Consider the following 121,945-nt stretch of genomic DNA (forward strand, 5'->3'; position numbering starts at 1 on the left):
GTGGAAATAAAATGATTGATGTGCCTTAAAACTGACTTATTTTCACAGCAAGTGTTGGACTTAATAGTAATTGTGTTTCAGATGGTTCCCATTCAGGCAGTCTCTGTGGGCTTCCGTCTTCCCTGGACAACTCAACAGAGAAAAGCAAAGAAGCCTTTAGAATACATTTGCCAAATGGAATGACTCTTATTTTTCCAGACTTGCCAAAAATACTTTAAAAATCCTTGGTTTTCCCTCCAACTCATTTGTATACCCGTTTGTTCCTGTCAGTGAGTGATTAGGGATCAGCTTGATCTGATCTCATTTCCAGCACCGATGTTTGGACTTAGCAGCTTCCCCTCTTTGCGGATATTTGCTGTCGCATTTCCCCCTGCGGGGGGACTGAAGGGGTTTTAGTCTTTTGTTTTACTTTAAGTTTTCGTTTCCTTTTGCAACCTCAACATTTACTGTAGATTGCTTTTCAGGTTAGGCTCTCTCTGTGCCATGCTCCAGATGGCACCAAGTTGTAAAATGACAAAGAATTGACTGGATTATTATATGGTTTGATCCTGTCACATGTGAGTTGTCATCAATGTTGCAGCAGGTGCCTAAGGTGTGTGCAGAAATTGCTGCACTCCAGCACAATTCCCACTTGGCAATGACAGGTGTTGGCATTACAGTTATTCCCCAATGTCTCTACCAATGAAGAACAACTCTGAAAAGCTCTAAGGACTTCAAGTAGAGAAGATGAACTGAGCCTTTGGGTCCCCCAGTGAGTTGGATGGGCTTCTCTCAGTCCACATGTCAGGCCGGGACCATCATGTCTGTTTGGAGTAAACTGAAAAGCATGATTGTGTTGAGAGGCACATGAGCTCAGCACGTGCTGGGAAGGATCGCTGTCCCTCCTGGCAGGCACATACAGTTCTTGGGCAAGGAGACAGAGAAACAACCACACAGTTTGCACTGCCTTAGAGGGCTTTTCTAATAGAGAAGAAGGGGAAAAAAGAGGGCTGGATTGTTTTCACATTATTTGAAATGTGAACTGCTTTGATACAATTTCTCTGCCAGGTTCATGTCAGGTAAAAATCTGGTATCATGTAGTCAGAACCAAGAAGTTATTTTCAAGGATTATGTTTGCTGCATAGAATGTATTTCACTTTTAAATACTGACAGTATTTCAAAGTTGTTCCTTTGTCTGTACCGTTACAAAACTAGGTTGCCCACACGAAGTAAGGCCCGAACTTGTTGCTGTTTGGCTGCTACATACTAAAATGCTGCAAGAAGCAATGATCATAGTTCAGCTAGTAGAACATCTGCCTCTGAGTCAGTAATTGCTGAGTGTCCCCGTACTGAATTTAGGGGTCACCGGGGCTGCTGAACGTGCTGTTCTTGTATGAAATATGAAACAAAAATTCTAGTCACTTGTTGGCCATTAAACAACTGATGACAGCTTTCATCAGAGACTCACAATAGCTTTGCTCCTCTAACTGTGCCAGGTAATTACATTCTCTCTACCTAAATGAACTTTCAATTACAGAGAGTACCTTTGTCCTCTAAACTGTTTAGAAATAATGTTATGCACTGTTAAATGATTTCCCCTGTCCCACCTCAGAGGTGGCTCAGTTTCAGCACAAGTCAAGGAAATCCAGGTCCACACAAGGATGTTCCCCTCAAGCACTGGCCTGCCCTCAATTTGGCTGGCTGCTGTGCTCTCAGGCACTGCTGTAGCATCATCCGTCCTGTGCAGCCCCAGCTGCTGCAAGGAAGAGGCCCTACTGAAATTTGCCCATCACTCTCCCTTCTGAGGGCCTGCAGAGGAGTGCAGCCTTTTTGCACCAGGAGGCAGAGCCCTAGGCAGGCGGAGGACAGTATGGGACAACGGCATTTGGACCAGCTGAAGTGTATGAACTGGGGTTTTTTATGGCCTCAGTTTTGAATTTAATTATTCAGCAACTCAGTTCAGGCACAAATCTGTCTACTTGAATTGTGGGAGGGGAAAGGTCATTTTACAAGAACACAGGTACATCTAAATATAAAATTGTGCTCCCCCTCCCCAGACAGCATTATAACCATTTACAGCTGAAGAGAAATGCTTATCTCCTGAGCAGTGTCATCTACATCTGTCTTGTGAAAATATGTTATCTAACAGATTTCCATATTCAGCCTGGAAAAAAAAAATCTCATATACACATTTGCTAAGGGAGAATACAGAAGAAAGAAGCAAAAAATATGATCTCTTTGCTAACACCAGCTGACATAATAGTACATAGGAACTTCCATGTTTTTTTCCAAATGACCATTTTGCAGAGAAATAAAGAACTCTTTTTTAAAAATTACCAATGACAATTCCTCAATCAAAAAGGCTTTGAGGCAGATACAAATTGCTAGAGAATCTGCAGTATACTGCCCTCTGCAAGCACAAGTCCTTCCTACTTCTGTGCACCCGCAGCCATTCCTGCTCAGCAGCTTGCTTTCTGCTGTGCCGTTCCGCCTGCAGATTTAGAACTCCCATCATTTTTACCTCAGATGACCTCAGCCCAGCTTAGATGGCATCCTCCAGATCTGACCCCAATGCAGATCTCACCAAAGGAAAGGGTCTGCTCAGTGTCACTGGGATAATAAGACAAATACCCTTAAAGCCTGTAGCTCTGATCCCCTGGAGATCTGCTTTCAGTAATCAGATTCTGGAAAGCTGTTAGTGTAAGTCAAGTCAGACTGTTGACAGTAAGAAATGAGTTGTTGTGAGGCTAACAAACTGAACTAACCACAGAGGCTGGTAATAAATGCCCCCTCAAACCATCTTTTGGAAGAGGCAAATGCTTATCAAAACTATACTGAACTCACAGGAAAGAGGGAGGGAAAAAAGCGTTTTGAAGTCCTTCTTTTCTTTTGTATTTTTGACACAGCAAAAGGAGATGAAGGGAAGATGCTCAGAGCAATTAAGAGCTGTGGGCATGAGGCTAGTTTAGTATGCAGTTATCTCACAAACTGTGCTGGATTCTTTCATGGCTATGAATTTTCATATAATACTGAAATTATAAATTCCTACAGCCTACCATTGTTTCTTATTTCATTTTGGGGGATTTACTTTTACCAGCTGATAAGAAATACTAAAATGGCTTGCTTTCTTAATTACAACAGAAATCCTGAAAACAATGATACATTATAGGATCATGAATTTGGTGTGGTCTAAATTACAATCCTTTTTTTCTAGAGTTCACATAATGGGGAAGAATCTATGAGGCTGGAAAGGGAGGGGGAAAAAAAAGACTGATACCACTACACCTAATTTAATAAGGTGAGAGGACAGGATAAGGAGATTTTAAAACCAATGTTGCAGTGCACTGAGTGATGTACTGTGGAGAAGATTTATAGTTTGATCTAAGGTTAAACAGAGATATGAACAAACCATGTTTTGGAATCATCAGGAAAACAGGCGGTTACCTCACCTGGAGGTCCCATCAACTTTACTTTCAGATCCAATCCTTATTTCTCCTTAGCATGATCCTTCCTATAATCCTGAATCAGAATTTTTGATATGAAAGTACAGACTTTGAGTCTTTTTTCCCCCTTCATAACACAAAACAGCAGCGCTTGGAACTGACAGCAGTGTAAAAAAATACAGTGAGAGAGAGGAATTAGACCACTCATCATTGCAGAAATGTAACTGCCTATTTGCCACATGCACATGCTCTTCAGATTCCATACTGCTTCTCACTGCTTTAACTGATGGGCATAAATTAGTTCAAAAATCCATACCATCCTCATTGTGAAAAGGAGAGGGGAGCTCTGCTTTGAGCTGCTGCCGCTTAAAAAAACCAAACCAAACCAAACCAAACCAACAACAAAAAACCAAACCCTGCAAGAAAAACAAAACCCTGCATATGCATTATTTCTGGCTGGGAGTTGCCATCAGTGATGAAACAGTTACCAACACACACTGTAAGATCTTTACAGATCAGTCACTCCGTGTAACCTCTGATTCCTGCTGAATATATTGCCCTTGCTTTGCCCAGTCCTAACCACCTTTCTGTCATACCTACGTCCCATGCCCTAGACACATTCTTTCTCCTGTTGTCAAATTTTAGATTTTTGGTTTTTTGGTCCTCCACAAAAAAGGAAGAATTAGCACTCTGACTTCATTGCAGCAGGCTAAAGAGTAGCATCAGATATGGAAGAGAAGCTGAAGAAGGCAGCAGCAAGAGTGCTGAGGAATAAAATAAGTTTACTTATAGAATATTAGAAATTAATGTGTAGGTATAAGTTTAACTGTAACTTGCTTAGCATGAGTGGGTCCTGCTCAAAAATTAGCATAGGTGAACTCTAAATGAACTCTGTTTGTTAACATGAATGGCTAAACAGAGGATAAACAAAGACTGGTTATCTTCAGATAAGGAGTGAGACCCTGGAGAGCCTCAAGGCTGGCCCAAGCTGTAAGATAAGAACTGCCCACGTGGGCATGGAGAAGGACTTCAATGAGGTGTTGGCAGACCCCATAAATTGCCAATGGACCCAGAGGTGCAGGCCCCGTGAAGATCTGGTGCACAGACTGTGAGGTTATAAAGGGCCAGGGATTTCTTTGTCCAGGATTCCTCTCCAGAGACACGCAGATCGAGCATCCATGTGTGACAGCTGAAGCAAGAAAAGACAGGGATAGGAACTACGGCATTGGAGACCACAGCTAGGGGACATTGCTTTGGAACAGGGGCTATGCCAGGACAAGGACAGGATCTGGTGAAAAACCAACAACAAGGGCAACAGCAGCAGGCTGAGAGAGCAAGTGGTGTGTACAAGGGTTTACAGCCACAAGAATACGTTTCATCAAAAGCTTTAAACTGGAGCCTGGATCCCCAAACCTCCGTATTTGTGTTTCTAGCACTTTGTTCTGAACCCTGCAAAGGCTGAAGAGTCTTTCTTGGGTATCTACGAGGTAGCAGACCTATAAAAAAGGTAAGAGCCTTCTGTTGCTCCTGTTTACTCAGGTAGCTTAAATAGGAGGATGTCTGCTCTAGATCTAAGGACACCACTTTTCTAGGGACCAAGCTAGAAGCCCCTGTAATATGTGTTAGAATACACTTGGGGTTTCACCTTTTAGGCAGGAATAAAAAAATATACCTGGAAAAAAGTGTCAAAATTAGGACCATTTTTATTTAAAACTGATGAAAAATGATGCATAAGAATTGAATGATCTTTAGCTGAAAATCTAATTTCTGTTTGGATGTACCACTATATGGCACCATATATCAGGTTCCAATTATACCCAGAATATTCTAAATTCTCTTCCGCCTGTGGCTGAGTTTCACATCATTCCCAAAGCACCACAGAACAGTCTGATCTCCGTTCCTCCACATCAGTGATAAAAGCCACAGGCCTCATGAGAAACACACTGTGTTCAGGCACTTTAACTACAGGGGCAAATGGAAGAGTAAAGCATGTGTAACTAATTATTAATTTGTCTTGCTTATGCCCAGTTTGTGATATCTGGATCCTGACCGGTCCTTGACAAGTAATTCTGACTGCAAGCTCACCCAATGAGAGGCATCTTCCCAATACAAAAAGGAGACTGACTCTGGTGCATATTGTTTAGCAAGTTTTAAGATATCCCTGATGCACAGCTGACAAAATGTGACACATGCCTCTTTGCTGCAAACTCTGGAGTATTACTTTAAATTTCTTATAAAGGTAGCGTTAAGCAAAGGCGCTGCTCTGTGCAGGGTAGCTTGAAGCAGAAGCACATGTCCTTTTGTCAGTTCTGTTGGGTGGAAAATCATTCCTAGGAAGCACAAACCAGGCACTTAAAATTAGTTGATGTTTTTTACCACAACCTCCCTTCAGCTCACTGTGTCCTTGTTCCAGTGTGGATAACAATACTACCTTCTCACACAGGGCTGTCATTATGAGGAATTCCATTAACATCTGTAGATAACTCGGTTATTAGAGGAGAAAGCATCAGAGAAAAGGCTGTAGGGGACAGTCTTGATGTATCAGTTCAAGGTATGCTATAATGTATATAGATCACCACATTTGAAAAGAGGATTGTTAGTAAATGATGCACAAATGATACACAGGCATTGTGTATCCTCCTAATGAATTAGGAAAAGTAAAACATCACATATGAACATGTAAATTAAAACTATGCTGTAATGCATTTCTGTAAGGCGATGGTATGGGATACCACTCTTCTGGAATTTCCTAATTCTTTATGATCTAGCAACATGTATTTTTAATGTGGGGTTTTTTGAGGTAACATCCTTAGCAAAGATCAGTTTTGACAAGTAACATGTTTCTGTAGCTCAATTCTGGGAACCAACAAAGACCAAAAAGTCTGTAGAGCTAACAAAAGCTTGCTTCATTACCAAAAGACATAACTGCAAAAGACTCCAGCTTCCATTATCACCATGTTATAACTGGGTCAGAATAAATAAAGCAGTAGATTTAGATTTTCAAGGATAGTCATAAATTTAGTATGAATGAAGGCTAGATAAGGTTGCCAGTTGAGAGAAGAGGCACTGGAAACCCCCCAAATTATTTTTTTTTTATTATTTTTCAGATTACAAAGGTGAGCAGTAAAACGGCATAAAGATCTTTACGGTGGTAAACATGGCAACAAGGTGACTAAAGGACCCAAGTGTGAAGAAAATGCACTCAGAATTTAATGAGATCAGGCAAACTGAAAAAAAAATAAGATAAGGGAGTCTAGATAAAATAACACAAGCTTTTCCAAATAGCTGTCATCTGGGAGAAAAAGGGGGGGATGGTGGGAGGAGAACAAATAAATGTATTTGCTAATAAGCAGGACAACAGTACAGTGTGTACTTCTTTAGCAAACCAAAACTATGCTTTTGCAGTCACCTTTGCTTTTCCACCCTTGGCCTGGAAGGATGAGGGGTTTGTTGACACTTTTACTCTACAATAAGGATGGTTTAAAATGCGTTTAGTTTCATAAAAGCTATCAGCACAATTTTATTTTTCACAGTCAACCTGGGCAGAAGTAGCATCATGCCTAACGGGGGGGGGGGGGGAATATTCTCCAGTGCAAAAAGCATGAAAAAGCACATCAGGTTGTCTGACAAATCAAGCCCTAAAGTGGCATGTAAACATGAACAAAGATTGGCAAAAGCTTCCTCCACTGTAAGCAGTTTGCAAACAATTGCCACAGGATCTGATGACATTTAAACCATGAAAAAGCCATGCAAGTCTGGGAACAAAACTGAAAGTATGTAGAGGCTTAACTCAAAATCACCATATCTGGGTATTTCTTGAAGAGAAAACCCCACAAACAAAGCAGGGTCATGGGAATAGGAATGCATCTCTAAAACAATCTGGCTTTGCAATGGCAGTATATGCCCAGAGCTCCAATTTTATACCCTGCTTTGGTTTGGATTTTGAATAACCCAAAACTGCCCTAATATTTTTTTTCAAGAGACTCCAGAGATGCAAACACGTCAAGGAGAAAGGCGGGAAACATAAAAGGCACAAAATCAGCGTTGGCACATTGAGGTTGTATTGCAGTGGTACCAGAACTGTGGCTGCGCTTGCAGTTTTGGGGATTCCTGTGCCACATCCCCCGTCCTGAGAATGGCTCCCTCTCCACAGTCTTCTCAGGAAAGCACCTGGGCATTTCTATAAAGCAGAGCAATAACCCACTCTGTGAATAAAGCTGGGAGACAGACAGCGAGCTAACAAATTGAGAAATTTGACTCAAAGAGCAGATAGACCTAGGTTTGCGTAGTTGCAATGCTTGGCGATAAAACACTTTTGGTACAAAACTTGGCTGTGGGGATGTGAAAGTGTCATGGATTAAGCCCGGCTGGAAATTAAACACGACAGCTGCTCTCTCAGCCCTCCTCCCCCCGCCCTCCCGCTACCCCAGTGGAATGAGAAGGAGAATCAGAAGTAAAACTTGTAGGCTGAAATAAGACCGGTTTAATAATTGAAAACGAAGTACGAATAAAAAAGATGAATATCCCTTGGCCAGTTGGGGTCACCTGTCACAGCTATGCTCCCTCCCAGTTTCTTTTGTGTACCTTTTCCCCGGTGGAGCATGAGACAGACACACAGGGACAAAAAAAGTCCTTAAGATAAACACGACTCAGCAAAAATCAAAGCATCAGTATGTAATCAACATTATTCTCATTCTGAATCAAAACCACAGCACTGTACTAGCTCCTGAGAAGACATCTATCCCCGCCCAAACCAGGGCAGAAAGAAACATCTTGATGGAAAGGAAGAGCAGTGTCGCGTGTTATCAGGCGACTGATGTAACACCATCGCCACAGAAGAACCGGTCACCCTCCGCCTCTAGCAGTTAATCTGCTTTCATGCTTGCTTTCACTGCGCTTCATCCCTCCCTCAGCCCCGTTGCCGCAGGGCCCTTCTGCCTCCCCCTGCCCGGGGGCAGTGCGCTGCCGCGGGGGTGTTCCTGCGGGACACAGGCTGAGGCCGCGCCCGCAGGGACTCGCCTCGGCTCAGACAAAGCGGCCGCGGCGCGGCCCCAGCTCTGACTCGGGGCACCTGCGGGGCGGCCCCTCCGCCGCTCCGCTCCGCTCCCTCCCTTCCCTCCGCCGGCCCCGCGCGGCTCCCCCGCCCCCGCCCGGCCCGGAGGCGGGGCGGGCTCCGGGCGGCGCCTCCCGCGGCGGGGCCGAGGCGGCTCCTTCCGTCGGTGGCCGCGGCTGCAGCATGAGCGGGCCGGGGCTGCTGGGGCCCGGCGGCGGCGCGGGGTTGCCGCCGCTGCCCAAGAGCCTGAGCGGGTTGCTGAACTCCTCATCCTCGGGCGGCGGCAGCGGCCAGGGCGGGCGCTGGCGGGACCTGGAGCGGCTCTACGCGCAGAAGTCCCGCATCCAAGACGAGCTGAGCGGCGGCGGCCGGGGCTCGCCGCGCCCGCCCAAGCCTCCCAACCTGGACGCGGCGCTGGCCCTGCTCCGCAAGGAGATGGTGAGCGGGGCGGGCTGGGGCTCGGCGGGGGCGGCGGACGTGGCGAGTGGCGGCGGGGCACCGCCGCCTCCCCGGGGCCAGACCGGCCCCCCGGGCCGGTGCAGCCCCTGTAACCCGGCCTGGCTGCCGGTACCGGCGGCGGGAGCGGGGCTGGGGGTGGCGGGACTGCTCCGGGTGCGGATGGGGAGCCGCTTACCGCGCCCTGCGGCCCCCACCGGAACCCGGCACCCAGCTGAAAGGCTGGTGTTAAAAAATACCCCCAGTGTCGGTATGATTCGTGCAGCCCAAGTGGCTGTGATTAGGCGTAGTTTTCTACAGGACTCTGTTTTGATCCTGTAGCACAGCGTTATTACAGCGAAATTCTTCCGGGCGACCTGGCGCACCTTTTGATTAAATACTAATTGGGTGTTGGTGCTTTGCTGGTGCAAGCTGCAGCTGTAATGACTAATAATAGCCTAAGCCTTACGTGCTGAGGATTCTGAAGAATCAGTACAAGAAAGACAAGGAGCTGCTGGAGAGGGTCCAGCGGAGAGCCACAAAGATAATTAGGGGGCTGGAGCATCTTTCTTATGAAGAGAGGCTGCGGGGGATGGGCCTGTTTAGTCTAGAGAAGAGGGAATCTCATTAATGTATATAAACATCTCAGAGGTGAGTGTCAAGAGGATGGTGTCTGACTCTTTTTGGTGGTGCCCAGCAACAGGATGAGGTGCAATGGCCATAAACTAAAACACAAGCAGTTCCACCGCAACAAGAGGAAGAACTTCTTTATGTTGAGGGTGGCAGAGCACTGGAACAGGCTGCCCAGAGAGCTCGTGGAGTCTGCCTGTCTAGAGACGTTCAAACCCACCTGGAGGTGTTCTGGTGTCACCTGCTTGAGGTGACCCCACCTTGCCTTGGCGGGAGGGTTGGACTGGATGACCTCCAGAGGTCTCTTCCAACTCTAAAAACTCTATGAAGCATATAAAATATGATATTGCTGAAAATCTGCCTGGTTCAAGACTGGTTTTTTAAAACTAAAAAGGTGCTTGAGGACAAGAAGCTTTTTTGAAAGGTGGATTTAGAAGGATGGGAGTGTGCTGAAATCTTAGTCTGCCACCAGTGTTTCAACAGTTAGAGATAATTCTTAAAACTGTGTATTAGAATTGCCAGTTTGCACTAAAGCTCAGGAAGGATGGGTCTATCGACTGCCGGGGCTTTCTTCTGCAATGCTGTGAAGGGAAACAAGGACATATGGTCTTAGTCTTAAGCTTTTCCAAAAAAGCAAAGGTAATTCATTAAACAAGTCTAATCTATTTCTTTCCTAATGGGAAATCAAATGAGATACTTCTCAAAGTTATTTGATAACTAGACTTCCCTTTTAAACTTTCCTTTAATACTCTTGCTATCCTTGATGATAATTTGATAAAGTATTTCTGAAGAAAAAGATACTTCTAAACACATCAAAGACTTTCAAGCAACAGGCTCCTTGGTTCCAGATGTACTTTTTTGTGGCCTGTACAAATTAGAGAGACTCTTGTGTACTAAAAGGCTGCCTTTCATCAAGAAGATAAAAGCACTTTATTACTGATATTGAACACTCTTTTTGCAGCAAAGATACAATTTTCATTGAGTAATGGGTTGGCTTTAAATTTTCCATAGTGAGTGAGGAAGAAATGCACAGCACCATCTTTCCCTGCAGGGTCAAGCAAGGTACTGTGTATGTAAGCTTTTAAAGCTGAGAAAGGGATGGACTTGGATGCTTTGGAGAGGGAGGGAGGAACGGAGAGGTCATTTCAGAGCTATGATTGTGAAGAACAGAGTTGATTGCATGGAACTGTGTGCCATAGGTTGCCTTATCAAGAGTCAAATGCAGCTTGGCTGGCATTAAAAACTGTGCTAATGCTATCAGGGTTGGACATTTCTTCAGGCTTTTCCTACCTCAGGGATCATACATGAAAGTTTTGAAGAGGCTGCATTTTTCACAGTAGGCTTCTTGTTTGATAGTTTGATACTAGTGGCAGCAATAGAAAAATAAGATAGTAAACATAACCATTTGGTTTTAAGACTGTTATGTTAATTCTGCAAAGCAATTTTTCCCTTAAAGTTTGTGCTTGGCAGTCAGTAGAATTGAACTTCACAGAAAGTGCTGAAATTCTTAATGGAACTGAAACAGGAGAGCTGCTGGTGAAAATGGTCCCACCTTCCTTTGGAGACAAAGGTCACCTGTCTCCAGGTTGACTTTTTTTGGCTCACCTCACTCCTGATTGCTTTTTGAACAGTTCTGAACTGCAGTCTTGTCCCTCAAACATTTGGCTCTCATTCAGGTCTGCCAGGTGGGTCTCATGTTTGTATGTCATAGTGTTAGGTCCAGCTTCACAGCATCCTTTCTTACCTGAGGTGAGCAGTTTGTCTAGGTTATAAAGGAAGATGGGTATGAAAAGTAGCATAGATCTGAGGTGGTGGAAAGACTTACCAGTAATGTCCTGGCAGCTAGCACAGTGTCCCATCACTTGTCCTAAAATCTTCTTTAGCCTGTGCAGGACATCATGTTTTGGCTTCATGATTACACCAAGGAATTTGTGGTGTTCCTGGAAGATGTCATACCCTCTTTTTCTCAATGGCATTGTGGTGTATGATTTTTTTTTTTCTCCTCTTCTCACCTTCAGAAAGAGCTGCTGGTAGGATAGTTCAGCAATGTCGAAGTAAGATCATCATGCTAGCTTCTTGTGGTTTTCTTGTGTGCTGAGTGTATTGTCCTGAGAATTTAGAAGCATAAGGAGAGATTTTTGAGGTAAGAGTTCTCATTCTGAGTAAAATACAGCCTGGTGTTCAGGTTGCAGTACAGGCTGCTAACGTTATTTGTTTATTTATTTATTTCCTCTTGACATGAGGTTGTGGCAAAAACTTTTATTTGATGAAACTGAGGCTCACTAGGAACAGCCTGTCGGCTTAACACTTCCTTGAAAAATAAGGCCAAAATGGCTGTTTCTCTAAAATCTCTATTTGGGTAGTGGTTTTAATTTGATCTGACTTGGATAGGTGACAATGTCAAGTGAACTCTCTATTTCGTTGCCAGAGAGGGAGGCTGAATTGAGTTAAATGAATAGCTTTATTTCACTTTGCTGTGCAACATACTGGCTTTGTACCTGACATAAAGATGCAGACCACAAGGTAGCCTTTTTTTAATGGTTCTCCAGATCTGTAATTAGCTCTGGAACTAATATTTGAGAAGCTTAAGGACCAAAATATTAGGTGCTTAATTATAATCAAGCCTATGCTTGAGTGGCACATGAAAATAGTCTGAAGATTTGCAAGATATGTCATATGTGCTTGTGTCACTTCTGTTTAGTTTTGCTGCCTGAAAGTAGCATGCTGTATTGTGCGAGACTTACGTGGGTTTGTCAGATGCCTATGTATGTCAATATAGAAAAGAAAATCAGAGTAGAACTACTCAGCTGGGAAGTGGAAAAACCAGAGTCCCATTTAAAACTTCTACTCCAGGCCATTTTAAAGAAAAACAGAGCGCCTGTGATGCTGTGAGAGAAAGATGTGTGAAAGACACACAGTATTTCTAGAAAAATATCTCCCTTGCATAGTGAGGAATACAGACTTTATGAATTTATCTGCCATGGTTCCGATAGGAGTGAACTGCTTATTAAAGTCAAGCACGGCGTTGTAATACAACATTTTGAAGAACACTTTGCATTTGTTCTGCACTATTGCATCACATTGTTCCTTGTTCTTTTGTCCAGTTTATCCCGTGGGGCGTCTGCCACCTTAGAAAATGAATTTTACTTTCATATTTCATAACTGTTCAAGGTGGAAAGAAGCTCGAACCTCTTGTTTAGCAACAAAAGATATACAGCATTATACAGCCATAAAAAGGCAATTGCAGTAATGATTGAATTGTTCCCCCTTCAGGTTGGCCTTCGGCAGCTGGATATGTCATTGCTGTGTCAGCTCTACTCCCTGTACGAATCCATTCAAGAATACAAAGGTGCCTGCCAAGCTGACTCTAACGCAGACTGCTCGTATGCCCTGGAGAACGGATTTTTTGATGAAGAGGAGGAATACTTCTAGAAGCAGGAAGATTCCTCTTGAGGCTGACTGAAGTTCTTTCATCCTTCTCTCCCTGTAACACACCTCAACAAGAACAACTGGAATTTGTATGGATCCCTCTTCCTGAGGAGGAACACCCAGCTACCCCGAGTTGTGTTAAATTCTCTTATTTTAACAGGCTGTCAGTACAAGTTACTCATGCAAATACCACTTGAGTAAAGTGCTGTACTTTAATTTTTGAAGAGTCCTCAGACATGCTTGACAAGAGTTTTCAATTTAATTTGCAAGGTGGGTGTTTTCATCTTACAAACATTGGTAGCTTATAACTGGAATTTTAATCGTAGAAGACAGCAGCGACTTCCTGAGTTGTAATAACTTCATAAGGGGGGAGGGAAGCCTCCGCTGTGGTGTTAAATAGCTATAGGTGATTTTTGGGGGAGTCAGTGGCATTGATAAATGCATTTTGAACAGGCATCTGGATGCACGCACATCCTCAGCACTACTAAGCTAGTTCTGCTCTTACCGGCTGCATCCAGTTTTGTACTGGGTGAATTGTTTACACAGTTAATTTTTTTTTTTTCTCCCGAAGCTAATTTATTCCTAGCTTGCAAGCTGTACATGTGATAGTGAATGTTACCAGCAGGGTTTTTTTTTTTCTGTTGATCTAATTCACTTTCTTGGTACTGCCACTTGGCATTAACTTTTATACTCTTCTCTGGATTTCTTGCATTGATGTAGCTCTTTGACCTGCTAAACGCTACTCTGAAATGGTTTGCTTAGCTTTTACTGCACTGCATAGTAAAAGCACATTTTCAAACGTAGTCTGTCTGCCACTATGTGGCTTGGAATAACATGAACTCTTGTGCAAGTGTTCTTGATCATATGAATAAGGAAACCTCTCATATGACACAATGGGACAAATTGCAATATTTTATACTGGGTGAACTTTGTTGCTGCAAGGTAGATGACAGCTCTTTTTAAAAATGCGAAATAAGTATTTTGAGCACATACTTTGCATATGTTAAAACTTTTTATACTAACTTGTTCTTTGAAATATAACTTATTTTTGTTTTCAGAACTTACTAAAGCACTTGGTTAACTTTTTATTAATTCGCAGTGTGTACATGTAATGCTTAATCAGCTGAGAGTTGCCAACTATCTGAGTCTTCACCCTTCTCTGTTTTAAGTAAAATGAACTCTCAATGTGATTTTTGTTTCTTAAATTTAATTCTGAAGATTGCTGTAAAGCACAGTGCCTGAATCTTGACACAAGGTAATAATTAAGGGCTTAAACCTCAAAGGGTTTTTGCATGGTTCATGTCTGGCATGCATGCAGTTTGCAGGAAGAATTGGAGATCACATTCTGGGGTAGCTCCTCTGTTTTTAGCAAAGGCTAGGATGTTGCAGTGATAAAAGCCAAGAGACTTCCAGGATGCATTCCCTCTAAAACAGGCTTGTTTTAGTGGAATTCAAAGGCCACAAGAGTAAAGACTGTGCTGTAATTGTGTATGTGTATAGTTCTTAATCTAGTCTGTGGCAATGGTTGGGTATTTTTTTAATGTTAGTTCTGGTCTAATTGCTTCACTCACCCAAAACTAAACTGAATGATAAGGAAAACACAGATAATCCAGATAGCTACATCTGTATTTAAAAGTTGTGTGCCTATGTGTGTATACATGTATAAATATATATACACACACATATTTACATGCAACTTTATGCTTTGACTTAAGAATGTATCAGCTTTTAGTATAATTTGCTGTGCTTTTGGTATTTACATGAGGCTTTTTCTAGTCTGTTGAAGTACTGCTATTTTCTTGCTCTTTCCCCCAAAATAAAAAGCATGATGTTTAGCATAACTTTTTAATGTTGTGTGTATTTTACTTTTTCAGTGAATACAAACCCCACCCCCCTTCCCAACCCTCCCATAAGAAAACTAGGACTAGTTATCACCTGAAGCAAGCAATTTTTAAATTACAGTGGAAAAGGTTCTACCTACCTCTGTTTGGAATGGAATTTACTGCTTTTCTGTCTTAATTGGATTTTACTTGTTTTTAAATTCAGGAGAAAATCCTGTTTCTACTACTAAAATTAATGATTCTGGTTTACAGATCTTTAGAGTGTCATTCCTTAATAGTTGCAGTGGTGAGAATGGACTTGAGCAAAATTCACAGTATTTTCTCTTAAAAAAATTAAAAAGTGATATGATTTATGTTTCTCATCATGCTCGTGATTTGGGCAACATGGAATATTTGGTATTCCCTGTACCAAGGGAAGCATAAAAGTCTTAAAACATCACTCCACGACATCTGGACTGAAAAATAGGATGGATTATAAGGACTTGCTAAGTTTTCAGCACCTTGTCCCTTTTAATAACACCATCTTGCATGGGAGAGAAGTTATAGTCTATATTCCTAAGGAAAACTCAAATGCCATGAGGGCTGGCTAGCCAGATGAAGGTTGTAAAAAGAAGAAACTTGTTTTTAAGTCAGTAAGCAGTTGCTCCAGAGGCTGATGTCTATGTCTGGTGTTGCAGTTGTGAGTTGTACCTCTTCACCACATTATAGCAGCACAAAGCAGGGAAATTGCTCTGGAAGAGAGGTGCTTGGTGGGAAAGTGTAGCTTAAATATTGAGTAATTGCTACAGGCAGCTTCAAGTCCAAGTTCGGTGTGCACATGACGGAATGGAGTCACGTTACTACAAAAGCTTCCTACCCGTGGTCCAAACCACATCCCAACACAGCTTTCCATTTTGATTCCATAACCCCAGCTCATCTTAACATGTGAGTTTTTAAGGGTACCTTTTAAGGATATAATGAAAGAAACTCTTGGACACTTCTCTACCCAGTGAACACTGCAGAACTTTCCCAGTCCCACATAGCACACCCAATAATGAGCAGGCCCAGGAAAAGACAGGTTTACAAGGAAAAAGAACAGTCAGGCTCCTGCTGCCCCAGAGATGGAGAGCTCTGAGTACAGCAGTTCAGAAGGCAATCTGCTCTGGGTAACTCTTCACTGGCCTTTCTCCAAAGGGCCTATAAATGTGGTAAAGCAGTTAGAAATAATTGTTAGGTCTCCACTAGCTGTACTCAAAGTTTTATTTTTACTTCAACAGCATATCAGCCTCATTCCATTGCTATGACAACTGCAGAGTCATACTGTCATAATTACGTTACACTTTAGTCCCCTGGCAATTGCCTTAGTCTACAAAACGAGAAGAGTCTGGAAGGAGTGCTCCACTCTGGAGAAAGTGGGTGTCAAAAAGTAATGGGTGGCTGATACCATGGCAAATGTAACAGATGAGCATTTAGGTTCAGCTTCAGCTCCTGGTAAAGTTACTGTCAGTGCTATTGACTTTAGTGGGGATGGACTTCAAAGCAGGCATCTTTTCCTAAAACCAGAATTGCTGCTTGGTGTCTTTTATTTCCAAGACTGTGGAATAGCTAAATACTAAGATACAGGAGATATTCAAATAACACTCTACAAATGTACTACTCAAAGGTACTGCTTTAATGCACTGAAATGCAATAGGCAATCATAAGAATAACTTGTAAAAAGCATGAATGTTGCTTCAAAGAGAGCTTTCCAGTAAAGGTGGGGCAAAATTGCACTCAGTTTATGCATCGTTTAGGTGCTTGCTAAAAGTTGAGACTTCAGTACAATATTTGGTGTAGTCATGAAATTGGAAGACTAGGAGAAGAATTATGCAAAAATTGTGATAGTATTTGTAATTAACTTAGTTCCTAATCATAGGTAGCCAAATAATTTTGTGACATTTAAAATAAGTTGACTTTTTAAAAATTATGTTTACAATTTCTAGTAAATAAGACAGTTTGCAAAATTTTAAATGCAATGAAGAGAGTAGCAAAGCCCCCCAGTCTTTATAATTGATCCACTTAGTACTTATTTACAAGCCTAAGGTTTTGTGTCACATTTTTAGCCTTCATCCTAAGGAAACAAAGCTTATGCAGTAAATCTGTCCTGGCATTTTCTCTGTCTGTTTGCTGTAAACTAGGTCTGATAGGACAGAAGCTGTAGAGTTGCTCTGTTTTTAGAAGCCTTGTAAAAATTTGGAGCTGGAGGAAGAGAGAGACTTACTGCTCCTTTCTTGGACAGGATCACAGGTAAGATTCCCCTTTTGGCTGGTGTTTGATCACCCGGCTGCCAGAAGGCAAAAGCCGGGTGGTCACATGCCGTCTGGCAGCTCTGCAGTAGCCAGGGCACCACAGTGCTGGGTGCCACTGGGGCGTCTGGGAAGGAGGAGAGTCTTAGCACATCTTCTAGAGAACGAGGATGAAAACTGCAGATACAACAGGGGGCCCCGGGATCACCCCAGGTGCTGCCTTCAGGACTCAATGGGATGCTGGAAGGGAAGAGCGGTGGGGAGGAATGTTACAGTTCCTGGATGTGGGAGCTTTGCACAGTTGGGAAGGAGATGCTGAGGTCCTGGAACATGAGTTCTTTAAAATCCCATGATTGATTAGTTCTGCTGCTGACACCTTGGGGGATTTTTCATGTCCTTTTTTGACCCATTTTAGATGCTGGGGTTATGCTATTTGTCATGTATTTTTAAAGTGACAGTCATTTGTTGCAGGTATGCGCTTTTGCTCAACTGGAAAGAACGTGTTTTATTTGACTTTATTTAGCTGCCTAGCTAAAGCCGTCCATTTGCCCTGAGGAATTAGATTGCTCTTAGGGTAGAAAACTAATTCTCCCACTGTGCTGTTCAGCTGACCGCTGGGGAGGAATGTGAAATGGAAGGATTAATCAGGTACATGCCAAAGGGAGCCCTAACAACAGGTCTTTTCTCCAATGTACTGCTCTGCGACCTTCAGTCACTTTGAAAGAATTTACTGTGTTTTTGTGATGCCTACCTGTGGAGGATATATTACCACTGCAGTTTGAGGTTCATACTTTTTTCATATACTACATGCATTTTCTCAGAAAACAACTCCTCAGAAGTACATTTTTCCATCCATTATCTTTGGTTTATCTGAAGTTACTGCATTTAACTCTAGACAACACTGCATTACCTAAGGAAATAACTTGTTTGTTTCCTTAGCAAAGTAGTTAAAAGATTTATCTTATTTGCAAAGTCATCTTCTATTGCTTTTAACATTTTCTGTGAGTTTCCAAGCTCCCAATGTGGTAAAGCCTCTTAACTGCCTATCCTATGATCCTGGCAACTGCAACTCTGCAGGTAGCTTTACAAACAGCCAGGGTCTGCTGTGAGGGCTAGGTTCTGCCATGGCTCAAAGAGCCTGGGGGATCTGTGCCAAGGGACAAACCCTCCTGAGCTGAGGTGGTCTGGAAGAGCAGAGATGGCCCCACAAAACCCAGATGAGCTCTAAGGATTAAAGCCTAGGTGAGGCTGGATGTGTGCTGGACTGGCACCTGCAGCTTGTGGGGCAATTGCACCTTGTAAGAAATGAAGAGGATTAACAAGGGGTTCTCACTCAGATGACTCACTCAGAAGTGAGTTTGGCTATTTGATTTTAAATGACAGAGGAACTTTGGAGGGGATAAATATTCACTGCAAAAGTCTCTTTCCCTTAGTTTTTTGGCCCACTCTGTTTTATCTTTTCTATTCCCAAAACTTAATTAAATGAATGTGGAAGCAACCAGCCCTAAGTAATGAAGCCCACATCTGATTTCAGAGGAATGTGCTTTTAACAGTAGAATTTACATTTTTCAGATAAGGTTGGTATGCAATTTAAAAAGACAAAGCCATCTGCTACTGAAATACACAGACTTGTGACTATTTTTGGCTCTTCTCTGGACTTTTGCTACAGATTTTAAATGCACTTGTGCTAAGACTTTATTAAGAAAATGTCTTCAAGAGAATGTAATCTTTCAGAATTCCTCAGTTTAATATGAGAGAAGAAATCCTATGCAAATAATGGATTGTTAAAATTTAGTGGCCGAAGCAGACTGTTTGGAATTGTTAGTGCACTGAGAGTTCAGTTCTATGTCAAACCACTGCCTTAAATTCATGTTAGCAGTTCAATCCTCCTCGCAGTGCTAACTACTCACTTTCAGAAATCACAAGCATTTCTTCCACAGGTCAGAAACGTCCTTGTGATTACCTGGCTAGACACATGAGTAAGGGCTTGTGAGCTCCTTTTGGCTCAAGATACCAGGCGCTGTCACAAACAATAAAGTTGCCTGTCTGAGCCCTACCAGCTCTTTTTTAAACTCTTCTGACTCGTCAAACAGCAGAACGTTTTAAATCATTTACAAGAAGGCAGTGTAATAAGGTCGTTACTTCAGTTACAAAAGCACCTGGATGACAGGGACAGTACATTTTGTTGGGTTTTTTTCTCTTAACCCTTTACATTATTTGGTTACCTGAATCTTGATTTTAACAAAGCACTAATTATTTGTACTGAAAGCCCTCATGGACATAGGAAAATTCAAACATTGCATGCAGAGGTGTGCTAACAAGCGAAGTTTTGAACAGGTACAATCTTAAATGGAACCACATTTTAACCTGTTTCATTATTCCTAAGCAACATCAAAGGCTGTTTGATTGTGGAATAAAATTACTTTTTATATGCTACATTGCACAAAAGGTAAACGACTGAAATATTAAAATAGTTTGGTGTAGGGGAAGGACATTTTATCAGAATCAGCTGAAAAAAAATAGTATATCAAAAGAGAGAAAATTAATTTCTCATAGCATTAGAGTATCAAAGCTCTGTTACCATTTGGTTTTTGTCCTGTACGAACACAGCATGTCTATATTCTTTCCAAGGGTCTTGCTATTCCTGTTTCTTCTGTTAGTATTGTACAAATCATACATGATCTTGACTTGCATCTGCAAAATACCCTTGCTCTTTCTGACTGATACTTCATCATGATGCTCAAGTTGGAGAAGCCTTTCCTTAAATACCTTGCATCATACATATAAGCTGTAGAGAGAATGGAATATATAGCAGTTATTCAATGTGTAATTTGAGTGCATTTTTAGAAGAGGAAAGACATTTATGAACAGAGTTCTAGTGTATTTTGGAGACTGTCATTGCACAGTTGCTTGCATACAGTATTAACCCTTATGGATAAATGAGAGAAGTAGAAATTTTCAGTAATCTCTGTGGGGAAGAAGGAATTCTGTTTTATGCATTTCTTTTATCCTGTCTCATGTCCTTTCTTACAGGATTTGCTTGAGTTCTGAGTTCTCATATGTAAATAGGTTTGTCTTGTCTCCAGTGCTTTGTGTGTTTACACAATAGGACTTTTTTTTCACTTATCACTAGCCAGTCATTCAAAAAGTCCTTTCTGTTTCAAATGTAGGACTGTTCTAGGCTTTCAATGTCCCTTCTTCTCATAGAGAATAATACTCTTTTCTGTGCTTTCAATGCAGGTGTGTATGGGCAGAATACATCATTCAGTGTTAGAGAAGCCAAGCATACCTCGTTATTACCACAGATGTTTATTTGTATAAGCATCTGCTAAAGTGTGCCTCCTAATGAAAATTTACACTACAATTTATTTTGCAAATTAGGAGGGAGTTTGTATGGATGCATTTATTCTCCAGAAACAGAGATCTCAATGCATCATGTCCATTCTCTCATTCTCTGAGTTAAATACTTTCATTTGTAGGCACTGATTGTATTTTTGTTTCAGCTTAATGGTGTGTTACCCAGTGCCTATGTCCTTACAAAAAGTCTGTAGTAGATCTGAGATGTGCAGGCTGCCTTGTTCATTTAAAATGAAATATTTAATGCTTTGTGGTCCTGCAGCCAAGGAATTCGTCTGATGGATTTCTGTGTCGCTGGCTTAGCAAGGCTAAGCAGGGGGTAGGAGGGAATAGGAAGCATACAACCAGGAGAATAAAAGTGGAGGACAGAAACTTTCTAAAAGACCAAGTCACCATCTTCACCATGGATTCCTCAAGTAAAATCGTGTATTTTCACAAAATCATATTGCTTGAATAAATGGTCGTAGTTGAAAAACAACCAGGCATCAAACTGTCACTACATGCAGTAGGAGCTGATAGGTCTCTTAATTCAGGAAAGGCAGCTTAGGTTTGGTTTCTGAGAGCCAGAATATCTGCCTGCCAGGGAGAACATCTGTCAGGAATGCCTGTCCATCCAAGTGGCTGGCGGAAGGATGTGATGACCTCTGAGATCACTTCTAGCCCTGTCTGATTCTGTGAAAACAAAACTGTTCCCAAGGGGGTGGCAGAGGCAGCTGCTTGCTCAGGACAAAGAGCTGAGCCTTCAGGAGCAGCTGCTGCAAGGAGTTTAGAGAAGACAGCACTTTCCAATATAATGGCATGAAATGACAGATGGCACCTTCCACCCTGCCATTGTAGTGGGGAAGGATCTGTGCACGAGGGCTTCCTGTTTTGCCATCTCTATTGGGACGTGTTGGGAGGATTAAAAACACCTCTCTGAACTTTCAGTCAAAGTGCTTGTGCAGCTGAATTAGATTAGAATCACCATGCTGGCATTTTGTTACATGAAAGTAGCTGAGTAACAATGAGGGAAGGGAGACATGATCTCTACATGCTTCTGATGCTCTTTTATCAGGGACGTGACTTTTTTTTTTTAAACTGATACAATCTGTTCTGTTGCAGAATAATCAAACTACTGTGGGAAGAAGGTGCCTTTCTCACTGGTGGCCTTTTCTTTCAGTGTGGGACCTTTAAACAGACAGAAGCTGCACAACGTTATACATAGATAAGGCAGAAATGCACAGGCTATAAGAACAGGACTGACCTTCCCTTTCCTTCCATCTACACACACACACACACACACACACATCATTTACATAAATTGCACAATTCAGTTGAGCAGGAAACTATTTTTGGGAGAAATCCACTTAAAGAAGTGCAAAATACATTTGAAAAGATGAGAATTTTAGTATAAACTAAGTCTTGTCATGTGGTTGTGTAAGGAAATGAGTACCTGCTATTGTGTTCATCTACAGCAAAGTTAATTTCATCTCTAAAGAAAAGGGTTCAAATAAGGTCCACCATTCCTGAAAAAATTCTTCATTAATCATCAGTGTTTGATTTCCACTTTGCTCTCTCCCAGGACAAAATGAGTAAGAGATGGACTGTGCTTTCCTTGCTGTGCAATCCATCTGCCATTTTCACACTACTAAGTAGGAGAAATGTCCTTAGAGGGAAACAGATTCCTGCTTTGGACGAATTTATAAGGCGTATGCTCAATGTGATACATTCACTTTTAGTCCCTATCCTGCAAAATCCAAGCCATTTTTTCTGGTGCTGGTATGTGGCATGTTATTATCCAGTGGATGTTCTCAATGGGAAATGCTTTCTTCCTAGTTATTATTACACTTCTGTTGGCTTTTGATTTTCAGTGATCAAAAGAACGCTGTAGTCCTACTGAGAGAGACTATCTCTACTGTAGCCAAGACATGATACATATGTGGCTTTGAAGGTTAGAACCAAAGCTTTATTCTGGAAGTGGAGTGAGAGACCAAAGAAAGGATCAAAGTTAAGGAGTGATGCATGTATGACAGCATCAGATGGGCTGCAGCTTCCCTGGCAGGGAATCATTATAAAGGTAACACCCACAGATGCTTACAGAGTGAATAAGCAGCTCTGAGGAAGGAGTGCAAGGTGAGTAGAAGTGCTTCTATGTTGTTGAGGTTTTGTTTTCTTGTTTAAATCTATGAAATGTTATTGAATTTGTTTACTGAAAATTACCAATGGTTTGTAATATTTTTTTAAGAAATATTTTTCTGCAAAACGTACCAGTGCTTTCTACCTCAAAGTCTCAAAGTGTTAAATATTAAGTACCTTATTTTTTCTTTTAGACAGCTGAAAGTAAGATCAGCTAATGTGCCAGTTCCCTTTGCTCCAAGTTTTTCAACTAATTTCAGATTTATTTTGGCACACAACAGCTGCAATAACTTCAAAATCATAATAAGGGATTAGTGATTTGCTGTATATACCCCTAGAAGCCTTCAGATGTGTACATTACAGAACCGCATGCCAGCGAGGGTCAGAATTAAAGCTTCCCTTAGTACAACAAAGACTTTAAACATGTCACCTTTAATATTCACATTCTCTGGCTCCTGGCACGTCTGTTTCATATCTGACATTCAGTGTTGACTGACTCCTAACAACCTGCAGCTGAAAGGACTTAATGCTTTTCATCTTTCTAAGCAGACATGAACAAATTAATCCTCCCCCAAATCCTATGATGGTGGAGATACAATCATTTTATGAAGCCACACATATGACTTGCTCAAGGTCACAGTACTGGTTGGTCTTAGAGCCAGGATTAGGATTCAGGTCTTAATTCAGGTCCCCAGTCCTGTGCTCAGAGAGTCATGCACTTCTGTGCAGCTTATGGACAACAGTTCTTTTGCCTAAAAATGTCCTCAGAACTACAATTAGAGATTGTAAGAAATCAAGGGGATCATCTGGATTTATTCCAGCAGCAGCCAGCACATGTAAAAACTGTTAGGTTCACACTCTTACGCTTCTATGTAAAGGAATTTAAAGCACATTTTTACCCAGGGGAAAAAACCCAAACAATATATATTATTCTAATGAATAGCAATTAAAACATCATTAGCAGTATTTCCTAGTTGCTTTGCAGACCTGTCATTTGTCTATACAGAGCTCAAAAAAAGCTTTACAAATTTAGGACAGCAGATCATGTTTAGGAAAAAGATTTTATGAAGCTCCTTATGTTCATATCTTCTTTCTTGCTACCTCAGTAATACAGTAAGCATTACTGGAAAGAATAAGAAGGTCAGAACAGCTAAGAGGCAGGAGACAAAATGGGAATCTTGTTATATACAGCTTCCTGCAAATTTTAACTGCAGAAACCTGAGTTTCAGATTAATTCAGCAACAAAAATCCTGTTGATTTTTAGCAGTGGAGGAATGCATTCATTCTCTCTTTTGCCACGTGAATTTTTGAAGAGCTCAACAAGACTCAGAATAATCCCAGCTTGTAGGACTGCTTAGGTTTTAAAGAGATGTCGTCCTGAAATAATTTGTATTTTATAGCATCCATGGTTTGTATCTTGAATTGACTTTGATACCGAGTCACCAAAACAAGTATTTTGTGACCTATTTTTCACCACTAATTTCATTCTCACATTTCTCCAAACTGAAGATGGATGTTCATTTTTTAAAAGCTTGAATTTGTGATTTTAAAAAACAAAAATTGGTCAAAGAACATGTGTGTAAGAGTGTCTGTGTGTTCCTTCCAGTTTTGAAATCAATAGTGGTTTCCTTATCAGCTCCAGATGGCACTGCAGTGCTTAACACCACCCCGCTGGGGAGGGCTCAAGGAATGCAAAAGCAGGCAAGCCCCTGAGAAACAAGGGCCTGCTTGTTTTATGAGAAATCAGCTAATAGTTTTCCAGTGCAGATGTCCTACTTTACTTTCAGTTTGGTGAAGACTGGGGTAACAAATGGCAGCTTATATGCCTCTGAGATGGGACTTGTGTGGAAGAAAGGGCTCCCTTGTCTGTATGTGCAGGAGGTCACAAGCACAGTAGCCCTTGCCTGCACCAGTGAAGCCTAATGCAGCACACACTAATGCAGAATGAAGGGAGAAGCTCTGCTGTTGCACAGCTCTTCCTATTCAGTGACTAATTCTAAGGCTGCACAATTGGAAATTCTGCTTTGTAAAAGTGTATTTGCAAGGCTGTAGTGCAAACCATTGAAGTAATGAGGTTACTGGTACCTTTTCTAGGGAAACCCATAAACTTTACTGCTTGGACGACATCTTTTGATATGTCATGTTGTCACTTAGACTATTACAAAAATGTCTACACTAAATATGACTCTTCTTTCATGTTCATCATTTGTAAACTTGGGAATAGGATGTTTTTCTATTTGCTTAATGATACATAACATCTATACATAACATAAACATCTATACTGCATATTTTCTTACATATTTTTATTGTCAACTTTGTAGAAGTCTGCCAGACTCCTACCTTCTCTTTTAACCCTCCTTAGCTTTTACTGTAATTCTCCAATTCTGCATACACTAATTTCTAAATACTTGTTACATGACCTGTGGACCCAGCTTAAGTTCCCAGCTCCCACTGTGCAATCACTAAACCATTGCTCAATCCAAGTCTCAATAACACCCCTGGTTCTTCTGTGCATTTTATGCAACAGCATTCTGAATTTGCTCCATAGGCCACGATACCCCTTCTGATTCCAAGCAAAACTCAAAGAGTTTCTATAGGTTCCCTTGCAGGCTGGTGTATTTTAAACTCAAATAAGTCTTTTCCTATAAGTTAATGAAGCAACGATGATATATAGAAAGGGCTAGCTATTTGCCATCCATCTTCCAGCACGGGTAACTGTTTCATTACAAAAAGTTTATGGAAAAAAGATGAGTTCAAAAGACAAAAAGGAGTAAAAGGAAGAGAGATGTGATGGTTTTAAACAGGCAGAACCTTAAAACAGTCTTGGTTCTCTCTGAAGCACCATATGAACACCTTTTCAAAAGCATAAAAAATGCACACACCTGCCCCCACCCAGAGGGTGTCCTTAAGCTCCCCGTAGATTTATGAAATAGTAGTGTATTTGTCATGTTAGTTCTGGTACATGAGTAGCTTTAACACCGAACAATGCTGAATGCCCCACACTACTAATGATGCCTCGGAAGACTGAGAACCTGTACCACACCTGCTTTTGTTCCACAGCTCTGTAGCTCTTAATTGTCTTCTCTTGCTTCAAAGTTGTGTAAGGGCAGTGGTGGCTCCTGGCAGCATTACAGAACGTATAACTGACAGGTTATCAGTGTATGTGACACCACAGGTAAACACTGCTTCTTTCAGAATGTGTTCGTGTCCATTCTAGGTGTTCTGAAAAAAAACCTCAGAAAATACCTGAAATCGGTTTTTTAAAATTCAAAATAAAGTTTAATTTCAGAAAACTGTCCCCAAATAAAATTTATATACATAGTATTTACAAATTTGCTGCCGACGAGATCATGTTTACATATAATAACCTGCATTAGTTACACTTAAATGGGCTTCACTCAGCCTTAAGACTGAAACCAGTGCTAGAGCAAGTATCTAACACAAACCAAACAAAAACTGCCCGTTGTGGGGGGGTATATATAACCATGACACATATGATGAATATTAAAAAAAAAAAAAATCTAACCTAAGAATAAACCAAAGTACAGTTGTTACATCTAAACTGGCATGAGATATCATGCACATTTTTCTGAAGAAACATCCTGAGTTGCGGTGGATTGACCCTGTCTGGATGTCAGATGCCCACCAAAACTGCTCTGTCACTCCCCAGCTGGGCACTGGAGAGAAAATATAAGGAAAGGCTCACAGGTCGAGGTAAGGATAGGGAGAGTTCACTCACCAGTTACTGTCATGGACAAAACAGACTCAACTTGGGGAAATTAATTTATTACCAATCAAATCAAGATTCTTGCATACTTAAAAATGTTGCAGTTTGGGGTTTTTTGCTTTCTCTGACATGCTCAGAAAGTTGCAAAGTGTAACACAAATGACAAAAGTGCTATCAGCCTTTGACTTAATAAAAAAGAATCAGCAACCATTTGCTTTTATGATCAAGTAACTTGCATAGCACGGGCAGTTGCATCAGACATGTTTAATGTCTTCTGTGGTCATAATCTAGACTTACTCTAAACCTGTTGGGAATTAACTTGAGGATGTTGCAAAACGTTTTTGATTCATTCTGGAAAACACAGACATGAGACAGCATCTGAGGAAAATGAAGAATGGAAGTAATCCCTATGGATAGTACACCCTTCCAGAACTCAAGCAGTAGAGTTAAATATTGGATGGAACAAATAGAAACTGGTCTGCACAAAAGTGGGTTTGTGTCCTTACTACTGTCTTGTGGACACTGATTCTGTCAGTTCCTTTGTAGGCCATTTAGCTCTACTTTTGCCTGCTGAGGAAGAAGGTGCAGAACTTCTATAGATGTTTCTTCACCAATTTAGGCCTAAACATTTTGGTTTGTTTGTTTTTTTAATGCACCTCTCTATTGCTGAATGACCTCATATTTCACTTTTTGCTTCCACTAGATGTGCAGCCAGATGAGGACTGGGTGTGGGGGATGTGACTTAAATGCAGAAGAAGTGGTATCCCAAACAACCCTGCATGTTTGGGATCAGTCCTTTCTCTTCAGCTTTCAGAACTAAGCAGCATTTATGAGATCACACAAAATTTCAAGCCAGTTTAAACCTATCGTTCGGAGAGATTACTCTGGAACTAGATATTTTATTACTTTGGATTGTTACATAAACTTTCCAGAGAATGCAGCTTGGTTTTCCCACTGTAGTTTTACTCTGAAATACTTGCCTTTTCTCTAATGAACTATTCGCAAATGTTCACTTTTCTCTTTGAAAATCTGGTTTTGTGGAAATATAAATTTTGGCTTTTACATTTTTCCACTGACTCCCTTCCTCTTCAGGGAACGATTCATCCTCCTCTTTCTGCCAAAATGCAGTGATTGGTAGCAGGGCTGGGTGTTTTTATGTACCTTTCTTCTTACAGCCACAGCTATGCAGCTAGATTTATAAAACTGTTAGGATAGTGAGACATTCATATTTTTAATGGGAAAATAAACAACATAAAGCTGAAGTTTTATGGCTCAGCACAGTAAATAGCCAAACTTCTAATGTTTCTTTGTTATCTGTCACCTTTATCCCTATGAAAAGTGTTTTTGGACCCTGCTGGCAGAGATCATTCTTAGAAAATTATCATAATGTTGTTGGTATTTCTTCATATCTGGGCTGACATTTCAAACATCCCATCCCATTTTCTGGAACAAGCAGACCACACCATTTTCAAAAATTAATCCAAAGAGGATGGCAAACCAAGGGAGTATTCGGTTCAAGTTCAATGTAACTGCAAAAGAAAACAGAACAAATTTATCACGTACCATTTAAGAAGATCATAGAAATCATGTGAGAATTCATATTAATTTGTGTGTATAAGAAATCACACAGATCCGTTCAAAGTCTGTATTCCAAAGACATGAATAAAATTAATACGAAATTTTGATTTTTCAGAAACTCAAAAGAATTCTATTTTACGTTTCAATGATCTATGATGAGTTGTCTCAAATTGTAACAGATGGATATGGTGGATATAATACCATATCTACAAAGAGATGATGGTGAGATAAGAGGTGCTTTTTTTCTTCTTTTGAAAATTTTTTTTTGTTTCAATCACTTTCTATTAAAGTAGAACAGTTTTAAGCTAGAGCTATTTCAGTCACGTACCTGATACAGATTAAAAAAATAACAACAATAATGACTTCTGTAACATCACATATACACATATACAAAAATGTACCTCTAATTGCCTGAGAGTTTGATATCAAGACAAACACTTTTATAAACGCGAGGCACAAAGGCGTGTAGTCGTGTTCCCAAATAACAGCTGGAATTAGCAGAAGCTTTCCATAGGTGGACAACAGCAGTGCTTTGAGAAGTAAAATGAAGTCAGACTTTCTTTTCAGCGTCTCAGGTGTCATCCACCACAAGGTAATAAAAATGCCAATGAAAAATGAAGTTTGTTCTAAAAGGAAGTAAGAGGAGTTGGAAAGAGAGAATGAAGTGCCAAAAATCAAGTCCACTTCTGAATGAATTTCAGTAAAATGACGTCCTAAATGCAACAGAGTCACTTTTTAAAAGCCATAGGCAAATACAAACATCCTCCATCTGTGTTCATTTTAATAGCCAAATATTACTTAAACCAATTCAGTATCATGACATTCAGAACAGCTCTATCACAGAATTCTATCTGTAGGATTACCGTACTTGTGATTGCTGACTCCATACAGCACAGGCAGTTAAGCATAAGAACCTCTTCACTTTTTAGCAACAAGAGAGGGATTTTTTGAACTGTCTGTTAGGCTGTAAAACAAAATCAATACTTGTCTTCTTTGCAAAAGGTCACCAGCAATGAACCCTTTTCATCCAGCATGAGAAAGAACACCAAGGTGAAAATACCATTGAGCTACCAGAATTCTTTTGACACCGCTCCTGTGATATGTTGGCATTAATACAGATGTCAAAGAAACTCCCACAATAACGGTAAGAGATGAGTCACTACTGAAAAATCAGTTCAATATTTTTAATGACATGCTATAAAAACCTACTTAAAACAACATTAGACAATAAAGGATTTAAATTAAGCTCTGAATGTGTAAGAAAAATACTAGTTTTAGTATGCAAGTTTGATTTAAACACTATCATCTGAAAAAGTATGAGAAAAAATGTTTTAAGCAGCATAGAACAAAATCCCTCCCCTGCCTTCAAGTGTAGTCTTAGAGCACAGTATTACTTACTCTTTATTGGTGATGACACTGGTCTGTATTTTTGTGTATTTGTTTAAAAATACAACACAAAACAGATACATCTTTTCCCAATTGTTTACTTTAGTAAGGTTGTATCACCTTAATGAATAATAAACCTTGAAGTCAACATAAAATGTAGAATAAGGCTGAGCTCTACATTGACCTTCAAACTATGTCAACAGATTTCAGGCGAAGATTTCTGAATATTGCCACTTTTCAGTCTCTTCATATCTAATGCTGATAATATCAGTCTGAACTGTAATGAGGATCAAAATAGGCATTTGCATTACATGCAGGCAAATCAGAGAGTATGTAATTGTGTAACCATACTGGGTTGGACATCACATCCATTCTGTATCAATTTTTGCAGTATGGGCTTGAAGTTCTTCAATGCTTAAAGAGTAGATAATACATATCACCAATCTTACCTAAAGAAGCTATGCCAAACATTCTATAAAAATCCCATTCTTTGGCATATCTGATTAAGTCATCAGGATCTGTATTTTGGCTTGAATCCTGTAGTTGCAACCACCTGAGATAAGCTTCACAGAGCAAACAAAATACACAGAGCTTCCCATGAATCTGGTAAATTAAAGAATAATAAAAGTATTAGTATTAAATCAGCATAAATTAAAGCATTAGTATGAAATCAGTATTTAAAATACATTTCAATGCCTCTACACAAGAAGTCTGTAGGTGTATTATTTTTCTTTAGAATATAAACAAAATTACTTCTGTTGAGCCACTAGTTTAGGACATCATCCTTTTAAGATCTGTTAACATGATAGTCAATTTACAACATGTACAAAACTGCATGAATAGTTCTGTACAGAAGAAGGTATAGAACTGTGGTTTCTAAGGCCTGATCCATACTATTTTAAAATTGGGAAGGCTGTTCAGCTAGGAATGAAAAACCAAAATTGTGCCATGGCTAGTAGAATTATACTATCTAAAATTTCAGTTCAAGGTCAACTACTCCATTCAGCAAACTGGTTTAAGTACCCTTGTTTCTCTCTTTCCCTGGGACAATCTCCATTACAATAAACTGATAGTGTAGTTATACCAAAATATTTCTTAGTTCATATAAGGGTGAGGCATCAAAAATAAAGGGAGCAATATAACCAAACAAAACTTTAAAATATCCTCTGAAGTGACTGCAAAAATTATGTTGTGAGGGCCAATAGTTAGCATGTTTCCACATTAAACAGTCTATAAGACAGTGCATATATGAGGTGATTTCTTATTTTATACAGATTTAAATAAGCTGTAACAATTTCTGTGTACAGATTCTACTTTTTCCATTAGAGGCAAATTATGCCAACTGCACATACATGCACAGGGCTTTGCCAGTTAAAAATTCAACTCAATTCATTTGAATAGATGAAGTTTTCACAGACAGAATCCTCACAGAAGAACATCATTACCAGTCTCCAGAAGCACCGAATTCATTAAAAATATTTAGTTAGATTCATGCTTGAAAGATGAGGCAAGTGTATTTATCTACACTGCTTAAACTGGACTGCCTAAGACATACCAACATGAACACAGCATACACTCATGCTTAGAGATTTTGCTCTAGATTAGCTTCCCCCTCCTAGGAAATCAGTCCTTACAGTAAAAATATGCAATACTAAAAAGTCCTACCTCCACACTCCAGCCTGGCCAGCCCAACTATGTAATTCTGCATCAACAACACTTCAAGTGAAAGCCACCACCTTTTGTTCTGGCTTTGAGGGCATGGTTAATTACACAGGAAGAAACTTGTGAGAAATTAGTACAGTAGGTTTAACTGGCATAGTATTGTTAATTTGGTATTTTATACTCCTATTGCTCATTTTAAAAAAAAAATTGTTTCCAACAGAAATTTAATTTGGAAATTAATTTGCAATTAGATCTTTCTCTTACAGTGTAATTTAGCACATCATCATTTTAACATCAATTAACATGATAGGCAGATTAGAGAGTGTAGAAAACTGCATGAACAGTTCTTTGCAGTTCCTTCTCTTTAACATGTAAGAGGACTGTGTACTTGCTGGTACTGTGGCATCACTTCTGTGAAGACAGAAGCTGTCTTAGTAACAGGGAGTTTGAGATTCCATGTGTTCTATTCATGATACAACTGGTTCAGCTGGCTGAAATCTGTGGAAGGGCGGGAGATGAACGAGTCTCTAAAGTTTTACAACTATTACAATCAATATATTTTTAACAAAAAAAAGTCACAAGGTAGGGACATAGCAACTTACATTTATCTTTGTATTGAAAAGAATGTGCCTGTATGCTTGTGCTTTACATAAAACAGCATTAATCAAGATGATAACAGGATCATACTCAATGTATTTATCCACAGGTTTCTGGCAGGATTTCTGAAAGTCACAAAATAATAAGAATTAGGGGAAAAAAGTAGAAAGGAAGAGTTTATGAAATTTTCCTCTAATCTTAGTACAACTGGATAAATACAAACTAGCAATTCAATTATTATGAGTCTTTCTCTAATGTCATCTTCATTTTCAATACAGTTTATATCCATGCAGAAAAACTGCTTTTCTTCCCTTGGCACTACAGTTGATACACATGCTTCCCTTATAAAATAGAAAGATTTATTATTGATTTTTACAGGCTTTGGATTAAGATCAATAATGAACTGTGCAGGAATGGACTTCTTTATCATTCTATGCTCCACAGATGCAAAAAACCAAACTACTTTCCCAAGACTCAAGAAATGCACCAGTATCATGCTAAAGGTTAACTGATCATGGCTCATCTACTGGGTATTTTATTTGTGTTATTTTGGGTATTTTTTAGAAACAAAATTAGTTTCTTCTATCACTTCCCTCTTTTCAGAGATGCTTTATCCTCCTATCCTACCTTTTTCTTTCTTTCAAGGCGAAAGTAAATGTTTTGTGCTGTTGCATTGTTCTTCCATACTGTTAAATTTTCTGAATGTTTCAACCAGTTTTCCATCACTGAGCAAACTATATTCAGAATACTGATAATGTAGTTTCCACACAGATCTACAGCGAAAGAGTCAGTTGCCACTGAACAGTGGTAGGACACTAGACCATCACTTCTCCAACACAGCTGCTGGTTCCTGCTGTGTCTGCTAGAGAGGTTATTTCACCCACACCACTGGGAACTGCTTGTCATCAATCCCCTCCAGCTTTATTGACTTACCTGCATGGCTGATCACTCCTTGATTTGGGTTAGAGCTAATAAAAGGCTGTTATACTGTAAGCAGGAGGGTTAAATAACAATCTTACAAAAGACTCATCTAGCAGACCTGAGGGGGAAATAACTTCTAGCAGAGAACTGAGGAGCAGCAGAGGAGCAGCAGCCAATGCTTCAGCTCAAACAAGTGCACTTGCAGAAGGATGCTCTTCTGCAGGTCAGCTTTCTCCTGCTGCTAATCCTCCCATCTGGCTACTTGTTTCTTCCAAGCTGTCCATAGCTAATCTTGGTCCCCTGGGCATTCACATTAGCTGCCATGCTGAGAACACAACAGTCATAGAAATTATCTCTATTTCCATTTTAGTGAGTGCATGGTGGTGCACTACCAGAAGAGAAATGTTGGCACACCACTTTCTGAAATGCTGGAACAGTCAAAAATTCAGCATCAGACAACACACACCTACAGACAACTCCCAGAAAAGAACATAAAGGTTTTTCAGTTTTATAGAGATTCATTGTGTCTGTCATACAAAAACCAACTAAGTACCACACCACTGCTCACTCGCCCTGCAATGGGATGAGGAGACTCAGAAGCCCATGGGTTGTGAAAAGAACAGTTTAATAATTGAAATAAAGTAAAATATAATAATAATAGTAATGAAATGGAAGATAGTAAGAGAAAGAGAGATAAAGCCCAAGAGAAACAACTGCTCAGTTTCTCACCACCCACTACCCTATGTCCATCCCATCCCTGAGCAGTGATCATCCCCTCCTGGCCAACTCCCCCCAGTTTATTTACTGGGCATGACACTCTATGGGGTATGGAGTATCCCTTTGGCCAGTTTGGGTCAGCTGTCCCGGCTGTGCTTCCTCCCAGCTTCTTGTGCACCTGCTGGCTGGCAGAGCATGGGAAACTGAAAAGTCCTTGACTTGGGATAAGCCTTAATATCAACAACTAAAACATCAGTGTTATCAATATTATTCCCATATTGAATCCAAAACACAGCACTGTACCAGCTACTAGGCATAAAATTAAACCAGCCAAAACTAGGACAGTGTCCAAAGTTAACATTTCCTTGCTATTTAACAGAATTATTTTTGTAGAATCTGACAATGCAAAATTTCAGCAGCAAATTGACTCAAGAGTCCAACATCAATGTCAAGAAAAACATTCAAACAAATGCATAAACTGAAGAGAGTGTCTAGGGAATGCTGCAACCTCTAATCAGTGTTTCTTGGTCCAGCTCAAGGAAAAACTCAACTCATGTGGATAAGAAAACACTGTGTATGACAGTAACAAGTTAGAGGTAATGAATTAAAAAACTCACTGAATTAAACAAGGGTTTGATAGGTCTAAAATTAAAGTGAGTGAGATGGAAGAAAGGACATTAACACAAGACTACACTTACAGGATTTAATAGAGTGAAAAAGAAATTGCTACTTTAATTAGAAGCAGTGTTTTGCTTCATTTCTTTCTACTGGGAAATCATGAACAGATATTCCTATAGGTGGTAATTTGCATATGTCAAATCTCTGGGTTGATGTAGCACTGGACAAGTGTAATTTATTTTTAATAGGTTTATTTCCACAAGCACTGGCCAAGTCCATACAAAATAAGATTATTCAACACAATGGGTGTCATAAAGGTTAGATGAAGGATATCCTACATACCCCCAGTTTTATCATGCTCTCAAATTCTCCTACAACAAAACATTTTTTGACCAGGACCAAAAATCTTTCTGAGTAAAGAATGGTATTTTCAATTGGAAGATGCCAATCAAACACTGATCAAAAAAATTGCTGTTAAGAGGTACTGAAAAATTTTCACTGACAGCTGACATGAATTTTAGACAATGAAAATTTATCAGACCATCCAGCCAGACAAAACCAACAATACAGAAATTTACTGCAGATATATAAGGAGACTGCTACAAATGAATACACAAATAGTGGTGTCTTCTGCACCAGAGCTTCTGGCAGCCTTATACCAAATCTTCTGCAGCTGTGAAAATGATGTTAAATTTAGTATTTCTGTCTTCTAGAGCTAGATGAGAGCCCTATTCTTCATATATCTTATATTTCTAATACACCTTTTTTTCTATCTGAGTCTCTGTTGCAAGAAGGAAAAGTCCTCTGTGCTTTTCCAGCCAGTGACCTACCCAGCATGAGTTCATCCAGGGATTTGTGAGACCTACAAACCACTCTTCCTGCAAAAGGCTCACGTGTGCACTGCTATAGACTAACTGGATGATGGTTGCTATACTATTAGTATACTACAGAATTAATATGCCCTCTAGGAAGAATTTTTTCCATACCTGGCTTTTTCATTATTTTTTCCAGCTATACAACTAAAACATCTGACACCAACCTTAAATGCCTAGGAAGGAAACCTGTGACTGAAGCCTGACTTCAGCAAAATCACTGCAAGCAAGGACTGATGCAGTTTAAGCACACATCTGTTTCAGTAGACAGTTTCAGCTAGTTAAAAGTATGTAAGTTCGTGGACACTGATAATCACTAAGACTTTCAGAGAAGATTGGTATGAGCAGCTCAGCTATGGAGAACTGCTTGCACACTTAATTTTTAGTCAGGTAGTTTAGCATGAACTACAGTACTGGTGCTCATGTTTCGTTCCCCACTGCTGTTCGGCACAGCTGTAGTCAGTGGCCTCGGTAGCATGAGTGAAGAAGGCACATCTTCAAGAAACCTGAGCTTTTTCATCTTCTTTGGACTTTCTTGAAGATGTGCCTCAGTTATCACAACCAGTTCTAAAGAGATAAAAAGAACTGGATTTCTCTCTGCTTTTAGCCATTTTTCAACTTCTGCCTTAAATATGCAATTGATATCAGAAACAAGTAACTAGTATTTTTTCTTGAAAAAATAGACACTAGTTTGATTAAAAGATACTTTAAGATTATGTTGCAGAAGAAAAAAGTCAAGCTTCACACCATAAATTCTATTTACACATCTTCTTCTGATCTGGTAAATTTAAGGAAAATTACGGATTTTTGATACTGACATACGAAAGTCCAACAGATCTCTCCTAAAAAAGGATGTTAAAAGTATATCAATATTCTAGAAAATTTAAATAGATCTTACTTTAAGAACTGTTTGACTAATCAAATATTTAGGAAGATTTGACTATGCTTGTCATTTTAAAAAACAAATCTTCCATTTTCATAACTTAGAAGTTTGCTTAGTTATCTTAAAAAAAAAATTAAACCAATTAGCAAGGGCAGATTAAAGAAAAAAGAAATCTTCAAAAGCTAGTGCAACCATCTTCTTCATAGTGTAGTGTATCAGACTCTTTTTTATCAAAGCAATCCAAAATATTTAAGGAAAGTAACATACATTTTAACATCTCAGTTGTATTAAGTATGACTAAAAAAAAATACTGATATGTTAATTCAAACTGCATGTTCATCAGCCTTTTATAAAACACTACTCAAAAGACATAACTCTTACTTTGTTCATCAAAGATACTCAACTTGCAAACAGTGTTCACAAATGTGTGCCCAATACAATACAGTGTACAAACATTTGAGAAAACACCTTCTGTCTCTGAAGGATAAAGTTCCTAAAGTATATGAACATGACTTTTTTGGAGTCATCTCTCCGATATTAAAACATTACTTATTTTTAAATAAAAATATTTCGGGATGGGGTTTGTGGAAAGTAAAAGAATTCTTGAAGAGGAAGGCATAGGACATGACAGAAAGTAAAAGTACACACTGAACAATAAAGCTTCATCCTGATCTAAAAATACCATGCAAACCACATCAGGAATACATTTGCAAATCTCTGGGAATTAGAAATATCAATGAAACAGTCTCATTATAGTATTCCTTTCCCCAGGGTTTGGAGTTTGGCAAAATTAAACTACAATATTTTGCTGGACTACAAATACAGCAAATTGTAACAACATTTACATAGATTTCACATGAGCACGGGTCAATTTACATAGGTTCATAAGGCAAATTAACACTCTTGTGAGAGTGCCCTTAATCCCAATTGCACCCTTAAATAATAAAACACATTAGCCGTGCTGCTTTCAGGAATGGATTCTTTATTAGAGATGCAGCCAAGTGTCATAATAGACTGAAAAACAAAACACCCCAGTTTCAGATGCATTCCATTTCAGAAAATAAATTGAAAATACTGTTTTATAATTTTTTCCTGTATAATGTATTTTCCAGTTGTGAGCTGGTCTGTAAATAGAGTTCTGTAAAATTAGCATGTTATTTTCCAGGATGATCTTTGTACTCTTGACAGATTCTTACCATACCACATAAATGCTTTGCATTCAAAGCATTTGGTCTCTCTGCCTTGCTGCAATAAAAGAGCTTTTCAATTATTTTTTAATTGCAGAAAAGCTAAATGAAGTGTGCACTGCTCATGCAATTTGGCTTTCTTATTACAAAACACAAGGGGGATCCTGACTGAGCTCTAAATATTGCAATGAGTAATTTCTTTTCCTTTGTTATGGTCTGGAACATTCTTAACATTTTATTTTTAAACACAACAACATATATGAAATTGCAAACCAGATTTTTAGAATGTTTGCATGCGTCTCCTTCTATTTTTGCATAAGTGAAGTTTGCTAACTTCTTTCTATACTCATTGCACTTCACAGAATTTATTCCAGGTTAGCCAAATGTGTTCCCACCCCCCACCCCAGAATTATTACTGTAGTAGCAGTGTTATTGGAACAGTATTTTTTCTTACTGTTCTTTAAGGTTGGTTTGGAACATATTCAGTGAAGATTTTCTGTGTTATTTACAGATCAATTAAATTGTAAGGATCTCAAAATAATTAACAAAAATTTTCTCTAGAAAGAGCAACCTAGGCTTACTTTCACCATCACTTCTCACTCAGAATAGGGAACACATCAGTACGTTCACAGATTAGGACTAAACCCAGACCCATGAGAAGCAAAGTGACCACCAAACATCACCTCCACTGGAGGCAATCCTAACATGCCCACACATCCCCACACCCTCCCCTGTTGCTCCCCAGTTACCACACTGAACAAAAAGCATATTGAAGAGGTCCATCTGTCCCTTGTACTGGTACTTCCACAGCAAAGCATATGCAGGACAAGAAAATGGTTCATCCACTAAATGGAAATCTCGAGCAAGAAGGAATGTGCAATGCCAGAGGTCTGGGCTAGGCTTCAGCTGAAAATGGTCTTAATTAAACAATACAGATTGTAAAAGAAGTTACAGAACTTGAGGAATTTGTAGCAGTTAGCCACATTGCAGAGTTATTAAAGAAATATATCACCTTTCCAACCCAAGTGTCATTGTACTGTGTGGACTTTCATGTTTTATAGAGGAAAGTTTCTTTAGTTTCTTCAGCATGCATTGCAAATTTATTCCCAGGGTGGATAATAACACTTGTGAGGTCTTCAATGCTTGCCCACATGAAAATTACAATATGGACTTCAAAGAAACTTTTAATTATATTAAGAGCAATAAAAAGTGCTGCGGGAACTAAATGAAAGCAGAACTAGGCTGAATGTCCAAAATTGTACTCTAATATTGTGGGCTGGAAGCACATGTTCCTTAATGGAAACTTTTAGTATTTGCCTCTGGAAAAAATTCATTCTTCCCTTCAACAAATTAATAACAGAATACAAAATTGTGGTATGTTGCTTAGGCATTCAAATTTAAATCTTTCACCTCAAAATCACACCCAGATCAGGTTAAACACATCCTAAAATAAATGTAGGGCTAGACAGAAATTGCTGTTGGGAGAACTTAGCTTCTTCAACCTTGAGATAATCTTCCAAAAAGTGTCCAATGACAGGGTTGTCCTGAGAATGGCAAAGACCTTTTAGATGCAGATTTATTAATGTATCAAGGATAACTTTAAAATAGTATTGGGGAAAGTCTCTAGGTCAGTAGGAAACAGTGATGATTTTGACAATGTTCTGCTTGTTCCCAGTTTTCTGGGACCCTCTATTTTACTTACCATATGGAACAAATGTTGGGTTGTTGTCTGTTTTTTTTTCCTTAAAGTGTCAGTATTTCCAGGTACTACTTGAAAATGGGAATGAAACAAACACTTTTCAACAAAAAAAAATTATCTAGATGATGCCCACTGGCCTCATTTTGAGTACCAATATACAATCTTTCTATGAATTTTTCACTTCTCTCTTAATGCTACAGCGGAGTAGCAGTACTCAGTGCTCTCACTCCACAAAGACAGATGAAAAATGTTCTCAGGCTGAGTGATCACACCTTCTAATGTCACTTCAGACCTTCAATTTTTCTTGAATACCTTCAGCTTTTCTTAAGTTTTTAGAGGTCTACACTAAGTTTTATACATAACTGATATAAATGATGTTTCACACTGATAAGTGGGATTTTCATGTATTTTTAAGTGAAGACTTCTAAGCTATCATTATTTTCAGGTTTTATCATCAAGAAGATTCATAACATTGACACACTTATTATAGTCATGTCTCAGTACATATCACTACTCATGAAAGTCTGTGAAGGGTATCAAATGACATTTGGTACTTGACTATTTTTTGTTGTCAGCAGCATGATGATGAACAACTTTCCAGGTCTCTGGTCAGAGCACAGCCTTGCCTGCATGGAATAGAATGCCTGCAGAGAGTTGGTGCAGTGACAAAACTATTCTTGCAGATTAAATGGAAAAAGTAAACCAAGCATTGCTCTATTAGAAACCACGAGGCAGCTGGAGACAACAGTAGGGCTCTCCTGCCATACGCAGATAAAACTGAAGTCACATCGGTTCAACTGAAAGAATCTTTTGATCTTGGCAATCTTTTAACATTCTCATCTCCACTTTATATACCCTGAGCTCTCCTGCTCTCAGCACCTCCTGCGTGGCCAGAAATTGAGGGAAAGCTTTGAGATGATATGACATGTACCACATAAGAGCAGCTAGAACTGAAACTGAACCATGACAACCCACAACATAGCAGAGGAAACAGACTGGTAGGAGTAAGTGAAAAATGGTACAGATCTGGGACTGCATGGAGAAAGGTGGACAGAATTCCAAGTTGCTAGGAATGTGTGATTCTTTGCTCTTTCTTTCACTCAGTTGTCTACTCTTTTTACATGAGTTTGGCATTTGTAATGAAAACAGCAACTGGGACTTAAGTCTTTGATTCTACCAGGATCTTTGGTCCGGAAATGGTTAAACACTAAGGGGAACGAGTGCCATCTACTGGCTCCCAGGTTCCCTTAGATCTGCTTACCATCACCAGATTAATAAGCTATGAGGAAGTTGCAGATTTCAATGAGGTCTCCCCTCAGCCTCCTCTTCTCCAGGCTTGAACACAAGTGACCTCAGCTACTCCTCATACGGTTTCCCTTCTACATCCTTCAACAACTTTGTAGTCTTCCTTTAGATGCTCTCCAATAGCTTTACATCTTTCTTATATTGTTTTGCCCAAAACTGCACACAGGACTGCAGGTGAGGCCGCCCCAGTGCAGAGCAGAGCAGGACAATCCCCTCCCTTGCCCGGCTGGTGATGCTGAACCTGATGCCCCCCAGGACAGGGTTGGCCCTCCTGGCTGCCAGGGCACTGCTGGCTCATGTTCAACTTGCCATTGACCAGGACCCCCACGGCCCTTTGAATGATCATCACTCAGACCCTGACATTCTGGTCCAATGGCATGGGAGCTGTGTTCAACCATGGAGCCATGCTCAGATCTGCCCTTCAGCAAGAGCCAGGCCAAGCACACACAGCAGCAGACACACTGCAGTGTCCTGTACAGAAGGACACAGGCCAGTCGGGACAGCTCTACCACACAGGTGCACTCAAGGAATGGGAGAAAATGACACTGGGAAGCAGAGCAGATGGAAAACCTACAGAATCACAGGATGGGTCAGGTTGAAGAGGACCATAAGGGGTCATCTGATCCAACCTCCCTGCTCAAGCAGGGTCATCCTAGAGCACATGGCACAGGATTGTACAGAGATGGTTCTTGAACATCTCCAGCGAGGGAGACTCCACAACCTCTCCGGACAATCTGTTCCAATGCTCGGTCACCTGCACAGTGAAGCAGTTCTTCCTCATATCCAGATGGAACTTCCCATGAATCAGTTTTTGCCCATTGCCTCTTGTCTTATTGCTTGGCAGCACCAAGAAGAGCCTGGCTCCATCCTCATGACACCCTCCCTTTATATATTTATACACATTGACGAGGTCCCCTCTCAGTCATCTCTTCTCGAGGCTGAACAGGACCCGGTCCCTCAGCCTTTGCTCCTAAGACACCTGGATTCAGGGAAAGCGGACACGACGCGCGGGCACGGCCCGAGTCCGGCACCAGGGGGCGCTCCAACGGGCTCAGGCGCCCGCGTGCCACCGGGCCCACCACCACGTGCCGTGCGCCGCCACTGCCGCCTGCTGACGTCAAAGCTTCCCACGTGCATTCCTCGCCTCCCCCACCCACTGCCCGCCGCCCCAACTCACGCAGATGGAGATACGGAGCACCCCGCGCCGGTAGTCCCGGTACAACTCCGTCGCCTCCCCGTTGCACTCGATGCAGCGGTAGGCGCCCAGCCCCGCCATAGCGCGCGGGAGCACGCCCCGACCCTGTCAGCGCTTCCAAGCCGCCTCCTCGTTTCCGCGTTCGGGAGCGCAGCCGAGCCGGACCGCGCCGCGCTGCATCCCGGGAGTTGTGGTTTTCCTGTTGCCGCCGTCCGCCGGGCTGCGCCAGTGGGGAACTCCATGTCCCAGGGGGCAGTGCGGCGGCGGCCCCGTGGGAGGGGCGGCGGGGGCAACCCGTGTTCCCGGCCGAAGCGGCGCGCATGCGCGCTGGGAAGATGGCACCTGCCGGCGGGTTGGCGCGGGGGCCGTGGGTGTTGCTGGCCGTGCTGGCCGTGCTGGCCCGGGTCGCTCTCGCCCTCACCGAGCGCTACCCGGCGCTGTCCCTGCTCCAGCAAGAGCGGCACAGGCAGCGCCACGGCCCGGCGGGGGAGTGGGCGGAGCAGTACTCGGCCGAGTGCGGTGAGTCGGGGGCGTCGCCGCGGTGACCGCCGGAGCCCCGGGGAGGCGGTGACGAGGCCACTGGACCGGCGTCCGGGGGCGGCGGTGGTGGTGGGCGGCCCGGGGCGGTGCGGGGTGCCGGTGGCCCCTCGGCTGTGCACGCCGCTGCCGCTCAGCTGACTCACAGCGAGGCATCTCGCGTGTGAGCTGCACCGACGAGCCGCGCCATGCCGTTGTGTGGCGCGGAGCCACAGAGGCTGTGGCAGCGAGCCGAGGAAAACCGCTCACCCCTGGGACGGGCAAGCCTTAGGTATCACAGGGAGGATCCCTGCTGCCTCACTCACCTCCCGAGCCCAGTAGCTGGATTCTGCCTGCTTTTTAATTGCTGCATTCAGTAGTATGGGGATATGCCAGCACCCCGCGCTCGTATTACTGAGTTTCTCAGTACAAGATAAGGAGCTGCTGGACAGAGTCCAGGGGTGTGGAGCATCTCTCACGAAGAGAGACTGTGGGAGCTGGAGCTGTTTAGTCTAAAGAAAAGGAGACTGAGGGGGAATCTCGTTAAGGTGTATAAATATCTCAAAGGTGTGTGTCAAGAGGATGGTGCCAGACTTTTTGGTGATGCCCAGAGACAGGATGAGGAGCAGTGGCCATAAACTAAAACGCAAGAAGTTCCACTTCAACTTGAGGAAGAGCTTCTTTATGTTGAGGGTGCTAGAGCACTTGAACAGGCCGCCCAGGGAACTTGTGGATTTTTCCAGCTGGAGACATTCAAAACGCACCTGGACGTGTTCCTGTGTCACCTGCTCGAGGTGCCCCTGCAGGAGGGTTGGACTGGATGATCTCCATAGGTCTCTTCCAACCCTGTCTATTCTGTGTTTCAATGAGTGGGATGTGGCTTGATTTAATTTCAGCTACAGTTACATATATTTTGCTGGTGAACTGGATGCTTCTCTTTATGAGTGCCAAGTTTGTGTAGCAGATCTTCTGCTATTTTTCAGGTTAATTGATGTCTTGTAATATACGCATAATTAAAACTATTTTTATATGCTTGAGTATCTTTTGTATCTGGATCATGTGATTTAATCGGTTACCATTGTTGATCTTGAGCATGGTGTGAATGGGCCATACAGAAATGACAGTCTGAATCCCAATGTACACATAATACAGATAAAGAAAAAGGTTTACCAGTTGCTTGGAATGTTACACTAAATTATATATCAGAGAATAACCAGTGATGTGTCATGACTTCTTAGCTGTCAGCCTGGTTTTGTGATTTTTTCCACCCTTTATTTCATAAAGCCTATGGTCATATCAGCAATTCCCATTGTCCCTAACAACTAATACAAAACTAGTATAATCCACTTGAAAAACAGACTTTGAGGAAATAACTTTTTATGAGTTTCCTGCACCTGTGTTTCTGCTTTCCCCTCTCCCCCATGTATGTGCTTTTGTCTTCACGTTATAAAGTTCTTTGATTTGTTTTTATCATCTTTTTTGTGTGTGTGTCTGGCTCAAATGGCTGAGAGCCATAGTGCGCAAACATGAAATCAGATTGTGAAAGTTATCTCAGGTAACCATTGCTACAAATTATTCAAGCTTAAGCATAAAACAAGAAGACTTTCACCCAGTGTTGAGATAAAAATCTGTATACCCTACAAGTTAATAAATGGCGAAGCACTTGATTACGTCTGTTACTAGACCTGACATGAATGATTGACTCAAGGTACTCCTTCAGAGGCAGATTTGGAAGATTAGATTTTAATTTAATGGTGGATGTTGTTTTAAAGAAACCAGTGTAACTAGGATTGATACAAGGAATTCTGGTTAAATCATCAGGTATGTCAGGTACCTTGCATGCACTGATAATAAGGTAGCCCTTAGTTACAGAACAACATACTTGAAATAGCTGTATGCTAATTCACTCCTTGCTGTTTAAGTGTTAGGATTAAATGAATTGCCAGTTGAAAATTTCCTTTAACGTCTCGGCCTTTGTTTTAGTACAATTTGCACAGAAGCTGAGATTTTTTTGTCTCAGGTAGTTTTCCCTGTAGCCTACTACAAGGTCCAAAGTACTTTCTCTGGTTGGTGTTTCTAAGTTTTTATGAAGTTGTTAATGTGGTTCAGTTTTGATTGTGTCTGACTTGCAGACAAAGGTAGATCCATTCTTCCCTATGAGTAAAGCAGTTTGTTGCCCCAAGAACTGCAAGATTTGAGGGGGCCTTTCCCTGCTGTAGCTTGTGTCAAGCTTGTGGCTTGGCTGTCTCATTCCCTACCACCTTACGAAAAATTCCATCATTAAATCCTTGCTGTTGTGGAGAAAATTATTCCGGAGGTAGGCCATGCCTGCACCTCTTTGTTTTGGTTTCTGAAGTGAAAGTTTCTCAGTGAGTCTGCAGCCAAAACTCTTAAGTCACTGATTCACGAGCACCATCAGGAACAAGCAACGTGTTAATAACGCTGCCATAGCACAGGAGGGTTTGGCCAATGTGAAGAACGAAGGGCAGTGATGAAACCTCATGCTGGCAACACTCTTTTTGAGACCTGTGAGTGGTTTGTCACTGTTCTTACAGGACTGACTTTAAACTTTGACCTTCTGCTTTTTACCACTCTTGCTTTTGTTGTAAAACTTCTCCCACTGGTTATCATTTATGGCTCAATGTAGATCCAAGTTCCTATTTACAGGGAATGATTTTAGATGCTACTTTGACTTCTCTTTATAAGAAGACTGTTTCTTTTTCTGTTCTAGCTCTGTGCTTGTGAGAGATAGGGAACTAACTAACTGCAATCCTTAAGAAGTCAAAATATAAGAGCACACCCTGCCCCCCAGCCTTTCAAACTTAGCATCAATCTTAGATTTACAAACATTAAGGGAGATTATAAAATTTGGTATTTGTGGCATGGATTCAAGGAGATAATACTGTATATTTTCTTTTTCTTGTTTACTCTTGAAATAGTTAAAGAAGATAGAAGCTTTAGGATCCAAAGATTCAAAAGTTAACAATTCTGCTGGAATAGCAATTAAAAGCATCATGTAGGGGAAGTAGTAGCTTCTATAGTCTATCAATCTGAGGGGGTGTTGTAGATTCTTATTGTTACTTGTTAATTTGTTTGATATCTTCAGCTTTTTCTCTGCTATGCCAACGAGCTGTGTTTGACTTATTATAGAAATGAATCAGTGTTACACTTTTTGTAGTGACATTCTTAGTAGCGTAACTTTGTATGTGTTCAGTCAATTACAGTTCACTATTCTGGCTGCTTTTCACAGTCTTTATACCTCTGCTTCCTGCAGCTTTTTCCCTACCTCTTTATGGTCAATTCCATTTATTTTCCTCTCTGGGATTGAAATGATAATTCTATCTGTTATTTTCTGGGTGAGAGAATGGAATCGTAATGCTGAAAGGGGAAATGCCTACCCCAAGCTTTTGTTATTTGCTTCCAGCTTCCTCCTTTTTTAACTCTGCTCCATTTTTTTAGCACGTCTTTTTATTTCTCTATTTTTAGCCAAAAGCATAAGTAGGGATAAAACTAATTGTATAAAAGCTGTCATGTCAGCTATTGCTTCCCTGTCTGTGCGAGTGTAGTGCTATGGGCAGAAAGCACTTCATGAAAGTTCTGCCCTGTGGGATGCCCAGTGGGGAAGCTGTTCTGCCAAACACGACGAAATGTGAGATGTGCTAATAGAACATATATGTAACTCTATGAGTTCCTAAAGGTTTTTTCTCTCTTTTCTCCCAGATTCATCATTTTTGCACTTCCATGAATCGGATTGTGACATAGGAGGGTCATCATCTTGTGAATCTATGCTTTCCCTGAATACAGAAAAAATTCTGGTATGTTACTAAGAATATAACGTAGAAAACAATTCTAATAGATTGTTGAAGTTGCAGATCGCTTCAGCTGCGTAACCACTTAGAATGAAGTTCAGGGAAATATCTGCAAATAGAATCTATTAATCAGTAGGCATAGCTGCCCAAAAGGCTTAAGTATGAATAAACTCAAGTTGCTCATTAAAGTATTACATCATAGTAATCTGTCATGAGTCTCTAGGGCTGTCAACTAATTGAAGCTGATGTTGTCACTGAGAGCTAACTTTCACCTCAGTTAATCAACCAATTAATTTTTTGGTTTTAGGGGTGCAGGGGCTATCAAAAGGGGAGGTGCTGTAGTTTCTACCCAGAGTAACTTCCCGAAGTTTACCACAAAACATGGGTAGGAGTAATGACTTCTAGTTACTACAGAAGTAACATTGTGCAAAGATGAGAGTTAGAGGCTTCAGACCATATTTCACTAAATGTAATACAGACCTGGCATGTGAAGAATATTCTAACAAAAGAAGAGTATATTTTGGTAGAGAGACTTCAAGAGTATTATTTTGGAATTTGGGTCTTCTTGCACCACTACTCGTAGTCTTTTGATCTTGAACAAATATAATACATCAGAACACAGGTTTGATGTTACATCTTCAGTCCAGTAGAGTACAGGTGTTGAAAATCTTCAAATAATTTCCATGTGAATATTCAAAGAAGCTTTGGCAAATTTTTAGAAATTATTGGCTATGAGGGAGTGTGGAAGCAATATTAAAACTGGAAGCAACTTCTCCAAAGGTGACATTGGAATTAAAACTACTATCCTGCAAATCCACTAAGCCAATTATTTAACTTGAATATTCTCCTTAGACTTCATCATGTATTGGTCAGAAGATCTGTCTAGTCTAGTCCAACAGTACCAGTTCTTTCTAACACAGTGAAATGTGTATTTGTTGGTAAGAAATTTCCCTGTTTCAAACAAAAAAATAAAGGTGGTTTTAAAGAAGGCATCAAGCAACAATTAAACCTGTTTGGTTATGGTGCTATGATGAAAATTCTCCTGTGTCTTGAAGGCAGAATGATTGACAGTTTTTTGCATGTAGAGTTGCAGGATGTTTAACCTATACCTGAATTCAGAGTTTGTTGAGGAAGTGTGAAACCACTTTCTCTGCCACCCCAACTGTTCTGTTACTCTGTAATGACAAAACAGGTGAGGTAGTGGTACTTCTCTTGCTGCCACATGCAGCTCAGTAATCCATAGGAAGTTTTTGTAATGTGTTGTAAGATTCTTTTGCTTGTGGCTTATTTTCTAATACTCAGTGTGAAATCTTGCTATATCTTATCTTTGTCTGCAGACAAAGTTATGTAGACCTATTTTTGTAAATCCACCAAGGAAGAGGTTGTCCTTTAGTAAAAATGTTGTGGTGTTTTTCCTAATATTAAGACAGTTATAGAAGAAGAATGTTTTGCAGAGTTAAGTGTTAAAGATTATTTTCTGAAGTAGATTTTCTGGAAATTACACGGAGGCCATTGATGATATAAAAAGTCTGTATTTGTAGATGCATATGGATTGCAATGGAGATTTAGTTTTCTTATTGTTATACCTGTTGAACCCTGCTCATTTTTGTGCTGCTTTTTAATGACTTTTCTCTATAAGGGAAATAACTGCTGCACAGTTATATCTGCGCAGATATAGGTGGAGTAACAATTTTCAGAGTGTTGTGGTATAGTGTAGAGCTCATACATCATCTTTAATTGCAGTAAAGAAAACAAAAGGTTTGTAAAATCCATTTGGTAATCATTCATGCCCTCCAAAATACTCAAGTTCTCTGAGCAGACCAAACATTATCCTCATCATTAGACATACAGGGCAAAAACTGTGCAATGGGATTTGACCATTCTACTTTTGCACCTTGCAGACAAATAAGATATCCATGTTGTGGACACAAGTATTGTGGCTACTTTTGATTGGACAGGCAAAACAACCTGAAAGGAGGACAGTAGAGGAAATGAGCTGTTTAGTTGAATTGAAAGAAGAGAACTGAATGGAGAGAGGTGTTATTTTCCCCCCTTGTTTCCTAAAACAGTTTGAAAGACCTATTAATTTAAATGAACATTTTGTATTTTTCTAACATAAACTACTCTGGTAGGCTTACAGCTATCTATGGAAACTACTTGTGAAAATAAACAGAGCTGAGTATCCCTGCATTTCTGAGGGGTTTGTCTTTGACACTATTGGTTTCTATGGGTGCGTTATTTAAGGAACAGACATCCTAGATAAGGCTACAATTTGAACAAAGTGTAGAACTGATAGAATGTCAGTGTTAAAAGGACAGGCTCTTTAGTATGGCATTGTGAAGTTAAACTTTCTATATTGATGGAGTGATACTCTAGTCAATGTTTATTTTCAGTGCTTTACTCCTCTGCAGTACCCTTCCCTTTGCAGGAGACAAAGGAATAATTATAGGGTAAAGAGTATAAACTTTCATACGAAGTTAGGTGTCTTAAAAAGACTTAAAAACTTCACCTTAAGTAAGTGCAGTACAGAAACATCAGTTCCTGGTAACATGCTGACAGTGTTCTTTCTGAAGCTTGGTTACCCTTATGTTAGAGCAGAAAACAGCAGCATCTGACTAAAGAGAAGCTTTTCTCCCTGTGGAAGACTCGGTTTCAGTTACCTTAGTGAAATCACGTTAGTTTTAACTTTGTTGTTTAAGGCATTCTCTTAAGGATTTAAGACATGGATTTTAAATGTTAAATTCTGTATTGTTGTTTGCTGAAGACTTAAAAACATGATGTTTTACAGAGTCAAGCGAAGTTGCTTGCAGAGCAAAAACGATTTCCATTTGCTACTGATAATGACAACACGAATGAAGAATTGGGTAAGATGCTTTATATAAGGTTTGTGCAGGTGAATGATGTGCTTATTATTAGCACTAAATGTTTTGAAAATTGATGATTGAAGTGATGCATTAACTTCAAATTGATCTTACATCTGGAAATACAGCAAGTTTCTCTGGTCATATAAAGCAGATATTTATTTCTGTTGCTAAAAACCTTTGCTGTTTTCTTCACTAGAATTCTTCACCATGTCTGCTTAAGCAGATGTTCAAAAAGCGTTATGATTAAATCCTTTTTAACAGGCTCAGCTACTTCCTGTTTCTCTTTTCTGTCATTATTGATGACTAAAACTTTTCAAACATCCATAAAATTTTACCAATGCAATATGCTTTCTGTAAAACATAGATCTTGAACCTGTTTCCCCTCTCCACACTCCTCCCATCAACAGTTATAGGCAGCAGGAAGACTTTCTGAATTATGCCCTAGGCTGCTACTTGAAGTTTTTTCAAAGCACACTCAGCACAAAAAAATGGGGGCATTTCAAATAAATGAACAGGAAATACTTTTCTCAAAGGACTTGAGGCCGGAGTTGCACTGCTTCTTCAAATGCAGAGGTATCACGAGGCAGCAAAGAGATTGTTGAGGATGTGTGTCAAGGAAGGCAGCAGACCATCTTTTATACAAAAGCAAAGAGAGATTTTATTCCCCTCTAATGAACTTAATTAAGTAGATTTTTTTGGACACAGTTTCTACCTTCATGGATTTATCCAGGAAAATTTGGGGGCATAATCTTTTTTCATATTCCTAGACTACCTAGCTATGTTCATAGAATCTTGCAAAGAATACCAAACCGTATTCAGATGAAAATATCTGATACTTTTAGTATCTGTTCTGTAGACTCGGAAGGCTGTGCTAGAAGGTCTCTGTCCTCATGTTTGGCATGTAGGCTGGCACTATCTACCCACTTTAGTCCAAGAATGCCATGGTGTGAGGAGCCTGGGTTGGTCCTTCTTGTTTGTGCACGTTACTTTGAACTGTTCTGAGGAAAAGTGATGCAGAATGTATGGGGCCTTCTGAAGCCATGTTGGTACTGAAATACTTTGGCTAATGGATAATTTTTAACCATTAGATTTTTCATAGTGAAGTACATACTTGTATTTTTGTAATATTAAAGATTAAAAAATCAAGAAGATACCATTTAAAAAGAAGCTGATACTGTATCAGCTGGTAGCTGTCAACCACTTGTGATAGTTTTGCAGTCATAGTTCACGACATAGTTCATAGTTCAGTTTGGCATTTTGCCAAGTGTTTTGTATAAACTATATACTGTTATTAGGAGCAAGACAATTGAGTGACACTGTAAGTCTTCATTACCTTGCTTCCTGCAGTTTTTTTTTTTTAAATACTGGCATGGTTGAGTTGCTTTTACTTTACATGCCAGCTTTTCTGTGTTCTGAGATTGGAACCCTAAACATACTATATAGTATAGCCTTATAGAAGAATGAAATGAGGAAAGTTCAAGAGCTCTTCATCCTGTCCTTCACCCTGCCCATTTTTTCCCTTTTTTTGGCAATACTATGTGTTTGTGCCAAGTGAAGCTCTTTATGTATTGAGGAGAAAGCTTATGTTACATACAAATATTTCCTTCTTCATAATAGAAGTGCTCTGAGTATGAGACAAGCTCTGGATTAAATACATTTCTCATTTCTCTTTCATTTAACTGTTTTCCTTCTTTAATGAAATGTGCTTAGCAACACTGCCAAAACAACGTGGCTCTGCCTGCCTGAAAGATAAGTGTCTGTGTCCTATCAAAAATGCCTTTGCTTTAACTGACTTATTTGTCTCTTCTCATGTTTGAATAAATAATTAAGCTAAGAGGTGCCTCTTCCGTTCTGTTTGGATGACTGCTAAATTCACTGTAAGTGGGGAAAGGTGAAATCCTGCTCGTAGTTCCACTGCCAGCTGTTTGAACAAACTGCCTGGGGAAGAGTTCCCTCTAACTTTCATAGCTGTGGTCTTCAAGATAATGGGTTTTGCTGGCAGTGTAGACAGAGCTTAGTTCAGAATTAAGAACTGTGAGAGATTAAAACATGCAAAATGAAACCATCTTGAGCTCTTCAGCTGTCAGAACTGAACTTCAGTCATGCAAGCACAACTACAGCTTTCCAGTCTTGTGATTTGACTGTATTTTTGTATCTTATGGAGATTACAGGAATGTATTTCTAATGGTCTGTTTCTTTTTCAAACACTTGGCTTCTACTTCAAAATGGGGGGGTGCGCAAGGACTTTAAAGCTTTTCATAATTATAACATGGGTAAAGACTTGGCTGTTTTTCAGTTTCAATTTCATAAATAATGAAATCAGTTTATTTAAGGTCTTTCTAGTTAATTCAAATTAAGGAAAACCCTAATGGAATTGTCAAAAAAAGTTAGTGATAGCTAGGTAGCATTTTAAATTGAGAGAGAATCCAGGGCTATTATATTGGGATCATAGTACCTTCCCTGATCCTAAGTATTTTAGAAGAAAACATGGGCACTTTCCTGAACAACTTGTAAAAAGGAGAGAAAAAACCCACAAACAAATCACAAAACCCCAAAGCAGCTCTGAAAAGCATAGTATGAATTGAGTAATTAATGAGTGCTAGGTAATGGCCGAGGGAAGTCATGTCGTTTTGGTGGCCGTTCAGGAATCCTCTGACTATTTTAATCTTCACTGCAATGTAGGAACTTAAACATTTTACAATTTGGTAGTATTTAATATTAAAAAAAAGTCAGATTTTTTTTTCTGTTTTATTAACATTTTTAATGTTTTGATAGCAATTGCTTACGTGTTGATTGGCAATGGCTTGTATGATGAAGCTATACGACATTTTTCAACAATGCTGCAGGTAAGTTTTCTGCTTGGACCCCAAAAAATAACTTTATGAAATTATCCATTGCCACATATCACTTTAATAGAAAAAAATATTAAATTAAGGATTCTTAAATGAGAGTAATTATTCTGCTGTTTGTTCATTTTTTTTTTTCCATCCAAACATAAGCATACTCTTAGAACTGGGTGATCAGTATCTTGGTTATTTGGTGAGTATTTTTCTCATCTGTAGGCATAAAGTTTTTGTGGCACTTTTACCAAAAAAGCGCGTGTCTTCAGAAACTTGACCTCTGCAGTGCTGAAGTTCCTTAGATTATCTGCTTATTGTGTAGGCTGAGATATTTTAAAGTAGATTTTTTTGGGTGACAGCACGTTGCCAGTAACATGAGAAAAAAAGCCCTGACAGAGATCGTTTATTGCTAGTGGAAAGTAACACATTGCTTTCACGATGATAGATGATTTTGTATGCTGGCTTTATCCTTTTTCAGTGATAAGCTTTTGATTAGTTTAATATATAAATAAAACATAACTAATACTTATATTGGGGGTGTTTTTCCTGACCAAAATAAAGAATTCAGAATCTTCTGCAGTTAAGTAGGAGGTAATCACATTTAAAACAAAACCAGTCCCAACAATTTATAAGCTTCAACTAAAGCTGATTTCAAATACTGTATTTTTATGGCTAAAAACCTGGAACATGCAGAAGCATGGACATACTTTTTCATTTAAACTGTTTGAAGTACACAAATGCAAGCTGAAAGCAATACTGCAAAAAATAGCATGTATTTTTAAAGTGTCATATGGCTTGTTCTTAAATTGAGTGGAAGTGTGACAATTTAATGGAATTATTCCAGGGAATTTATCTGAGGACAGGAATGTTGGGGTTTTTGTGTGCTTTTATTTTCATTGGTTTGATATAGGTGTTTAGTGATACCTGTCTTTGATTTGTTTTAATGTGAGGCATTTTTTTGACCCTAGTGAGAAATCCTGCTTCCAAAACCACTGGATTTATGTATTGTTTCCTGTCTTTATTCAGAAGGAGATTTAATATAAGTGAAGATAACCAAGATACCCAAGTAGAAAGATAGTGGAAGAAGTGTTTATGTAATAGAGTACCTCTGCAATGCCCACATGTCAGTTTAATGTATGCTTTAATGTCATGCCTATAGTATGCCTGAAAGGCTGTAAAGTGATCGTGATTGTTCACTCTGTTTTCCGTAAGGCAATTTTAAATACATATAAAGTGAGCATTAAAACATTTAACTGAATAAAACAGCCTTGCTTAGCCATGGTATTAAAAGTAGGACGTTACCTACTGTTGATGTTAATGTTGCCAAGTGTAAACTTGGAATCAGCTCAAGTCTGGCAAGCTGCCAGCACTGATGTGCCAGGTATTCTGTTGTTTTATCCACGGAAGAGTTTGTTTCTTGGCAGATGTCCCAATTAAATAACACCAAGCCTGTGCTACAAACTTTCGTAGCACAGCTGTGTTCCTTGCAGGTGTGAAGATGGTGTGATTCCTGGCTGGTTTCCAGGGAAACTGACTGCACAGGCATTGTTGTGTTGACGAAACAGTTTTGCTGTGTAGTTCTTGAAATTTGTATGGGAAACTGTGGTTGGAGTAAATGACATCAAACACGAAGTAGATTCACTGTGTAGGGTGCATCCCTGCTAAGTGCCCAAGTAGGAAAGTCATGAAATTAAATCTAACCCAAGGAAAGTTGGTTTGAATTTTGCAGAACTATTTTGGTAGAATACTTCCGGTTTTAGTTGCTGTCTGAATATAAATTTCATCAGGATGCCACAATATCTTGCTTCCAAATATTAAATCTCAAATTTAAGTTGCATACAAAATAAGCTCTGAGTGGCCAAATTGTATGTTTCTTATCAGTTTGGTGACGTGAGACGGAAAAAGTTATATAATCACCAGTAAGGTTGCAACTAATGAGGATGGATAACAGAGTATTCTAATGAATACTGTATATTCTAATCTATTCTAATGTATACTGTGTAATAGGTTCTGGTAGGTGGTCACTGGCACTACAACTGCATTCTGTTTGGCTTTTTTACCAGACAAATACTCCAGAACAATTCCATTAAATTGAATTTGAAGTTGTGAGCATATGAAAGAATGGACTGTAATACAATAAATTTCTTTGCCTGGCAACTGTGATTGTTCATTGCTTACTACTTTAGATCGGCTAGAACTAAGTACATATTGAAGAAACCAAAAAACCTACACCACAAGTTAATATTTTGTTTGTTTAACAGGAAGAACCTGAGCTGGTTAGTGCAATTTATGGACGAGGGATAGCGTACGGAAAAAAAGGACTACATGTGAGTAGATCATTATTTAAATCAATATCCACCTGAATTATTTGAGTCTGAACCATAAGAAAGCCTGTAGCAGGAGTAACTAGACTGATCAGAACGTGATGAGTACACTTCAAGGTCTTTGTGTTGTCCTACTTCTGTGATGAGTCTGTCCCTTGGTAGATGCACTGTATAACATTGAGGGGTCTAGCAGATCATACTGCTCAAGCCATGGATACGTTTGCTTTGTGAGACTGTGGAAGTAAAGCTGTATGACATAAGTATGCCAAAGGAAAAGATAAGGCACTATTGCGAGTGGTGGATAGTAAGGCTGTGAGCCCCAGATTCTTGACAGAGTTGCCTATTACAATAACAGGCAGTATCTTGCCTCTGAGATAGGTTTATGAAGTCCCACTGAATTAATCTCCACATCTAATGTGTATTTGGAAATGAAAAGGTCTTTTATTGCAGCTTGGGAACATTGTCAGCTCTTCGGATACAGTAGGCTTCATACTGCTTTTTAATTGCTTATGCTTCTTGATAAGTATACCACCTTAAATTTATTAAAACAAAATAAAATTCAAAGTTAAATTACTTAGTTGCAATACTTACTGCTCAAATAATTTCTTGAGCAGAAAGAAATTTATGAATAGACTATGGTCGTTGTAGTTTGACTTTGTGGCCTGTTGAATCATGATTGAATGGTTGCTAGAGTTCTAGAAGAATGAATAATTGAGTAACTCCTTGAAAATTTTCTTTGTACAGAACATTTAATTATTTAGGGGTGCTGACAAGAGCTTGAAGTCTCTCATATTTGCTTGTTTTTAACATCAGCATGAGTTTGTTTTCTCACTTTGTTTTCTCAGTTTGGCTAGGTGTTGGTACAGCTTCACTCCATAAAAGGTTTTGTGTGGCACCTTCAAGGCACAAAGATGATGTTAAGCACAAAATTTCTTTGCTTTGAGAAAGAAGAAAAAGATCAATGAAATCTAATACAGAACTTGCTATATAATTACTTAGGTTTTTTTCTAATTAAGTAACTACTTCCATCCTACACTTCATAAAGGACAGTTAAAAAATTTAGGTGGGCAAGATGCTGTTGGCATCAACCCATTTATCAGTACTGCTTGGCTTAAGTTGCAGACGATGATGACACCAGTGGTGGGTGTGAGTGTGCCTATGCATTGGAGTTCATGTGGGAGCTTGAGCCAGCTTTGCTACCAAGAAGGGCACCTCTAGAGCCGTAAACCTGATGCTTATTCACAGAGTTATACTAATAACTTATAGTAATCATTAGAGGTACAACACAAAGATGATGTGTACAAACAAAGTTTAGTTTTGTTGTTTGTAGCAGACATGGTTTTTCCAGCTGTTTGCAGAATACTGCATCTTGATGTTATTAGCCAAGGTGTGAAGGGCTTTTAATATAAATGGATGCACTTTTGGACACTTAGCCAATCTAGTTGTGCTTCATCTTGAGAGCATATTAGTCTAAGTGTGCACAGTTGTTCACCTTGTTTATTTTTCTCCTTTTCAGGATATGAAAAATGCTGAACTTGCTCTGTTTGAGCTCAGTAGGGTGATTAGTCTAGAACCAGATCATCCTGAAGTATTTGAACAGCGAGCAGAAGTGAGCATTTTTTCTTTTCAGACTTTGGAGAAGTTTCAATTAGACAGTGTTTCCAATTACATCCTAACTGATTTAATGACTAAAGCTTGGTGTTCTTCTGTGAACGTTCCTCCTTTCTTTTAAAATATATGCATTTCCTCTCAGTGTAATTTGTGGAATATTTAGTTTTAAAATAAAATATAGACCATACAGAGTTACTATAGCACATGCAATGCCATATATGTGTAACTGTTCAGTCTTTGACATACTAAATAGCAAGATCATTTGTGGTTTTTTTATAAAATGAATCAAAATATCACTTGACCCTTACTGTTTGCACTTTCTGTCAACTTAGTAAATCTATTGTTAACACTAGTTGTTAGAATACCAAACTTTAAAAATTGAAATGTTTTGGGTTTATATTTGTGCATGTAATTTAAATATCATTCCAGCCCACATATATTTTTTATTTTGAAAATCAAGTTTTGTTTTGCCAACTAAATTACAGAAAATGGATGTCAAGAAGCAGCTTTGTAGGCAAACCAAAAGCATAAATATTAGTCAGCATAGTGTGTAATGATAGCTGCCATAACATTCACAGTTTTAATGTTTTTAGTGATCTCGTAGTACGTTTGTGAACCTTGACCTAAAAATGTGAAAGGCATTCAGATAATTGGAAAATGGACCATTTTCCATTGGGGGAATGTTTTTTCACATAGGGCTTAGGAGAATACTTTAATTACATTTTCATTTGAATATGTTGAAATAGCTTGAAATTGAGTATTTTGCTTTGACCAATTTGTTTTTAATTTGGAATACTGGGTTTTTGCAAATGTTATTGGTGATGTTTATGTACACTGATAGTTTTGAGAAAAATTATTCCAGATTTACTCTTTCATAGGGCTTTAAAGGCGATAAGTACTGAAATTTATAGTGGAACTTTCCAGCCTATTCTAGCAAATACAATTACTCTGTTACAGCTGAACATGGAAAAGAATTATCTTCAGTTTTCAGACAAATCTATTCAGTCTGTCTGCTCTAAACTGTGTTTTGGTTTTATACTCTTAGATATTGTCCCCACTAGGACGAATCAGTGAAGCATTATCTGATCTCACCAAAGCTATTCAGCTGCAACCATCAGCAAGGCTCTACAGGCACAGAGGTACCCTTTACTTCATATCTGAGGTTAGTGGATTTGGGGGATTCTCGTTGACTTTGGTTGTGGGGATGTTGTTGATTATTTTGTTGACTTTTGTGCTAGCTGTTCCTTTTGTTCTAGAGCTTCTTTCCTGTTTAGTTAAAAAGCGCCAAACCACTATATATATAACAAAAGCCCTGATTCCTCTAGCTGGCTTTCTGACAGTTCAGAGGTATTCTCTGAGTATTTCATTTGCAAATTTATTTAGTGCAGAGAATCAGAGGACAAGTACCTTGCATGCACACTTCAGATTCTTTTGTGTTTGAGGAGTAGGATGTGGATAAAGACTTTGACTTAATTTATAACCTGTGGCTGCATTTAATTAGCATTGATAAACACCAGTTTGAAAAGGAAAATACTTATGGCCAAGGTAGTAAGTCATCTATATACTTAAGAAAAAACACTCCTCACAATAAACAAATAACCTGTAGCAAAATGCTAACATCCCATTTTGCTATGTGACCTGTGTGTTTTGTTCTTAAAGCTTTAATGTAGAACAAGTAGCTTTATCTTCAAAGATTGTGTGAATACTTGATGGCTGATTTCCTACTTGATTCTTCTGATTTCACGTTTGCTTCTAGCTATTTTTCCATTTACTATGTTTTATACAGCACTTCCTGTAAAAGTTGGAAGTGTATTTTCCATTCTTTGATGTTCTGATTGGTAGTTGATAATCATTGCTGCTTAGCCCTGAGACTGACTTCATATATTAAACAAAATTCTGTAGTTTACTTTTATGAGAATAAAAGTATGTATTCCTCTTTATTGTTATTGTGTTTCCACTGTCATCTAAAATCTTCTTTATCACAGGATTATGCGACAGCCCATGAAGATTTTCAGCACTCACTGGAACTGAACAAAAATCAGCCTATAGCTATGCTTTATAAAGGCTTAACCTTCTTTCACAGAGGACTTTTGAAGGTAAATCTATATTAAACAATAGTTTATGTAGAACAATACCCTTTATTTGAAGTTACTTCCATAAAATAGTAGAAATATCATAGGTGTTGATACTATATTTTCTCTCACATAAGGAAGATTTTTAAGGCAAAAGAGTGTAAGCAAAATAAAGATTCCATGATATGATATGTAAATCTGCAGTTGTTGCTGAATCTCAGTAGATCAGTGATAACAGTCATGTTTAAGGAGTGCTTTGAAAGATGTTTGTATTTAGCACCTCTGCTAGTATTTGTATGGTTATGTTCAAAATTTCAAAATTAAATGGAGATTTTCTAGGTTTTGGGAAGAGAAGAGGGATGAAGAGGAAAATAATTTTGAACTCTTCCTTGAATGAGCTAGGAAGTAATCAAGGGAAGTGTAGAAGCTCTGCATGTATACAAGTTTATTTCAGTTATATGTTGTTTCTGGAAGGCTGATATCTAACTTGAGGGAACATAATTGCTCCTTCAGTTTCTAAACTCAGGGAAGTAAGTTCTTCCCCTGTCTTTTTTAAGTTTTCACCATTTTGTAACTCAAAACTACTCTCTGTTTAGGTGTAGTAATATTGCCCCTGTTTCTTGTTTGTGAAGTATTTAGGTATACTGCAGCCATTTTTCATAGGGGAGAGTAATTACACAAGTTGTCTGATACCCTCAGTTTGAAAACTGAAGATGCAGTGGTGTGATTCCTGAAACTCAACAGTGGAAGCTGTCTTTTTTTTTTGACCTATCATAACAGCTTGGGGTTCATTAAGGATTGTATGCAGAACCTGGAGACAACTGAGGACTCATGAGTTTCAGCCCACTATCTTTCACAGGCAATCACTATTTTTTTATCTCTCTTTTTTTTTTTTTTGGTGTCTGCTTCCTCACTTTTTTAGCACCCAAGCAGGTATTTTTTTCCAGTCTCACTGTATGCTGTGAGAACATCAGATTGTCACTGAATTTTTATTATCTGTATCTTCTTGTAGTCAGAAGAGATACTTGGAAATAATAGTCTGAATTTCTGATTTTTGGTGTAGGCAAAAGAGACCCCAAAAAGTGATAGTGAAAATACTGACAAAAATAAATGCTGTCTCAGTTTGCAGAATAGAAGCGAAGTTTTCTTGTTTCTGATACACAGGTCAGCACATTTCTGCACCACCATCTCTTTCCCCCCAGTTTCTTTTCTCAAAGAAAGCATCTTCCCTCTCTAATATTCACGTTCGGAGAGATTGTCACTGGGGTTTTTCATCCCCAGGTACACCTTAGCTTCCAGTCAGATTCAGGCTGCATGTTAAAGGAAAGCTGTAAATGTCATCTGTTAGGTTTTATAAGGCTTGCCGAAAATTGAAGATTGGGGTTGAGGGTGGCTGTGTTCATTTTTGAGTGAAAAGAGATTGATTTGAATCACTGCTTTTGGGAATAATCATTGTGCTTTTAAAACTTACCTATAGGATATGTGCCTATCAGTAGATGTAGGTGATTGTGCTACATTTTTGTTCAATAGATATTTTTGTGCGTGTTGTAGTGCTCAGAATATATTTGATAGTTTTTCTAAATAAGAATTTCTAAATTGATTGAAAATACCAGTGATTCTTTCCTTACAGCATCTAATTTATTGCATTGTAGACTTTAAGATACTTTTAAGGCATTTCTTAGTAATATTAAGTAATTGATTATTCCATCCTTAATTCTAGGTCTCAAGATTGAATATGCCAGTTTGAAAAGCTGAGTTCTTAATCGGACTCTTTGAACAGGAATATTTCTTTAACCATATGCTTATTTTGTTAGCTTTTATTTTTACTACCTTGTATGCCTCACAACAGTAATAGCAGTAATAGCAACAGTACATGCTGTTGTGTGAAGATGATCCCTTACTCTGTAATCCCTGAAGAGAATGTTTGTTAACCATGGAAGTAACAAAGAATGCAATAAGACAATTAAAGGCAGAGTGCAGATTTGAAGGAGTCTTTTGGCCTCCCAAACTTAAGATGTGCAGTATGAATGAAGAAGGAAGACTGTAAGGAGAGACTGCTTTACCTTAGGGACCAGACTTTGGTCTTTGAGCTTTGAAAGCAAACTCTGAAGGGATTTCATCTCTGAACTCTATTAAAATGCTAAAAGAATTGCTCATTCCCACTGCATATTAGACAAAGGAATTCCAGCTAAATCTGTCAGTACTATAAAGAATGTTGCAACATTTTGTTTATTATGTAATAATTTTTACTACATAGATATTGTAATAAATTCATGCCTTGTTTGTTCCTTCCAAAGGTTTTGATATATAACTAAACCCATAGCTAGTAACTACTGAGGATGCTGAAATTTAGTGAATATAGTAAGTTACAAATTTTTCTGTTGGTCCCTTTCTGCAGGAAGCCATTGAATCCTTCAAAGAAGCTCTGAAGCAGAAAGCAGACTTCATAGATGCATATAAAAGTCTGGGACAAGCCTACAGGTACTCATATTCAGAAATAGTTTTAAAGTTAATTTTTTCATTTGGTTGTGTTCTTGAAAATGCACTTAAGTTTTATACACTTGTTACAAAATTGTGCAGAACCAAATGTGGTATTTGGTAGCTCCAGCAGCTGGTATGGCTACATCAGAATATGTTTAATATAAATAATTTCTATGTTTGCTTTGTGTTTTTAATTTCATCTCTGGTATCTCTTTGAGTCTCCCAGACTTGAAGGTTAAATGGCAGTTTTCAGTAAGATGTTTTTTAGGTATGCTAGATGATTTTTAAATGATGGAAATGTTTAATGCAACATGAGCTATAGCATTTTACCTATTAAATCCTGCTTCAAATGTAGTGGCTTTGGTGCTCATGCATTTATTTGAAACTAAAGAGCTTTGGTTAATCACTATTTTGCTAAAAACTCTTTTTTAGCAGATGTATTTAAAACTAGTAGATCTTCTTTGTTTTTCTAGTCTTGTTTTGGTTTGGATTAATTTTGTCAAATATAATTTGATGTGGAAAGAATTTAGTAATCTTAAAGAAATCGGTGTACTGGATTAAAAAAATTAAGATAAGCTGTATACTATTTATGTTTTAATTTTCTCACAACAGTTTCTCTGTGACTGTTTTTACATGTACAGCTGTCCTTGCACATGGAGTAATTCCAGTCAATACATTTTTAGTTAGTTACAGTTTTCAAACACCATATGCTTTGTTCTTACTCAGCATTTAAGTAGTTGGTAAATTCTTAAAAACATGTTTGTACATAGAAGTTAAAAAGACCTCTCAAAGATAGTGTTTTCCAAGAACGCTTTGTGTGGAAGTTTTGTTTACTTTAGTTTCTGAAGAAATACCATAGGTATGTGTTTTTGCAGTTTAATGTCTGCTAAGGATTGTGAAGATTTGTGGTCTGGGGTTGTATTTCAGAGTACATATTTCTTTCTGGGAGTAACAAACTCTGTGCAGCTGTTCTGTTATTACCACAGAAGAATAGTTGCAAAATTACTGCTTTTGTTATAGAAATTTTCCATTAATACTGTGTTTCTCTTCAATGATATCCCCTTTGGACACCCTTAAGCAACCTTTAACAAGTAATTTTGTTGTCACTGTTGTCTTCTGTATTTTTCACTTTCCACGTTACTGAATCACCTAGAGAGCTTGGCAACTTTGATGCTGCTACAGAGAGCTTCCAGAAGGCTTTACTGCTGAATCAAAATCATGTTCAGACGTTACAGCTCAAAGGAATGATGCTTTATCATCATGGTAGCTTAGATGAAGCACTAAAGAATTTTAAGGTAAGCAGGCTGTAAGTAAACACAAAATTTAAATGTTTTAATGAGGACTTGTATTCAACAAGTACAACAAAATGGACAAATTTCAACGTTTTTCTGAATATGTGTGCATTTGGACTAGAAGTATTTTTTGTGAAGTCCATCTTAAAAGCTAAAACATAACAGTTTGTAATTAAAAACCTAATTTTGCTAAAACTAAGGTGGTTTCTTTAACTGTTTTATGTTTTTGTAAAACCAAGCTCTGGCTGAAATGTGTTATTTTTCTTTTTAAACTGGTAATTGTGTTCTTGCTAATATTTTGACTTGAAACCTAAAGTTCTTTTCATGTCAGATGAAAGATAAAATGTACTAGTCTGTAATTTTAAGCTGAAAATAAGTTACAATGTTCATCTAATTTTTCTGGAGTATTTTCTTCTGAAAAATTCAGCATATGTTGTGATTCATTGTGCTTGCAAAAATTTTCATGTTGCCAAAATCTTGCCTATCTCTGTTGGCATTAAATAATTGCCTTATTTTGTAGAAAGAACAAAAAAGGCAGATGTTATTTGTATGCCCATATTCTTAAAACAAGGAATGAAGTAAGATCCCTTTCCAAACCAGTCTGTGCTTATCCCAAGGAGAACACTTTATGTGCGTTATTACATGTTCACCTTCTATAACCCAATTTGTAGATACTGGTGTAAACGAAAAGATACTTCAACTTCTGAGATGGAGATGCTCTTCTAAAGACATGTAATTGCTGGAAGAATTGGAGCATTCATTTCTGAATCATAAACAGGAATTTGCTGTGTGTTTAACATACAGTAAATAGCTGACTAACATAGAGTGTACTAATTCATGGAGTAGTGAAGAAATGAATGGGGGAAATGACAGAAAAGATACGTATCTATATAACTAACCCGAAATGAGTTGTTATATTGTCAGGAGTATATTTTGTCTAATTTCACTCAGCTAACATTGAGCTAATATTGTTAGAGCCAAGTGTGCAAAGCGTGTTTGCGCTGGCAGAATTTGGGTTTTCAGGTTTTATCCCCTTTATTAAAGCTGAAAATATTTTTTCTTACATTTTCTAGCATTTTAAGTGCTCAGCAGCATTTGAAAGAAAATTATGAGGGAAGTGGATCTTAATAATCAGTATGTCTTTTCACACGTCTTCTGACCAGCCAGGTTGGGTTATTTGAAGGTACTCTTTCTGTCTCTTGATTTATGGGTGCTTTGTTCCTTTAACGTCCTAGAGATGTCTACAGCTAGAACCATACAATGAAGTGTGCCAGTACATGAAGGGTCTCAGCCATGTTGCCATGGGACAATTTTATGAAGGCATAAAAGCTCAGACCAAAGTTATGTTAAATGATCCACTACCAGGACAGAAGGCCAGTCCAGAATATCTGAAGGTGAAATACCTCCGAGGTAAGTTGGGATTGGTTGGGGTTTTTTTGGTTTTGGTTTTTTTTTTTTTTTCTTAAATGTTTCAAGGGCCCTAAAAGTGCAAGCTTTCTTGAAGTTATGGTCATTTTAGACAAACCAATGTACATTCTCATAAACACTGTTGAGTATGCATGTCAAAAAAAAAGTACACTGATTCTTCTTGTTCATACAGTTAAAACCTAGATCCAAAAATAGAACATACATTTCTATATAAAGGTAAAGACTGTTGTGATACTTAGTTGAAAAAGACTTATTTCATTCTTGGAAATTAGCTAATAGCAAAATTATATTATCTAAAAACAATGACTTGTGAAAATCATGTTGTTTAACTGACAAGCATATAACCTGGTTACTGTTTTTGTGTAATGGCATAAGTAAACTGATTATGCAAACAGTATTTAATTTTATTTCTTTCCTCCAGAGTATTCTAGATATTTGCATGCACATTTGGATACCCCTCTTACAGAGTATAATACTGATATGGATCTTCCTGGAAATTTCAAGGATCACTGGGCCAAAAATCTTCCTTTTCTTATAGAAAATTATGAAGAGCAGCCAGGCTTACAGCCACATATAAAGTGAGAATTTTTATTTTTTAAGGCCTGTTCTAAATGGGGGGGGGGGGGGGGGGTTGTGTTCAGTTTTAAATTGCCATTCTGAGGCATTTTTACAATGTTTAATATTATATGGACGTACAATTTCACTGAGTGTATAAATTCTTTTGTACATCATAAGAGTTGGTTTATCTCATAGGAGGAAGAATTAAACTTAGGACAATGTTCTTCACTTCTCTCTTCACATAATAATAGTCACATATTGTTTGATAGTCTGTGGCCTTACTGATTAACTCTTGTATTTCTTTTTATTTTGTAATTAATGTTAAGAAGTTGGTAAGTTTGAGATGCTCAGTGTAGTGTTTCCTGATGCCCTTATTACAGTTTCTGGTTGTGTTTTAGGTTTTTATTTTGTTACAGGTGTAATTTCTAGATACTTAATATATCTTTAATGGCAGCTCAGTTTCACTGGGTGAGCATCTTCTCTGGAGTAACTTTGGAGTAACTTTAGGAGGACGGTGACTTCAGTCAAAAAGTAGGGGATTTACTAGAACAGACTTCAAAACTGTGTAGCTAAAAGAAAGATAGCAATTTCTCAGCAATTTCTCTGCTGTAAACCTGTTTCTAAGTATATTGTCATGTATTCACTTAGTGTAAAAAAATTGCCATTAAAAATTCATGGCTTTTGTGTATATGGGATAGAATCCACCTTTTTAGCACAAGAAGTTTTTACAGAATTGTGGGAGAAGGTAATGGAATAAGAATTCCTTTTCTTAGTTAATCAGGGTGAGTGTAATAGTGAAGAATAATGTATTATTTATGAGCTTTATTTAATATCACTTATGAGCAAGTCTGAAGTGAAATACAGGTTGTGACACTAATAAGATCTGCCACTGAATTCAGTTAAGAGTGAATTAATTTGAGATATTGGGTGTAACTGCAACATACTGTGTATGTACAGTCAGCTGGGAGGAGGAATGAGTGTTCTTCATCCTGTGTTTAAGTGTTTCTCATACAAATGGTATTGATTTGTAAAACAGAGATTTGTTTGCCAAATGCTTTCAGGACTTTTATAGCCAAGCTGTGTCTGATGCATGTTTTTCTCCTCTGTAAGAGATGTGTTATTTCAGAATTTTGAAAGCTATAAGCCTGATGTGCAAGAACTCATATGTGTAGCTGATCATCTGGGTTCCATGATGCAGTATGAGACGCCAGGATTTCTTCCAAATAAAAGGATACATAGAGGTATACTGAAAATGCTCTGTAAACTTGAGTGGGGGAAAAAAGTCAATGTAGTGATAATTGAATGCTATATCTTTGCAATCTGCAAATTAGTTTAATGCTCTGTTTCTTTCAAATCAAATAGAAAGTTTAAAATTAAAATATTCATTATGTCAGCAGTTTCTTGACCTAGCTGGGGACTGGAAATCAGGATCTCCCAGACTTTTTGATGTTGTCCATTATTTTTCTGTAAATACATTGCTTTCCTGTCAGTTTTCCTGTCTGTGCAAAACTGAGTATTTGGCTCTAATTGGTTTTCTGTTTCTGCTGTTGGTACCTCTTTCCTTGTGCCTCACCTCAGCAATGGGATTGGCCACTCTAGAAGTAATGCAGGCTGTGCAGCGGACTTGGGCAAACTCCAAAGTTCGGATGAATGGGAAAACCAGACTGATGCAGTGGAGAGATATGTTTGATATTGCTGTGAAGTGGCGAAGGTAATGGTCACAGAGGACAGAGAGCAAACCTGTATTGGTTTTAATAATGATGAGTGCTCCAGCTAACCAAAGGGCTGGAGTCATGGAGAAGAAAATGAACACTTGCTGCCATTCTGTAACTAGAAAGGTTCTGATAAAAGAAAAGGATGGTGTGCCCTTCTGAAAATACTCCATTTTTCTTCTTCTATAATGGAGGGAAAAATTCAGAATAGCATTTTCCAGTTGAAGCAAAGCTGTGAGAGACCATAGGAGCCATTGCAGCTAAGGGAAACAAAAACTAACAGTTTCAACTCCAGAAACAGCAAATATTTGAGTTGTATGGTTTTTATAAGAAAAAACCCTATGTTTCAGGAAAAGTTATTTTTCATAATCTCTGCATTCTAGTTTTTGCCTAAAATTGTTCTGTCTGTGAATAAAGCTCTGTTAAAAATATTACATGGATTGAAATGTGTGCCAGTGTTGATGTCCTTTGTCTTTGTAGGATAGCTGACCCTGACCAGCCTGTGCTTTGGTTGGACCAAATGCCTGCCCGGAGCCTTAGCAGAGGTTTCAATAATCACATTAACTTAATCAGGTAGGAGAGTTTTACCCAACAGCATTCCCACACACACTAAGGGATTGTACCAAAAATTACCAGCTGTTTGTGAAACAGCATTTTACCGTATTGAATGTGTATGTAATTATTGTTTAATATTTATTTTATGTTTTCTAGTGGAACATTTGGCATTTGTGCATAATTTTCCCTCTTGACATTTCCTCTTTTTCCTGAATTTCAATTGTACAACTGAGTTATAGCAGTATCTAACAAGGATCCAGAATATGCATTATTTTCATGTGCTGTTTTTGTTTCCCAAATAACCTTAAATGTAAAATTTTGATTAAGTTCATCCTAGTTGTAATTTTTGCAAATGCTGCCTCTCAAAGGTAGTGGCATCAGTATTGAAACAATGCTGTTCTATTAGCTTTAATACCAATTTACAGTGGAGAGGAAAAACATAATTCTTATAGTTGCTTTCAAGGTAGGCCAGAGTAAAGCAAAAAAGACAAAATAAATAACCTGTGGAAGATAACAGTTGCACTTTCAAATAAAGGTAAAATTTAAAAGATTCAACCACTGTTGTACGTTCCATCTTCTCCCATGCTGCAAAACTCTGTATTGTAGTCATGACAGTGCTACTTCCCTTGAAGTGGTGCAAGTGTGACAGACTCGATGTGGCAACATCACTGTCAATCACAGGAGCAGAGTGTGTTTGTGTAAGTAAATATGTAGCCAGGTTTCATCCTATTCCACCCCCTCATGGGAAATACTGAATCTTTGATCTGTCATTCTGCTTTTATATATGTCTATCTCTTTATTCTTTGAGAAGCTGTACTGAAAAATGAGGATAAGGGAGACAAAGCCTTCTCAAGAATTATTTCAGGCAGAGAAAAACAGTGATATTCTAATGTTCATATGCAGAGGCTAATGAGGATTTGTCCTCACTCTTCCTTCCACTCTGTGAAATGGACCCTAGCACTGCTAGGGACTCTGCTTTACTTTATGGAGTGGTTAATGCATTGAACTCCAGTGCAGATCAGTTACTTTGCAAGATGTGCTGCTTCTTGAACAGTCTTGTGCTCAGGCTTCTCTCTTCACTCAAGCCAAGTGTTACATTTGGGCTCCAAGCTGTTTCCATCTTTGCTGTTGCTGCATTTCTCTCTTGTCGTATGTACAGTGCAGCAGAAACCACAGCGGTCTGTACTGAGACAGAGATGCATTCCATACTTCACCTGTCTCTTCATGGTTTTATTTTTAAATGGGAGAGTAAAAGCCTAACTTCTAGGTGATCTGTGTTGGCAGAAAGGCATTAATGCAACAACACTTAATTAATGTCCTGAAACTAATACTGAACGTTTAACCTGGGGAAATATGTCCTTGTACAGAATCTGTCAGGAACTCTTGTTTTGCAGTGGACAAAGTACTTTACTTGTTTACCTTTCATTAGAGAACGCTGGCAAAACTGGCAGTGTACTGTTAGAGCTCTTTCATTCATTTTATCGAAGTCTGAAATAAGCTTCGTGAACATTCAGAATTGTAGGCCCACAGTGAACCTAATTCCAACCTTTTGGGTTTGGCTCAGCCTTGGCTTTTGGGGATCTCATCAGCATTTTGGTTGTGCTTATTTGATAGCTAAGTAGTGGTTCTCTGAAAAATACTCGTTTGGCACCTGTTTTGAAGAAACAATAGATTTGAAGCAGCCTAAATACCACTGCCTTAGGAGTTGATCATGCTTTAGTACTGGATGGTGATTGCATTCTTTTTGACTCTGGAAACCTCTTCTGATTTGGTCATTCTCCAGCCTTAAGTAATAGCCACTTTCTTTGATCAACTTTCTACTGTGATTTGTTTCTGCTTTTGGCTCCATCCTGATGATTTCACATGATGTGAGGGATAAAAATAAATGAACATATTAAGTGGTAATGGTTGCTTTTTAAAATTTATTTTCATTTTGAAGCATGTTCTAGTTCACTTTGATTTCTAAATGATAATTTCTTCTTAACGAATTATGCAGATTTGTATAATTTCCTTTTTACATTACTCAGCTTGTCAAATGGCTGCCAGTTGAAGAGACTAATCAGGCACAGAGCTAATAGCCTTTTCTTGATAACCGAGATGGCTTTATGACTGTCTTTTGACTGTCCTTCAGGAAGATATACTTGTTTTATAGTTAGGTTATGATTCAAAAGTTATCCCATACCCATATGACTAAGGCTGAATTCTTTCTATAACAGTATGGCTACCTGACAACCAGGTGTAACAATAGATTTAGACTGGCAGCTAGCAGTTTGCATGGTTATAATATATATTAAGATAAAAGCTGCTCAAACAAGAACAGCAACTGGTTGGGTGTTCTTCTAGTATTTGTAACAGATCTAGTCATGCTGAGCTCAAGCTGTCTGTAGGTTTTGTTTCATCTGAATTAGGTACCAGGAATTTCTGTGGGCAGAAATACTTGGATTACCTGTCTGTTAGCATAACCATTTTCTTTACTCAGATTCTCTGCATTGAAAGTCCAGTATTGTTCAATTATTCCTGTCAAATGAGTCTTTCATGGAGGCATTAGCATTCAGTGTCTGCTGGAGTTTTTTTTTTCTTTTCCAGAATGGCAAAATGTTTGGAGTGTGTCAGAAAACAAAAACCTTTTTTGTTTGTTTTGTGTCAATTTGGGGACCTTTTTTAAAAGATACAGAAGAAACATCTTGCACTTCACAATTTTGGATAGGCTTTCAGATCTTAATGTTCTGAAGATGCAAGTGTGTCAGCTGTCACTTTCTTTGTTGATCTATAGACAAGGGTGAATTTCCCTTATCTCCTTTCTGGCTTAAATGATCAAAGCTAGTAAGTTTGATTTAAAGTAGAGAAAATGTTTTGGAAAGCTTTAGTTGTTTTCATAGACAAAGCAAGGATTTGTGATCAGCTAAACAGTGATGATATGCTTAATGTTCTTATTAAAAAAAAAGACACTCTGGAACACTGCAACTTTTGAATTCTTGGTGGTACTGTTTACTAAACAAGGAGAAAGAGTGGGAATAAACAGAAATCACTTTTGGCCACCCACCAAAATTCTTTTTTGGTACGACAGCTTCTAGATGGCCTTATAGAATGATAGGTCTGCTTTGGATATATTTTCCAATGTGACACTAAAGGAGAATCCACTTTCTTATACTGACACACTACTGCCTGTTGTACAGAAATTTTTTTAAGACAGATGGAAAATGATGGGACGTACAACAAGGGCAAATTATGTATATTAGATTTGTCTTCATCCTTCCGCTTTCCCTGCCTCCCTTTCCTCTGTGCAGATACGTGTATGTGTTCTAATTCTGTTCAGTTTTTGATGACTGATTCTGCTGGTTTTCTGAGACTAGGCCTCCTAAGGTGAGAGACTGTCAAGTGAGGCATTAGGCAGGGACTTGAGCTGCCAAAAATCACTTAAAGTGGAGAGAAAAAGCTAGCTGTACACAGCTTCCTGTGATTGACAGTGGTTTTGCTTCCTCAGAGAGCGATAACGCTTGCTTTATAAAATCTTGTTTTGTAGACTGGGAGAAGAGGAAGGACTCCTACAAATGCAGTAATGGTATGTAATTTTTCCTCTCAGAGTGGTTATAATCCTAACAAGTTTCTACCACATTTTAATAGAGAGTTTCTTTTACTTAGTTGTCCAAGGGAAAAAGCAACACCTTTTCAATGTTTTTGTTTTTCAGTTACTACTTGTAACTGTTGGGATTCAAGGCAAAATTAATTCAATATACAGGGACATAGGTGAATAAAGAAAAATATATGTGGACAATTAGAGCAGATCAACATGTTTGGCATGTGTGTATATTGCCAAATATGTAAACTGGAGAGTGTTGGTTCTCCAGATGTGCAAATTGAGAATTCTTTTCTAGTTTTGTTGTATCTGTGAGTCTAGGGAAGATTATAGCTTGTACTGATGTCTTTTCCTGGTCTTAAAATCAAGAGTCAAACACAGTTAGAAGGGAAAAAGGGATTTTACCTTGGTATTTATTTTAAGGATCCTTAGGTGCACACGTCCAGGTCATATGCACCAAAATGCACACTGCAATGCACACCCCAGAAGATTGGTTATAGCATTATAGGTTTTCCTAATTAGCATATCTATCAAAAATTCCCCAATGAGAGCCCCCCTCCCCAAGGAGCCTTCCCCTGGATGGTTCTATCTTCGTTTACAGAATGTGTTCTGGAGAGGACCTTGGTGTCTGGGGCACACTGATCTCTAACTACAAAGCTTCTAAAATGTTTAGTCTCTCAGCTTGACAAACAAGTCCAAGAATGTAGGCAAAAAGCACTAAGAACACAGAAGTAGTAAAAAAGGTATAACAGGGGTATAAAAGCAAAGGCAAAAAATCTTCATGGCATCAGTACAAATTGGTAATTATATATATAAGATTTACTGGAATTAGGCACACTGAAAATGGGGAAATATGCATGGAATGTAGTTTATCAGAGAACAAAAATTCTAATGATACATGAGTTTGAGCAAGTTCACTATGTAATCCATATTTAAAACGGGGGATTGGCAATTCACCATGTAGATAAACCCTCCGTGGTTCATTCCTTTAATTTACAGAGCAACTGTGAATAAAATTGTGTCAAATGTTAACGAGTAATATTTGTGTCCTGGAATGTTGGGTTGAAGAACAAGACTTCAAAAAACCCTTTTTTTTTCTTTGTAGGGGACAGGTCATTAACATGCGGTACCTGGAATACTTTGAAAAAATTCTTCATTTTATCAAAGACAGAATCCTTGTTTATCATGGGTAAATTACAATTTTTTTTTCCCCTGCTTCATTCCCCTCGTAATAGTGATCTGAAATTTACATAATATTAATTTCAGAAAGCCTGAAAGATTTTTTTCTTAGTTTACTCAGTTCTGGTTTCCTGGTAGATATAATTGTTTTAATTCCTTTTGGAGATGGAAGATCCTATTCATTGCCACATAAAGAAACTTAAACTAATAGGAAAAAACCACTGTGAGTTACAGTGTACCTAGAAACTAATAACTGTTTCGAATTTGTAGCCATGGTTCTGTCATGATTGGATCTTCATTCTTTCTAAGCATATGATTTATTAAAGATGTTGGGTTTCCTCGTGGTAGAATCAAGTACAGTTACTCTGACTATTGAGATTAATTTATTAAGAAGTGAGGAAAAAAGAGAAAAGAAGATATGGAAGGTAATTTTCATTGAAACACGTTTCTGGCAAGTAGTTTTAAATGAGCAGAGAACCTTTACTGTCTGTTACATAGATGGGTTGGTAGATGCTGTCCTGGAACTGAAGAGAGTTGTAGACTTTTGAATGAAATAATGTGACTAAAGGTAATATGAAAATTGATGTTGGCATCTGTACTGAATACTGTGGCTCAGTATTCAATAACATAAATTAAAAAGCTCTTTTAGCTTTAAATCCTATAATTTTCCTTTGGCCTGGTAACTTTTATTAAATACTGAGTTCTGTTTTTCAATCTCATTATACTACTTAAATATCAAAAAATGAAAGTGTAGAAAATCCTTGCAACAGCTGAAAACATTTACGTTTTAGAAAATTTGTGATAGTTGCTGAAAATACATGAGTTCTGTGGTAACTGGCAGTCTGTCCTCTGTTGCTAGGAAGTTTGTTCAGAGTACACCCAGTAGCATTTGACCTTAAACCAGACCAACTGGTGCTGTGATTTCTAAAATAATGCTGTTCTTAAAAACTGGTATAGTGTAATTAATAATTATTAGAGCAGTAATTCAACAGGTTTCTTCATGATCCAGCTGTGCCTGCATCTGAAGTATTTACTTGCCTTTGAGGCTACACAGATGCGTGTATTTTGTGAAGAATATTTTTAATGTTAACTCTCTTCTACTTCCTTATCTATCTTTCTATCTTTCCTTATCTAGACCCCCCTGCCCACACACACTCATGCAAACACTGTTTGATGCTTTAGAGCGGCCAATAGCAAGAGTAAGACAGAGTAGTTGATTAGAGTTGATTAGAGAATTGAGGTTTGAAGCTGAAAAAAATAACCTGAACTGATACACTTTTTGAAATACAGGAGAGCATGTGGACAAGTATAAAGGAACTAATTTCCAGAAAATAAATAACTAAATAACTTACTTCACTATGGCTGATTAAGTTAAAGGTAGGAGAATTTCCAGAAATGCTACTTAAGTTCAACTGTTGTATTGCATATTTAATTTTTTTGCAGTGCTAATAATCCAAAAGGACTGCTAGAGGTTCGAGAAGCTTTGGAAAAGGTACATAAAGTAGAAGATCTTCTTCCCATAATGAAGGTAAATTATAGAAAAACTTTAATACATGGTAAAAATAATAAAATGTGTTCTGGGAGATATTCAGTTCCTCAAAATAAAACCATTGTGTATAAACTTAAAATGAGTAACTGGAAATAGTAGTTCAGGTTATTCCAAATCTGCGTATGTAGGGTTGGACTTTCCCTTTGATATGTGCAAATGGGTGATGTATATTTGAAATCCTTGGCCTAACTGTGAATTGGTAACAAAATGATCGGAAAACAAAATGTAGAATGTAATTCTTTGAAGCCAGCCTTCTCAACCAAGAGGGTTTGTGATCAGATCTGCCATAGTGGGCTCATTCTATGCCTGTACAATAGGGAGGAAAAAATTGATTGATGTGCCTTAAAGATTAGGAATATGGAAGCTGTTTTTACTTAGGTTCATTGGTGCAGGTCAGTATGTGGTGGAGCTGGCATGGGGAGGTGGGGGAATAGTTTCCCTTAGTGACTGATAGCTAAAATGAAATCCTGGATAACATTTTCGTGCTTAGGAAGACCTGGCAAAAAAGAGGTGGGAAACTTGTAGATTTTCTTCCTGCTGGTGGTGGTCTTTGTAGAAAGGCTTTGGATATATGACCTGCAAAATGATTTATACTCTTAACTTAAATAGTAAGGCTTGAGCTGGGTTTAAGTAAAAGGTGTTCACCTATTCCCCCTATTCCTCCAAATGAATCTAGGGGGAGCAGTGTCTAAGTATTTGGGTTTCGGGAAACTATGTTACAAAGTATGTCTTTTTAAAGGATTGTACAAGATTTTAACTAGAGCAGAGTAAAATTTGGGAAGAAACAGTCATGCTAAATAGAGAGAAATTCATTGCTTTCTTATCTTGTGTGTCCTCATTGGAATTTAGTATGTAAGCAAAGCAGCCAGGTTGCCATAGAGCAGAGTTCTCTGAAGCTGCATTGCTGCTACTCCTGACAGACTGTCTGGCTTTGGATGTGTTCTTGGTAGTAGTGCTCACTCGTGCACTACAATTATCTTTGCAGGAGCTAGGTGGCTTAAGCACTAAATTTTTGTATGGGTTTTTATAATGTGTTGTGAAAGTATGTTCTTTGAAGACACCCTAATTTCAGAGGTCCTTTTTATATTACTGTCTTGTTCTTGGCTTTGAAAGATGAAGCCAGTGGATACAAACTGAACCTAAACAAAAGTTTTTGCTGAAGAGGTAGTCATGTTGGGTTGAGTGAACAACTAAGTGTTCCCTACTGACATACAAATGTGCAAGTAGGGCCCTGTAGAGTATCTAATATGATTACTTTTGAATTGTAGGCCAGAAAAAAAGCTACTAGTGGAGTTAAAAATACAGGTTACTCCAACAGAATGATGAAAATATATAAACATAGTTCACTGGACATTATTATTTCAAAGTAAATGTCTTAACTGGCAGCAAATATTCTTCCCAGTTTCCATATCTGTACATTTCAGTCCAGTTTGAGTCCCCTGCTTCCCATTCCAAACTGTATAAAAGTGGAACGCTGTCTCATTAGAAGCTTTTTGTTTATTTAAAATAAATGCAGATTCTCTTAAAATATCCTGGATCACAGTTTTTGGGTTAATATAAATAACTGCCTGAGTAAACACTAGTGCATGCTAGTCATTATTAGTGCCTATATAAAATGAAAGTCTTTCTAATAGTGATGTAATCTGGTTATTTGGGTAGCTGGAGAATGCTGTATTGGAAAGCTGGGCTTTTGGCTTTACTTAAATGCAGTTCTGCCTGGTTTATACAAGTCTCTGGCTACAGTGTTACTCTTAGATAATGTAGCTTTGTAAAATTCTTAAACCTAGAGATATTTTCCTTCTGATGAGGATGAACATCAATTGAAACTAGATCACAGTTAAGAAACTTTTGCTTTGAGCTGTATTCTGGAATTCACACCTGGACTAATGCAGACACTTCTTAGTGTAAACATAAAATGGGGTCTCAAATTCCTGCTTTTGCATTTACACCGTTGCACCAAAAGGTTACCATTAATATGCAACTTGGGGAGAAATCTGTACAACTTGAACTGCTTTGTACAGTTGCTTTTCATAAACAGCGCTTTTTATTCCCCATTTAGTTATAAAGTTGAATGCCTCACTCAGTATTTCTGGTTTTCATTCAGAAGGAAATAAAGGATGAATGAAATAATGTTGCTGACAGAAACTTTGTTTTGTTCCCTAAGTTTGTCCATTTTCGTTTGTACTCCACGTATTTTAGGTGCTTCAAAGCAATAGGTAGGCAGTCTGTCTCTGCTACCTCTAATATTAATTTTTTTTCTTTTGAAAGCAGTTTAACAGTAAAACCAGAGATGGGTTCACTGTGAACACAAAAGTCCCCAGCTTGAAGGATCAAGGGAAAGAATATGATGGATTCACAATTACAATAACGGGAGATAAGTATGTTTGCTATTTTCAGGGCTTAGGGTACATGAAGTAATGATGAACTTAATTAGCAATTAATTGTCTGAAATGCCATTTCTGTGTGCATAAGGTGGGTTTTGTTTTTCACTAGTGGCATTTTTGTAAGTAACTAAAGTTTATTCATTTGAGGACTTGATTCCTTTTGTGTTTTCAACAGAAGGGGAATATGGATAACACTGATGGCGTAAGCCTGGTTGACTTGATTCTCTAACATACAGCACAAAATTGAAAAGAGACCTTGTTTTTCAGCTTAGACTATAAAATGCCTAAAGGGGAAAACTATCAAATACCTCAGTCTTTATACATATCAAAATTCATTTCTTCTTGTGAGACCTTGTCTTTTGTGTTGACTGAGAAATCCTGAATGGAATGGAAATTTCTGTGGTCTAAGAGTAGAAGACACTCTCTTCTATTTGAGATTTTGGCCTTTTTTATGATTCAGATGTTTGCAGACCTTCTAGCTGCAAGTGAAAATTTAAATAGTACCTGCATGTATGAGAATACATTCTCTGGATGAGATAGTAAATTTCTCACTTTATGGATTCTGATTCCTTGTCTTTTTGAAGAATGAGCAAGTCTGAAGCTAGAAGTGCTGTCCTACTATTAAATCAAAACTTTTTAAAATTAAATTTAAAATTCTATGCATTGGGATTTTTCCCAGAATTTGTCTGCTTTCAATGAGTGGCATGGAAGCCAAACTTCCCTGCTAGAATGTTAATGTATCTCTTGGATTTTCATTTTACATTCTAAATCACGGGCCTATATACAGTGAAATGGCATTAAGTGTATGGCCTCATTATTTTGCGGAAAATATTTTGGTGTCAGTAAATAGCCTAACTTTGTTCTGGACAACCTTTGTTCAGTATCACTCAGTCTGTTTTGATCCATAGTTTGTAACTATGCTTTAATACCAAAACAGTCCCGTTTTGGTAGTTTAGGAATGAAGAAAAACTACACTCTACATTCTATACCAAAATCCTAAGTCTGTAAAGATATTTTAAAATTTGATATTTCTTATTTTTTACCCACAATTTAAGTGAAACACTAATGCTTGTCAGGTATCTTGGTGGCAGTCTTTAGATATTCTTTCAGACTTAGAATGTGATGTAGCATTTTTAATTCAGTGATTTTTGGGGAAGTAATGCACATATCTTCTGCTTAAGGAAGATGATAGGAAAAAGGTGATGTGTAACTGTAGTGGATTTGTAATTTACCCTGGATATGCATCAAGTTCTGTTCAAAAAATTTCTTTCCTCCTTTTCCATCTGCTTAATAGAGTGGGGAACATACTATTTTCAGTAGAAACTCAGACGACAGAAGAGAGAACACAGCTGTATCATGCAGAAATAGATGCGCTATATAAGGATTTAACAGCTAAAGGAAAAATTCTAATTCTGTCTGCAGAGCTGGGGGTAAGGCTGTTCAAGGAATTATTAATTCCTTGAAAAAAATCCTTTTATGCTTTTATACTCTCTTTTCTGTAGTCCCTATTCTAATACTTTTTGACAGAGTTCTTAAGTAATAAAGTTACTTAAACCCAGTTATGACGAATACCATAAGAAGTTGCTGTAATTCTTTCTGTAAAATTTGCTGTGCTTTGCCTGAAGTACTAGAGGGTGTCCAGGCAAGGTCTCAATATCACAGTGTGTTCTGGTTTTTTCTTATTTTTCTCATGGGTCTGTGTTCACCTTTGTCATCATCCCTGTAAGTACTGTTCAGGATTTGGCACATGGTGGTTACACATAAGATGAGTAACACGAATTCATGACAGGCACTAGAACTGTGTTTGTGCTGATTTGATGTGCAAGGAGAATCTGACTACATTTGGGATATAACAAAGTAGTTTGATTAAACATCTGTTAGTCAGACTTCAACTTCACAATTTGACATTTTCACATTTGAAATGGTTCTTAAAAAGACAGTAATTTCAGTAATGTAAGACTTTGCAATATCTGTACCTTTATAAGTTACTACCTGGCTATTAAATTACCTCTAATTCACACTTTTTTTTTTTTTCTCTCTTAGGAAGTAGATGCTGTTTGCAACTTGATCCTGTCACTAGTTTATTACTTCTATAATTTAATGCCACTTTCAAGAGGATCTAGGTTAGTGTTTGTATTCATCATGTCTTGGATGCATGCTGTACAATGTCCGTGTGTTGCAGTATCTTAATATATTTTTTAATATTAATACTATTTTTAATAGACCTGTGTGCCCTTCACAGTCTCTCCTTTTGTGCTGCCATGACAATGGGAACTGACTTAGTATTGTTTTAAAAGCTAGTTTGTAATTGCTGATGGTAACTATTCATAGCTGCATGTATATTTAAAATGATGAGTAGTCTGTATTTATAGACATCAGCTCACACATTGAGAAGCGTAATTTTTAAATTGGAACGCCTGGTTTTCTAATCCATATTGTGTTACACCACTCATTTCACTTGAGGCTTTTCTGAAAAGTGTATTTAAGATGAAATACACTTTGACATAACTTATTTTAATAAAATACACTAAAATACTATTTTAGTAAATTGTTGCAACTGTTCGGGTCACTAAATGAAACCACAGGATAAAGTTCCATATGTCCCAGAACTCTTCAACTGGAATTCTAGTTTAATGCAAACCTGGTTACATCTAAGACTTATGAGTTTCTGTTCCACAAAGCACTTAATATCTTTAATATTACTACTAGATACAGTTCAATATGAAAAAAACCCTGAGATTTTGGGATTTTATAATCAGATTTTCCCTTTTTCATATAGAATGTAAAAATTAAGATAAATTCTGTCTGAGATCCACAGTTCAAAAAAAAAATTAAATAACTGAACAGCTTTACAGTGCCTCTAGCTCTATTGCAGTAGAGTTCATAAACTCTTCTGGGCTACAGCTAATCTTCTTGGGAACAGGAGCTTGCTTTGTTTTCAGCCATGTGGAGTCTTAAAAACTCCGAAGTCTAAAAATATGGTTCTAACTAATGTAGAAACGGTAGTAAAACCCCATAGCTTCATAACTTCAGTGATTTCACTTTTTACATGTTTTGTGTTTTTTTTCTTCTAAAATAACTAGCACAGTAATCTTTACTAGCCTTCTATGAAACAATGCTATGTTCCATTTGTTTTGTAGTCTTAAATAGCATTATGGAAAGACTTATACTCCATTTGTTGTCTTTAATTTTATTCTTTTAGTGTGATAGCTTATTCAGTGATAATGGGAGCATTAATGGCAAGTGGAAAAGAAGTATCAGGAAAAATTCCTAAAGGAAAGGCAAGTATCAAAATACTGAAGTACACTAGTTCAGTCTTGATGGAGGAAGTAATACTTGTAAGTGTGGGGAAAGAGCTGTAAGAATAAAAAAAAAAAAGAAGTTGCATGCTTATTTGCTGGAGATGGGTTAGCTGCAGTCTGTGATGTCTTGCAGCCTGAGAGTGTTGAAAATTCCATTGCTATTCTGACAGCAGGTGAATTTGGAGATGGTATGTGCAGTAATTTGGATTTGTCAAATTGTAGCAGTATGGTCTCATAGGAATTACAGATCTGTTAGTGAAGCATTTCTGGTGGGCTGAGATGCTCTTTTCAGCTTGCTTTGAGAAGGGTTCTGAGAATACTGGGGCAGGAAAAGTCACTCTTCTGGCACACAGCAGAGATTTTCTGTCTGTACTCTCAGTGTATTGTAGAGCTTTTAGGGCTTGGTAAGTAGAAATGGATTTGCAACTTCTTTTGATTTCTCCTTCCCCTCTGTATTCTGCTGAATTTAAATTAAGTCCTAGTTTTTAAGTGACTCAATTTGAATATTATACCACTGTGCTCAATAAAGTGACTACATTTGAGTATTATACCACCTTGCTCAGTGGTTTCCTTTTCTTCAACAATTGGGGGTTGTTAGCTGTATTACCTTTACAGCATGAAAGGAGTGAGAACACCCCTGTCTCTTTAAAGTATTGTCAAAAGAATCCAAGTTGTTGAAGAAAATATCCTGCATGGATAACTGAAGAAAGGGTGACTTTCTATTTTGTTCTGGAAAGCCCTGAAAACAATGTACTCCTTTTGAGTACAGTGAACTCTAGTAGGTTTTAGGAGCAAACTGCATTTGCTTAGCAGCAAGAAAGCTTTTCAGTACACCATGAAGCTGGTATCTTCCCCATTCTGAGGGAGTTCAAGCTAAGGTAAAATACTTACGTGGGCTTTCTTAAGCAATTTCTTAGGACTTGATAGAGTAGTATTTTGCTGACTGATTTTATGCCAGCAAGCAGAGTTTCAGGATTACTACTAAGGAGGATTTCTGATTTACAGGAACACTGGGGACATCTTTACATTTGATGGCTTTTCCTGAAACAGAGTTCCTGAATCTGAGTAAACCTGTTTTTAGGAAAGTTTTCACAATGTGGAAGAGGTTGTTTTTCCCAGTTGAATGAAACTGGAATTTATTTTTTTGCCAGAGTTATTAGAAGGGCTAAGCTGGTCCCATGCTTATGACAGCCTGCATTTTCAGGCTGCTCTGAAGTCAAAGGTGCACAGTAGTCAAGAGTCCTGTTGTTGCCTGGCAGGTCATTCAGTAGCCATGGCCAGTGTAGCTTCGAGTATCGTGGTGGGGTGTGCAAACCCCACACAGAATTTTAGTGCCTGGCCTGAATGCTGACTTCAAACTGATGGTGAGGGACAAAGCAGTCAGGGCACAGACTGGTTCGTAAGCTTACTCCTGTCTTACTAAGAACATAGGTAGCAAAGCCCTCAAAGCCATTCTTCAAGTTAGAGAACTTAAAAATTCTGTAATTTCTTAATATCTTTTTTGTTTTCTTGCATTTTTAGCTGGTTGATTTTGAAGCCATGACAGCACCAGGGTCTGAAGCTTTTAGCAAAATAGCAAGGAGCTGGATGAATCTAAAAAGGTAAATCCTTTTGTTCGGATGGGGAAATAAAATATGAAAGACTGTATGTAAAACTCAAACCTATACTAAGAAATGTTACTTAGAAATTATGAGTTTAGTAAAGGATTCAGTGTATTTTTTAACGCTCTTTGGAATTGATGAGACAAGATTTGCATTTACACACATAGTACTGTATTTCTAGTCTAACAGAGTAGTTAGTAGTCCAGACATTCAGTTATGTATTATCCTCTGAGGAAATTATTTGGGTTAATATTTTCTTCATTTTGTCCAGTGGGTCAAATTTATCTTTTTATATTATGGCTTATCATTAGTGGATCTGTCAATGAGTGAACAAAGCAAGGGGAAATTTTGACCTTTTTTAAAAATTCTCATGGATCTCTTCAAACTACATATCCACAGTAATTTGCTTATCCTTTAGTGCTATTTTGATTCAGAGAATAAGTGTTTTCAAAGTAGATGGACATTTTGAGTACGGAGAATTACATTACTTAGTATAGGTGCATGACTTTTGTGCAATGCTTTAAAATTTTGATTTTCATGTGAATTTATAATTTAATACTGCATGCATCGACAAGGAATTAATATTATGAATCTGGTGCATTTGATTGGTCCCCTACTGGTTATTAACCATACAAAATCTAAAAATCAGGCCAGACACACCATCAGTTCTAGTATACTTCGAAGTCAGGGTCAAGACACTTAAAGGGTTCTGAGAGAGTTGTCCAAAGTCCTTACAGGGCCATCTATAATCTTGGAAACATGGTGCACATCAGGGGACATTCTTGGTTAGTGCAGGAAAGGAAGTCTTGAGTTCCTCTTCAGGAAGGCCAAAAGGAAACCCAGGGAAACTGTAGGCTGGTCAGCCTCATTTTGGTTCCTGGGAAAGTCATGAAGTGAGTCTTCTAGGAAAGCATTTCAGTTTATATGAAGGAAAAGGTCACAGAAAGCAATCAATGTCATCTTACGAAATGTTTGACCCAGTGATGGTTCTCTGTGGTAAGAACTGACTTTTGGGGATGATGAGAGCAATCAATGTTGTTTATTTTTACTTCAGCAAGGAGTCCTGCAGTACTCTCATATCAAGATAGCACATTATGGTCTGGACAAACTAGATGGATTAAGAAGGTGTTTGGATAATCAGATTTAGGGGCTATTCAGCACTTTAGACCACACCTAAAATACTGCATCCAGCTGCAGTAAAGACTGATAAACGAGATTATAAACCAGAACAAATTCAGTTGAGAGCCACCAATATGGGTGGAGAGAGTTGGGCTTGGTCAGCCTGGAGAAGATAAGGCTTTGATCTAACAGCAGCTCTGCAGGAACTGTGAGTGTTTGGTGGGAAGACAAAAATGTGCATGAGTTGAAATGACGTTTAGACTTGGCATAATCTTTTCATTAGCAGACTGCCCAAAGGGGCTGTGCAGTCTCCACCGCTGGAGATTTTCAAGACTTGGCAGGATAAAGCCCTGACATGCTGATTTGACTTTTTGGTTGACTTTGCTTTGAACATGATCTTAGATCACATCTCCTGAGCCCTGGTCCAGCTTCCTAGACACTGTGGAACTCAGCAGCTGCTCTTAGTGCCGAGTATCTCATACTGATTAGTGTTGTTTATTATCAGGGGTTCTGAGCCTGGTGAATTTCACTAGACTATAAAATCCCTTCCTAAATGAAGAAGGCTAATAAGATTCAAGGACATCTTTGTCAAACTCAGGCTAAAAATCTACTTGTAAATGAGTCAAATTCAGTAGTCATTAAGGATTGACATTTCTAAACTATATGTGTACCAAGTTGTGGTTTTTATTAAAAGTAGTCTGCACAAATATTGAGACGTGCTTGTCTTAGAAATATAAAATATTTATGGTTCCCACAATTTTTTCTGTAATTCTCTCAATTATGTAGTCTTCTTTATTAATCCTCTAGTCATGCTGGTTTTTGTTTTGTGGGTTGTTTTTTTTTTTTAAAGACATATCTTTACCAAAGAGAAACTTCTCTCTTGGGAATAAAGTCAGTTTAAGCCATTTCAGTGCTACTCATGTGTTTTTGACTCCCTCAGCTGTGTTGAAATTTACGGGAGTCCATGTCAAACCAGATCAGGGAGCTCATTTGTGTTAAAAATAAACTTACCAAAACAATTTCTTTTTAATCAATACCATTTGTAGGATAGTACAACCTAGAGTATTGCTGGGTCAAATTAGAGATGTATAATAGGTGAGGAAATGAGCCAAAGTGGAGAAAATGCTAAAGTTGACTTTTTGAGAGAAAAAAAAAACATCTGAAGAACTACCGCCCAAAGGACTTGATGTAATAATATGAAGATAATTAGCCTCAGTGTCTTAATTTGTCTGTAGTAGACAAATAATAGTGGATATGCTAAATAAGGCTGGAAGACTTAAAGCAATACATTTCTTCTTTAACTTCTGCTGCTTTTGAAAGCTCTTCTATGTAGTCACTGTTTTCATTTTGTATGGTGACAGAGGCATCATGAAAAGCAAGAGCTGGTTGTGAACAACATTCTGAGAATCATTGAATCATTAAGGTTGGGAAAAAACTTTTAAGATCATAGAGTCCAACTTCCAATGCTGCTAATCCAGCAGCACTGTGTTCACCACTAAACCCTGTCCACAAGTGCTGCATCCACACACTTTTTGATTGCTTCCAGGAATGGTGATTGCACCATTTCCCTGGGAAGCTTATTCCAATGTCTTCACCCTTCCCATGAAGAAATATTTCCTAATATCCAATCTAAACCTTCCCTGGCACAACTTGAGGCAGTTTCCTCTGGTCTTGCCCCTTGTTAACAGAAGAGAAGAGACCAAGCCCCACCTGGCTACACCCTCCTTTCAGGTGGTTGTAGAGAGCAGTAAGGTGGCCCCTGAGCCTCCTTTTCTCCAGGCTAAACAACCCCAGCTCCCTCAGCTGCTTCTCCTAAGACTTGTGTTCCAGGCACTTCACCAGCTCCATTGCCCTTCTCTGGACTCACTCCAGCACCTCAGTGTCCTTCTTGCAGTGAGGGGTCTAGAACTGGACATGGGACTTGAGGTGTGGCCTCACCAGTGCCGAGTACAGGGGGACAATCACTGCCCTGGTCCTGCTGGCCAGACTATTGCTGATAGAGGCCAGGACGCCATTGGCCTTCTTCGCCACACTGCTGGCTCATGTTCAGCTGCTGTCAACCAGGACACACAGATTCTTCTCTGCCCCGCAGCTTTCCAGCCACTTTGCCCCAAGCCTGTTGCATGGGGTTGATTCTTGACACAGGTCCCAAATTTGTTGGAGAAAGAAGTCTAAGTTAATGTGTTAACTTGCAGGTAAATTATAAAACTCATCAAAAAATAACTTTTTTTTTTCTCTTTCAGTATTTCACCTTCTTACAAGAGTCTACCATCAGTAACAGAGACTTTTCCAACCCTGAGAACAATGATTGAAGTACTAAATACAGATTCATCTCACTGTCTAAAAAAAACTATAGTTGTTGTATAATTTATACAAATAAAAGGCCAAGAGGTACCGCTTCATAAATTATTTTGAACGGCAAATTATGGTCAAAATGGTTTGATTTTGTTTTGGGTTTTTTTTTTTAATAGAACAAACTTACTTGACTATTTATCACCAAAGTAAAAGAAATCTTTCTGTGACCAATAATATTAAAAAGGAAAAAATAAGTAGAACAACTGATTTTTCATATTAAGTCACACTCTAACAGAAATAGTTATTCAGGGGCCAAACTGAAGAGCAGTAAGAAGCTTGATCACAGTTATGAACTGAACATACTGCAGGTGAAAATTTAAGAAAAAAAAAAGAAAAGTAATCTTCATTGGAAATAATGCTATACTACTTCTCACTGTTTTTTTCAAAACCTCCGAATTTTGCACAGAAAACTTAGAGCTGTACCATATGTGAGTAATTGGAGAATGCACAGGCATTTCATGTAGTGCAGTCCAGTGAAGGAACAGATGTCAGCTTAAAAGAATGGGGTTCAGGGAAACATCATTTGGAAACAAAACCAAACAAATCACATATAATTACATATAACTACAAACAAAATACATACTACATATTAGAGTTATGCTCTTGGTGAGTAAATGTCAGAACCACAACGATCTCCCTTTCCAAGTACCCATTGGTGGTGGTGGTTGGCAAAAGTTCTCAACAGATTGACAGGATTGAAGTATACTAGGAGCACTAGCTGGGGTTCCTTGAGTTGTGTTTGTTGCACAGACTTGGCAGAATTCTGGAAAGACAGGTTTCCTGAGGGCAGGGCTATTTCAGTCCAAATAGCATGGACAGTACCATGAACCAATTTCTGATTGTAATAGTGATGATGGCATTTCTGGTGAGCCCTTACTGAATTATACTCATTTTAGCTTCAGCTCCGTGACCTTAGAGCTCTTTATCAGGTTAAGTGATTGCAGGAACAGCAAGCAATCATGGGTCAAATATCTGGTTTCCTTAGTGGCTTTGATAAACTTTTTTTTCCTACCTGAATATTCATTATTTCAGGAAATGTACAGAATTGTTCTGTTTCAGATACACCTTTCAACTGCTTAAACTTGATTCTGTTGCTGTCATTTTCTACATGAATATTCTTCCAGTTTCCCAGAGGTTTGGGCTTTGCTGGGCAATTGCAAGTACCTGGCCTAACCGTGTAACATGGAATATGCAAAAGAATAAGTTACTTACCAAGGAAGAGGGGAAAAGATCCTGCGTATACCCCAAGTGTACCAATAGCAGTGGTGTGGTTGCTTTTCTCTGAGTACAGTGCAGTGCAATCTCAGTCCCCTCTTTAATGAAGAAAGGAATGCAGCAAAGCATCAAGAATGTTGATACAGGTGACTTAATTTCAGTGGGATTGACAATGGGGTGAATTTATGGAATGGAGGGTCTCTCCTTGATTATTCCACAAAAGTATTTATTGGATTCAAAGTGGGCTCTGTGTGTGTGTTAAGTACAGGAGCTGGAAGTGCCACAAGGTTAGAAGCTGTGGTGAATACTGACATCCATTATATGAAAAGCTCTGTTGATTTAGATTTCACTATTTGTTACCTTATTTGCAGAATATGACAGATATGGGTAGCTAGAGACCTAAAAGTTTCTGTATGCAGGATTTTCATGGAGGTAAAAAATGAATCTCAGAAAATGGGTGCATATTGTATCTTCATTGGGAAGCAGTACATCCCAGACACATTACAGGCATTTTGGAGTTTTATTTTTGTCCGTTTGTCTAGTTGATGAACTGGCTGCTTGTTGCATTTAGGCTGAATCTTAGCAATGCATATTCCAGTCTGGACTTACCTATTGGATGAAACAACAGGTATCTCTCAGCACTTTGAACCAAAATGTGGTAAATGGAAAAAATGAGAAGACCCACTTCAAAAGTGTGCTTCCAATTTAAATTATCCCAGGGTGCATATGTACCTATGGGAAGTTTTTTTTCATGAATTTTCGTATCCTAGGATTGTACATTGAAAATACAAGGGTAAGGAAAGAACATGCTTTCCTTCCATATGCAACAAATGTTGCTGTTGCTTCCTCTCTTAAAACAGACTTAAAATACTAACTTCTTGCCTTAATTTATGGTGCTGTTACCAGATTTATAAGCACAGGGAAGTAACACTGTATGAAGCAGATACTTTGTTCACTTTTTAATCCTATGTCTTGTATGTCTGAAAGTAGGCTTAGAATGTATTTCAAAGTTTGCATGCACTGTACTGGAGCTACACTGATAATAACATGGTTAGATTTGATCAAAAATTGTGACCCAACATCCAGCCAAGGGTAGAATGATCTAATGTGCAATATCTTGAACTGTAGAAATGACCATTTGCTTTGCAAATACCAGAAAGCAAATGGTATGCCCATGTCTAAACCCGTTTTTCCTAAAGCCTCTTTTTCTCTTCTCCTTGTTTGCTTGTTAAGTTCAGGTACATATATTTGATGAGGGGTGTGTAATAGGTGAGTGCCCTAAATACAAGGAAATCTAGAAAAGTGGGGAAATAGCTGTTTGGAATCCAAGATTTTAGCCTTTAGTAAGCACTGACACACTTTGTAATGCTTCTATGCTTTTGGAAGGATAAGTGTGATTCTGAGTTAAGTAAAACTCATCAGGAGGAAAAAAAAGGCAGAATTTCCTATGCAGACCCAAGGGTCATTAACCAAACCATAACAAAGGCAAATTTGACCACCTGTCTGTTTAGTACCAATGAACATGCATTCTAAACTTTGTTGATCAGAATTTCGGTAAAGGGCATAAGTAGGTATTTCTTTGCAAGTAAGGATGAAGGAGGCTTGTGAGTTTTCTTTGAAATAATTGGGTTACTGTTCATTTGTGACACACATATTTTCCCAACATTCTGTTCTTAAGTACCTTCTTCTATCCCACTAGAAATAAGCGCGATTTGCTTCTTCTGTTTAGAAGTATAAGAAACCTCTACTACATTTCATTAAGGAGGAAAGGAGTTACTTTCCTGGAAGAACAGCAGCCTGGAAAATATGTCTAGCTTTATGCCTTGGTTTTGTTCTAATGTTGTGATGTCTTGTAAGCCTGTAAGTTTTGTTATGCCTTGTCTTTTTCATTGAGAAAGGGGAATCAGCATTGGCACTTGACCAGACAATCTTTGGAACTACGAAAAGGAGGGGTTTTGGTTTAGGGATTAGACCAGAGGGAGTGGAGAAGGGGTGGTGGGGAAGAAAAAAACTGCCTGTCCAAACCAACCATATACAATTGTCTGGGTTTCCTTGTCCTCATTTCTTACTCCTGCGACTGACTTCATACCCACCCCCTGGTGGCGGACAAAAGAGGATAATGGGAGATCACGGGAGGGTTAGGTGTAACGTGTATTACACCTCTGTGAGTGTGTGTGTGCCTGCAAACGTGTTTAAAAGGCTTGTTTCTCTGGGCGTGATGCAGATGACTAAGAAAGAAAGCAAGCTCAAGTAAGCTCTCTCAAACAAGTTTAACAAACAAAACAGGATTATATAACTGGGCTGGTATGTGATGACTTGGGGAACTGTAATTACCTCCTAAGAACTAAGTCTGTGGAGAAATCTAATTATCATTCTCCATCCTCTTCTGTGTCATCTTAGACAGCTGCTCTAGCGATACCATTTGAACTCTTAAATGGGAACATTAATGTATTGTAACCCCAATCATTTATCTATTAAGAATGATACTAAAGAAAGCAGAATGAGGGAAAAAAATAGGCTAAGCAATGAAAAACCATTAATCTGAACCTCAATATTTGTGCTACTTTGTAATATATTTTGAAGATAATAAAAAATCCCCTGCAACTACCTAGGCCAAAAGTCAAAGTAGTTTTAGTCTCACATAAATCTTCTGACATATTTGCCTATCTTAGGGAAGCTTTCTTTTTTTTTTTTTTTTTTTTTTTAGTGGAAAGGACCTATACTTCCCTCACCCCAGGAGACTCTTGGGAGTTTGCATGTGGGACCTCGGTGAATCCTTTGCCAAAATGAGGACTTTTTACAGGAAAAGAGCATTTGTACAGCAAAGGAAGAGACCAGAAAGCCTAGTAATTTCAGCCTGTAGGAAATCTCTTTTACCAATATAACTAATGCTTACAGCATGGACTTGTTACACTTAGGCTGCAGCTTTACTATCAAATTAATACAGAAGCCTCGGACTGGTTGAGTTGGACAAAACAACCTGTGCCAGGTTCCTGTCTCTTCTGAGAGCAGCTGCTGGACCTTCTGTCGTGTTAAGAAACACTACGACTTATTTAGGAGTTAGGAAACGCAGGTTCTTGGGCACGGTGCTCCTCTGCCAGCCAAGGCAAGTCCTTTCCTTTCCTGGTGCTCCTGGCCCCGGCAGCGCGGGACTACTCTAGCTTCCCTCCTCGGGAAAGAAGGGCAAGGGCTGTGGGACACGAGCGCTACGGGGAGGAGCACTTGAGGGCCGCGGGGCCCGGTCAGCCCCACGCTACCGACGGTACCGAGACCGAAGCAAGCCCGGGAGGCGGCGTCCCCGCCTCCCTCCGTCCCTCGCCGGCCCGAGGCCGTGGGAGAAAGGCGGGCAGGGGCTGCCGCGGGCTGGGCGTGCGGGGGGCGGGGAGCGCGGGGCGGCGGCCGCCCGGCTTTATAGAGAGCGAGGGGAGGCGGTGTCTGCAGGAGGGGAGCGGAGGAGGCGGTTCTTTTCCCGGTTCCATCCCCATTCCCGCCGTGCGAGTGCGGGGCTGGCGGCGGGGTGGCCATGGCCTCCATGGCGGCGGCGATCGCCGCCTCCCGCACGGCGGTGATGAACGGGAACCGGCCGCTGGACGAGCGGGAGCGCAAGCGGTTCAGCTACTTCTCCTCGCTGAGCCCCATGGCGCGCAAGATCATGGCGGAGAAGGAGCGGATCCGCGAGCGCTACGGGCCCGAGTGGGAGCGGCTGCCGCCCCGCCAGCAGGACGAGATCATCGACAAGTGCCTGGTGGAGCCGCACGTCCAGGCCCGCTACGCCGCGCACCGCGGCACCACCCGCCCGCCCGCGCCGCCCGCCTCCTACCCCAGCCTGCGCCTCAACACCGGGCAGAAGGTGGTGCGCTTCGGAGACGAGGTACCGGGCACGGCGGGGCGGGGGAAGGGGCGCCGGCGGGGTCCGGGCGTGAGCGCCGCTCCCCATCCCCGGCAGCGCCGCAAGGGCGGGGCGGCCGCGACCTCCCCCGGGCTGCGGGGCTGCCGCTCCCGCCCGCCGGTGCCTCCGGCGCTGGGCTGCCCGGGGCCGCGGGCGTTCCGCGCCGTCGGCAGCGGGGCGAGTTGCCCCGGTGATGAGCTTTGTTCCTTTCCCCCGCTCCCTGGCTGTGCGGGAGGGCGGGATGTTCACCGCGCGAGAGGCACTGGGTCACACCGTAAAAGCGGGGAAGGCGCCAGCAGCGATAGCGCTGAAGTGGATTTTGCGGAAAGGAGACTTGGAAAAGAGGACGGTCTCAGTTCCCCCGACGGCGGAGCATGACCGTGGCTGGCGCTGGACATAGTCCCTTGCTGAAAATGGGCTGTAGGGAATGTTTTCACTGAATTAAATCTCTTCCTTTTCGTTTCTAGTTTTAGACACAGTTAAAAATACAACACTGAAAACATTCCAGCTCTTGGCATGTTTGACACCTTAAAAAAATGCAGCCTGTTCCATGTCACATGCCAGGAAAAACAAGGGAGTGGAAAGATAGATGGCAGAAAGTATGGATTTTGAACCTTCTGAGAGCCATCTATCTAATGGTGAAGCGTGGCAGTCCTGGAAATCCATAGTATACGAGTACCCAGTTTGGAGCAGTGGGTCATGTTACCGAGTATGAGCCCCTGAAGAGGAAAGTCTAACAATCCCTGAAGAGACATGACAGTACTCTTCAGATACTGTGTCTTTTATTCTGTGTATTGATTCCCTTTGTTTTCTATTCTTTTACATTTCTATTCTATTCTTCTATTCTCATATGATTACAGAGCTGGTTTCTTTCACTATGTCCCTATAATAACTTTAAGTGACCTATTGTTAATTAAGTTCTGTGGCTTCTACCAGAAAAGAAAAAATAATCTGCTTCTGCATTTGGAATCATCAATCCAATTTAAGGAGAGCAGTGCTACTTTTAGCCTCCTCTCCAGTATCCCTTGCAATGGGATTTCTAAGAAGCATAGTGGCCCGCTGATATTGGGCATCGTGGTTCCCAACCAGCTTTGTGCCAGGAGACAGACTGCTGCCTGTGTTTCCCCTGTCAAGGAGGTGTGATGCTGTGCTGCACACACATCATATCTAAAGCTAGAGAGCATAGGATGTAGCTCAGTTTTGTCTAGTCCATGATACCCAAAATTATGGATAAATATTTGATAGTAATGGCAAAAAAGAGGTGTAGAAAGACACAAGACAACAAATTTGGTTGTGCAAACAACCTTTGAAAAGAAACTTAAATCTGAAATTAGATGTGAAAGAATTTAGGTTAATGAGTGTAGAAAATAGATCTGTTGAGTTTTCCCACTCTCTGAGAGTTCTGATGTGCTTTCTGCTTTGAATTATGTGGATCTGGAAGGAAAGCAAGCATGTTGTAGGCTGTTGTGCTGCACTGTATGGAAATAATAATTTCCCGCTTGACAAAGCAGCTAGAGTCCATCTGAAACTGGGCAAATTGTTTTCTTTTCCCTTTTCTCCCCAAATACAGTTACAATATGCATAATGTTAGCGTTTCTGTAGCCATTAACCAAAGAAGGCATGGTTCATCCATATACTCGATACAAAGTGTTTAATTTTGGAAGCATCTGCCTCAATTGACTCTCTATTTGACATCTAAGCAGAAGTTAATATAAATTGTTCCTCTGAAGAAAAGAGATTCCACTCATTTGGCATTCTCCATTTTCATTTTAGTTCTTCCAACTGTACTATTGAGCCTTGGAGCCTTTCCTGGCTCTTCATTTGATAGCTTCCTCTCCTCTGGCTCCCTTGCTGGCGTTCAACCTGATTGTTGGACACTTGCCCCGGCTGATAAATTGTTCCTCCTTGTCTTGCTGTTGCAGAGCCACTGCTGCCGGTTTCTTGCCAGTTTGGTTCAACTCTCTGGGCTTGCAAGTACTTGGCCTGCAGAACTCTGTTACCTCGTTGTCTCCTGGTCAGACGGCTCAGGGAGCTGTGCCCCTGCTGGCTTTGTGAGACTCAACTGCTGCACGCACCGTGGTCACCCAGCCCTCTCTCAGGCCAATTAGATCGGTCCTGGCTGCTCTCCCTGTCTATTGATGGATGGTATCCTAAGGCAAGGAAACGGAGGGTAGCCGGCACATCTCAGAAGCACTTGTGGATGTTGCAGCGCTTTCAGTGAGAGTGTTTTGGTCTGATGATGTTCTTGCTGATACACCTGCTCCAAAGGTTTCATGTTTCCGGCCACAGCTCATCTTCCCTGTTAACTGATGTTGAAATCTGTAGTGATCCTACCTGTGCTTGCTTAAGCATGCAAATTTGATCTCTTTCACCTCATGTTCTCTGGAGGACTTGGTAGAAAGCAAACCAAGGATGAATACTGAAGATACTGATTTACTGGTCCAGGCCTCTCACTATTTCAGTCCCGTTTTCATGCATTTGACCATTATGTTAAGGTGGTCCAGAGGATATATATATATTGGTCTTGTATCTCTGGACAGTTGCTTCTTTCTTTCTTGCCCCCGCCATTTCTCGTATATCTCTTCTAAAACCAAATTTATCTCCTGAACTCATAGCCCAGTTTATAGTTCTCAAACTATAAACATCACTTACATTTTCCAAACACCTTTGAGTATGTTGGCTGTGTGGGAAGGGTGTTACAGAAAATAGACGTGCAGTAACAGGACCGTGGCGTCCTGTAGCCATGATCCAATCATTTTATAATGCTGGAGCACTGCAGCACCATGTGTGACTCTTAGCAAATGCCTAGAGTCAGCTGAGTGCCACTGCTCCTTCTCTTTCATCTTATCCTCATTGCAGTATCACCAGTCATGGAGTTAATAGCAGAAGCTCTGCAGGCACTGTGAACACAATTTTGAAAGAGAATTAGGGTAACAGGGTCATTTCACACACCCATGAAATAAGTTTTGTCCTGTGTACTGAAGATTGACTTGCTATCATTGCACATGAGCCCAGCACCATTAGACTATTTGTTGCTTCACCATAATTTTCTGTGTCTAGACAGCCCAGGCCTCCTGATCAAGGGCTTTTGGATGCTGCAACAGACCTTCCTCTTTCTAACAAGCCTCCAGTTGCTGGCATTTCTCCATTTATAATTTCTTTATTCTAAGGCCCATAGTGGTAGAAATGAAAGTTAACTGAGCAGAGAGAAATCTGGAAATACAAGCTGAGATTGAACATGAATGTAATATAGATGGATTATTTTTGAAATACGGCATAAACCTGAGTGGAATAGGTGGAAAACCAGCAGTATGTGACAGGCTAGCACCCTTTGCCCGCTGTAGTGGCCAGCCTTTGCTAATGCAGCTGATTTGGTGTCAGTTCATGCCACTGCGTTCTCTTTGGTTCAGTTGAAAGCTAGTTCAGATATTCAGTTTACAGCAAGTTCTCACTGTTCTCTTAATACTGTCCCTCTTTATCCATAAACATGTGACATACACATGGAATCAAGGTCTGATTTTTCCTTATTTTTTAAATTCTTTTTTTTTTCTTTAAATGGATAATCAGTATTTGAGCAGTAAAAGAGTTGGACATGAAATAACTAAACTATTCATTGGAGAAAATGCCATATGCTTGAGGAAGTGGTAAATTTTATGTGGAGGAAAGACAGGTAAGAGAGTTTGGTTAGCTTCATTCATTGTGTTTTAATAGGGAAGTTTGACATACCTGCCTTCAGGCAGAGATGGGATTTGTTTTGCTTAGCCTTAAGATCTTTGGCACCAAGCAGAGGATCAACCCTTTTACCTCCCTACTTAAAATTGCTTTAAAGCAACAAATAATCAATATAGCAAGAACTTTTAAGTTGGGCCTGTTAGAAACTTGTGCTTTTTAAACACCCAAAAATGAAAGGCAGCTTTTGAGTGCAGTAAAATCTCAGTAACCAGCAAGTCCTGTTCTAATAATACTTCTGAGTTGCATTTATTGGTGGGTTTGTGTCTTGCCCAGCTACTGTCAGCTGTGCTGAACAATGCTTATGTCAGATACACAGACACGTTTCTACCAGTGTCTTCCATTTTGAAATTCAGATGTTGTTTTGCAGCAAGCTGCCTACATACAGCAAATGTAATCTGTAATTCTTCTTTATATCTTTTGCAGCTGGTTGTTGAAGTCAAGTGTATGACCAGATTTTTGCCTCTCTTTCTCTTTCTCACTCATCTTTTTCCGCTTTGAAATATGTTGCACGAGGCCCCATTTCTTACAAATGGGTTCTTTTTTTAACCCTCATGAACAAAAGTTTATTTATTTGCCTTTTGTCTGGAAGAAGGCATTGTTGTGTGCTGAAAACAAAAGATGATCAGATATGGATTTTTTTTTAATCTGTGTTGATGATAAATAGCCTTGAGGCCTTTTTATCTAGAATTTCCATTCATAATTCACTTTTGTTATTATTGAAATACTTGATTTTTTGCTCCCGGTTTCTTCAGGCATGTAAGAACTTGTTTATTCTACAAAAAATCAAAGTTACTTCTCATATTTTGTTGGTGATAAACATGAATCAAGAGTTTAGATAGAACAACACAGTTCAATAGTATCCTATCTTCTCACTTGGTCCTCTGTGTGAGGGCACAAGAGGTGGTGGCCACAAACTTCCTTCCCTTCCCTGACAATGGACAGAAGTTTTCAACTATCTCCTTCATCCTAGCCTCAAGTACTCTTCAAATAACCACAGACATCAATTGCTTGAAGGTTGTATCCTCCTACATGTCTTATCCTGTTTTATTCTTTGCTATATCCCATGGAAGATCTTTTGAATGTGAACAGAGCTTCTCAGAGTTACTGGCTCTGAGTGCTGGGCTGTGCAGCCCAAGATACAATGAGCCATCCTTTTAAATTTAAAAAAAAAAAAATTCTTTTCTTTTAGGGAACTGCTGCCTAACAAGTGTCTACTACTTCCATCTTCTATAATGTATGAAACTTAGATTTCTGACCAAAACTTCTAACAACTGTTACCAAAATTAATTAATTTCGGGAACTTCTTGCTCACCTGTGCTGGAGGTTGAGGTTACAAGTTGCAGTGCCATCAAGGGCAATGATGGTTGAGAAGACATCAGATTCTGTGAAGTGGGAGGCTGACTTGCTCTATCCTGGAGGGAGTAATGTATCCTGCTGCATGACAGCTTCATACCTTCACTCTGCCTTCCCCATGCTGCTTTTTCATCCCTCTGTTGTCGGCCTTTTGTCATCAGGGCTCACTCACAGCAGCGGTATGATTGCTGAGCTGAGGGTGTGCAGGGAGCATTGGGTGAAGAAGTGTCCCTCCCGATGCTGTCTTCTCTTGCCTTACATACAGCAAAATAAGGAACTGTATATCTTGGATCTAGGATGAGGATGAACGTGGCTCATTGCCAAGTTTAAAACTGGTCCCTAGCTGGTTTGCTTGTCCTGTAAATGGCAAGAAGACAGAGCTTCCTTTAAACTCCTTAGATAAAACCGACTGACAGCTATGCCTACACATCTGGAGCTTTAAGGTGCTGTGACTGCATGTAGGAGTGTAACAGTGTTTTCTGGACTTCACTTCTGTCCTTTACTGCTGTGGTTGAAGTCAAGCCTGATTTATCCAGACCCCATGCAGACAGAAGTGTTATAGTCCTGCCTTGTGTGTGAGACTCACTCCAATGGTTAGGTTCTCCCATCTCTCTTCGCTTCTGGGCCATGATTCCCATCTCATGCATGCTTCAGAAATGAAGTGCCAACTCCCATTTCAGAGGCAAAGGATATTGTCCTAGAAGGAGTCTGAAATAATTAGACACACCTGCTGTGAGGCATCACACATTGAGTGATGTAGTGTCCCCATGCAGACAGCAGCACACCACAGTGCAAATGCTGATAGATCGTAAAAAGCAGACTTTTACTCCCTCTTTTCCTTTAAATGTTAATATATCTGAGTATCTGTTTCCTGGATTGAGAGAACCTGGTATTAAATTTGTGTTCTAGGCAAAAATTTCCTGTACCAAATTTCCTTTTGGCCACAAAATGTGGTCGAGCAGAGCCCGGGCCTTTCCTCTTAGATGAGCTCTATCAGCCCAGTTCTTTCCAAGAGCATGGGATCACCCTCATGTATACCACAAATACTTTGCTGCTAGAAACCCTGTATTTCACAGATGAGTAATAGCTGGAGTATGACATGTTTTTATGTTCAGGAGATGGTTTTAGACACTTCTAATCATGATCTCATAGCTCTCGGCCATGAAAATCTGCCTACGGTGAAATACGAGATGGCAGGTCAGGAGAATGTTATCAGATGTCTGAGAAAGATATTCCTAGAAAGGCAGAGATCGGAAATAAGAGGAAAAGAGCAGCCATAGTGAAATGTGGGGTTCCTGTGTTGTGTTAAAACATGGTCGAGTTCTGTCATTCCCTGAACAGCAGGAGTGGGAAAGTCCTGCGTGGTTCCTCCTGGCCTTTCCCTTTCCATACAGTGTTCTACCTCCTGTTCCTTCCCTGGAGTGCTGCGGTGTCCACAAGCAGTGATGTGCTCAGTATGGAGGGTGCAGCTCACTACCTCTACCCGTGGGACCATCCAATGTACCAATGAGTCCCAGCCCCGACAAGGAATAGAAATGCAATAATTTTGTTGTAATTCTTCAATAAATATGAACAACAACCATTTTTCAAATTATATTTCACCCTTCCTTTTTCAGTGCAGGTCATAGGTATTTCTGGAGGACATGCCATGTATGAGGAGATTGTTTAAATTTCTCAGTTTGGGATTATTTTAAGAAATGAATCTTCTTAAAAGAATGGATTTCAGATGGGGATTTTGTGCTGTGGATGCCGTGTGGCTCCTTCAACACCACTGACCATGTATTTCAGAGTGACGATGTGTCCTGTTGGGGCTGGATCCAGCTGTGGCTTGGCCCGGTGGCCATGCAGCTGTTGCACTGAGCCATGACTGCCTGGTTGTGGACGTGCTCTTTGGTCTGCCAAAGGGAGGAAATGGGACTTTATTTCCCTGAGGCCTCTTCTCCTTTTGTTGTTTCTGTCCCTGTGTGCTGCTAGTGGCTACCAAAGAAATGCCTGGTAGAAAACTGGAAATATAATACATTTTAAAGCTATTTGTGGAGAAACCATTTCAGGAGATTTAGACCAGGTTAAACCTTCATATATTTTGTAGATTAAATTGGTATAGTATTGATAACCTTCCCCTCAGAGAAATTGCTTTCAGTCTGTCTTAAAATGTAATCAGTGCCATCTTTAAGTAGTGCTTTCACTTTTTAGTCAGTTCTGTAGCAGTGGTTGTTATAGTTCCAGCAGTGTAACATAATGTCATCTGTGTGATGTTTCTGAGAAGATGAAGCTGCTCTTCTGACTTTTAGTCATTCTTGAATTTTATTTCAGGACATAACTTGGCAAGATGAACACTCAGCTCCGTTCTCCTGGGAAACGAAGGTAAATAAACAGCAATTTTCTTAAAAATGTTGGTTTGTCATTTTATACTGATCCTTCTGCATTTATTATGTTCGTTTTGATACTTGATAGATTAATGTCACCTTTATTCTATGAAAGCTGTACAAAGTGACCATTCTGGAAATTAAACAGGACTGGTATGCTTTGATTTACATCAGCAGAAACGCAAACTGTACTTCAAGAACTAATGTTCTGGCTTGGAGTGCAGGTATAAAACCAATTCATTACAAATTATTTGATTTTTTGTTGCAAACTTTTTAATCAGCTTTCCATGTTTAGTAAGACCAATGTCTCAGATACTCTGTAAAAATAGCTGCATTTCACTTTTGAAGTCAGGAGTAAAGTAGCTAGAAAATGGTATGAGAAATGTGCAGGTATCTAGTAGCTTCATTGGATTCTTTCTGAAAGCCTGTCTAGTACTTCATCTTTTTATTATGAACTAGAATGTTGTCTTAGGACAAATGTAGTGAAACTTGTTAACCTGGGGCTGTGCTAGAAGCATTATGTTATTTCCTCTCCAAAAGGCTTCTTAAAAAAATTACATGTTTTTCTGTGGTGGGTTGGTTTGGGGTTTTCTTTTACACCTCACTTTACCTCTGGTATTTTGTTAAAGCATTATTTATGATGGGATTCTCATATGGCTAACACAGAGCCAGAGTTCTTCATCTTTCTGAACCTGCCATGTGAGGAAACATAGTTGTGCCATATGTGTGGTGGGAAATCAAGTTTAGTTTTTCTTGTTGAAGAAATTCTGGGAGCAAAATCACAGCTCATTGTCTTTCTCAACTGGGTATGGCAGGCAGGTTAATTTAATCACACATTTCAGACTTTTTTCTGCTTTTATCTACCACAGAAAGCTGCTACTGCCCTGTTCCCTGTTTCTTTCTTCTTCTTTTTTTTTTTGCCCTTGAACTATGTAGATAATCATGTACGACCTTATGAATATAATCTTAGCCTAATGCAGAGTAATTATTTGGAAATGCCAGTGAATACTAAATTAATCCAGTTAAGACTTAGCCCTCCCTGCTCAAGGTCACTGCCTGTAGCTGCACCCCATCTGTGCTTTGCAGAAGCTGATTAACCTATAACTTGATGTGACTCCTGGGTCCGCCTGCAGTGCTGTGGTTTAAGAGAAACCAATGCCAGTCTTCACTTGCCTTAAAAGTCCCTTAAAAGCTGTGATGGTTCAGGAACCAGTGGAGGATTTCCTGCAGTGGAAGCCTGATTGCTCAGGCAAGCCCTCCTGTCTTTCAGGACCCTTAGAAGAAGCAGCCACTGGGTTTTAGTATAATATTGAAGAGGTTTTTAACGTGGAAATTCTTGGGTGAAGCTGCCAAGAAAGGAAAAATTGTGAGAAAAGTGTTGATGTCATTGACAGTAAGGTGAAATAAATAATATGTTGGAGACAGCAGTGTTGTCTCTCCCTCCCTTATCAGTCCAAACCCAAAACTCAGGGTTGGAAATGTGGCAGCTGTAGTCGTATTTTTAAGCTCTGTCTTGATAAGATTTTGTAAGTTCTGAATACTTGAACTTCCTAGAGATAATGCTTCATGTAATGGACTGACGAGTGATCCATGATGAGATACATCTGCACTTGAATGGATTTTCCCTTTAATTGGTAGTCCTCTTTTCTTTTTAAAGCTTGCATGTCTACTGAAGTGTTTTTAAACTCAGCTTGTGGTTTATCACTTGCTGATGAAGGGTATTTCTACTGTCCTCCTGGTGTCTCCAAATGAGGGACCAGAGTGGATAAATGCACTAGTTTCATCCTTTACTGCACTGAATCGAGGAGCACAGAATGATATGGGAACGTTCATGTGGTCACTGAAGAGAAGGGGGGGGGGGGGACGTTGCTTTAGAAGTAATTGTCATGGCTTATCAAGCTGTGTTTCCCTCTTTCCCCTCTCCCTCCTTGCTGACCAGAAATAAAAGCTGTGCCACAGCTGTAGGCCGAAAAGTTGCATGACCTTTTCCTTTAGCATAAGTCTAGAGAATCCATTTTGTCTGGCTTTACAGGATGTGGATTGGTTGGTTGGTTCCTGTGGGTTCTTCCTTTTGGTTTTTCCCCAGTGCCTTATATTGTATCAATCTTTCAACCAAATGCTTCCACTGCTGAGTCTCCCTTTTCTAAAGTGGAGATCTTGCTTTGTGCTTACTCTTTGATCTTCCCTAACCAGTACTTTTATGAGATAATATTGGAAGGCAATTTTTTAATGAGGTACCAGCTGAGGAAAAAGTAGCCTTACTCAAGTGGTCCCATGTGAGGAAACCTGAGTGAGCTATTCGAGAAGGTTGATGTGTTGTAATGCATGTTCAACATCCTGTGGGCCAGATCTGTTCCCACTGTTACTTAAGGTTGTCAGGCTCTTTCCATTCCATGAGCTCTCCCCATGATGGGTTATTCTTTCCACAGTATTCTTCTCCCTGATCTCCATTTAATGCAGAGTTTTCTGTTTGGTTTGGGTTTTTAGCGTGTTATTGCCTGAATGTGCATGAGTGTGCTCTGGCTCACCCAAGGAAGAGAATGCGGCTTTTGCAGAGCAGAAGAAAGTACAGATGTAAATCAGTAAAACCAATAGGCTTTTTTTTTTTTTTTAAACACTGAGACTCAGAAGAATAAAGCAGCAAAATGAGTGTTTTCTATAACGAACATGAGGGAAACTGGGAGGGTAGTGAGAAGTGTAGAGAAGAGGGGAGGGCATGTATTCTCCCAAGCTGAAGCCTGTCAGCTGTGACAGTGATGCCAGTGGGGATTCTAGTTGATAAGGTATGGACAAATTTTTCTCTCAGTAGCTAGTGCAGTGGATTCCCTGCTTCCATGGCAGTCAAACTTACCCAGAGAACAGTGTACTGAATTGCTGTCATTTTGTGCAGAACATTGTTGAAGGGCTTGAAAACTTCACTTGCGTCACAAGTAAACTTTCTGTATTCTTATTTTAAATACAAATGTGAGATACGGCTGCAGTCGTTCATATCACAACAAACACTTGCATGAATATCTCCACTATTTTTAGCTGTTAGATGAGTATTTCTTGTCTCACCTTTTTATTTTTAAATCCTCAAACATGGCAAACAAAGTAGAAATACTATGTAAATTGCCGAGTTAGCTGTTAGACAGCATTTAAAATAATATTTTTAGTAGATAAAGATAACACTTCTCAGGAGGAAAACTTGGGAAGCCGCAAGTTCTCTTGGCACTGCAAATGGGCTGACATTTTAAAGCTAAAGTTTGAATTGGAGGGAGTGATTTGGTTCATGGGTGGAGCCATCATGGACATAACGTGTCTTGAAATGTGGGTTACATTTTTAACTGGAGCTCTAGCCAGGTTTATGAATTCAGGGCATTCTATTTATGGGTTCAGGTTTACGTGAGATGAAAGATGACATTTTGGCTGTGTTTAGCCTTTGAGGTTTCTTGGTTTGTTTGAAGTAAAAATTCAGTGAAACTCAGCACGGACCTCAAGATATAAATGGAAAACAAGAACCATGCCTGAGCTTGGAAGTAAAATTTCTCTGCAACTCTTCCTGAACTCAGAACTTTATGGGGTTTAGATTCGGGGTTTTTTAAATTAATTTAGTAGTGGGCAGAAAATATTTCAGTCTGCCACCTGAGTTAACACACGGAATGCACTGAGCAACATGGGAATAAATTGCAATCTGCTTCTAATTCATGGTATTAATGAAAATAGGCTTTATTCCAGATGCTTGAAATTGACACATGCATATCTAAAGATTTCTTTTTCTTGATACAGGTAGAATAGTTGCCGGCTCTCATATATTTTCAACAGGTCCTCAGGTATTTGTTGCAAAAAGAAGTCTCTGCGGTGTGTTTAAAATAAACAAACCAAAAAAAAAAAAGGCAAAATAAGGACATGACAAGCTTCGATCCCTTCAATAATCTGGTTGCTGCCTCCCTGTCTGAATTCCCTAATTATATTGGTACAGAAGTGATCTAATCCCAGCAATGATTTAGGAAGAAAAAAATTATGTTCCACTTAAAATAAACATGGTTTACAAACCGTTTCCTTTATCTAAAATTGAGGCAGTCTTCATTATCCTTCTTTGTATGAGTCCTAGTTGGTGTTTTGTTTTGTTTTAAATAGGAAAACAGTGGCAGAAGAGAACATTTTCCTTCCTTCCTTCCTTCCTTCCTTAGCAGCATGATACTATAATTGTTACAAACTATAATTTGGTGTGATTATTTTTACCAAGCTGACATAAATGGTAATGTTTCCTTGGAAGGAGAGGGATCCCTGAGCTTTTGAGATTAGCCTTCCCTTTTTGATTTAGACTACAAATGTTTAAAACACAGTGCTGTAAAACTTCTGTTGACTATTAGTTCTTGAGCAAAAGAAACCCCACCAAACGCAACTTGTGGTAATAAAAGCTGTCTTCAGGGTTTATTTTACTCTGTATGGCCAAATGTAAGGATTCAGTTACCTGCATCAATCTTTGCTGGTTTTGAGCATAAAACTAGCCACTGTCATTATGAGCTTGCTCAGGCTAGCCAGGAACAGTGGCAGACTTGATTGAGTTCATATCACCAGAGTATATCATGGAATTTCCTCCAAAGCTCTGTGCTATGTAACTCTGGCATTGTCTTTCTGTATGGACTAAAATTACTTAGATTGGTTTTTGAGTGCTTTGCTCTATTTTTTGCCCTTGCAATTTGCTGACCTAAGGATTTCTTTCTGACTTTGAAAAGATCCTGAAAACACCCACGGTGTGCACAGGAAACACAGCAAAAACTGCAGCTACTTTGGGCCCTATATTTATTTTGGTTTTGTTCATTCAGCAAAGCAAAATCATCTTCTAAATCTTCTAAAGTTGGCTTTCTTACCTCGGCATTTATCAGGCTGTGCTTAAAACAAGTTGCTTTTGACAGTGTTTCTGTAGTCTTTGTCTCAACAATTTGGATTTTTCAGCCTGCCAAGCAAAACAATTTGTTTTGGCTGTATTTGCGTGACTGTTCAGTAAAATACTACACATTCCTGATGAGTGAATAAGATGCTTAAAAAGTTCCTGGGTTCTTTGTGGTCATCTTGTTTTTAATATATACTTATGAACTGAGACCCAATGTCCTACAGGAATATTAAGTCGTGGCATTCTCAGTGTCCGATGCCTCTCTTTCAGCAAACATTGTTTCCCATGAGTATATACAGCCACTATTAACGATTCAGCGGATTACTGCTGCCTTGAGACTGAAGTTTGGTCTAAATTTTTTAATACAGTAAACAACATTTCTGAATACCTTCATACGATCTTTTTTAGGAAAGATGGACATGCAACCTCCTAAAACCTGCAATTTATAATATTATTTATATTTATGATACAGAAAAATGATCAAGACAGGGCATCCTTTATTTGAACCCTTGCAGTGGTTTGGGACCAGAGGGATAAGACTGAAAAGAACACAGACTTCTAGGTTTGCTCTGCCTCAAAATACTATTTTGTGCATGCTTTCACATGCACTCTCTCCCGCCTCTCTCTTAATGTGTTGAGAAAGACTTGCTCATGCAATATCTTGAAAATACTACTGCTGTTAATAGTGTCTATTTGAATTCCAGTGATTTCTAGGAATTACAGTTGGAACTTGTCTAGTCTGTCTGTAAACTCTTAAGACTTTCTGGGCTGAACAATTCCCAGAATATCATTTGGACAGATGGTAGGAAAAAGAAAATATTTTTATTTTATTCCTCAGATGGGGAATTATACATACAGAAACTGTAGTTCATGTAAAGTAATGCAGAATCAATGAAAGCAGCGGGGGACTGAAACCTTCTCTCTAGAATCCCAAACTGTGCCTAAAAGACTATTTACTTTTGACCATGAAATCACACCCTACTGTTCAGTGTTTGCCTCCCCAAGGTGGCAGCTGGTAGAGTGCTACAAGTGCTGTTCTCTGCTGCTGAGCGCTGCATGTGCAGGTGTAGCTCACAGCAACTCTGCCCCAGCCTGGGGAAGGCAAACCTTTACAGGTGAGCTGCTACCCTAAGTTTGGCTGGGGCCAGAGAGATGTGCATCAAGATAGTCTCATGGCTGGCAAATGTAACGGAAAAGGACATTTTTTTGGGAGGAGGAGGAGGTTACTGTCTTTTAAATATCATTTCCTTCCTTCTCCTGCTGACGCAACCAATTGCCAATTTGCAATCTGATGTAAGAAATTGAGAGCAGAACTCTAATTAAAATCACATTTGTAGTGTCTAGTGACTCATTAGAGTGTACAGTACTACTCATTACTTAGATGTCAGCATAGGGTGTTTCACACATGGGCCTTTTCCGTCTCTGCGAAATTATCTTCCTACTTAGGCTGCTGCTCTGTTGTTTGGTTTGTTTTTTCCTTGCGGGGGAGGGTGTTTTAGTGCCAATTTTTTGACTGGAAAGATACTGCCTATTAATCATTTTCTTTCGTCAGCTACATTTCTTAGGGGTTTAAATGTGTTAAATAACCTCAAAAGTCAAATAGAAGTATTATATATTTCAGGGAAAACAGAATATCTTGTGACTGGTCCACAGAAGTTCTTGGCTTCTGGAGTTAAATGCTAGAAGCAGAATTATCCGTCTGACCTCTCAGAGCTGTATTTACATCACGCTGAGACACAGGGCTTTCAGAACCTGTCGGGGTAGTCTTGTCTTCTTTGCCTTCCTTGTGGGAGAATGAAAACTCCTGAAGAAGTATTTTCATTTGGATTATTCCGTGTCAGGCTATGAACTGTTTGATCTCCAAAGCATACAGTGACACAAATATGCAATCTCAAATGTCAGGTGGTCCTGTCTTCTGAAATGGGTACACCCCGTGGTCTCTGTACAAAAGGGCAAAGAGGACATCCTCTCCAGAGCATGCATTCACAAGCAGGCTGGAAAGGTACAACTGCCTGAAGTGCTGCTGCAGTGCCACGCTCTTCTCTACACTAGGAGTGATGTGCCACTTCCAAACCACATCTCTGAGTTGATATTTTGACCCATAAAAAAGAACATAAAATATCACCACAGTCAGTGACTTTAGCTCCCCAGCCTAAGAACTTCTCAGAAGGCCTGGCTTTGCTTGTCTGTCTGGCTGCTGGTGAAATGCAGAGCCATCTTGTTGGTTTACTTTTTCTAATTTTGGTTCTAACTGACAATTTTTGTTCTAACATGCTTCCCTTTCATTGATGTTTTTCCTGGATTTTATTTCCAGCACTATCCTGGTGGACCTGGGGGTTATGATGGCTGCTCTGCACTCTGGGCACTGATCTTTCTTCTCCTTTGGGCTGGGGGGTGAAGGAGTCATTCTACTGAAAGTGACTGCTGCTGTGGTGGCCTTTAGCTACTGTCATCCTTAGTGTTTGCCCTGGGACAGGCTATTCAGAAGACAGCAGACTGCTGAAGGACAAAAAGTAGCACTGTTTTAATTCCTACATGACAAGTTTTACATGACTAAAGTCTTCCAAGATGGATTTTTTTTTTTAGCCTGCCTTTAATTTTTTACATCTGTCTTTTATTTTTTCTCCTGGCTACTGGGGAATTGCAGGTCTATTTTATATTGTGTTGTGGGTTTTTTAAGCTGGGATTTTATCAGTTCTAAAGTCTTAAAGCATCTTAACTTCAGGGTGGTAAATCACTATTCAGTAGTTCTGCCAAATGAGCTTAGGGAAATAAATCCCTATATTTTAATATAGGGAATGGCAGTCACTGTAAATAATCCTCAACACCATAGCATCTATGGTTTGTTTATACAAAATTTATCTACGGATAAATGTCGTGCTCTTAATTTTACGTCATGACTTGTTTAAAAAAAATAGAGCACTTAGGTTTTTTGTTGTAGTTTTTTGCAAGGCAGGGTGGGGTGTTGAGTTATTTGGTAAAACTTGAGTATATCCTTGTACTCACCTTATTTTAGTTGACCTATAATTACTTGCAGTTTGTTTATGTTCTGGATCTTTTGATAGCACAGTATATCCTTCAGGAAAACACAGAACTTGGTGCTTTCTTGCCTACAATCTTGGAAAAATGATGCATCTAATTCTTTAGAAAGGTCAGATCTAAGTCCATGAATCAAATTATGTGTAGTCAGCTGCTGACTGTTTAACAAAAATTGTTTTATAAATAATCAGCTGCTGGGTTAACAGTTGTTCTTTGATGAGAGATTTCTGAATATTAACTAGTAGGCATGTGAGTCCTGCTAGATCTAGAGTCCCTTTGAACTTAACATGCACAGTAACGAAGGACTCAAGATCAAACACTTAAGTGAAAACGATATGCAACTAGGACTTGGTTTAGACTGAAGCCCATAGATGCTATTGCAGTTTTATTCAGGAAAGGCTGGGCAATGAAGTAGAATGAAAACATCACAAATTTGTAATGAACTTCCAAAGTATCTTTTAACCATTTGTAACAAAAGCTACAAGTCCTCTGAGTTTTTTCAAACCAAATCAGGCCCGTGATGACAACAGCATAGCTTTAACAGTAAATGCAATTTTTTTCCCTTGCGTTATTTTTTCCTTTTTACGAACACAAGTCTAGGCATTAGGTTGTTCTTTCCTGGCACATACACTTAACATGTTTCTCAGAGTAAAATAAGGCTTAACTTTTATTAGCCTGAAGAGTCTCTAGCTAGTTGAGAATCATTTTACTGGTGGTAAGTAAAATGGAGTCTTGAAGTCCATGTTCACTTTTCTGTGACTTGGAAGATTCTTTTTGTGCATTAACTGTGGTCACTTGCTTCCTTGGCGCAGTGTTACCTCTCAGAAATGAGTACCACTATCTGCACTGCAAGTGAAAGCAAACCAAGGCTCTGGAATAGGTGAAGAACTGGTCCTGTTGGAGTTGTTTCTCTTCCTTCAGAGGGGCATTAGAATTATAAAATTACTTACCCACACATACCCATTACATCTAATCCTTTATCTTGGAAATAGATGGAATTGTAGCGAACTATTTCAAAGACTGTAATGGAAGATTGCCTTTTGAACTACACTCTAAAGCCTTTTTTGCTTAAAATTTTCATGTAAAACATCTCTGACTTTCAAAATGCATCTGCAGCTGTTGTAATGTTTTAGTGCCACTATTCTCATGTTTCAGTGCTGTGCATGCTGTGCACTGCTACCTTAGATGGCACTGAGTAACTCCAATACAATTGCTTTCTCTGACTCCTCTGCAGCAGGTCTGGGACTTTTATGTTTGCTTGCAGTTCAGACTTTCAAAAATCATTATTTTTATGAAACTACAAAGACAGACATTTATGGAGAAAATAAGTTAGCTTTGCTGTGGTATCTGTTGTCTGAGAGCAGTCTCACAGTGGGCAGAGGTGTTATCTATATGCACCAGGGTCAGAAAGTCAAAACTGTATCATGTGAAGGGCTTTGAAATACTGTTTTTCTGTCCCTGAACAGAGTCAGATGGAGTTCAGCGTTGCATCTCTCTCCATACAAGAGCAAGGTGGTGCCCAGCTGCAGAACGAACAGAGGCAGCCTGTTAAAGCAGCACCTGGCATCCAAGTCCCTAAATCTTCTCAGGCCAATAAGACCCCTGGCTCTGATGGGTTGATAGCATCCAGAAAGGAAGAGGAGTCATCTTTCTGGAAGATAAATGCAGAACGCTCGAAGTTTGAAGGAGACAAGTCTGAGTTCCAGTCCCTGACCCCCAGCCAAATCAAGTCCATGGAGAAAGGAGAGAAGCCCCTTCCCTCTTTTTACAGACAAGAGTCTGCTCCCAAGGAGATGACCAAAGCTGAGAAGCCCAGCATAACCAAACCAGAGAAGTCTGCCGCCCCCAGCCCACCTTCTGTATCGCTCGAATGGGAGAAACCTCGACCTACTCAACTCCCTACTAGTTCTCTAGATGACTTCTTTCTTCCTGATCCACCACAGGATCTGGCATCTTCTAGGACAAACAAAGAAGATACTGATGGTAGTATACTTACAGACCCACAAATGCCTGGACAGGTAAGTACTGCTATACCCCCTGTCCTTATATTTAAAAACTGTAGAACACATTAAAATCTGACAAGGCCACTCTGGAAGTTTAGAGACTCCATAAAGCACTAAGCCATAGCTAAGCTTGATGGCTTTTTGTCTTTCAAATGTGAAGAAGTCTATTTAACCTGTTACGTAACAGTCTGTTTAACATGTTAACTTGAATTAAGTGCTTTTTAACGTATAGGATAAAGGCATAATTTAAATACAACACCAGAAATGCTGACAAGGCACCAAGTAGCTAATTGACAGCAAGCTGCCTAGCAAATTGCTGTATCACATAAAAGAGGTTGTGGGGTTTTGGGGTTTTTTTTTTGAAAAAGCAAAACACTTAATGGAAATGATAAGCTTTTTAACTTGAAAAGTAGGTGAACTAGGGTCTAGGATACTTTATTGGTACACAGAGCATAGTGGTGAATGGTGAACTACTTTCTCAGCTGTTCTAAGCAGTAGACAGCCACTTCCCAGTGCTTTGTCCCAGGCAGCTGGGCTGCTTTCAAATGTGTTTTCTCTTAAAGTCCAGAATAGAAATAGAATGAGCTTCCAGAATTAGCCTTCTTAGTGTTTTTTTTTTTTTATGAAAAAACCCAAACAACCCAACAACAAAAAATAACCTTAAGCAGCTCAATCGCCAATTGAAGCTATTTTAAAAAGCAGATGCTGATCTGTGAGAAAAGAAAGGGAACAGAAGGATATGATATAGTGAGGGGAAAAAAAGAAAGAGATCAAAAGCTTGAAAACTGAGAAGTAGAGGAGTGGTACTTCAAGCAGAGCTGTGCAGTTCTGCTTGAAATCTGTGGCATCACTTTGGCAATAGCCTGACACATTACTGTACACCTTCAGCACATCACACAGCTTTTTCTCTACTGTAGTTTCCCAACTGTGATTGTTTGAATTCCAAACAAGATGATGTAAAGTCAGAAAGATACAGGGTGAGGTAACTAGTTGCAAGAGCAGTAAGTGGCAGCACTTAGGAGAGAACAATACTTAAGCCACTCGGGTATTTGAAGCCCTGTGTTTAGTTACCATTTTCTGAAGCTGAGGGATAATGCTTCCTGAGCTGTCTAGCTACAGATCGTGAACACGGTAATCTTTTAATTTTAAAGTTAAAATCATGTTTATCATGTTTTTTTACAAATTAGCAGTTTTAATTCCTCTGTGAACGTTTTCAAGATAACTGAAATAGTTTGAAAAGCCTGGTTTTTCTCTCTGTGGAGAAACAACCCTCCCATGTCAAAATGTGAACAGAGTAGCAGAGAATTTTATGTATGATAATAATTTTCTTCCTTTCTTCTTTTCTGGATTATCTTCCCTGTTCTGGGAAGCCATGCTCTTAGGAAGAGAATCCAGAGACTTAGCTGTGCCTCTTGAATACTCTTTCTGAACACTAAAATCACCTTAAATGTCACGGCTAACACTGGCAGGAGTGAGCATGTTCTTGATAGCATAGTAAATAACTTGTCATCAAAGTTTAATCTGTGTAGTTTTCTGGAAACAACTGGCTCTAATTGCAACAGACAATCCATTGAATTAGTGATGCTTGCCTTCTGTGTTTGTTTCATTCTCTGCAATTCCTACTGTAGTCTAAAAAATTGATCTTTATGAATTTTTTCCATGAGGAAAAAAAAATAACATTTTGCCTGTAGACCACTAGAATAATTGTATTTTTATCTGGAATTGCCTTTTTGGGCACTGTGAGTATTTTTCCATGTCATGTCTAGCATTTTATAGTGTAGGTACTTAGGTATCCTAGGGCATGGAGAAGACCTTGAAATATTGGCAGGCAACATTTTAAGCTTTTTTTTGTAGATAGGCAGTCAAACACTGAGTTTGTAATACCATAATTAACAACTACATCTTACTTCTTTTTTTTTTTTACCTTGCAGACTAGTACAAGCAATGTTATCTTGAAGACTGGCTTTGATTTTCTAGACAACTGGTAAAAGATACTTCAAAACAGATCGAACCAATTTTGGGGAAGGAGTGGAATACCTTTCTCCTTGTATGTTAATTTACTAGCATTTGTGTCTTTTTCTAGAAGTAACTTTCAAACTCTTAAATGTTGCCTTTGTATAAACTTTTGTAATACCGTATGCGTTTTTGTTTTTAAAACAGTGATAGAAGTGTGGTTTCATTTGGATGTTTTTTTAATATCTGTTAAAATTTTTAGTAGCTACTGTATTGAGAGGATGAGAGAGGTTACTGTACACATGTTAAAGAAATATAAATGAGAGTCTCTGTATCCTAGAAATGGAACCTACAGGACCCGATTGCTGTTTTGAGTTGAAAGCTTGCTAGCATGGCTTGTAAGAAATAGTGTTGCACGTGCAGTGGTTCCAAGTAAGAAAACCATTCCATACTTCAGATAGCTAGCAAAAACAGTATGAAAAGCAAGCATCCAGAATTGCATTGATTTGTAGATTTTGTTTAGTTTGAAAGTATCTTTTGTATCACTTACTGAAAACACTTTTCTTCTGAAGAAGGCAAAGGCATTGCCAAAATGATGGATCCAAAAAAGCACTGTGTTTGTACCCTACAAATCTGCTAAAATAACTTCAGTGTTAGGAAAATGATCTGGGGAACTGGTGTTTCTGGTCTTTGGATTGAAGACTTGGAGGTGGGTAGAGGGGAATGGGACAACACCTAATGAATTGGAGAAGTTCTTCAGGGAACACAATTTCACTGCCTCGTTACTAGAGCATAACTCTTCATAACACTAGTGCTGGAACTACAGCACTGAGAATTTCTGGAGTGTAGATTACCTTTGTGTCAGTAAACCACTATGTTTATGGGAGGTCATAGCAGTGTGAGGCTTTTTTGTTTTTTAAGCAGCTTATTGTCTCAAGGACTCATCAACTTTGGTGCTTTTTCCTCCTTGTGGGTACATCCTCTTTAGTGTTCAACATCTGGGTTACATTTATTCCTAAGGTGCAGAGAGGCATCTCAAGGTGGCCCTTGGCAGTCTTGCCTCCAGTTCTGCTTTTGAATGATCTTTGGTGTTTAAAATATAGAGAACAAGAGTAGCTGTCGTTTGGATCTGTTGTCTCTGAAATGCAGCATGATTTACACACTGATTCTCACTGTGTTTACCTCACCTTGAAGCCTTAATTCCCCTACGCACAGCCAGTGACTGGTCTGCTCCAATGCCAAAGGTTTGACTTTTCCCTTTACCTCAGCAATAGTCCCATAGCATTTGTTTGGGGTAGAAGGCAAAACACAGGGCTCTAATAGGTCCCAGCCAAGGCTGTAAGAAGGTCACCATCTCCTAAGCCATAGTTGTGCTAGGCTTCCCATGGATTAGCACTTGACATTTGGTTCAGTGCCAGGGGCAGTTAAATGTGCAGAATTGGATGCAGCAGGATTTTTTCTGCTTGTTACAGGAAGAGTTTGCAATGTCCTGGAAGAATCCGTACCTCTAATTGGTGTGCCGCTTGCTCTGAACAAGCGGAGTATGCTGATAGAGCATTAAAATTTACTTGTTGGACAAGGAAAATGCTGTAAGCATATCCCCCCCATTTCTTGCCCCCACCAAAAAAAAAAAAAAGGAAAGAAAAAAAAAAAGAACCACCAAGGCCAAAACCTCCACTTTTTCTAGTGTTTTCTTCAAAGGTTCCTTAGCTAAAGGCTAAGATTGCCACAGAGTAGAAGTCATTGCATAGCATACTCTTATTTATAGGCTTCTGAAAGCTTCTTTACATTCCTCCTGAGATGTTCAAACTCCTGTAATTCGTGGATATTATCTCTGCATTCAGCAGTTCAGAAAATATTTGTTGTTACCATCTGGGACTTCACCGCTGTTTTTTTCTTTTGTAGCATTTGCTACAAGCATCCAGAATTAATACAGCTTACAACAACTTTAGCACAAATTCTTTAGGTGTATTATTAGTATTGACTTGCACCTTCCTTTTAAAGCTAACAAATGTTAATCTTGGGGTTTACAGTTACCAGTGAATCTGATTTTCTGTACATTCAGCTGCTGAAAAGTTGTAAATCCAAAATGAAGATGCACATTCTAATCTTACTCTGATTTGGGGAGATCTGAAAACAAAGTCTCCTACTGTTGAGGAGCATTACTTCAAATCTCTGGTAATACCTTAAAGCTTCTTAGGGAAGAACCTGGGCTGCCTGTCTCTTCCATCGGCTAACTCAACCCTAATACACATTGGGACCAGCTGGTAGAACATGCTGCAGAACTTTTTACTTATCCTGGTAGGTTTTTCCTGTGCTTTGACAAGAGTTGATGCTCCTTCTTTCTTGAATATGTTTTTATTAAACATTCTTACCAAAAAAAAATTGTATTTGGTCACATTTTATATTAACAATGTTTTAATAAAGTCACTTTAAATAAAACTGTCAAGGTTTTTGTGCTGCTTTGTGTGTTGTCCTTAATACTCTGCTTTCCTCAGTGTCACTGGAATTGTTTGGGGTATCTTGAATCTGCCTGACAGACAGCCAAGAATGATTTGACCCAGAATTTAGAAAACTAATTTTTTAGTTATGAGAAAACAAAAAATCAACACGCTTCAGCTGTTTTTTCAAGCCTTTAAGTGAATCTCTTTGGGGAAGTATCCTTGCTTTATCATTTCATCTGACAACTAGGGACAGGATGACATTTGGAAAAGACTAAAACCTATTTGTACTTCACTGTAATAGACTTAAACCTAACACACACACTCTCCCACTAGTATCTCCTGGTAATCTAAAGCAGTATCTGGATCATTACTGCAGGAGCAATTTGAAAACTGTATGTTGTGGTTTAGCCCCAGCTGTCAATTAAACACCACACAGCTGTTCCTTCACTTCCCCCAAGCAGGATGGGGGAGAGAATGTAAAAGCATCTCACAAAAATGAAGGTTCTAGCAGAGGCCACTGGGTAGTCTCACTTTTCCTGCCTTTTGTCCTGTGCAGCCAGTTCTCAAATTGTAAGAGAATCAAATGTGCAGCTACAAGGATAGCTTTTCCTCTGTATGCTCACATCTACTTCTTCCAGAAATGTATTTGGAAAAACAATTTGGTTATACCCGAGCTGAATTTCCAACAGCTAAAAAGGCATTTGAAGAAGAATTTGGCTTGGGAAGACTCCACAGCCAAATGAGGGTGGTATTCCAACTATATTTAGGATCTGGCCTACACATAATTTGCTTCAATCTTGTCTAAGCTCCCTCTCAGCTTTTAAAAATTCTCTCTACTAAAGGCAAATCCACAGCATCTGGGCACTGTCTCAGCACGAGGAGCCAGCAGGTCTGATGTATGAGTGAAGACTTGTAAGGGCAAAGTAGAAAAGATGCTGTGGCTGCCTACTGAAGAATAGTGATTGACTAATTGAGTGACTGATTGATTGATTGATTGATTTAGTGGTGACTTTAGTGGTAGTTGCTGAGGTTGGGGCAGCATTTGAGGTCATGGTTGTGGGTGCTGGTGTAGCACCCAGCAGGCAGAGTCCTGCTGATCACTCAGCAACAGCATCCCCCAAAGAGCTTGCAAGTCATGTCCCTGAGATACAAACCCAACTTTGTAGGCATTATTTACAGACAGACCCCTGGGCTTTGCTGTCCAAGTTTGCCCATCAACCACTTGAATCAGTATGTTTATATTACTCTGAGATCAAAGCCATAATGTGGTGACCGGTGATAGGACCTGAGGGAATGGCCTGAAGTTGTGTCGGGAGGTTTAGATTGGATATTAGAAAAAAGTTCTTCACCCAGAGGGTGGCTGGGCACATGGCTGTGAAACTTGGACTTTATACAGGATCAAGATACAGGGCGTAATGCCCTTGGCAGGTCAGGATAGGATGCCAACAAATCAAAAAACATAGAGCTGCCCTGAAAATAGCTTACTGTAGTTTTCCTATAATGCTTGTCTCCAAAATGAATAATGGAATGAAGAAAAAAATTAAAAGCTTTGGGGAAAGAAAGAGTCTTCTGTGATTTTTGTGGGGTTCAACTTCAGTGACCAACCAGAGGTTTAAACAAGGGCCTGACCTGAGCCCTAGCTTCTCTTCTTACCAGAAGTGTCAGGTGCCAGTGACCCTGAAGTTCAATGGGCCATTTGTCTCCTGAGCTTGTTCTCTGAAGTCCAATAACCAGAGCTGAAGGCAGTCTTAGAAACTCTCCCACTTGCAGTAGGTGCAGATTATCTCAGGAGAAATTTTTTTGTTGCTGTGAAATGCCAGCTGCTATGAAAAGATGCAGTGGCATCACGATGATGATGGGAGAAGAAGAAAACCTTTTCTGATGGAAGAAAAAACAAAGTTCAGCTGGGAGGAGAAAATTCACCGCATGGGTCCTCTCCACCCTGGTATTTCCAAGCTATGTGATCTGAAGCACTGGCTCCACTTAGCTTGGTGGCAAAATTTATTTTGACTTGTAGGAAGCCCAGGCTTTATTACAGCTGTTTGTTAATAAAGTTTTGACTGAACATCCTGCTCTCCTTGCCACATTTTTCAGACCTTACATCTGCCAAGAAAGAAACTTGTGGTGTGTGCCTATAAGCTTATGTTTAAGAAACCCTGCTCTGGCCTGAGTGTTGTACTGATCCCTTTGGGTTCCACCCGTTTGGCTGCAGCTCAGTTGCTCCAAGGCAAGAATACTGCAAATGTTTGTGGCCAGTAATTAACGCTTTTTTTTGTAACTTCTCCGTCCTGGAGAAACTGATCTGCTGCCAGTGAGTCAGAGCACGTAGGAGGACACCTTTGTGCTCCCACCGGGCTGCAGCAGTGCAGGCAGTGACTGCTGGGGGGACTGAGGTGCTGGAAGCTGCTGCCTGGGGCTGTGCCACTGCCTCTAAGCCCTCCAGCACATCCTATGGCCTGCAGTCTGAGACACACTGAGCTGACTCCAGAAACTGAGTCTGGCCAAAGTCCCTGCAAAAGTACCGACAGGTGAGAGTTTTCTTGGCCCACCGTCCTGCCAACACAGGAGTACTGCTTTTTGCTTGTCCTCTGTTTCATCCTCTCTGGCTCCCATCTCCAAGAGAATGGTTTAGCAGTCACTAAGAGTCGTGCAGTGTCTTATTAGTGAGAAAATGTAAAGTTGCAAGACATTTTAATAACATAACGAGGCATCAGGGACCTGCTTTCACTGGGGGACACCTGGCATGTTAAATTTCATGCAGATTTTGTCTGCTTTTCCTCCAGAAACCACTGAAAGGAGTTGAGAAAGGGGAAAAAAATCCTAGATCAAATAATTCTGAATGCCCAATCTTTGGCCAAGTTGTACCATATCTCTGCCCCCAGACTTGACCCAAGCTTTGAGTCAGCCAGCTAACTTTGGCATCAAATCATCTGACTGTGGAAATCCCACAACAGTCCCAGGGAAGCTTCTCATCACTAAGGTTTCACAAGTGACATTTCAGGAGCACTAGTGACTAGGAACAAGCTTAGCAAAAAGCAAAGTACCCTTCTATGTGTTCTTTTCACCACCTGATTCAAAACCAGCCCTGGCTGGGAGCAAGCAAATCTTGCTTATGACTTAGATGAAGCAACTTCTCCCCTCCAGCCACAGGCAGTTCCTTGTCACTGATGTGTCTGGCACCTTTCTGCCAGGAATGATATTTGCTCTCCCCCTTCCCAGCATGGCATGAAGTGCCAAAGCATGAAGCCAGGCCTGTCAGGCCTACAGCCAGGGACAGAGACCTCTCTCTGCCCCGTCACTGGTCTAGGTCATTCCTAGCAGACAGCTGTCCCTTTTGGGCTGTCGGGGCTCTCCAGGACTCAAGGCGTAGGTCGTTGTTGATGGATGGAGCAAGAATCAGGAGTTGGCAAGGTGGGCACTAACTTGTCAGCCTCCAGTCCAGCCTGCTCTAGCACTGGGCTTGCCCTTTTAAAGGAAGCTTTCCCCCCCAGGCTCGCTCTCCAGCAGCAGGAATTGTGCCAGGATGGGATGCTTTCCCTACGAGGCATTTGGCCGCCAGTAGCCCATAAGCCAGGCACCAGAGCCCACCTGAAGCCCACCAGTGCCATCCTTGTGACCCTCAGCACAGAAAAACTTTTCATCTTGAGCTGTTATTCACTCTCCAGTTTTTTGCCTTCCTTCCAAAGCCCCCAGCCCTGCAGCAAGCACCTCGGTGGAGAGGCCACAGGAAGGCTTCACCAGTTACAGCAAAGTCTCCTAAAACACTCGCTTTAAAAACCCCTGGGCGAGCTTCTCACGCATGCCTGGAAAATCAGGCACAGAAGTATTTGCAAAGCACGGCCATTAAGAGACCACTGGAATTTTGTGGGCATTCTTTAAAAATGTTATTTTTGTCTCTATCAACTTTTTTTTTTCTTATGGGTGCAGCCAGCACCCTTGGTCCCTCTGCTGGCATCAGCGCAAACACCAGGTCCCAGCCTCCCCCCTGCCATTTCCTCACACTGGAACCCAACTCTTTTCTCACTCCCGCACCACTCCCTGAAGTCAAATGACTTTCACCAGTGTAGAGCCAGAAGAGCAGATGGAAAAACTGGGTTGTAATGGTAATGTCTGGGTAAGGGAAGTTACACAATAATAAAAAACAGAATCAGGGGTGGCTTCTGAATCTGGTCTCACAGGTTTTACCCAGCTGTCGGTGACCCCAGTTACAGAGGATTTCAACTGACATGAAAAAAATCCAACTCCTGACTCATTTTAACTGTACAAATTCAGTTAAAATCCATAGAAGCAACATCACAGAGTTCTTCATAGTTAATTTGCAATGAGTCCCCCAGGGTATTACTTTTGCTAGAAATGCCATTAGCATTTACAATTAAGTTCACTGTGAGGCACTTCTGGTTTTAATTATATAGTGTTTATAATGCTTCTTCTGGCGCTCTCTTAGCATGGAAAAAATGAACCTAGGATGTAGAAAGATAAAAAAGCTATTAATTCCAGGGCCAGAAATGCCAGATCGGTATAGTTACAAACAGATTGCTCTCTGTAACCCAGCCCAAACAGCTGGCTTTCAGTGTTCGGATAGGAATGCACCAAAAATGACAAAAATGTCTTTATCTGAGGAAGCTAATTTTAGACACTTTTATTTTGGCCAGGCAGTACAAATACTTAGAGAAGAAATCATTAAACTTCCAATTTAAAAGCTGGTTTTGTAGGATACATTGCATGCAGTGTTTCTGCAGCAGCCTCCCTGTATGTCCATCACAGGGAGACTCTGGAGAGGCTGCTCAGCCCAACCTGGCCAACACCCAGCTGAACACACACGGGCTCCAGGGAAGTTGCATTTGCCAGTGGCTCCCACAGGGCTGTGAGACGTGTTTGCCAGCACCCGTGGAGTCTCAGCTTCCAGACCAGCACCCACCCTACATCCTCACTCACCCTGGAGAGACAAAGGTTGGGCACTGCAACCGGTGGGGGAGCAAAACAGGTTCCTGCCCCATGAAAGGGGAAAATCCAACATTTCAGAGCTTCCCACTGCCTTAAGACAGGGCTGAGGTTCTTCACAGTTTAAATTAATAAAAAAGGACCCACCTGCTCCAACATCCTCCTGGCACACAGGTGATGTGGCTCAGTCTCTGCTCTGCTCTTGAAGCTGTTCAGGGCTGAGAGACTCCAAGCCCACCTTGGTGAGGGCAGTGACCCTCCTGAGACGAGAGGACCAGGTGCCAGCTGTCAGACTGGCTCAAAAAGAGCAGGCAAGCCATACAAGTGCATGCACCACACATAGCTTTGTAAAGAGAGTGATTATAACCCAGTTAAAGAGAGACGGAAAGCACATGGCACATAAACAACTTGTTACTGGAGAGGTGCACTGAAAGATTTTTAACTGATCCAGAGCTCTGCTCTTTAAAAATTCATAGGCTTCAAGTTACTCTTGCCACGTTTAAAATCACTTTGGAGTTTAACAGCCTCAGCACTTGCAACCAGCTACCTACAAAATGTGGTCAGTTCAAGACCTCACGAACAACCAATTTGTTTTTGTGTAATACGTGTTCTCTTTCCATGCCCAGTCATTGCAGGAGACAGCACGACTCAAAACCAGTGGTGGTTTTAGGGAAGGGGCATTCACAGTCCTGAAGGACACCAAGTATCAACAGGATATGAACAAGGACATACATATATTTTTAAACTCAAGAAACTGGGGCTTAGAAATGCTCACTCTTTATAACAGCAACTGAAACACTGAAAATCTGCCAGCGGTTCTGCTCTCAGCAAAACTCCAAGAATCAGAGTCAGCTCCATCTGTCATGTTGTTTCCAGAGCAGATTGTGGCACAGCCCAGCTCTTTGCTGTCCCTTTTGGCAGCAGCACTGGGCCTCCACCCTGAAGCGCCTCCTTCTGCTCTGATGCTGAAGGAATGACCTGGGATGGAAGCCATGGGCAGCCAAGCTGCAGTGACTGAGGCATTGCTGTGGGACACCTCTGCTGAAGTCTTTGCCTGCTAACTTGGCGTGACCTCAGATCCCTCACTTCACCTAGAGATGTCCTTACAGGCTGTCCTGCAGGGATGCTGGTCATGTGGGTGTGTAAACACATACGAGCCCAAGGACAGTAACACTGACATTTGTTGTCATCTTTTGAGGACCAGCGAGATAAAGATCATGGGGGCCTGTGAATTAGGTTTTTACATATAAAATAGAAAATTAAAATAGACATAGAATATGAAAACCTCCTGGCTGGAGCAGTTGCTAATAACCATGGTAAAGATGAGGTGCTATGGCCCCCCTGGCCTGTCTCAGCCTCAGTGAGACCAGTGATGGATGGCAGTGCCTTCCCAAATTACTTGCAGCCCACAGTTCTTCTCTGTGAACAGCCAAAGAGGACACCCCTGTCTCAGCTGACTGTATGAGGTATAGCCCAATGAATGAACGTGCCAATTTTGTTATTACAGGACATCATTTTTTTCCAGTGTTGAAGTTATTCCAAAGAACTTTTCTGCACTGAAATCCTTTGGATATTCTCTTGACGATGCAAAATACATCAAGACTCCTGTTCAGAGATTTCCAGTGAAAGCAGTGGGCTCTGATCCTGGCATCACCTCTGGCTGAATGCCAGCACACAGCTCAAAACATCATTTTAAACTCCTGAAAAGCTGCAAAAAACATCAGCTGAAGTCACTTGGAAGCAGCCTCATGGTAGGAAGGACAAGAAATAGACATTTTTAAGTCACTTGAGATGGTGGCAAAGATGCCTTTCTGGACACTAGCTGAAGGCACAGGCTGTGGTGGAGTAAATATCCCCACACTGTGATAGGCTCCATGCTGGGACCTGAACAGGAATGCTGCTGTGGGATGAAATTGTGGCTGGCCAGTCTACCCCCAGCAGCCGCAAATAATTTCCCACACTGAGGTGTCGTGCAGAGGTGGCACCCACTGGTATGCAATAAAGGCAAGTCTTTGCTGAAGCAGTAGAGTTTATGGAGAAACTTAAATTCAAAATACACTTGCAAACAGAAAAGGCTGCCAAACATGCCTGAGAAAGAGCTCTCTATAGCCCACAGATGTTTCAGGACACTCACATATCCCAGCTGTGTGTAGGTGGTGGCCCTTTCTCAGGGGGTGCTTCCCAGTTCTCAGCAAGGGCACTCGCCCTCATATCTCTGTGTGTTGTGTTTCTGGCAGGCAGTTGCTGCCCTGAAATGGAAATGTTTTCCTGCTTGGAAAACAGGGGCTTATTGTGCCTCCAAGTGAAAGCAGACCTGGCATTTCAGCGGTGCTCGTGCTGACAGAAAGAAAGGCAGCACATCCACGCCTGCCACAGTGCACATTTGGAGCCAGCTTTGGAGCTTTTCCTGGATGCAGTTTCTACTCAGAGATCTATAGCTTTTTTGTTTATTTTGAACCTCCTTTGCAAACACAGCTAAGCATCCTGCCCCTTGCCCAGAGGCAGTAACGAGGTTTCTGCACTAATGGTGTCCCACCAAAGGCCAGTTTTGCAGCTTTCACAGCGACCTGCAGAGCAGATCCCCTTGGGCCAGGGGGGCACTGCTGGGCTCTGGTAGTCACCCCACTGTGGAGCATCTCATCCCGGTGTGACAGCCAGCAGGGCCAGCTGGAGCAGAAGAGGGCATCGTGTGCTGCCAACGCCAGGATGTAACTGCCACGTCTAATTTTAGCCTCCAGAGCCCTGAAAGCCCTCTTGAGTTGCCACATACCTTGATAAATTGTTTAAGTCAGTGCTGCTTGGCCTAAAGGTGGCTTTCAGATGGGAAAGGCTAAGTGCTGAATGTTAAACATAATTTTGGCTGGAGCTGAAGATGTCTACCTTCAGTAGTTACCCCGGGCTTCTGAGGCTTGTAGGGACTGCGGACTAAATGAGACACAAAGAAGAGGCAAAATTGCCTGGGATATTTTGTTTTGCTGTCTCATGCAAACTTGACTGAGAAGAAATCTGTGTGTGCAGTGTATATGCAGGGTGAAAGCTAGAAGGATGGAAATAAGGAGAAAATATCTGCAGGGTGCAGAACGTCCTTCAGGTCTGTGGTTGGACACCAGGGACAGCTGGTTCCTTCTTTAAAGAAGACCAATTGAGCCTTCAACAACCTACACAGCAAAGGGAACAACTGGTAAAAAAAGACATTTTACAATGAGTTCTGCATTCACTGTTGCCTGCTTGGCCCTGCCACTTGGACAATATTTAGAGTTTTGAAGTCTGGCTCCCATTTGGAGGCAAAACAAGTAGTGCAAGATTGATAGGCCTTTGCCATGACAAGATTTGTTGTACTGACCACAGGGGGCTCTTCCTTAAGAGTACCACAGCCTGGTTCCCACATGGATACACATGCACCTGCCTATGTCTCCCTTCAGAGGTCCATGAAACACATGGGAAATTTTTTGCCTTCCATGTTAATGAGCAACTGGAGAAACAGAACTTTGTCATTGGGACAGAGGTGAGTCTGCGACTACGGGCAATTTTCTGTGCAGGGGCTTTGGTACCCTTTCCCAGTTAACTGTGAAATTGGATAATCCATGCATGGAGAACAAAAAGCTGGCTGTCAGTACATTCAGGGGACCAGCTGCATCACTACTGGCAATTGTGACTGAAGCCTTGTATACAAGCTGTGCTACATGTACCTAAAACACATGTATATCTCTATATAAAAATCATTATTTATATTACATATTTTATATGAAGCATATAAGCCTACCTTAACATTCATATCAATATGCTTCTGAAGCAGTAGATTTCCATATCTCCCTTCCATATCTCTCCATCTGAGAGATGCCCAAGAGCAAAGAGACTACGGAAAGAAAAGGAATGCTGCTCAGTTAAACAATGCAGCATTAGAAAAATGATGTTAGGTCTTCATAGGTCTAAACCACAAATTCCCGCTCTTGGGGTAGTTTGGTGTTAATGCTTTTCAAGAACTGCTTGTTAATGATCAGGAAACTACTAAATTAACAACTCTGGAGAGTTAATTGACTGAACACTTTCAATCATTTATTAGGGAAGGAAATCCTTGCCTGTAAACAAAGCCGGTGTAGGGTTATTTCATGTCAGGAGCAGTAACAACACATCAAGACATTCACAAACCATGAGTTAGGGCCACTAAAATTATCAACAGGGTTTAGACTTCAAAAATAATAAATTGGGATTGATCTTTATTTGTATTTTGTTTTCTGAAGCTTTAAGGCCTGCTCTAATGCCATTTTATAGATATTCTCAGTAATCATAAAAGCTGAAACTTCCAGTAAAAATCCTGACAATTCTCACTTTCTCAGAGGCTTCTGGAGGAGATGAGATTCTATGGCACTGACAGTGCAACTGCAAAGGCTGCCAGCAAGGAAGGAGCCTTTCTGATCCAGACTGAAATTCTGAGCAGCAGTGGAATGATTTCTACCCCACATGAGGCAAAGAGCATCTTTTCAGTGAGCCCAAATAATGGGTCATGTCTTTCTGGCATAAGCAGGGCAAAGGTACCATGTCTGGTGTCTCTTGGGCCATCTTAGGTCCCAGGTGTGGTGTGGTAATGGGGAAATTTGCTGTGGTCTATGGAGGGAAATAGGGGCAGGGCTGCATTTGCCTTATGCAGGCATATTGTCCCTGTGCTTTGGGAACATCCCTGCATCCAGCCACAGCAGTAGGCTCCAGCTGCTGCCTACCCAGCCTCTCACACCATCCTCATCAGGATGTTTTGGGTGCAATGTGGCTGCATTCTGTCAGCAAAGCTGCTCTGTGCGTGCTGCTCTTGAAATGGGCTTTGGCATTGTGGAAGTTTTTTATACTCAAAACCAGGCATCTGTTTTTAGGAAATGCAGAAGTTAGGTTGCTGTCCTTGAGGATATGCCTTGAAGAGCATGAGGGCAGTTTAAACGCAAAATCTGTACACAGCTGGGAAAGTTTCTTTCCAATGCTGTCCATAGGTGATTGATTAATCAGATTAAATGATTTTATTGGAGGTCTCTGTAGGCTAAAATAATGAAGGAAAGTGTCCCATTGCCAAAAGCTGCATAGAGGCAGTCTTCTTTACTCAGAAAGATTTGCCCCATACATCATTCCTTGACATCAATGAGCTCTATGAGACCCTCAGCTCCCCTGAAAAGTGGGTCTCTTCTCCTCAGAACTTTTGGGGTGGTGATGGAGCCTTTGCTTCTGGTTCCCGATACTTAAACCCATTATAATTGTGGCTCTTTATGTCTTACACTCTTCTATCATCCTAGAGGAAGGGAGCAGCACATTTGCTCCCTAGTGGGCTAGGCAAGCTGTAATGCCAGCCAGTTAAGCCAGACTTGCCGTGAAATGTTTGCAGACTGCAGAGCGAGCTGCTGAGGGAGCCGTCGCTCTCCGGCTCCTTGCAGATTCACCATCCCACACTCAACGCAGAGCTCATTTTCTTTTCCTCACACTGAGTTACATATCTTTTCCCCAGGGGTTATGCAAACTGCACAGTGACTCTCTTTCAGCCTCCCAGCCAGCCGTGCACCTGTTTTTGATCAAAATTTTTCTGCTGTAGCCCTTGTTGGCTCAGAAAAGTGCTTTGACAAGCTTGAAATTTCCTGCCTCAGGAAGGAATAACATCTCTCTAAAAGAGTGCTGTGGGTTCTGTTGGAGAGGTATTACCCATGAGCTGCAGAGAAAGCTGGACTTATTATAAGGATCAGAAACTGAAACAGCCTTTGTCATGGCAGGACAAAAGATGTCCCAGAACTCCTGGCTCCAACAACATAAGACACAACTTGGCCTGCGGCCATTGCGGCAGTTTCATTAAGACACTTCGCAATCTCTGTTTCTTGTGCTCAAAAGTTTTCCTACCCCACTTCAAGAAAATACACCATATATAATGTCCCTGTAAGGAATAAAGTCAGACAGCCTTCAGCTGAACCTGGTAGGGCAGAAAGCTAAGATGAGGCTGCAGCTGATTGTGACTCATCCACTCCCCTTTCCCCAGGGACATGAAGAAATCCTCCCAGAAATGGGAGAAATATTTATGTAACTTTCAATGCTAGAGAAAAAATCTATGAGGTTGTCAGTGTCTGTACAACAGCCCCCTTGAGTTTTGTCTCCACTCTCCTTGACCCATGTTCTGATAGAACTTTCAGTAAGCTATTTATCAGGTACATAGATAAACCAGCCATCATCATATCAACATATGGTGACAGTGACTGAGATCTACCCTATTAATTGCTGACCCCATTTCTATTTCAGTCACTTGGCATGTCCTCTAGGAAATGAATGGGATCAGTCATGATAAATCCATTTTCTCTGGCACCAGATAATCTGCTTCCAAGCTGGAGCAGATGCTGAGATGCCCATGCTGGCAGCCTGCTGCTGGATGACCAAGGGGGCTGTAGTGCAATGCAACTGCATCCCTGAAGCTTTGTGTTGGCTCCCCTTTGTACAATAAAGGGTTCTGCTACCCAGTATTGTGTCCTAAAATGCCCTGCTGATATATCACAGATATATCAGGAAGGGACCAGAAGGGGTCATCTGTTTCATCCTCCCTGCTCCAGCAGGGTCATCCTAGAGCACCTGGCACAGGATTGTGTCCGGGCAGTTCTTAGACATCTCCAGTGAGGGAGACTCCACGAGTTCTCTGGGCAATGAGGTCCCAGAGATTATTTCCTGGATGGATGACAGCCTTGAATTTGGGTGTTAAACGGATGTAGAAAGGCTGAGTGTCTAACAACCAGAGGAGACTGGAGAGACAGGCAAATGCTATTTGAATTACTCAAGGGTTTTGAGCCCAGATCTCGTGTTTCAGCTCTAAGCACTGGGATATGAGGCACCATGGTGTGGTGGTTTGGATCTTCTCAGCTCCCTGTGCTGGAGCTACTCTGTTTTGCAGTGAAATTGGGCAGTTCTTTGAGAGGACAGGGATGGAGGGAGTACGTAAACATTTAAAAGTATAATTTGCTGGTGCTGCTAGTCAGACAAGGAGAATGCTTGCCATAAAACACTAAATTGTCTAGAGGCACAGAAACTGCATCCCAGCACTCAGTGCTGGGCTGAAAAGTTGGACACAGGTTTGCTCTCTGTCTCCAGCAGTGCTCAGTGCCCTGCACAGACACAGGGGGAGCTGGGGGGCTGGAAGAGCCAGGTGTGTGCCCTCAGTCAGCCTTCTGCAGGCAGGTGTGGGCTCCCACCCCCCCGAAAAGAGAAGCCAGCTCAGCTTGGACCCTGGCTGCCAGAACCCCTTCCCAAAGCCTTGCACATGCCATCACCCTCACTCAGCCCCTGGCACAGCCCTTGGCACAGCCCCACGAAACTGTGCGCATCTGAGCAAGGAGGACAGAGGAAGCCATGGGTCTGGAGCTGGAGCGCCCTCCCAGAGCAGCACGGCTGCTTTCCCTTGGGACGTTTTGTTTTCACTTTATTTGTGTCCCTGGGACCCAGCTGCTTAGCAACTGGATAAAATTGTCACAAAATGTTGGCATTGCCCCCCTCACCAGGGCAGTGGCTGGGCTGTGTCCTTGGGGGGGCTGTCTGCCAGGAGAGGTGGCCACACATCACTCATGAGGGAACCCCCATCCCTGTCCTTGTTTTACTGGGAGGCCTCTCCCAAAGTGTGAGGGAATTTGGCCCTCGTGCATGGCAAACACTACACTGCAGGTAAGGCATGTAGGCAGCTCCATCTCTCCCTGGGGGCAAATGAAACATGGACACTTTTTGGATCTGTGGATAAATGCTTTTTCCTCTCTGAAGGACCAGGAAATAAAGCCCACTTGAAGTAGTCCAGTGAAGTACCTGAAAAGGAAAATATTCACCATTTCTGCTGTATACTCGGGGGAGATGGGGATGAATGCACTTACTTTGGTTCAGGGCCTTTTAAATAAAAAAAAAGAAAAAAAATGGCAATGAAGAGTTGTGGCTATATATTCCTTGGGCCAGAAAAAGAACAGGCATGTGTCTAATGCCTGCTGCTATCTTTGCCCTGTTTGAGTCCTCTGCCTCTGTGGATAATACTCAAAGAGGTATCCAGGCTGCCCAGGAGGCCAAATCCTGCTCAGTGGAGCTCACTTCCCTTGAGGAGTCATGCAAAGGGCAAAGGATGAA

At 40.0% G+C, this 121,945-nt stretch overlaps 4 protein-coding genes across 7 annotated transcripts; 3 read left to right on the forward strand and 1 right to left on the reverse strand.

The window, feature by feature from the left end:
* The first annotated feature begins 8,617 nt into the window (after window positions 1–8,617).
* Window positions 8,618–14,810, forward strand: FAM89A (family with sequence similarity 89 member A). The gene is made up of 2 exons (XM_039568004.1): window positions 8,618–8,913; window positions 12,814–14,810. The coding sequence occupies exons 1-2, from the start codon at window positions 8,659–8,661 to the stop codon at window positions 12,970–12,972; spliced, it is 414 nt and encodes a 137-aa protein (XP_039423938.1). The 5' UTR covers window positions 8,618–8,658; the 3' UTR covers window positions 12,973–14,810.
* A 7,168-nt stretch (window positions 14,811–21,978) lies between these two features.
* On the forward strand, window positions 21,979–82,105 carry TTC13 (tetratricopeptide repeat domain 13). 4 transcript variants are annotated; one of them, XM_039568001.1, is made up of 24 exons: window positions 21,979–22,543; window positions 28,855–28,996; window positions 45,131–45,225; window positions 48,008–48,083; window positions 50,859–50,929; window positions 53,185–53,250; window positions 54,764–54,856; window positions 55,904–56,020; window positions 56,844–56,954; window positions 59,329–59,411; window positions 60,565–60,706; window positions 61,939–62,113; window positions 62,553–62,709; window positions 63,800–63,930; window positions 64,268–64,400; window positions 64,882–64,974; window positions 69,639–69,722; window positions 71,156–71,240; window positions 73,530–73,639; window positions 74,940–75,075; window positions 75,689–75,768; window positions 76,848–76,926; window positions 78,469–78,548; window positions 81,911–82,105. In XM_039568001.1, the coding sequence occupies exons 3-24, from the start codon at window positions 45,196–45,198 to the stop codon at window positions 82,032–82,034; spliced, it is 2,256 nt and encodes a 751-aa protein (XP_039423935.1). In that variant the 5' UTR covers window positions 21,979–22,543; window positions 28,855–28,996; window positions 45,131–45,195; the 3' UTR covers window positions 82,035–82,105. The 4 variants fall into 4 exon arrangements, with proteins under 4 accessions (XP_039423935.1, XP_039423933.1, XP_039423934.1 ...); XM_039567999.1 differs by lacking the exons at window positions 21,979–22,543; window positions 28,855–28,996 and adding an exon at window positions 41,204–41,413; XM_039568000.1 differs by lacking the exons at window positions 21,979–22,543; window positions 28,855–28,996 and adding an exon at window positions 41,204–41,413 and having other exon boundaries at window positions 73,533–73,639.
* Window positions 25,800–41,231, reverse strand: ARV1 (ARV1 homolog, fatty acid homeostasis modulator). Its single transcript, XM_039568003.1, is given in 6 exon segments — window positions 25,800–27,803; window positions 28,254–28,478; window positions 29,688–29,841; window positions 31,503–31,622; window positions 40,877–40,999; window positions 41,001–41,231. Coding segments are annotated over 6 exon segments (945 nt in total). The 5' UTR covers window positions 41,217–41,231; the 3' UTR covers window positions 25,800–27,696.
* Window positions 82,106–86,670: 4,565 nt separating the features above from the next.
* C3H1orf198 (chromosome 3 C1orf198 homolog) lies at window positions 86,671–108,107 on the forward strand. The gene is made up of 4 exons (XM_039569231.1): window positions 86,671–87,108; window positions 94,525–94,575; window positions 103,962–104,513; window positions 106,430–108,107. The coding sequence occupies exons 1-4, from the start codon at window positions 86,761–86,763 to the stop codon at window positions 106,484–106,486; spliced, it is 1,008 nt and encodes a 335-aa protein (XP_039425165.1). The 5' UTR covers window positions 86,671–86,760; the 3' UTR covers window positions 106,487–108,107.
* Window positions 108,108–121,945: the final 13,838 nt, after the last annotated feature.

Source organism: Corvus cornix, chromosome 3 (genome assembly GCF_000738735.6).
Source record: "Corvus cornix cornix isolate S_Up_H32 chromosome 3, ASM73873v5, whole genome shotgun sequence".
NCBI classification, from domain to species: Eukaryota; Metazoa; Chordata; class Aves; order Passeriformes; family Corvidae; genus Corvus; species Corvus cornix.

Coding starts and splice junctions, on each gene's coding strand:
- FAM89A (XM_039568004.1), top strand. CDS start 8,659: ATGAGCGGGCCGGGGCTGCTGGGGCCCGGCGGCGGCGCGGGGTTGCCG. Junction 8,914..12,813: donor CCCTGCTCCGCAAGGAGATG/GTGAGCGGGGCG, acceptor TTCCCCCTTCAG/GTTGGCCTTCGGCAGCTGGA.
- C3H1orf198 (XM_039569231.1), top strand. CDS start 86,761: ATGGCCTCCATGGCGGCGGCGATCGCCGCCTCCCGCACGGCGGTGATG. Junction 87,109..94,524: donor TGGTGCGCTTCGGAGACGAG/GTACCGGGCACG, acceptor ATTTTATTTCAG/GACATAACTTGGCAAGATGA. Junction 94,576..103,961: donor CGTTCTCCTGGGAAACGAAG/GTAAATAAACAG, acceptor GTCCCTGAACAG/AGTCAGATGGAGTTCAGCGT.
- TTC13 (XM_039567999.1), top strand. CDS start 41,215: ATGCGCGCTGGGAAGATGGCACCTGCCGGCGGGTTGGCGCGGGGGCCG. Junction 62,710..63,799: donor GGCTTACAGCCACATATAAA/GTGAGAATTTTT, acceptor CTCCTCTGTAAG/AGATGTGTTATTTCAGAATT. Junction 63,931..64,267: donor AAATAAAAGGATACATAGAG/GTATACTGAAAA, acceptor GCCTCACCTCAG/CAATGGGATTGGCCACTCTA.